The 139,240-nt window shown below is 50.9% G+C and overlaps 8 protein-coding genes across 18 annotated transcripts; 5 read left to right on the top strand and 3 right to left on the bottom strand.

The window, feature by feature from the left end:
- Nucleotides 1-23,671: 23,671 nt before the first annotated feature.
- METTL27 (methyltransferase like 27) lies at nt 23,672-26,179 on the top strand. Its single transcript, XM_082776335.1, has 5 exons — nt 23,672-23,780; nt 23,894-24,022; nt 24,107-24,242; nt 24,318-24,410; nt 24,652-26,179. The coding sequence occupies exons 1-5, from the start codon at nt 23,673-23,675 to the stop codon at nt 24,888-24,890; spliced, it is 705 nt and encodes a 234-aa protein (XP_082632461.1). The 5' UTR covers nt 23,672; the 3' UTR covers nt 24,891-26,179.
- Nucleotides 26,180-26,744: 565 nt separating this feature from the next.
- LOC309885855 (claudin-3-like) lies at nt 26,745-33,829 on the bottom strand (the record flags this gene model as incomplete). Its single annotated transcript, XM_082776201.1, has 2 exons — nt 33,776-33,829; nt 26,745-27,398 (listed from the first exon to the last, which is right to left on the bottom strand). Exon 2 carries the CDS (start codon nt 27,387-27,389, stop codon nt 26,745-26,747), a length of 645 nt encoding a protein of 214 aa, XP_082632327.1. The 5' UTR covers nt 27,390-27,398; nt 33,776-33,829.
- LOC309885826 (claudin-4-like) lies at nt 30,340-30,969 on the bottom strand (the record flags this gene model as incomplete). The annotated part of the gene is made up of 1 exon (XM_082776151.1): nt 30,340-30,969. One exon carries the CDS (start codon nt 30,967-30,969, stop codon nt 30,340-30,342), a length of 630 nt encoding a protein of 209 aa, XP_082632277.1.
- A 4,050-nt stretch (nt 33,830-37,879) lies between the features above and the next one.
- CLDN3 (claudin 3) lies at nt 37,880-39,069 on the top strand. The gene has a single exon (XM_082776073.1). The coding sequence runs from the start codon at nt 37,974-37,976 to the stop codon at nt 38,616-38,618; it is 645 nt and encodes a 214-aa protein (XP_082632199.1). The 5' UTR covers nt 37,880-37,973; the 3' UTR covers nt 38,619-39,069.
- Nucleotides 39,070-40,819: 1,750 nt separating this feature from the next.
- Nucleotides 40,820-43,338, top strand: ABHD11 (abhydrolase domain containing 11). Its single transcript, XM_082776672.1, has 6 exons — nt 40,820-40,909; nt 41,224-41,359; nt 41,484-41,657; nt 41,911-42,081; nt 42,362-42,543; nt 42,836-43,338. Exons 1-6 carry the CDS (start codon nt 40,848-40,850, stop codon nt 42,972-42,974), a joined length of 864 nt encoding a protein of 287 aa, XP_082632798.1. The 5' UTR covers nt 40,820-40,847; the 3' UTR covers nt 42,975-43,338.
- Nucleotides 43,339-44,342: 1,004 nt separating this feature from the next.
- LOC309885890 (caspase-1-like) lies at nt 44,343-50,214 on the bottom strand. Of its 7 annotated transcripts, none has more exons than XM_082776279.1 (9): nt 48,587-49,109; nt 47,931-48,203; nt 47,540-47,643; nt 47,133-47,309; nt 46,682-46,916; nt 46,403-46,555; nt 45,556-45,665; nt 45,095-45,197; nt 44,343-44,597 (listed from the first exon to the last, which is right to left on the bottom strand). In XM_082776279.1, the coding sequence occupies exons 1-8, from the start codon at nt 48,996-48,998 to the stop codon at nt 45,105-45,107; spliced, it is 1,557 nt and encodes a 518-aa protein (XP_082632405.1). In that variant the 5' UTR covers nt 48,999-49,109; the 3' UTR covers nt 44,343-44,597; nt 45,095-45,104. The 7 variants fall into 7 exon arrangements, with proteins under 7 accessions (XP_082632405.1, XP_082632406.1, XP_082632409.1 ...); XM_082776280.1 differs by having other exon boundaries at nt 48,656-49,109; XM_082776283.1 differs by lacking the exon at nt 48,587-49,109 and adding an exon at nt 48,509-48,576.
- On the top strand, nt 49,089-102,298 carry MTMR4 (myotubularin related protein 4). Of its 5 annotated transcripts, none has more exons than XM_082776274.1 (19): nt 49,089-49,110; nt 65,552-65,622; nt 76,033-76,122; nt 78,603-78,719; nt 79,414-79,496; nt 79,716-79,882; nt 81,288-81,384; nt 88,352-88,465; nt 93,704-93,900; nt 94,153-94,281; nt 94,591-94,702; nt 95,081-95,276; nt 95,755-95,940; nt 96,697-96,867; nt 96,989-97,143; nt 97,507-98,737; nt 99,116-99,226; nt 99,546-99,634; nt 100,046-102,298. In XM_082776274.1, exons 2-19 carry the CDS (start codon nt 65,620-65,622, stop codon nt 100,221-100,223), a joined length of 3,426 nt encoding a protein of 1,141 aa, XP_082632400.1. In that variant the 5' UTR covers nt 49,089-49,110; nt 65,552-65,619; the 3' UTR covers nt 100,224-102,298. The 5 variants fall into 5 exon arrangements, with proteins under 5 accessions (XP_082632400.1, XP_082632403.1, XP_082632402.1 ...); XM_082776277.1 differs by lacking the exon at nt 49,089-49,110 and adding an exon at nt 49,733-49,794; XM_082776276.1 differs by lacking the exon at nt 49,089-49,110 and adding an exon at nt 54,154-54,183.
- A 6,349-nt stretch (nt 102,299-108,647) lies between these two features.
- HSF5 (heat shock transcription factor 5) lies at nt 108,648-126,875 on the top strand (the record flags this gene model as incomplete). Its single annotated transcript, XM_082776686.1, has 5 exons — nt 108,648-109,242; nt 112,108-112,479; nt 121,752-121,849; nt 126,242-126,772; nt 126,870-126,875. The coding sequence occupies 5 exons, from the start codon at nt 108,648-108,650 to the stop codon at nt 126,873-126,875; spliced, it is 1,602 nt and encodes a 533-aa protein (XP_082632812.1).
- Nucleotides 126,876-139,240: the final 12,365 nt, after the last annotated feature.

Here is a 139,240-nt window from a genome sequence, read left to right as displayed (position 1 = left end):
ACAATAGACGTATTCAGAGTAAATATTTATCTGAAAAAAGTTTTACCACAGCATTTGCAAGGATTGCACCGAGGCTGCCTCTGCTTCCTCACTGCAGCTCTCACATCCCAAGGTGCCATGTCTGGCAGTGTGTCCCACGGCCTGCCCATGGGTCCCCCACTCTTTCTGTGGGTCCCTCCTGCCCTGCCATTGCAGCCACCCCTGCCCTCCAGGTCCCTGCATAGCCGCCCAGCTGATGGCTCTGGTGATGGTGCCCCACTGCAGGTGCCCCACTGCTGGTGTCCCTCCCCACCCCAGCACACTCCTCTAGCATCTCGAGCCCTCCCTGCTTCCCCAGGCTCCCCCAGAAAGACCCAAGAGTCACTTTTGTGCTCCGTAGTGGCCACCAAATCCTCCACCAAGCTCCTGCACAGCACCGTGTGGCTGCCCGGCACTCCCATGGAATGCTCCCTCTGCTCCCTCTGTGCTTGACAAAGTTCTGCCTGCCCCTGCCCACGGTGCCATCACCACAAACACAGGGATCAGCTCTGCATCTCCAGACGTCAGCTCCTGCCTGTGAAGAGAGCTCTCAGGGCTGCCCCAAGGGAGGTAAACACCATGCTGAGGCTGTGATGGGCCCTCTCCTGGCCTTGGTGCCTCACACACATCAGTGCCCACAGATGCAGAGCACAGGGACTGTGCTGGGTGCTGGCTTTGGCTTCATGACCCAGAGTTTTCCCAAGATGTCTGTGCACATCTCTGCTGCACCCCTTCTACCACAACCCAGCAGGGCCTGAGGACTTAGCAGCCATTTCCACTCCAGTTTGCTCCTGATTTCCCCACCTACAAATTCACCCAACATCCACAGCCTTCAGCTTGCTGGGGAAACAGACAGCATTTTGGAAGCAGAACCAGCGGCATGGCAAGGGGCTGGCTCAGGCAGAGTGGGATTGAATGGTGCCAGAGCAGGGCCGGCTGGTTCACAGCACCATCCCCAGCACTGCCCACTGCCCCTGCAAGTGGCCTGCCTCGCCCAGCGCCCAGCCCTGCCCACATCCCTGCCCCTGGCCTCGCACCCACGGGCAGCAGGAGCCCACGGGACACAGCTCTGCCTGCATCTCGTGGCATTTTTTCAGCAGCATTGCTCTCCAGGTCTTGTCTTGGACATCAAGGGTCTTGTTCTGAGCCCCCCAGCTTTGGGTTGCTCTCCTCTGAGCTGCTCAGGTGCCGCATGGCCTGCACGGTGCTTGAGGAGCCCAGTGAATGAAGAAGGGGAGCCCTGCGCACAGCCCAGCCCCACACCATGTAGCGTGGCTGGGTTTGGGGCACAGGAAGGATGTTTGAAGAGCTCATGTGTCTGTGGCTCTCCAAGGGATCACACTCTAGCTTTGGGCCCCCTTCATTCAGGCAGGGCAGCATCCAGTATGGCCAAGACACTGAGCGAGGCCCTCAGGACTCATGGGCTGAGGTGGTCTTGACGTTCCTGGACCAGGCCAGCTCCAGAGGGAAAACATGCCCCAGAGCCACCACCCAGAGCTCCCAGAGCATTCAGGGACAGGACATCTGCGCATTCTCTTTTACAAAGCAGCTGCCAGACTTGTCTGTGGTTCCACCATGCCCCAGGCACTTACACTCACAAGACTTCCTATCCCTTCTGCATCGCAATGTTTATTCCCACCAGTGCTCACCATCTCTCCACACCTCGAAAAGTGCTCCCAGATGCAGCGTCGCTCTCCCCTCAAGCTCGCCACCTGCCCTCTGCTCAGAGGCCGTGTTCCAGAGTGCGTCTGCCAGGCTGCCTTTAGACATGACCTCAGGCCAGTGTGCAACATGCTCCAGAGGTGCCTGTTTTCTTCTGGGGAGAATCCACAGAGCAACTCGGACACAGGGATACACAAACCCGTCTGATATGTTCAAAGAATTACCGAGCATCTGCAAAGAGACCGAAAGAAAAACAAACATGCGGATGAAAGGATTCTTGTAACATGACAAAGAGGGAAAAAAAGGAGAAAGGGATGAATAAGGCCACCCAGACAGGTCCTGGGCTTTTTGGGAGCCCACCATCCTCTCAAAGAGGGCTACCTCAGCACCTGCACCATGGCCAGAGACTGTCACCACCTGCCTGTACCCTCTGCCTCTCTGCTGCAAAGCATGCATCCCAACATGACATTGGTGCGATTCTATCCTCTCAGAGCTTCTTTCTGCAATGCAGGGACATTGCTCCCTACCTCCCTGACCTCTGCCCTGGCCATGCGGGGTGGTTGATGGCTCTACAGCTAAGAAATGCGCCACGTATCTCATCCTGTTGCTTTTGCACCCTCCCCAGAAACTCTTCTCTCCTTTACCAAGGAGTATGAAACAGGCACCTCAGCAGACTTTTCTTACTGTCCGTGGCACCAGCCATCAGTGATATCCATCCATCTTCCAGTCTTCCACAGCTTGCTCCATTGACATTCAGAAGTCCCCTAAGCTATTGTTCAACAGCTCCTTTCTCCTGTCACAATAGCAAGCACATGTTTTCATCCATTAAAAATAAATAAATAAAAGAAGGCCGCCCATGGTCTTCCAGGAATAACGAGGGGAGCTGCAGTTCTAGCTATACCCGAGGGGCCCATTGGAGGAGGATGGTGACAGCAGTTCCCATCCCTCTGGAGGTGCTCAGGACAGGTCTACCAACCCCATGCTGCAGTGCAGAGTTTCCAGGCAGTGAGGACTCTCCAGCTCCTGTGTTGTGCAACCCCCTGTAGCCCCCAAAAAGGAGCAGGGATGGGGCTGTAGATTTCTAGGAAAGCCACCCTCTGCAGCCTGGAGCCCTGCCTGCCCTCCCATCTGCAGCTCTGCCTCCTCTCACACAGCCCAGATGCTGTCGTCAGGTGGGGATGCTTTGCTCTGGGATGCAAAGTTACGGCCCTGCTTTGGGGCTCAGAGATGCTGGCCGCTGTTGCAAGGGTCAGGCTCATGGCAGGAGACATCTGGTTCACCAAAAGATGGGGAGTGAGGGAGGGTTACACCCGTGGACCAAGCAGCATTGCTGCAGCCAGGCGCTGACCACGGGCACAGAAAGGTACCTGCGCTGCCACGGCCAGTGCTGCCTTCACAGAGGGAAGCTGTGATGGGCACAGCTGGCTCACGGGTGGCACTCAGAGCCCTGCTGCATGAAGGATGTGGTGGTGCAGCACCAGCAGCATGCTGGGAACTGTCTCAGGCAGAGGAGAGCCTTAATGCTGCACAGGGCTGAGTAGGGAGCTGAGCCAGCGGGAAGTGGGCTGCCACCAGCACCGGCTTTTGCCCTGCACTGCCTTGGCATGCGGCTGGACAAGGGGGTGCAGGCAGATGGGAAGCAGAGCTCTGCAGAGAAGGGAGGAAGATAGAGCCTTTAGTGGCTTTAATCTTTGGACAGATTCTGCTGGCTTATAAAAAAAAACAGGTCCAGGTCCAGACACTGCTTGAAGCACGGCTGGACAACGGATCCCACTCTGATCGGGGCTCGGGGCAGAGCTTGGCCCCAAGGGCTGTCCAAGGGGGAAAGGAGGATGCCCCTGGCAGAGAAACTGTGCTCACCACATGTCCTCTTCACACGGGCCCTTGGGTGCTCCTGTCCTTATCCCTGCCCCTCCTTTTCTCCCACCACAGCCATCCCCCGACACATCGGCCAAAGCCTTGCGGCAGCTGAGCCTCATTGCAGCTGTTTTGGTGGGCACTACTTGTCCCTGTGAAGGTGACACCACCTGGGCATAGCACGACCTCTCCGCAGGGCTCCTCGAGGACCCTCATCCTTGGGAAAGGTGGGATGGGGAGAAGATGTGGCCTGATGCGGCACCATCAGCCAGTGTCAGCACAGGGCACCCTGAGCACAGCAGCTTATGGGGACAGACAGCCAGGCATGGGCAACATGACATGCAGATTGAAGCTCTTCTGGGGTTACACAGCCATCGGTGCTCCCAGATCCCAGGCCGAGCTCTTGAGTCAGTGAGTGCCAGGACCATTAATAGTGCAGTGACGGTGTTTAAATTGGAGCTGCCACTGCCGCAGACACAATAACTCCTCATGCCTGAGGAACTGATTAGCAATGGCCCCATGCTGCATTCTCCTTCACCCTCTGTGGAGTCTCTCTGAGGGGAAAGGGATCAAACCCAACGTCGCAGGCTGTGGTGCACCCTGCCCTCGCCAGCACCATCCCTGTAGTGGTGACCTGTACCAGTTCCTGTGTGTCCAAAAGCTGGAGCCCCTTCTGCAGAGCTTCAGGGCTGTGCTGTGACTTATTGTCGAGTGTTTACTGTCATTGCCGGGGAGACATTAGTTCAGATTATGTCAAAACAAAGTTATTCCAAGCTCAATCCTAGAGAAAAATATTATTGTAAGCAGTGATTGGCGAGGGGCGGCGTGTCCACCGCCAGCAATCCCAAAGCCCACGGGGTGGGGGGAGATAGGATCTTTGTTTTCAAGCCAGGCTCCCAGCCAAGAGCAGCCAAAGCTGAGGTAGAAGGGAGATTTTGTGAGGCAGCCAGCAATTCAGGTCAAAGCTTCATCTTCTCCAGAAAAAAAAAAAAAAATTCCTTTAAACTGTAAAGAGAAAGTCCTGTTCCAGCTCCAGCCTTAGCCAGAGAGCATATGTGCCATATTGTCCAGGAATTGAATGTAAGGAATCCAGATATGCCATGTTATCCAAGAATCACATGTAGGAAATCCAGGAGTGACTTGTTATCTAGGAATCACATGCTGGGAAGCCAGACACAGCCTGTTAGACGGGGCTTGTATGCAAGGAATCCAGATGTGGCACATCAGCCAGGGGCAGGGCGCAAGGATCCAGATGTGTTGCATTCCCCCAGAGCTGTGCGTGGGGATGGGGAGCAGGCAAACACATGCAGGCTGCACGCTGCACGGAAGCGCAGGTACCCAGCTGGCTCCTGCCTTAGCTCAGAAACAGACAAATGCAAAAAGCAGCTTCAAAAGCAGGGGTTGAGCCGAGCCAGTCACGAGCTAGTAGTGTGGGGGGCCAGCTTGCAGCTGGGCAGAGAAGAACAAGCTAGGAGAGGAGGATATGTATGTTCTCAAAGCTCCATGGGCTCAGACTCTGGCTCTGGAGTGGGGAGGTCGTCAGGGAGAAGTGGTGATCCTTTTTGCTGGTGCTAGACACTGACCCTAGAGCCACCAAACAGCATCCAGGAGCAGGAGGGACCTTGCGGGTTGGTCCAGGCTTGGCAGATGGAAGGAGATGCACCAAGGAGAACAGACAAGGGTATGAATGAGCCTCAAGAGGTGCAAATAAGGACAGCAAAACGCAGGCAAAGTCTCAGGAGACATTCCCAGACGGTGAGATAGAAGTGGGCAGTGGACACCTCTTTCCAGGGCTGGCAGGGCTGGGTGGGAGTGATGGAGCCGGCTCCCTGGGGTGGACAGGGACAGGGCTCAGAGCAGGGTGCCCAGCCCTGGGAGCTGGAGGTGTTTCCCAACCCATCACCCCTCATCCCACCCCAGGGCAGCACCCAGGACGTGGGCACTGCAGGAGGCTCTGTCTCCAAAAGCAAGCCAGCAGGGATGCTGCCACCACCGCAGCATCCCAGGACCTCTTTCCTGATCCCACTGAGAAGTCCTGGGTGATGCTGGGTGAAAGGAAATCATCCCCCATACATCTCCATGGCATGGATGGGGCACCTCCACAGGGCCACCCATTGCAGCCACAGCTGCCAAGCCCCACTCCACCACCAGCTTGCAAGGTGTGCACAGCATCAGGGAGCCAGGCCGGCATCCTCCTGGCCTTCAGGACCAAGCCTGGAGCTGCTCCTTACAGCCCCCTCCCCAAAGCTGTGAGCTTCCCATAACAGTGCCCTACAGGGCTCAGGTGCACTGCTGTGACCATATCCCCTCCTTCCCATGGTGTGCTTTCTTCTCAGCTTCTTCTCACAGCATCTATTTTTGTCCGCCCCTACCCACCTCCCATTGAACCTGCGCCAAAGAAATAAAGCACAGGGCAGCTCTGGGCACTGGCCAAAGCAAGAGCTGTGCAAATGGCACCAGGCAAAGTGCCCAGTATTATTCTGGCACTGAAACAGCCCCTTTAGAGACTTGCCAGAGCCCTCCCCATCCCCAGAGCTCCTGGAGGAAGGGGCGCCTAGAGGCTGGCCAAAGTCATGGCGATGCTCAGACCCAGCATCCTGCAAGCGCATCTCTTCTGCTCCTGTTCCTGCCATGCTAAAAAGTCTCCTGGTGCCACAGGCATTGGGGCTCAGATGGGCTAGAAGGCAGGAGAGAGGGAGAGGCCCATTCCTTTCCACAGCCAGGTGGCTGCACACTGGTAACCAAAGGCTGTCCTCAGGGCCATGGGGTAGGGCATGAGGGGTCTGTTTGGCTACATTAAATCTCACGTACGCTGTCCCCAGCCTTGTCTGCCGTTTGTCATTATCATGTTTGGTGGCTCATATCTCTATATCCCATAGCATCTTCTATTCCTCTTCACCGTCTTGTCCATCTCCTGTATCATCTCCAGTGATGATTTCATCTCCATGAAATCTGCATGGAGATGATGTATCATCTCCAAGCAGATGATTTCCTCTGCAAGTGGCTGCTGCTCTTTGCTGCTGGACCTGGACTCTCTCTTGTGAGCACTCTACCCTTCTGCAGGGCTGGATGCCCCCTGCCCCAGGGAAAAGCCCTTTACCCCAGTGAAGCTGCTCTGTCCCCTCTTGGCAGCCCCTCACTGCTGGGAAGGAAGGGGACATGTGCAGGTACTTGCTCCTGCTCTGGGAACTGCTGATCCTTCTGGACCTCCTGGAGATGCACTCAGAAATGTGATGGAGCTGTGGCTTGTGAGCAGACACCATGTCCTGTTCAGAGAATGAAGCTTCCTCCTCTCCTCTGCAGCTCCTGGCCTTGCACCAAGCCAAAGCAATCCTGTCCTTACCCTGCTCCCCAGTCCGGGTACCAGAGCTGGCACTCATTTGCTCATGTGCCTGCACCCCCATCCGTGAAAGCCATAACAGCAGAGAGGTGACGACTGGTGTTCCATCCTCTCAAGGACTTGGGGCATGGATTTGTGTCCTCCCAGCCCCAGGAGCTGCAACATGGTCCCAGATCCTGCAGATCATTCACTGCACCGCCACACTGGTGCTAGCTTCACTGCCTGCAGCCCCAAGGTGGATCAGAAACCCCCTTCCAACAAGAATCTGTGCATACCATGAGCACACCAGCTGGTTCCTTACAAAGGCTGCGAAGGAACGGGATGCACACCGTGATTTCTCCTACAAGCTGACCCAAAGCCTGGCCTGCAGAAAGGCTTTGTGCTGCTGCGCCAAAGCTCCAGGCAGCAGCGAATCCTCCCCCCATCCAAAAAGCTCCTCCAGTGTCCAGTGGCCCTTGAGGAGTGGGAAACTGCAGCTTGTTTCAAGGCTGAGTTTGTCTAAATGAGGCTTCCAGCCAGTTGACCGTAACATACATTTGTCAATGCTCCTGAAAGCCTCCCCCCCCCAGGAAACATTTTTGTGTTCAAGTACCTATAAAAGTGGTCACGTCACCTCCCAGGCTTCTCTTAGCAAGTGGCACAAGCTGAGCCCGGCGCAGCTCATTTCCCAGCCCCTTGGACCAGGGGACCACAATAAGTGGACATCAAGTCTGGTTGCAGTCCCCCCTCCTCAGCCTTCAAACTCCAGCTCCTGGCAGGTCTCCAAGGGCTCAATATTGTCATGTCTTTCCAAGAGTTGTTCAATGTCAGTGTCAGCATTTCAGGGACTCTTCCAGCAGCTCATTCTTGGCTCAAGGGTATAAGTTAACCGGGCCTGTTGGTCTGAAGTTGCACAGCTTTCTCCATCACAGATGTAAATATTTTAGCCCCCACAGGGGTGAACGCTTCTTTATGCTTCAACCCAAGCAGACTGGAGTCATCTGTTGCATTCTTCTGGTTTTGCTTCTTACCGTTTGACTCCATGTGTTTTGCGTAGGGCTGAGATTGGGGGTTGGCTTGGTTTGGTCATCTTTAACATACATTTCCAGACTTCTCACTGCCATTAGGCAGTGAAAGCTCATTGATTTGTTTGGTTTCCCCCTCTGTTACCTGCACAGTTTAACCAGCAGTTCTTTAGGTTGCTGCAGGCCTCCCTTCTCCCCACCTTTCAGGACAGTGCTAGCTTCTCCATCCCATGAGTTAGACCCCATTTTGGGCACACCCAATTTGTCCGGTGCAGCAGTGCCCAGCTCTGCAGGAAGCCTGCTCCGTGCAGGAGGAGATGCGTCCTGCCTGCTCTACACGAGCAGGACAGGGGGGAGCACCCCATGGGCTCTGCTTGAAGCACTAACCCTGGAAATTTCCTCACCACTCCTACAATTCCTGGGCAGTAGTAGGACCATGACCAATTTTTAGGGGTCTTGAGAAAATGAATAGCACAATTTTGGTGCTCAGTAACAGCTGGAGGAAGTGACCACCACCCCGTGTCTGCTCACAAGCTGACAGAGCTCTTCCCAAGGCAGGAGAGAGCTCGAGCCATGGCTCACCTCGTCTGATCACACCTCCCCAGCAGGATGGAGCAGCCCAGCCAGGAGGTTTTCACCTTTCCAAGGTCCTCACCAGCTGGCATTGTCCCACAGACCAGAAAGGTCTCTTTTCTCCTCTGACGGCCACTGCTCCATGCTGCCAGCTCTCCCACCAGCTGACTGGGGCTGCTCAGCATGAGTTACCGCTCCACAAGGCATGGTAGAAGCAAAACAGAGAGGATGAGGAAGAGAAGAAAGCACGTTACCCTCTCTGGGCACGGACATGGGCCTTCACTCAGCTGCCTTCCCTCCATGACAGCCTCTGGCCAGGCTCATGCCTGGTTCCCACCTGCAGCACACCTCAGGGCACCGCTGTCCTCCCCCTGGCCACCATCACCCCTGTTACACATCCAAACCACCACTGACAGCTTTTTCCCTGGGAGAATTATTTTGGTCTATGAAATCATGGCTTCAGGGCACTGCTGGGATGTCCTTGAATGAGTCCCAGCTTTTGCTAACGCCTCCCACTCTAAATTTACAGTCCCAGTCAGTCATGCCAGCGATTGTTTCACATTTTAGAAAATTGACCTTTCAGATATCCAAATAAACACGTTGTTCATTGATGTCCAATGTGAGCACAGCCACACTGCTCTCCGGTGCCTACAGATCCCCGTGCCTGAGAGCAGCAACTAACTCGTCATTAGCGGAGCAGAGTCTGCTCACTCATCACCCTGACAGTGTCCAGAGCTTTCTGCCATGACCAGCTCTTATCTGCAGTTTTCAGAGACTCTCAAAAAGTCACATTATTGGCTGCAGAAGATATCCGCCGAGTGTCCACCAGGCATCTCCAGGCGAAGAACTCTTTCCCCCCGCAAGCCTTTCCTGCAGGCTGGAACCGCATTTCTCCCACACGCGCCTGCCTCTAACAAAGCAGCTCTGCTGCCTCCAGGTGCCAGAGCCATGGCTGGGCTGTGGCCGTGCCTGTTCCTCTCGGCCCCCGTTCGGTGAGCGGTGTGCCTCCCCACAGCCGCCCCGTGCCTGGGGTCACAGTGATGATGGATATTTTTATCAGCTGTTCCAGTGCCTGAACAAGCCCTCCAGGCAATAGCACTTCATTCGTTGCTCATCCCATTCCCACCCCCACCCCCCTCCATGAGGCAATAAAATACCTTTGTTTTTTGGGTTTGTTTGGTTTTTTGGCCATTATTTGCCATGGACTGCTCTGTAAACCCCCCAGATTCCTCCAAAGCCAGACAGGTCCTTTGCCATGTAATCGGCAGCCCTGGGGAGCAAGTCCCTCCCATCAGCTTTCATCCCCCAGCGCCAGTTTGTTTGCCGTAACTCACTGTTCCTGGCTGTGGTTTCACTAGACTGACTGCTGCCACTATATTTGTATTGTGGGTTGGGTAATAGCATGAAGACACTTCGTGTTTCTAAAACCAGCTATTTTGGGGATATGTTTATAGCAATCCTGCAGCTGAGGTCAGCCTTCCAACCACATGCACACACCGGCCTCCTGGAGACTGCCCTTCCCTGTCTCATCCTATGGGACATGCACTGGCTCCCAGCTCTGAGCCAAGGGGCTCGTCCCCCCATTGCAGGTCACCCGCAGAGGAACCACCCAGCAGCAGCTGATGTGGGGTGCTGTGCCCACCAGGCTTCCCTCACTCACACATATGGTCCATGCCAACCTCCCAAGGCCTCCTTTATCTCCCAGGTGGGAGGGAGGAAAGCACCTTACTTGCAGGAGGAAGTCTGGCAGGGTTTGGAAGACAAGTTTATGAGGCCTCCACATGCTCTTGGGCCTTGGTGGTGCTCTTCTAGGTGCTGGGTGGTGCTCTGCTAGGTGCTGGGGATGATACAGGTGGTGCTTGTTGCTGGCCACACCAAGGACCACTGCTGCAGAAAGCCCTTCTAGTACTGCCCCACATTTTCCACCCCCACGTCATCCAATCGCACATTCAGCTGCTCCAGTAGCGGTGGTGTGAACCTGGCTCTAGCATGTTGGATGGATCATCCTATCTCAAAATGCACCTCCCATGGCATCCAGATGCCTCTGTGGGGACTGACCAGGGCATGGGTACAGTGACCTCCCCACCCACGGGGCAACACCTCCAGCATGAGGCCCTACACCAGGCCAAGCACTCTGTGCCATGTAGGAGAGGGCCAGTCCCACCACGTCAAAATGGACTCTGCTGAAGGACGTTCCCACAGGCCTCAGGCAGAGCCATAGCTTCCCTCAGGCATTCACAGGGCATCTCCTTCTCACTAAGGAAAGCGGATGGGAAAAGTTGTTGGCTCCCACACAACCCCAGCCGCTTCCAGGGCAGACCCTGGGCCCCAGGGCAGACCCCTCGCCTCACAGCTCTGCAGCACATTGTGCTGTCAGGCCCAGGACATCGCCGGGCTGGAAGGCAGTGCCCAGGTGCAGAGGACCAGGTGGAAAGGTCTGTCCAGGCCGCTTCTGGTAGCAGGTGAAGGGGTCTGGGGGGGCTCGCTGATCCCCGTGGGTGCAGAGCAGATCATCTCCAGCATCTGCGGTGCATCCAGCCAGAGCACCACGGGGCCATCACGCCGCATTTCGGAGGCTCTGTCAGCAGTGACTCATGGAGTGAGAACACACAGTTCTGTGGGACCAGAGAGCCCAGGGAGACAACAACAGTCTGAGATTTATTCCACAAAGCAGCCTGAAAACAAACCCCAGGAATGTTTATTATTTTTCCTATGCAGCGGGGAAATAAAGCACAATTGTCTTGTGCTTGGAAATGCTGGCATCCCCACACACGGCTCCTCCGCGGAGATCGCAGCCACAGCTGGACGCTCCCAGCCCTCAGCCCAGGCTGCCTCCCTGCGGTCTGTGCCGTGGAGGAAGGGAGTTTTATGGAGTGGCTGAGCTGGAACCTGATGGGAAGGGTCACCCTGAGCCACAGGAGCACCTGCCATGGACACAGCCCCAGGAGAGAAACCCAGTAGGTTTGGGAATGGATCCCCACATGGAAAGCATGGTCATCCACCTGCACTGCTGGTCATGCATGCACGAGCCTGGGACTGGGACCAGCTGCTCCCAACCTAAAAACCATGAGACCCAGGTGCAGCAGGAGCAAGGAGACCAGGGGAGAGGAGGGAGAGAGAGAACCAGAGCATTAGTAAGGGATGTAATTGCCCCCATCCCCAGTGTTGGTGGGCATGAAAGAGCATGGTGTGGGGCTGCAGTGCCAGGATGCTCCTACTGACAGCACGCAGCGCACACTGGCTGCACCCTCCCTCGGCATCCTCTCCACACCCCCATGCATCCCCACCCAGCCAGCGCAGGCACTGTCTCTGTCAGAGCTCCTGCTGCCAGCCACCTGCCCCTCACATCACCAGGCAGCACCACCTCAGTCCAGGGTTCCTGCAGTGCCTGAGCAAGGTAACACTGGGGACATCAGCTGTTCTGCTCCAGCAGCACCCACCCCACCCCAAATCCTCTACAACAAGCAGCCGGCAGTGCTGGAGCCACTGAACAGGACGTCGGAGATGTCACAAGGCACACTAGGGCTTACCCAGTCTTGATGCCCTGCAGACCTCACTGAGACCATCACACTAGCACAGATTCACCCCAAAACCCAGCACATCCCATCCTGATGCTCTGTCTTGCTCCACTAATGTGCCCTTTCCAAGAGATGCCAGCCTCTGCATCCCTTCCTAGGGTGCCTGCCCTGAGGCTGCACTCCGCAGACCCATCCCCCCTTTCCAGGGATCAGGAAGAGCAGCGCTGGGACTGGGCTGTGTGTGGGGACTGGGGGCAAACACCACTGGTGATGAGCAGTGGGAGAAGGGCCCTTGGAAGGGCAGGCGTTGGCAGTGCTCTGACGGGCAGCTCATCACGATCCCAGCACATTGACAGGCAAGCACACAGGGCTGGGAAAGCCAAGGACAGGCTGCCCCAAAGGGTGGCTGAAGCCACTGAAAGTCAGTGGCAAGAAGATAAGCGCCATAAAACTCCCAGATATGGAGACCAGCAGCAGCAAGTGGGAACCATGGGCAGCGCCAGCCCATGCACAGACATTTTGGCTGCCCCAGACCACGTTTTCCACACAGCGGCATCCCCTGGAGGAGCCAGGCTCTTGGCCAGGCCCCTCGTGCAAGATTTTCCAGCTTTGACCTCAGCCCTGCCGCAGTGCACGCAGCCTCGGCAGCCTGGAGGGCTGGAGCTGGTCCCGCTCCCTGCCCTGTCTCGCAGGGCCCAGCCCTCTACAAATCAAGAATGTTTATTTAAAACAATTTGGGGAAGAAAAGAAAAAAGAAAAAAGAAAAAAAAAAAAAAAAGCCTTTGCGTAGAGCTAGGGAAGCCCTGAGACAACAAATGAGCATGAGTGTGATACTCAGCTTCAAAAGGGCAGTCAGAACCGGTCTGTGCCTCATAAAATAATGGGTGAGTATTAGGAAAAGATCCTTAAATACCACAGATAAAAAAAGCAAAAGCATCTGGCATGGCCTGTTTGCAAAGAACATCTCTTGCCTGAGAAACTTAATTGTTTTGTCAGAAAAAAATTACTGGACGAGGCCAATTAGAGTGGGATTTTGGTTCAGTGCCTGGTCTGATGGCCCTGAAGATTAGCAGGCACACGCATCCCAGTGTCCCGAGCAATGTCACACCAGCCCTGCCCCAACCTATGGAGTAGCACAGGGACCTGCAGTAGGACACAGAGCTGGGTCCTGGCTCACGCAGCATCCCCAGGGTGGGGAACAGGGACAGCAGGTCCAGAGGGGCTGTGCTGCTGCCATGCAGAGCAGTTAAGCAAAGCCATTGGACCCCAGGAGCACACGGCTGGTCCGTGGAAAACGTTCTCTGAAGGGCCCAGGAAGCCACACTATGGAGAGAGTTCCAAGGGTTGGAGAGGACCTCAGGAAACATGAGTTTGTACCAGGATGGGCAGCAGGACCAGCCCCGTTCCTGCAAACCTCCATTGTGGATTGCCCTGTCTCCGGCAGCCCTGGCAACGCCATCTCACAGCGCCTTCAGCCCCGTGTGCATGGTAGTCAGCGTGCCCCACTGTCACCTCACAGGGGTGTGCCACCAGCAAGTGACAGCAGCTGAGGTTGGGCAGGGCCCATGGAGGCACCTGGTCCAGCCCCGCTGCAGTGGCAGAGCAGGCTCAGCGCAGTCAGACTGGAGCTGTGTCCATTCCAGTTCCAAATGCCTCCAAGGATGGACATCCCATTGCCTCTCTGGGCCCTTACTCCAGTGTTTGGCCACCCTCGTGGGGAAAATAAAACAACCAGGAGAAATTCCGATGACAAGTCCCCATGTGGCACCCAGTCCCCATCATCTTTGGCAGCTCCCCTTCTCCACCTCACCTCCACAGCTGTGCTCCGTCGGCCCAAGTTCTCCATCTTCCTGGACAGCCCCACTGCACTGCCCGGCCAGTCCCGGGGCCAGCACTGCCCCGCGCCCTGCTGTGAGGCCGGCTGGTAGTCAGCCAGGCGTGCAGGGGCTGTCGGGAACTGTCAGGTGCTGTCAGGTGCTGTTGGATGCTGTCAGATGCTTGCTAGCAGCCTCTGCCCTGTGTGTCTTGGGGCTCATGCTGCAGGGACTTGGTGTGAGTGGGCTCGGGGCCGAGGGGAGCGCAGAGGGCAGCAAGAGCAGTGCTGGAAGTGGAAAAGGTCAGACACAAGCAGCGGGAGGAATGGCTCTGGAACAGCCCTTAATAACGGAGAAATCCATTCATTGCAGACAGCAACTCAAAGCATGAGTGAAACCAGACCCCAGTGTGGAGATAACAGAACAATTACAGAGAAACTGGAATTCGGCTTGCTTGCACTCAGCTGGGGAAAGAGCAGACAAAATAACCAAAGACCTTCCACAAGTTCAGAGAGCTGTGGCACCAGCCCTTGCATCCATTGGAGCACACGGAGGTGGGCATGGGGCAAAGGTGGGAAGGAAGCCTCAGGGAGGGCTGCACATGGTGTCCATGACCTCGTTAGTTTAATCAGCGGGTAGGGTTTTATACCAAACTAGTTGCAGTCATGGGGTCTGGGACACATCCCCAGTGCTTTGCAGCTTGACTATGAGGGGTGGCCTGAGGTGACTGGACCCCATAACTAAAAGCAGGAGGCTGAGATCAAGCAGGGACTTCCCAGGCAGGGGTGAGCTGGGCACACAGCAGGGGCAGGAGTTGGAGTCTTGTGGAGGATGGAGCCCAAAACACCGGCAGCACAGGTGCCAGCAGGGCTCTGGGTCCTGCTCCCCACCACTGCCATGTCCCCCTGCTCACCCACCAATACCCATTGCCCTTGCAGGCAGTTGGCAGAGGGCAATCAGGGATAAGCCCAGGGACAGCAAATCCGCTCACTGACTGCTCCCTGAGCCGCACACCAGCAGTTTTAGGATGCGCAGTTCAGGGCTACGTGTCCATGCCCACCAGCCCTGCACCCACATAGTGCAGGTCCTGGAGCAAAGCGCACCTTGCACAGCCCGGCCCCCCGTCCTGGCAGCCTCAGACCCCCCCAGGACACGGGGGGCTTCCCCAGAGCTGCCCAGCTGGTTCCTGCACTGGCCTAGGAGCATGGCAGCAGGGTTTGGGATTATGGGGTGAAATACCACAGCATCAGATCCCTGGAACTGTCAAAACAGGACAGAAAATATAAACTGCAAAAAAAACACATCAGGGAGAGGGGATTTCCATCACCCTGACTCATCAGGCTTGGTAGGGGCTGCCCCAGCCTGGGGCTTGACCCCAGCCCCTGCATGGGGGCAGCTCCAGCATTGCATGCTCCCCATCGAGCTCGGTGCAGAAGCCCCCAGTCCTAGGATGTGGTCGTCAGGAGAAGGGAAGCAGACCATAAATCACTGCAGCTGTGATGGGAGCTGGGCCCGGGCCATGGCCATGGCAGCCCCCTCTGCTCCCCTTGCCAAAGGGAACAAGCAGGGCACAGGGTGCTGGCTGTGCTGCCGGAGGACGCAATCCGTCTGCAATGCTGCTTGTCCAGCCAGGGGGCTGGGCAGCCACGCTGTGTATTTATATCAAACGGGGGAAGGGTTGTATTTTTTTTTTTTTTTTTTGAGTACAGCAGGAAATAGCTGGGATAGTTACATACCTGGCGAGATGGCCGAGGAACCAAGGGCCAAGAAACATAGAAGATCTGGCATCACCCAGAGCATCAGTGTTGCACACATCTTGCAAGCATCCGGGGCTGCATACGTGACAGGGCAGCAGGTCACAGCAAGGACCACAAGCGTGGCCAGCACTTCGGGGCCCAGCAGCTGGCATGTGAGGGGTGGCCAGAGGCAAAGCCGTGAGCTCTGTGCTCCAGGCAGTGAAGTGCTCAGCAGCACGGCTCACAAGGGCAGCACAGAGAGCCCAGCCAGCTTCCCACCATGGGCCGTGTTCGGACACCCTCTGTGTCCCCAGCACCCAGTCTGCCTGCACACCAACAGCCCTGTTAGGGACAAGGCTCCTCTGCAGCCCTTGAGAAGGAGGAAGGTCCAAAGCAGGAGCTGCAGAGCCGTGGTGCCTCCCCTGTCCTGCTCATGGGCACTACCGTGGAGCCTTTCACTGCTGCTGTACTGAGGAGGGGCTGCCCACAGCCCACCAAGACCCAGCAGGAGACCTGGCGCTGGGCTGGTCTCTGGCACTGGCAGGAGCCATGCTCGGGAGGAGGCTGGAGCAGGGACCTCCTCAGGTCTCCTCCACCCACCACCGCTGTCAGCTCTGCCCTGTACAAGAGCCAAGGCACGTTAAGTGCTGCCGTCCATCAGGACACCCCATGGCGATCCCCAGACATCCTTCTCCAAAGCTGTCTGTGCCAGCCAAAGGCTTACGGCCCCCAGACTTGAACTGTTGAGGGAGACCCAGCTGTGCCAACAAACAGGGACTGGGGCCCCCTGTGGTAGGCTGTCTCCAGCGGGGAGCAGCCACGAGTCCAGCGTGGTTTGAAGGGGGGGGCTGTCCCTGGCTTGGCTGAGCACATGAGGCCAGGTGGGCTGGGAGAGACCAGCCCTCAGCAGGATGAACCTGGATGAAGGCAGATGAAAACGATGGGATGAACCTGGAGAGACTCTCCTAGGGCTTTGGATATAGGATTCTCTTCCAGCACTGTTACTTTGCTGTATCCCCACTGTTGTCATCTCAGTCCCAAATCACAAGGGTAGAATAATTGTTCTTGCCCTGTTGGGGCCAACCAGGCCAGGTCGCTCCTGGTCCTGCTCCCCAGACCCTGCTCACCCCCACCATGTTTCTCCACTCTCCCTTCACCCATGTCCCTCTTCCAATGCAGCTGCTCAGACTGGGTCCAAAGCCACAGTCTGTTTTGTTTTGTTTTGTTTTGTTTTGTTTTGTTTTGTTTTGTTTTGTTTTCTAAGAAGGTCATTTCTTCAATGTGTCAGGATTATTTTGAGCTCTGCATCAGTCCTTCAAGGCGTTTGCAGCTTCTCATGGGGCTGTGGAGTCTGGGGAGGAAACCAACATGGTCTGCCTTCAAGGACAAAGCAATGAGGATTGCTCTTTGGGAACCCCATTTGCACCCAGGCTGTAGAAGCCCCAGGTGCTCCTTGCTGAGCAGCACTGTGAAACAGCACGAGAAGCCTTCCTGCAGCCAGAGGTGTGGCAGGGGTCCTCTCGCCCACCTTCCCGCTTGCTGCAGGCAGTGCCTTCCCCTCCCTCTGCTCTGCAAGGTGGCTGCAGTGCCCCAGGGTCTGTCCCTGTACATGGCCACCAGAGCCACCTGGAAAGCAGCAGAAAATCAGGGCCCACACAGGGTGACACATCCTCAAATATTTTCCCAGCTTACAGCAGTTTGTAGTTCATGGACCTCCTGAGCCAGAGCTGAGCCTTTTTATGTGATAATCCCTGGTGGATTTTTCTTCCATGAACTTGAGCTGAACCCACCCTTTGAACCCACGTGAGCTCTGAGTTTGCTTGTTCTCAGAGACAATCCACAATGAGATTGCTTCAGCCAATGTTCAAGTGCCACAAGACAAAAGCCCATCAGGCTCAGCCTGTCTGGGAACACGGGGTTCCTCCAAGCCCCCCTCGCCCCAACCTCCAACCCACTGGAGCCTGAGCAAGGCGCCCTGCCCAGGGAGGCATTGGCTGTGCTCCCAGCCAAATGCCAAAGCAAAAATGGAGAGAAACAAACCGAGCCATCCCAGAGCCAGTTGTGGTCACCTCTCCACCAGAGCAACAATCTCCAGGGACCACCTCCACCTTCTCTGCAGACCCCTGGAATTCTATTAGCCATCTCCAGCAGGTCACTCTGCGTCTGTCCCTGCACTCATGTTACCCCGTCTCCAATGATTTAATGTCATTTCCGCTGTCTGGGCCCCTCCTCCTTGTTCTTGAGATAATTGCAGAGATTTGGATTTTGCCAGATTCCTAGCCTCTCTCTGAACTTACTCCCTTAAAATCGTTTCTGTGAGCACCAGGCAGCTGCCCTGCGGTATCCTCCCCTGCACGTGCTTCCCGGGAGTTATTACGTAGCAGTTCTCAGGCCATAGTCTGCTTTGCTGCTCTCCTCCTTCCTTTTCCAAGACACTAATTGTACATCCTCTTCCAGCTGCAACTGTGAGTTAGGATAAGCCCACCACTAAACTGCCTAACCAGGTCATTTGGATCAACAGGGGCTGGAGAGCATTCAGACAAGCAACTCAAGCCAGGAAATCCAAAGATGCAATCCTCCGGCAAAATCCTCCTAAGCTGAAATCCTCTGGCTAAGGGAGGGCAAGAATCAACAGCCAGGCGTGTGTGGATGGCACGGCTTCAACCACAGGAGAACACTGTGATCCCCACGGAGGGCGAGCTCTCGGTCCATGGTCACCATCACCCAAACCTCTGTCACCTCCTCAGCCTGTTCCTCAGCTGGCCGATAGAAGGCTCCAAGCCACACGTTTATGCTCCAAGCGTGTGCTCTTCCTGTAGCTTCATGTAGCTCCGTGTGATGCATGGTCCTTGCCTGGGGATGTGGTTCCACTAACAATTGACACCACTCAGATCCAGCCCAGCTTAATCCAAGACAAAATAATGCTTTTGCCATGGAAAATGCTATTGTCCATTCATCTCTACTCCCCGAGGGAAACCTGCAGACCCCTCTTGGGCAGAGCGGGCAGGGCTGAAGCCACCAAGGGGCCCCCTGGCCTCCTACCAATGGGAGCTGCTGGGATCCAGCTGAGCTGGGATTCACCACTGCCCGTGCTGGAGGAAGGGCTGGGCTCTGGGGTCCGATTGAGGGGCCTGAGGATGAAATATAAAAAGAGTAAGGGGAACGGGGTGAAGTAGCCCATCCTACCTCCTGAATGAATATCCATACACTTAGGTGCTGGTGGAGGGAGATAAAAGCTGCTTTTTTGAGATTCATGTCCCCAGATGCCACCTCAGTCCTGGTCTAGACAGGGACGAGGTAGCTCGGCATCACCAAACATCCAGAAATGTTTTAGGATCACCCAGGACCTCAGCAGACAAGAGCCTGACACACAGCCCAGGGCCCACCGCCTGCCTGCCAGGGTGCACCCAGCCGCACTGCACCTCGCAGGCAGCTCCGAGTCATCCCTCACACACCACATCAAATCCGCCACGTGTTGGCGGTCTCTAAGCCCCTCATTAATTCCTGCTGCAACAGAAGTTGGCACCTCATTACCAAGCTGACCCAGCCCCTGGATCTCATCCTGCCCCTGGATCTCATTGCATCCCTGATGCTTCCCCGGGGCACAGGGGCAGAGCAGAGGGCACTGCTCTGGGGCAAGAGCACAGCCAGGGCCAGGGGCTGGGCTGCGTCCCGTGGGTGCAGCCCAGAGCTCAGGCTGAACACAGGCATCTGCATGCAGCCGTGGGGACGTGGTGCCCGGGATCACACTGAGGGATTTGCACCAAGTGGCCGGGGTGTCACCGGCGAGTCACAGTCTCGGGGTGGTAACTGTCAGCTCCGTGGTGTCAATGGGGAGTGCCCAGGGACTGCTGCCAAGTCACGAGGGTGCCATCACGACAGTGGCAATGAGTCATGGGGCCGAGGGCTGCGCGGGTGCTGGGCAATGCGGTGGCACAGCCTGTGGGTGTGGGAGCAGCCGGGGGGCGTGGGGCAGGGAGCTGAGCTGGCAGGAAAAGGAGCAGCTGGTGGGGTGTGCGGGACGTGGCCAGCATGGGAAGTGGAAGCGCCTGGTCACGAGGAGAGGCGACAATGTGGACAAGGAGAGGGAGCAAGTGCGGGTGGAAACATGGGCAGGGAATGGGAGTGAGGCCTGTAGGGTGGGCGTGTGGGGTGAGGAAGGGGGTGAGCTGGGCAGCGGGGGCTCAGGTGAGAACTGCGTAGGGGGTGCTGGTGAGCAGAGGTGCTGGGGTGCAGGTTGGGGGTCGGAAATGGGAACATCACCAGGATGGGAGCAACCGTGCCCCTGTGATGCACTGACCTGGGACCTCCATGCCGTGGGGGTCCGAGGAGAGGAGCACCCTGCTCCAGGGTGCAGGAGGGCAGGATGCTGGTGGCACAGAGTGCAGTGTGCCGAAACGGGGCTGATGCCGGAGCACTGCAGTGCCGAGCTCCTGCTGCCAGTGGCCCTGGGGAGCAGCAGTGGGCAAGGCTTGGGGGGCAGTGGGTCCCTGGGGGCAGCAGTGGCATGGGCAGCGTGGCGTGGGGGTGGAGGACAAGTCTTGCCAGCCATGCCAGCAGCCATGAATCAGCTGCCAGCTGCCCCCCAGCCGGTCTGTCTGCTCTGCCAGTCTGATATTCAGCCAGCTCCGAGCCGTACTGCGCTGATTTCTACCTCAGCCTCTTCTTGCTACCTGGTCGTGAGCCACACAGGCATAAGGGGCTGGTGCAGACGGTTCAGCAGCAGCAGTCCCAGGCGTGATCAATCAGAGCCGTGCTCAGATTTATGAACTGAGAAGTCGGGCAGGGGCCCAGCCCTCCTGCAGGGCTCATGGTTTCTGAGTGGTGTGCGTGAGGGGGCAAAATCCACTTGTTCTCGGACACTGGGCTGGGCTTTAGGGAGGGACTGGACAGTCCAGGGGCTGATGGACTCCGGCCACGTTTGGACTCTGCGAAAGGAAAACATTGCACTATACAAGCACACAGGAACAGAGCTGTCCCAGCCCATGGCAGCACTGGTGTGTGACCAGTCACTGCAGACATGCAAAAGCTCAAGGGTACCAAGTCCCCAGCTGGCACCATGCCCCTCTGTCCCCCTGCCCAGTCCCTGGGGACATTTTTGTCCTGTGACTGTGCCCCAAGGCTGAAATACACCCAGGCTCTGCATACCTGGGAGAGCAACCAGACCATGGGCTTTATGCAGGGTATTTGGGACCAGGTAAGCACATGCAAAGCCACATGCATAGGGGAGGAACTGCTGGAAAGGGGTTGATTGCTCCATCAGCTGGAGAGGGAGATGACAGCAGAAGAGGGATTGTGGGTGCCAAGTCAGCCCCCACAGGGGGTCAGCTAGGCTCAGGCTGGTGCAGCTGCAGCTCCTGGGGAATCCCAGCAGCTGATACCAGCAGGAGCTGTACAGAGATGGACACCCTGATGGACACCCTCTCAAACCACCTGGACCTGTCGGGGTGCCCGCAAAACTATCAGAGTATATATGCTCTTGTTGGGGACCAGCAGTCCATCACCAACTGCTGCCAGCCAGGCTCACACATGGCCACAGCACACCCTGAGGGTGCTGCACACAGCAGGGTGGCCAGAGCCAGTCCTTGGCAGTGATTTCCACACCCCTGGTTGTCTGAGTTGCTTCTGCCTCAGCATCCCAGTGCTCCACCCCAATGGGGAGGCTTAAGGACCTGGCTACTTCCACCTCCAGGGCCAAGGCCATGCCAGGGATGTCCTGCAGGGAAATGCAAACTTTACACTGGAGCCCAGGATAGGCTCAGGCAGGGGAATTGAAGGCAGGTGAGGTGGTGGATGACATTGCCAGAGCTGGCAGAGCCCAGCCTGGAGGCGCCCATTCCTGCAGTGCCTCCAAACCCAGCTCTGAGCTGCTTTTTCCCATCTCCTGTCCACAGATCCATGGCAGGGTAAGGGTGAGGGACTGGCTGTGCCTGCTGCACAGCACAGCCAGATGCCCTTGCCAGCAGCACCGTCGCAGGAGATGCTCTGGCCCCAGGCAGGGCACAAGGACAGCACCCGAGAAACAGCACCAGGCACGGCAGGAGCACGACTGGACACTGCAGGAGCGTGGGGCCCCATGCCAGGACAAAGTGCAGCCTCAGCACGGCTCCAGCCACGGGCAAGCTCCCAATGGCTGAAGCCTCCTGCCGCCCTCACAGGGGTCCCCGTCATCCCGCGGGGGCAGCATCCCTGGGCCTCTCAGCATTGGCACCGGGTCCAGTCCAAACCCTGGCTCGCCGGAGCTGGGTCCAGGCCAGTCCAAAGCTGCCGTGACGCGGGGCGCAGGAGAAGCTGTTTGTACAGCTGTGCACAGCACGGCAGCGCGAGCCAGCCCCGGGAACATGATGTTTAGAAAAGCACCGGCTAATTTGAGAGTGGATCTGCGCGAGCCGGGGCTGGGGGACGCACGGCCCAGCTGCAGCCTGGCAGCAGAGAGGGATGCGGGGCCGAGGGGAGGATGCTGGCTGCGTACCCCACCTCTTGTTTGCCTTGTAAATGGACGTCAGGCTTCAATTAGCGGTGGGAATGATGTTCAAAGTGTGAAAGCGGCCCCGAAGCGCCTGGCCACGAGGCTGCCCCGTGGTGCCAGCAGCGGAGGCACCTGCCCGGGGCAGAGCCCAGGCGGGCAGTGTGGGACCTGCGCTAGCAGCTGCGGAGGGGACAAAGGGCACAGCAGCCCCCCCCGTGCCCTCCGTGCCCACAGCCCCACCGGCCCAACCTCTGCCCGCAGCATCCCGCGGCGTCCCCGCTGCCAAACCCCGCGGACGCTCCGAGGCCGCCTCGTGAGAAGGGAGGGGGGGGGACACGGGGGCAAACGCAGCCGTTTGAGGGGAGCCACCGAAGCGGAGCCGGGGGCTCTCGGGGCGCGGCCGAGCACCGCGCCCGACGGCCGGGGCAGAGCCGCCGAGGCTGCGGGGCCCGGCGGGGCCGGCGGGGCAGTGCCCGGCGGCGGGGCCGACCGCGGGCGGAGGGCTCCCTCTCGAGGCCCCCGGCCAGCACTGCCCGCACCCACCGCGGGGCCGGCACCGAGCCCCGGGGGCCCCCACCGTCGGGGCGCCGGGAGCGAGCACCGGCAGCGAGCCCCCGGGGCTGGGGGGAGCCGGCAGCGAGCGGCGGGGCTCGGCCTGCCGCAGGCCAGCAGCGGGGTCACCGGTGAATTAGCAGCGCGGTACCGCTTCGGGAGACACCGCGGGCAGGGGACGTGTCCTCCACCTTGGCCACCACAGGGCACCAAAGGCCCCCAAAGGATGCTGCCACGAGCACGCGGTCTGCGGTGGGCGCGGCCGGTGGGACCGCTTCTAATGAGCTCCTCTCGTTACCCAGGGGGCTTGCTGTGCCGCCGACACCGCCACCAAGGCGGAGAGTGTCCCAGCAGCCACCACGCGTCGTGTTGGCACCCCGTGCATCGTGTTGGTGCCCCATACATCGTGTTGGTGCCCGTGCCAATCCTCGTCCTGCCCCCCCCAGAGCCAAGCAGCTCCTCGCCGCTCACAGCCCCAAGCAGCCGTGCTCCCAGTGTCTGACCCCCGGCCCCGGCTGTGCCCTCGGGACACGGACCCTGCGGCACGGCCACCCCGGGCAGCGGGTGGGCGGCTGGGGATCCGCGGCCAGGCCTGCGCTGGGGGCTGCTCAGCACCAGGATGTCACCCGCGCCTGCGGTGGCCCAGGACAGGAGCAGGCGGTGGCAGCGGGCGCGGCGCTGCAGGGAGCCGAAGGTGCAGATGGAGGCGACCTGAGCGAGGAGAGGGCCGGGACACGTGGCCGGGACACGGCGAGGCACGGGGCGGCCGACCTGCGGCGGTGGCACTGCGGGGACAGCGGCACCCGGCGGCCCCGGGCGCTGTGCGTCGCCTCCCCGGGACAGCCGCTGCCACCTCCCCGGGGCTCGCTGCCCCCTGCCCGGTGCCCCCCCCCCCCCCCGGTGCCGGCCGCCCCCCGCCGGGCGCGCTCCGTGTCCCCCCCCCCCCAGGGCCGCTCGCTCCCGCCCCGCGGCTCCCGCCCGAACACCGGCGCGGCGGCGGCAGCCAATGGAGAGCGGGGGGTGTGTCCTCCGCCGCGCGCGGGACCAATAGGGAGCTGGGGGCGTGCCCTGGGCGGGGCGCGGAGCCAATGGCGGCGCGGGGCGGGGCGGGGCGGGGCGGGGCGGGGCGATGCTGCCGCCGGCGGGAGTGCGGGAGCGCGTCCGGGCCGTGCACGGCGGCGCGGCGCTGCCCGAGCTGCTGCGGCGCTACGACGGGTGGGCCGGCCGCTACGAGCAGGTGCGGGGCCGGGACCCGCCGGGACCCCCCGGCACCGGGACCGGGACCCCCCCGCCGGCAGCGAGCTCTCCCGGCGCCCCGCCGCCCGCCCCGCTGACCGCCCCGTCCCGCAGGATGTGGCCGCGCTGGAGTACCGGGCGCCGCACCTGGCCGCCGCCTCGCTCGCCTTCGCCTTCCCCGCGCCGCCCGCCGGGGCGCGGGTGCTGGACGTGGGCTGCGGCACCGGGCTCGTAGCGCGGGAGGTACGGGACGGGACGGGGCGGGACGGGACGGGGCGGGGGTCCCGGAGGCCGCGCGGTAACGGCGCCGCCCGCCCATCCCCGCAGCTGCAGCGCCGCGGGTTCGGCTGCCTGCACGGCGTGGACGGCAGCGCGGGGATGCTGGAGCGGGCGCGGGGCACGGGGCTGTACCGGCAGCTGCAGCGCTGCGTGCTGGGCCGGGAGCCGCTGCCCGGGCCCGCAGGTAACGGCCGGCACCGGGGGGGCGGCGGAGGCCGGCGGTGGTCCCCGCGGGGCCGGTGACACGGGGCCCCCGCAGAGCACTACGACGCAGTGACGGTGGTGGGGGCCCTCGGCGAGGGGCAGGTGCCCTGCTCGGCGCTGCCGGAGCTGCTGCGCGTCACCAAGCCAGGTGAGGTGGCCCCGTGGGACGTGGTCCCCGTGGGACGGGTCCCCAGCCCGACCCCCGGTCTGGGTGCGGGTGCGGGCAGGCCGGGACGTGGCCTCATCCCCACGGGCACGGGGTCACGCGCTGGTGTCCCGGCCAGCTGGGTCCAAGCCAGGGGTCGGGGCAGTGGCACTCCTGACCCGCCGCCACCCCCGGGTGACGTGGTGCAGCGGGGGCCTCGTCACCCTGTCCCCTGTCCGGGCAGGGGGCTTCCTGTGCCTGACCACCAGGAGCAACCCCTCGAACCTGCGCTACAAGGCGGAGCTGGAGGCAGCGCTGCAGCGGCTGGAGCAGCAGGGGGCCTGGCAGAAGGTCCTGGCCCAGGAGGTGGAGCGCTGGGAGAGAGCCACTGAGGAGGAGGAGAGCGTCCAGGGCACTGGCTACATCTCCGGCGTGGTCTACATCTATCGCAAGTGCCCCGTCCCGCCTCTCGAGGAGGGCTGAGAGCCGAAACGGTGCCAGGGAAGGGGGCTGAGCCTGGTGCCCTGCATGATGTCACCCTGCATGTCCCCTGCCCCATGCAGCTGTGCCACCCCCTTCCCACACAGCAGCGCTTCCAGAGCCCAAACTTCCCTGTTCCCTTCCCCATCTCCTCCCCTCGGGTCTGAGCCCTGGGGACCTGCTCCTCAGCTCGGGGAGGGCCTCCAGGTTTCATCGGGGTCTCCTGGGCACCTCCCTTAGCCCTGACATTCAGATGCCTTGGTCCTTGTCCTTGCTGTCCCATCTCACAGCTCTTTGTGACATCTTTGCAGCTCCATCTGACTGGGCAGAGCCACCTCCTGTCTGGGCTGTCTCCTCCCCACCGTGCCCACCTCCCACGTGGCCATGGTCAAAATCTGGATCCTTCTTCATCTTCCCTGCTCCAGACCCCAGGCCTCTGCCTGGGGACTGTTGCTGATGGTCCCCATCACCACATCCTGCTGTCCCCTGTTCATCCCCCTCAGGAGCTAACCAGTGTGCCCTGAGGTGCCAGAGCCCCATCTGAACCCGGAGCAGCTTTGCCAGCACAACGCCCAGCTGGAGAAGCTTTCAGAGCACCGCATCAGCCTTTCATCCCTGCTTAAGCTCTCATTTTCCTACAGCTTTGTAGTTAATGGTCTGGGTGGGAAATGAACCTGGAAGAGACCTCAGGAGTTGGTGGCTGCTCCCCACCCAGGAGCCACCCTGGCATCTCCTGCCCGTCCTGTTCCCCAAGCCCCTTGTGATTGTGCCTCCACCCCTACCTCCTCCAGTCCTTCCTTGGGAAGTTTTTTACCCAAATCTCTTGCTGGGATCTTTCTTTCTTCCTTCCCCAGACCTGTTGCTGCTTGTCCCGTTCCCATGGATGTGGGGATCGGGTTATCTTCCTCCCTGGAGCTCAGCCCCTCTGGGAGGTGGCAGCCCTGCAGTCTGTGCTGGGCTCTGGTTGTATCCAGTGCTCGGTGCCCATCCCGGTGAAACCAAACCAGGGGCTGAGCCCTGTGAGCCCTCGCCCCTGTCCCAGGGCTTTGGACACAGCCAAGTGCCCCAGGCTGAGTGCTCTGAATGTGTTTTGAGGACCGCAATACCCATTGTAAAAATGGGCACTTGTCACCCCTCCTGGCTGATCTGTGTTGTCCCCCCATGTCCTGGTGTTGTGGTGCCCACCTCCCCTCTGTGTCACAGGCACTGTCCCCTTGTCCCCAGTGCTGCCCTGACCAAGGGGCCATGGCTGTCCCCATCCCATGCTTGGCTGTCAAATAAACCCTGCCTTTGCTGCACGTTTGTGGTGTGTTATTCCCTTGCATGGGGCTGCTGGCTGTCCTGCAGGGTGGGGAGGGTGGTCCCCCCTCTTCCTGCCTCAGTTTCCCTGCTCCTGCATGGGGAGCACCCTGGCTGGCAACTGCTGCATCCTCATGGGGATATGGGGACAAGACAGGGGTCAGGACAGCCCCCCCCTGAGCTGGCCACAGGGGTGTGAAAGCCACAGGAATTGTCACCGTCCCCCCGCAACGCAGCTTAGAAATGAGCCCAGGCAGCTTCGGTGGCACCGAGAACTTTATGGGGGCTGGGAGCAAGCGGCAGCACCCAGCACAAACACAGCCCCTGCCTGCATCCTGGGGGCGGTGGGCAGGATCCGTCCCCTCACCCAAGGGGAGCAGGGCTGGCAGCAGGACGGGGCCACACATTGTCACAGCCTGCGGACAGGGCAAAGCACCGGGGGTTCAGGATGGGGACGTAGCCGTTGTGGGAACGGGGTGTGTGGGCAGGGGGTGCTGGATCTGGACAGGCTGGGCACCACGGACCTGTCCCCATGGGCTGGCGCCCAGGATGGGCAGCTCACACATAGTCTTTCATGGGGTAGCCCATGGGGCTGCAGCTCTTCACAGCTCGGTACTTCCTGGGGTAGTGATCCCGCTGGGATGGGGGCCCTGAGCAGCACAGGATGCCCCCGCCGAAGAGCTGGAGGGCACTGGAGGCCCAGCCGATGTAGAGGGCAGCCCCCAGCTCTCTCTTCAGGGCCTCAGGCACCATAGGGTTGTAGAAGTTGGTGACGATGCTGTTGGCGGACCAGGACACGGGGATGAGCAGCACGATGCCAGCCAGGACAAAGATGGCACCTGCCACGATGGAGACGCGCATCTTGGAGTTCTTGTCCTCCACACAGCGGGTGCAGTCGGCACCCGAGATGGCGGTGAGGAGGGCGAAGAAGGCCACGATGATGGAGGTGACCACCAGGGCACGGGCAGCTTGCAGGTCGGAGGTGAGGTCCAGCAGGGAGTCGTAGACCTTGCACTGCATCTGCCCCGTGCTCTCATACACGCAGTTCATCCACAGCCCTTCCCAGAAGACCTGGGCCACCACGATGTTGTAGCCGATGAAGGCCGTCACCTTCCACATGGGCAGGGCACAGGTGAGGATGGAGCCCAGCCAGCCCAGCACGGCCAGCACCAGCCCGCCCAGCTGCATCGTCATCGTCGCCATCGCCAGCACCTGCGGGGACAGGGCACAGCCATCACATGCAGGGTTCCAGAGCTGGGCCGGAGCTCGGAAGGGTGGTGCCTTTGGGCTGGGTGCCTCCTGCTCCCATCCACATGGGGACGGCTGCAGGCCAGCACGGGGACACAGATGCTGCATGGAGCATTGCTGCAGAGCAGCACAGGGACACTTGTGCTGCAGACAGCACTGCTGCAGGCCAGCACGGGCGCACATACTGCCGTGAGGAGACTGAGCTGCAGGAGCCTGGGCAAGTCATGTTTTTACTCAAAATGTCCCCACAGCACAAGGCAGTCGTGTGTGGTTGCCCCATTCCAGCTGAACCATGCCAGTGCAGGGCACATTATGGGGGGGAAGGCTTTTGGGGAGCAGGACAGGGGCTCGCTGTGCCCATCACGGTAGGGCTCCCACCCCACAGCTGCGCAGGGCTCTGCGCCTCCCGGCCCTGCCTCCTACAGGCTTCACTCTGCCCTCTGCAACCTTTGGACCTGGGGCTTCCCGTCTGGGGTGCTGGGAATGGGCGCGAGCCCAGGTCTGCCTCTGATACCGACTGCAGGGCTCAGCACTTTCAGAGATACCAGCTCCTTTTTCTCCAGACAAGCAGCACAGGGAGCCCAGGGATGAACCGGGGCTGGTCAAACCCTCACAGCTGACTACAGAGTGGGGCACCATGGACAGCTGGATCCAGGGGGTGCTGCTCCCTGGATAGGGGACACCAGGGGCACCGACCACTGTACCATGCCATGGTCCCTGGGCTCATCCCAAATCGCTGCTCGGCCCCACATGGAGCAGACCCTGGGCTGCCTGCACCTCCCCGCCAGGGGCCGGGACCCATGCTTGGCAGCCAGGAGCAGCCAAGTTTTTATGGTCCCGGTGTGGCAGCGGGTATCGGCTGTGCCTGGCACACCCTGAGGCTGTTGGAGGTTTCACCGCAGTTTCCCCAGTCCTGGTTTCGGTTTCTGCGGCCTCTCCTGCACAGCTGTGCTTCCGTCCTTCCCCGGCACCTCTCACCCATTGGCACCCCTGCTGTGGCAGGCACCTTGCCGAGCTGGGGCTCTACGTTAGGCCTTTTAGGCTGAAAATAAAGTCCCTTTCTCCCAGAAAATGGAAGAGGCCGGGGATTGGGATGATGGGAAGCCATCCTAGGTGACCTCTGCAGCCAGTGGGTCCCAGGCTGGTGGGGTGGCTCCAGCAAGTGTTACCATCCCCGTGGATGTCTGCACCAGGGACTCACAGCGACCATCGCGCTACCATTCCTGCCCATCCACTGCCATTCCCAGCTCTGTGGGAGTGTTTGGGCTCCCCACTTCCATCCCCCTCTCAGTAAAGGATGGGCACGAACCAGGAGCTCTCAAAGCCTCCAAACCCAAGGAGCACCCAGAGCCCCACAGCTCAGGAGCCCCCATGGTGGGCAGCACATGTTGTCCCCATGTACTCCGAGGTGCACACACACAACGTTCCCAGGGCTGGCCACAGGCTGGCCAAGCACCGGCAGGGTTTCAATGCTGGAAGACAAACAGGCAAAACACCCGGTGTCACCCACGCCGCCCCAGGTGCTCTCGGGTGGCCCCGGGGCGCGGGGCCGTGCCAGCACACCCCTCCCGCCGTCCCACGTCCCGGCTGGCGCCCGCCACCTCCTTCCTGCTCGGCGCGGCCGGTCGGACAGGAGCAGCACCCGGTGCCGGTCCCGATGCCTGGGGCCCTGCAATAGCGTGGGGCGGCCCCGCTGCCACGCCTGGCGCCGTGAAGGCATCTCACCTTCGAGACACTGGCTGTCACCTCCAGGGGTCTCCCGGTGGCCCAGGAGGGGAACACGGCCATGGCAGGGAGGCCAAGGCTGGACCAGGGGCAAAGAGAGCGGCTGGCCCCAGGCCCCAGCCCGGGGGAGGCTGGCACTGTCCCTCCAGAGACCAGATTTTGGGGTGTTTGAGGCTAGTGTTCTCCAGATGTGGGGTCCACAGTGGAGGCCCCACAGGCTGCCCCGCCACTGAGGCCAGAGGATAAAGACAACGGAGCACAGCGGGGTCCGAGCAGCTGCCGTTTAATGTGGGATGGCTGCGACACGGGAGCAGGCACTGCCACAGCCAGGGGCGCCGTGAGCCCCCCCCGGGCCACCCCAGCTCCTGCCCCACAGCAGGGGTGAGAAGCCCGGTGCAGAGCCCCGCGCACCGCCCGCTCCCCTCCCGCCTCCCCGACCGGTTCTCCCAGCCCAGCCACTGCCTTCCCACTCCCAGGATAATGATGCCCGCGCCCCGGGGAGCTGCCGAGAGAAATTCCACGCGCATAGAGCTACACAAAAATGCCGAAAGTAGGTCAAAGTAAAACTACAAGGCACAGGGGGTCAGAGCACCCCAGCCACCCCTCAAGACCGTGCCGGGGTTTGCTGAGTCACCACGTCCCCTGACCATGTGGGATGGGTTTGCTGTCCTCGCTGCCCCGTGGTGATCTAAGGACACGTCCTGGGGTTTTCCCGGCCTTCGCAGTGGCGTTTGGGTGAGTCCCCCGGCCAGAGCCGGAGCCGTGTGTCACCTGCGGGACAGGCACCCTGCAGCGTTCAGGGCCGTGCCACGGCGCGGCACACCCCGATACCGGCAGCCAGGGCTCCTTCACCAAGGAGATGTTGCAGGTGCCCCCGAGCCGCGGGGGGGAGCAGGGCAGGCAGCCAGGACAGCAGCGTTTTGTTCCCTGTCCCAGACGGGATTAAAGAACCAGCTTCAATCCACAGACGAACAAAGGCAGCTCTGTCTGCCCTCCCTCACACCAGCCCCTCCGCGCCGCCCCGGCACCCGGCCCCAACCCAGCCCCCCGTGGGGCCGTGGGGTGCCCTGGGGGCATCCCCCCCAGGATTCACCCGTGGCGGCTGGGTGGGCGCAGCAGGGCAGTGGTGGGTCCGGGTGGGAGAGGCGCCAGGACGCGTGCAGGGTGCTGGGAGCGGCTCCTAGACGTAGTTGCTGGCCGGCAGCGAGCGGGACGCCGTGTACTTGGCAGAGTAGGGCTTCTCGCCCCGCGGCGGGCAGGTGCAGCACAGGATGCCCCCCCCCAGCAGCAGTAGCGCGGAGGCCGCCCAGCCCACGTAGAGGGACGAGCCCAGGTCCCGCTTCTGGGACTCGGCAACCAGCGGGTTGTAGAAGTCCCGGATGATGGAGTTGGCCGACCAAGAGATGGGGATGAGGATCAGCACACCGGCGATGATGAAGGTGACACCGGAGAGGATCATGACCTTGGCCTTGGCAGTCTCGTCCTCCACGCAGTTGGTGCACTTGCCGCCAGCAACAGCGAGCAGGGTGCCCAGCACGGCCAGCACGATGGCCACCACCACCAGCGCGCGGGCGGCCTGCAGGTCCTGCGGCAGCGCCAGCAGGGAGTCGTACACCCGGCACTGCATCTGCCCCGTGCTCTGCACCACGCAGTTCATCCACAGCCCTTCCCAGATGATCTGTGCCACCACGATGTTGTTGCCCACAAAAGCCGTCTCCCGCCACATGGGCAGCGCGCAGCAGAGGATGGAGGCCAGCCAGCCGATGACAGAGAGAGCGATGCCCAGCACCTGCAGCCCCATGGAGGCCATCGCTTGCCGGCGCGTGCCTGCTGCCGCCGCGCAGTGCCGCCCGCCAGGACCATGGCGGGCGTTATATGCCCTCGCCGAGGGAGGAGCCATCCCGCCGGCACCGGACGAAGGGGTAAAACCAGTTTCCCGGGATTCCTCCTCTCGCATTTCTCCCCACAGCCATGACACCTAATATCCCTGCTGCTCCCACGGTGGCCAGGATGAGGCCACCCAGGTGCAGGATCGCAGCCACATGCTGCCCGTGGGCAGACGGGGAGATGCCCAGGTAGGGCCAGAGCTGGCCCTGCAGCTCAGCCTGGGGTGCTGTAGGGGAATAGACAGCATCCGGGATGGGGATTTCTCCGCCGTCACTCCCAGCCCCTTCTTCTACATGACCAGGATGGATGCCTCCATGCATCTGTGCCCCAGTTTCCCCCCAGTGGCTGCTCCTGCCCCTGTCTGCCATAGGCCCCATGCCAGGGAGCAGCAGCTGTGCCAGCCCTGCTGCTGGGCTCCGCGCCGGGCAGGGCACAAGCGGCTCTTGTTTGTTCCTTGGCGTCTGATGAGCGCTTCCCATCCCTCCATTTGGCCTCAGGCAGGAGGTGCCACCGCCCGCCGCCGAGACCCACAAACCGGTCGGAGCTGCTGCTGGCTTGCCGCGGAGCAGAGATGGCGCTGCCTGGGGCGAGGCAAGGGGCAGACCCCAAAGCCCTGATCACCGTCCCACAGCCGGCATTCACATAGCAGCCCCTGGCCCCAGCCTGGGCTTAGCTGGACCAGGCACATGGTACTGAGACGGCAGCATCCTTCTGCAACCACCCCAAAGTGCCTGGGTGCCACAGCAGCACCAAGTGGGGACTGGGGTGCTGAGCACAGCAGGCCACATGGTGCTGGGGGCATTTTGGCACAGCCAGCTGTGCCCACCGGTGGACACCAATACTTTGGGCTCTGCCTGACCTCTCCCCTTTTAATCCCCAGCCCCTGCACACATCTCCTGCCTGTCCCCTCCAAAGTCCCCCCCATCTTGTGCAGAGGCACAGCCTGAAGCCAGACAGCCCGCAAGGACAGACAGGCAGTGCACCGTTCCCTCTCCAGCTTAATCTCTGGGAGAGATAACACGGCCTGAGACTATCTTTGTTTTTCCAAGCACACAAGCACTGGGTGGATAAGGTATCAGGAAAGCCCCGTGGGGCTGCGTTGGGGGTGGAAGAGCCAGCCCCCACCAGGTGCTGCATCCTCTAACCTGCCAAGAAGCGGGATGGTGGCTTGCTGATATGATATAATTGCTTGTGCTAATTGTTCAGCATGATGGGCTCTTGAGCCACCTCTGACCATTCTGGGGCATTTCTGGGCACTTGTATGGACAAGGTTCCTGCTCTAACACACAGCCCCATTCACAATGGGACGAGCCGTGGCCATGGCCAGGAGGTGACAGCAGCCTTGTGGTCCATGCAGAGTGGTGCCACGAGGATGCCACCAGCACTGAGGCTGGGGACACAGGTGTCCATGCAGGCAGGGCAGAGCCCAGGCACTCAGGGACACTTGGGTCTTGCTGCAGAGCCCTCGTCCGATCCCTGTGCTGTTTCAGGGGAGCCACTCAGATGCTGGGCTCCGCCAGGGTGCTCCCGTGTCTGTCTGTCCATCTGGAGCACCCACATTGCTGGCATACCAGAGCACCCACCCTCGAGCCAAAGGGCCGAGCGCCACGGTCAGGGCTCCCTTTAATCAGCGGGGCGGCGGCAGGGACCAGAGCATCCCCCGGCCGGGGCACCCTTCCAGGGATGCAGCACCAGGGCCAAATCCTGCCCCAGGCTGGATGTGGCTTCGCTGCCCAGCCGGCTGCTCTAACCACACCATCATTTGGGGTTGGAGGCAGGCGCGCACACATGCGTGCGCACACCTCATTGCACAACCTTGGCCCATGTGGGACGTGTCCCCACAGGTGCCTCCGGGCTGGGGACAAATGGCAAGGTGGGGAGCGGGACATTGCCACGCGCAGCGCATCCAGCACCTGCACTGAGACAGGCACGGGGCAGCTCGCCCTCACCCTCGGAGCCAAAGCAGGCGCCAGCGTGGCCGTTTGACAGCTGATTACTGTAATTAAAGCCAGAATGTGACATGTCCTCAAAATGGTGTCTGTCACCAAGAAACAGCCCTCGTGCCCTTCCTCACGTCCCCCAGCCAACACAGCCAGCCCCGTGTCCCCAGCACTGCCACGGAGGCCAGCAGGACACACGGACACAGGGCTCAGCAGGGAGCAGCGAAGCTGACCCCTGCAGCAGTGTCCCACCTCACACTGCGCCAGAGGATGCCACCCGACTGAGGACACAGCCTAGCTTCAGGGAACTCCTCCACACCAAATCGGGGTGCTCAGTCCATCCTGGGGTTTTGCCTGGCACCAATTGAGTGTGGTTGCCTTGCCCCGAATCCCATGGGATTCGCAGGTCAGGGGGGACTGAGCTGCTGTCCTCGTTCCAGTGCACCCCAAAGGGCTTGGAGAGGGCAGAGCTCACCTCCTATGGTGGCTTAGAAAACGCTCCCCATGGATGCCCCTTGCTGCGGCAGGACAGAGACGTGCTGCATCCCCGTGCAGCCACCTTGGGGCAGGGACAGGGGACCAGGCATTAAACCTGCAGTCACTGCAATGCTCAGCGCTGGTGGCACAGAGGGACTGGCACAGTCCCTGACCTTGTGCCAGGCAGAGGACACCCTGCAGGGACAGGGCTGGCAGATGTCCCTGTGTGGATCACGCGTAGCAATTCCCCCTCTCCCTTGCCCCCGCATTCACTCCCAGTGCAAGACCTCGCCGCACCAGCACCACAAATACCTCGAGGTCCCAAAAAGACAGGCGGAGGGGAGCCGGGCAGGGCCAGGAGCTGCAGCGGAGCTGGTGCAGAGCTGAGCAGCCTCTCCCCAGTGCGCACACGGGGCGGTGAGGGATTAGTTACCCACATGCCGCCACGCTCATTGGAGACTCAATGTTCCCAAAAAGTTCTTGCCTGACATAAACTCCCTGACTGACTGAAATGTGCACAGTAAGGTTGTTTTCCTCTACCTGAAAGCAAAGGTTTATTAACTCGCACAGCCCAGACGCTCATGGAAAGCACCGTGCAAGGGAGCTGCGGCCAGAAACAGGACCTTTAGTCTCGAGTCACCGAGAAAATAAAATCCCTATGCGTTCGCTGAGTAAAAAAAGCAGCCAAAAATGGGCAAAAGCACTGGCGAGTCAAAGGGACGTGTGAGCTGATGGTCACGTGCTGGGAAGGGGACACCTCTGATGTGGCATGGCAGGTGTAAGGGGGGGTCCGCACATGGGTGAAGTTTGGGGGGGGTCGTGCCCTCAGTAAAGCCTGGGCAAGACAAGGAACCGCTCAGAGTGCATAGGGGTAGGGGTGTCCCGGGTGTGCTGAGATTCAGGGTGGCTGGGGCGTGCCACCAGCCCCCTGCCAGGCCCCACCGGCCAGTGCCCCGCGGCCCCGGCACCCTGCGTGCCGTGCTGCCGGCAGCCCCGTCCCCGCCCCGCCGCCAGACAGAGCTGCCATTGATGCTGGAGCCGCCTTACCTGCTCCCCGCCGCCGCCGAAGGGGCTTCAACAATGGGACGCCTGTGTGCCCTGGCCGGGGCAGATCCTGCAGCCCCGCGCCTGAAATATAAGCAGGCGAGGCAGCACTCACCGCCCCAGCACCGCTGCCCCAGGGGGGAAGGCGCCGGCCCCGCCGCGACCACAACCAGGGGGAACACCCCAAGCCCCGCGCTGGCCACACCGTGCACGTGAGCGGGATGCGGCCCCGCAGTGCCCGGGGCAGTTTCTGCTGTCACCTCCTGCTGTCACCCGCCCTGCGGCAGCTGGAGCTCCTGTCCAGTGCGAGATACACATGGGGACAGGAATGGGGACAGGTCCCCTGGACCACCTGCGGTGGCTGTCCCCCTGCCAGTGTAGGTGCTTGTGGAGAAGGGCCACCACCACAGTGATGCTCACACACCCCTCAGTCTGGCCTTCACTCAGGGTCACGTCCGTCCCCATGTCACCATGCGTCCCCCCCTTGCTCCCACCACAGGGACCCGCTGCAGGTGATGCACCCCCTCACTTCCCAGCAGCAAGGGGAGAGAAGAGGGGCTTCAGGCACATCTGGGACCCCGCAGGGATGCCAGCCCCCTGAGCTGTTTTGGGTAAACACCAGCAAGCCAATTCCTTGCCACAGGAATGCATCCCAAAGTGAGCGGCGGCCAGCACCCCGAAACCCCGGTGATTTGCCCCTTCCTCCGCCGTGAGTCAGGCAGCCACCACTGCCCCAGGCCAGCAGCGCAGCGCGAGCACAGCCTGTACTTTGGGCAGTTTGGGATGACGAGATGGGTAGGCAGCGCGGCGCGTGGGGGCTGATTGTAGGGCCAGGAGACCCGTCACCCTGGTCCTGACCCGGTGGCCCCAGCCCCACAGCTCTGCGAGGGGTATCCCCCTGCCCCACGGCCCTGACCTAGGTGTTTCCCCTGCACCTGCGCAGCCGTGCGTGCACCGCTGGGTGCTTGTTTGCGCACACACCGCCGGCATGCGCATGTGTGTGTGTGCGCGTGCACCTGCCTGTGAGTACTTTTGCTCCTCGTTGTGCCTGCGCTGCCTGGCGCGTGCACCCAGGGCTGCGTCCGGGGCACATTCCCCCATGGGTGTGTGCACTTGTGAAGGTAGCTGTGCATGTGCACAGGCGTGCAAGCACCCATGTGAGCACGTCTGAGTGTCAGTGAGTTTGTGATTCTGTGTATGTGTCTGTGTGTGTGTACCTGTGCGTGTCTGTCTGTGCATGTGCTTGTGTACCTCTGCGTCCATCTGTCTGTCTGTGGCTTTGTGTGTGTGTGTGTATCTGTGTGCCTTTGACTGTCCGTGTCTGTCTGTCTGCCTCTGTGTGTCCGTCTGTCTGTGCAGCCATGTGTCTGTGCATCCCAGCCAGCAGGGGGTGCGTGTGTTTGGGTGTGTGTGCATTGTCCCCCGCGCAGCCTGCACCTGTGCACCCCTGCATGCCGGGGCCGCAGCCGGCAGAGCTTTGCACTGCCAGCACCTGGCTGTGTGTCCCCGGGGTGCCCCAGCCCTGTCACCACTGCCACCTGCCCGGGGACATGCCCGTCTGTGCTGTGCTTCGTCACCCCGAGGGCTGGGCCCCCCCAGCAGCACCTCACCAGGTGCAAGCCCCTTTGCGTGCTGCTTGCACAGAACCCCCCAGCACCCCGGGTACCCGGCCCAGCCACCAACACCAGCACGCCGTGGGGTGCCATGGGGTGCCGTGGGGTGCTGTGGGGTGGCAGGCTGACCCTGCTGCATAAGGGGTGTCAGGGTGCCACAGGGTGGTGGAGGTCAGGCACAGGGTGCCACGGCACAGCACAGTGCCAGAGGCACCCAGGCACAGGCCACTGGGGTGCCGTGGGGTGGCAGGAGCTGACCCAGCCAGACTGGGGGTGTCGGGGTGCTGCGGGAAACAGCTGGGTCAGGGCCCCCTGCCTTTGGGGTCCTGGCTACTGGAGCAGGAGGGGTTGTGATGCGGCACAGGCTGCCAGCACCCACTGCGCACCGCGCTCTTGAGTAGTTAATGAGTTGTAGGGGGGCCCTCGGCAGCAGCTAGGAACAGGCTGGAGCAAGCCCGCGGGCACTCGCTCGGCTGCAGAGGAGGGGGCAAGCGCATTCCTGGGGTGGGGGGCTGGAAATACCTGCAGCACTCTGGTTAAACAGCCGTGCAAGGGCTGGGGGAGCCGCTTGCACAGCAGCACCCCACTGCCTTGGGGTGGCTCTTTTTGGGGACAGTGAGCCCCAGGATGTGACTGCTTATGGGGCGACCACGCCTGGGCAGCCGGCCCGTGCCTGCCTTGTTTTTCTGTCGCCGGTTGCTACTCAGCCAGGCCTGCCAGGTGGATGGGGTGACGCTGCCAGAGTGTTACGTGCTCTGTCTGCTTCCTTCAAGGACAAAACATTTGAGCAGGATGAGTAAAGAGGTTTATCACCTGGCCAGGGATCCCAATGGGCACACCCAGCCCAGCACGTCCCACGTTACACAAGGGGGATTGGGGGCTCAGGACAGGGGGATGGGTGGAGACGGGGGCTGTGTGGGGTCGGGGCTGTGTGGGGACTGCCAACATGGGGTGCGTTGTGGCGAGGCAAAGGGGCTGCACTTTGCACGGTGATGCAAAGGTGCCTGAGTGCACCCTGCTCTCACTGAGCCACAATGAGATAAGAGGCAATCTGCAAGCGGATAAAAACCCCAACAAGGCTGTAATCTTAAATAAACTCCCTTCCTTTTGGACACTATGTTAAACGTGAGATCTGATAAGGTGCTCCAGAAATACAACAGACTGTGACCTACAGCATCCCTGCTGAAGAGGCTGGGCTGCGGGAGTGACGGCTCCCACCCATGCCGTGCCGTGCCGTATCATGTCATGCTGCCTGGTATAGGGGCCCGGGCTAGGATCTGGCCATGGCCATGTCCAGCATGTAAGCACAGACGAAGGATTTCCAGGAATTTCCAGGCCCTGCTGCCTTTAGGAAGGGTTGTGAAGGGGCAGTGATGGATGTGGGCTCCCCAAAAGGCACCGAGGTGCAGGGTGGGCAGCAGGGCTGGCACTCAGAGCCCATGGACGTACACCACAGCCCATCCAGCTCCTTGTCCAGGCTTCCCAGTGCCACGCCGTGGTCTCCAGATTGCACCCATCCAGACCCACGCCCCGAAACTAGGCCTCTGCCGGCAGTGGCCATCTCAGGTGGCTTCTCCCCCTCCCTCCCCTGCGCCAGCGCCATCTCTGCAAACAAAGGGGAGGGTGTGGGACGCTGCGACCGAGCCAGTGGCGAGGAGCGTCCGGCGGTGAAACCCCACCCCGGGCGGGCGCTGAGCGAGCACAGCCCGGCCCCAGCCCCGCCAGCCCTTATAAGCGCAGGTGCACCCAGGTGTAAGCCGATCCCCAAGGCTGCAGCGGCGAGCAGAGCCCGGGGTGGTTTCGGTCAGTGGGTTCCTTTCTGCCATCGCCTGGGGCGCGCTGAGCCGGACACCATGTCTATGGGGCTGGAGATCGGTGGGGTGGCCCTGTCGGTGCTGGGCTGGCTGTGCAGCATCATCTGCTGCGCGCTGCCCATGTGGCGGGTGTCGGCCTTCATCGGCAACAACATCGTGACGGCGCAGATCATCTGGGAAGGGCTGTGGATGAACTGCGTGGTGCAGAGCACGGGCCAGATGCAGTGCAAGGTGTACGACTCCATGTTGGCGCTGCCGCAGGACCTGCAGGCCGCCCGTGCCCTCCTGGTGGTGGCCATTGTGCTGGCCGTGCTGGGCCTGATGGTGGCCATCGTGGGCGCCCAGTGCACCCGCTGCGTGGAGGACGAGACCACCAAGGCCAAGATCACCATCGTCTCCGGCGTCATCTTCCTGCTCTCCGGCATCATGACCCTCATCCCCGTCTCCTGGTCGGCCAACACCATCATCCGGGATTTCTACAACCCACTGGTGCTTGAATCGCAGAAGAGGGAGCTGGGCACGTCCCTCTACGTGGGCTGGGCGGCCGCCGCGCTTCTGCTCTTCGGGGGGTCCCTGCTCTGCTGCTCCTGCCCCCCCAAAGATGAGAGGTACGCGCCCAGCAAGGTGGCCTACTCCGCCCCACGCTCCGCCGTCACCAGCTACGACAAGAGGAACTATGTGTGAGCCCCCGTTCCCCCGCCCCGGCCCCCCGAGGGGCTCGGCCACCTGCACCCCCACCTCCAGCCCCGTCCGGCGGGATCGGCGCCGCCAGGGACCCTCTGCCCCGCGGGCCGGGGAGAGACCCCGTCCCCGAGGGCACCCCGACCCCGGCGAGAGCGGGCAGAGGTGGGGGGCGATGGGGGGGGGGGCAACGGGAGAGGTCCAGGGGTCAGGGCTGGGCCGCGGGAGCGGGAGCCGGGCGGGCGGCTGTGTAAATACAGACGGTTTCGTGTAAACAGAGCCAGTTTCGGGTTGCCAGGAGAGCTCTTCGCATGAGCGCCAGGAGGAAGCGGCGGTGCCCCCGTGCCCTGCCCCGCCAGCCCCCGGCCCCCCGGCCCCCCCGCCGGCCAGGCGCTTTCTCTCCCTGTTACGCGTGGTCTGTACGAGTTACATTTGTCAATAAACGTGTCCTGTTTTGGTAGCTGCGTGTCCTTGGGGCAGCTCTCCTCAGCTGGATGTAGGGGGGGACATGTGGGGTGGGAGCCATCTGCGGGACAACAGCTTCAGCCCCACGGGCTGAAAGTGTGGAGCTAATTAGCACAATTAAGGAAGAAAATGCCAGCCCCGGAGCCAGGATGGATAGGAACCCACCGCAGCCAGGACCATCTCTTTGTCCTCTCAGACAGGGGCGTGAGCACAGAGCTGTCCCCATGCCAGGAGCCACCCCACTGGGAATGGAGCCCACCAGGGGCACCGGGGATGCCCCCCCGACCCCGCAGGAGCAGCAGCGTCCACACAGCACCAGATCTGGGGACATGCAACTCCCAAGTCCCATCCTGTGCCCCAGCCCCTCCTTGCTTTCTTTCCCCCTCTGGCTCCCTCCCAACCCATGGGACTGCCCTTCTGGGGTCTGGTGGTCCCGGGGAGGGCTGCTCTCCCCCCCACACACACTTTTGAGGGTACTGCTGGCAGCGGGTGGGTCTGCAGACACCCAAGCAGCCGTTCACATCCTGCTGCTGACACTCCCTGCCCGCTCAGTACAAAGTCTGGCTCTCCGGAGGGGAAGACGGGCTCTTTCCCCCCCAGCAAAGGCTGGGGTGAGGCCACATTGCACAACCGCCCGTACCGCCTGTTCCCAGCCGGCGGCATGGCTTGGCTCGGCTCGGCCCCACAGAGCCCCCGCCTTCCCACCACGCTCCAGCGAGCAGGGACAAAGCCGCAGGTGCATCGCCCCGTCCCGCGCGGGGCCGCCGGCTGCCGCCTCCTCTCGCCCCTTCCCCAGCCCACCGGGGACGTCCTGCAGCCACCGCTTGGAAAAGCGCTGCCCAGAGGCAGGGCAGAGCAGGCGGTTTCGCCACTCCCGGTCCGACACCCCCGTGGGCAGGCCGAGCCCGCGGCGATCTGCAAGGCTCCGGTTCCCCGGCCCCACCTGGCCCCCGATAAGGATCGGCCGCGCTGCGGAGCGGAGCAGCCCGGCTGGGGCCGGCCCGGGGCTCCCGGGGACAGCGGGGCGCTGGCACGCGGGGCCTGCGGGCAGGCGGTGACCTTGCTGCCTGCAGGCGGAGGCCGGCAGCGAGCACAAGGAGGCCTTTGAGGGACGCGGCCCCCCCCGGTTCCACCCCCGGTGTCAGCTCTCCCCTCGCTGGCTCTGCGACAAAGGCTGCGCTGCGGGGCCGGGATGCCCGGTGCGGCGAGGCGCTGCCTCCGTTCACCCGAGCGTGGCTGCGGGGCACCGACGTGCACCCACGTGCTGCCTGCTGCGGTGGCTGCGTCCTGCACAGCACAGCACGCGTCCCCTCGGGGCGCCATGGGGAGCAGGGTGCGGGCAGCACCACGCAGGCCTGGGGGAGTCCCTGGGCTGGCAGAGGTCTGGGGGCAGCACCGCACATCCTCGGTCCCAGGTCCCAGACGGGGTTGGAGCCCCACGGGGACAGGGACAGGGACGGGGACAGGGACGGGGACAGGGACGGGGACAGCTGCCTGCATGGGGCCGGGAGTCGGACGGGCAGTGTGCGGGGACACGTGGTGTGATGTGGGGACAACGGGGGGACACGGTGACACACCATGGTGCACGGTGACACACACACGGTCACACACACGGTGACGAGGCCCCGTTCTCCGAGGCCCGCTCCCGGCGCTGAGTCACGGCGCCGCCGCCCCCTCCTGCCGCCAGGGGGCGCGCGCGGGCAGCGGCGGGGGCGGGGCCGCCGCTTGTGCGTCACGTCCCGCGCGCCGCCCGCCGCCGCCGCCGCCATGCTCCGCCGCCTGCCCCGCCGCCCCCTCCCGCCGCCGCCCGCCGCCCGCTCCGCCGTGACGTAAGGGCCCGCCCGCGCGCGGGGCAAGGGAAGGAGGGAGGGAGGGAGGGCGGGGCCCCGCCAGGAGGGGCGGGGCTTCGGCCATCGCTTGTCCCCGCCCCCTCGCCGTATGACCCCGCCCCCTGCCCGCGGTGCGCGCCTCTCAGGGCCTGGGGTCGCGCGTGGCCCCGCCCCCTGGCCGCGTGCCAGCACTGCCCGCGGGAGGGGCACCCCCGGCCCCCGCCCCTTCCCGCCCCTCTAGGCCCCGCCCCTTCGCGGCCCCACCCCTCTTTGCCCCGCCCCCTTCGCCCCGCCCTGACCGCCCCCCCCCGCAGGGCCGTGCCCCTGTCCCACGCGGCGCTGGGTCCCGCGGGGCCGCGGCCGCCCCTGGTGCTGCTGCACGGGCTGTTCGGCAGCCGCGGCAGCCTGCAGACGGTGGCCAACGCGCTGGCACGACGCAGCGGCAGCCAGGTGAGGCCGGGACCCGGGAAGGGGGGGACGGGGAGGCCGCGGCGGTGCCGGGCGATGCCCCGGGGCTCGGGGCCGCGGCCGCCTGCGGTGCCGGTGCCGGGGGTGACGGGGCGCTGCCCGGCAGGTGCTGACGCTGGACGCCCGCAACCACGGCGGCAGCCCCCACAGCCCGGTGATGACCTACGAAGCCATGAGCCTGGACGTGCAGCAGCTCCTGGCCCGCCTGGGCGTCCCCAAGTGCATCCTGCTGGGACACAGCATGGGCGGCAAGACGGCCATGGCGCTGGCCTTGCAGCGGGTTGGCGGGCGCCTGAGGCCGGTGGCGGGAGCGGACCGGGTGGCGGGACGCTGTGGGAAGGGGGTGGCGACCGTGAGGTGGCGGGTGACACCCGAGGGAGCTCGGGGACGGGCACGCGGAGCTTTGCGCTGGGGCAGGAGGAGGCTGGAAGCCTTCGAGGAGCCTTGCCGGGAGCCCTGCGCCTGGCCCCGCCACGCAGAGCGGGGCTGGGAGGTCTCGACTCGCGACCAATGTGCCCCGCTTGTGTCCCCAGCCAGACCTGGTGGAGCGCCTTATCTCCGTAGACATCAGCCCTGTCTCAACCACGCTCGTCTCCGAGTTCTCTGCCTACGTCTCCGCCATGAAGTCAGTGAACATCCCGGCTGGTCTGTCCCGCTCTGCAGCCCGCCAGCTGGCTGACAGTCAGCTGAGTCCAGTGGTCCAGGTGGGAAGTCCTTCTGCTGGAATGGGGCTTCTGCTCCTGGCCTGTCCCTGGGACACTGGGCTTTAGGACCACAGTCGCTGCTGGGCTCTTCCCTCTCCTGCTAGCTCGGTGCTGGCCTGTGCAGCTGGGCCGCCAGGGCACTGGGGGACTTGGCACACAGAGCCTGTGAGGCATGCGGGGTGGGCTGGAGGGGACAACGCAAGGTGCCAGCACATCCTGAGGGCGCGTTGCTCTCACTGATGAGCGTGTTACCCACCAGCACGTTCCCCTTTTGTGGCAGCACCCGCAGCTGAGGCAGTTCCTTCTCACCAACCTGGTGGAGGTGGAGGGCCACTATGTCTGGCGTGTGAACCTGGAGGCTATCTCCCACCACTTGGAAGATATCATGAGCTTTCCTGTATTCCACAAGCCGTACCCTGGCCCTACACTCTTTTTGGGAGGATCCAACTCACCCTATATCAGGTGGGACTGGAAAGAAGTCTGTGGCTTGACCCCTCGTGATCCTCTGCAGCTGCTGAGGGTGCGAGGAAGTCCCAGGAGGGGGGAGGTCCTGGAGTGAGCCCTGTGCCTCCAGCAGCCGGTGACACCAGCATGCTGGAGAGCGAGGAGGAACCTGGGGGCAGCCCCAGGCCTTCCTAGCAGTGAAGGGAGATGTGGTCAGAGCTGGGCTAGCCCTCTGCTTGGGGAGTGTGAGGGCAGACATCTGGACAGGCCTCTGACCACACCTCCCACCTTGTGTTCACTCGTCCTGCAGTTCCAAAGACTACCCAGAGATCCAGCGCCTCTTTCCCAAGGCAGATATCCAGTTCATCGAAGGTGCAGGTCACATAGTCCATCAAGATAAATTTGAAGACTTCATCACCGCTGTCCTCAATTTCCTGCCACCACCGTAGCACTGGGGACCAGGGTTTCTGCAAACATTGTGTGAGACCTGAGGAGCCCTGGGCAGTAGTGCAGGGCTCCTGGGCTCTGGGCAGAGGGGCTCATCCTGGACCAGCTGCCCCCTTCGCAGTCCTAGGACTTCTGCCATCCCCGCACACATGGAGCCGGAGCTGAGACACATTTCCATGCCCATCCCTCTGAGTTCTCCTGCAAGCTCTCTGGGACACTGGTGGCACTGGCCAAGGCCGCAGCCTGCCTGCACTGCGGTGTTTCAGACACTAGGAGGAGGCAGGAGGGTCTTCTCCTTCCTTACTGCCAGACCACCTGGTAGCGGAGCTGCAGAACTTGCAATAAACCTGACTCCATGCCAAGGTAGAGAACGGTTTGGATGTGGCTATGGAGGAGAACGGGAGCAGTGGTGGGCACAGGAATGGGCTCTGGCTCGCCTGAGGGGACGCTGGTGGGACTGGGGCATTAGACATGGGTTTAAGGAACCCTCATGGCTCCCAGAGGGAATCACATCCTTCCTCCACCTCCAGGCAGTGTGAGGACATGGAGGGAGCTGCCTCCTGAGAAAGGCAACGCTGTGGGCCTGCAAGGAAGGACCAGAGGGAATACGGACACCCACCCTGCTTTGGGCTTGGTGGCCTGGGTAAGGGAAGGCTTTGCATTCACTTTCTTTCCTGAGGGACTCAGCCAAAGGAGACGGAAACCTGGAGAGCATGCAGACTCTGGGCAGAAACTCGAGATGCCGAGGGACAGCAGGGCATGAGGCAGCTCTGTTGTTGCATCCCCCTCGTGCCAGAAAAGACAAACCATAGCTCTTGCACAACTCGGGTAAGGACTAGAGGAGACGCTGTCATAGAATCACAGAATTTCACAGAATCACAGAATTTCTAGGTTGGAAGAGACCTCAAGATCACCTAGTCCAACCTCTGACCTAACACTAGCAGTCCCCACTAAACCATATCCCTAAGCTCTACATCTAAACATCTTTTGAAGACTTCCAGGGATGGTGACTCCACCACTTCCCTGGGCAGCCTGTTCCAATGCCTCACAACCCTTTCAGTAAAGAAGTTCTTCCTAACATCTAACCTAAAATATCCAAATTGGAAGGGACCCGCAAGGATCATCAAGTCCAGCTCCTGGGTCCTGCTGTCCCAGTGGTGCAGAGAGCAGATACACACTGAGCAGTCGGGGGCCTCCAGGAGGGCAGCCCCAGGCAACATGTGCCCAGCCACCCCCAGGGTGGGCACCCCCTCTGATTTCCACCCTCCCACCTTGCTCAGTGGCCGCAGGAACGCAACACAACAGCAGCTACTGCTGGCCATAGTGACCATCCACCCACCACAGGCTAGAGGCAAAGAAGAGGTGCTGTCTGATGTTAAAAACCCTTTATTAGATGACAGGTAGAGTCAGAGACAGGGTGGAAGTGGCTGTCGGAGATCTGTCACTGCTGGGGAGATGCTTCACAGGCTCTGCTTGACTAACATCTCTTCACCGTTGCCATGTTTGCATTCAGTGCTCTACTGACAGGCATCCGCTGCTCCCTGGCAAGACTTTGCTCAGAGGTTGCAGGCCACAAAAGGAAAGGAGAGGAGACCATGGACTATTTTATTCCAGTCTGAGGTTGCCTAGAGGAAAGGGCAAAAAGAACTGGTTCAGAGATTTTTCTCTGTAGAAACACACAGTTCTTGGCCTTTACTCCAAGGACAGAAAAGGAAATTTTCCTTAAGTGCATTGCTCTGAAGCGGAGCTGAGTTCCCCTTGAGTTTGAGTCTTCTACTGTATCACTCCCAAATTCAAACACTTTCTCTGTCCATGGCTTTTTTTTTTTTTTTTTAAACTCATCGGAGAACATTAGACCAAGACGCCCCCCTGAAACAGGTGCCCAAGGAAGTTGTTTTGGTAGCCTGTATCTCCTGTAGCCAGCTGGGAGATGGGGAGCAAGTCAGGCCAGTGCCTGGCACCTACTACCAGTACTCATGTCCTTTGGACATACAGCCTAAGCTGTGTGGTCTGAAGCCAGGAGAGATGGGGAATTTATCCCTGCTCCTGCCCTCTGACAAGATTACCAGGTTTGGGCCACAGAGAAAAAGCTGCTGTAGAGGTGTGAGGTGAAGATACTCACGGCAGGCAGATCAGTGGCCTGGGAAGAGATAGAACTTTCTGAGCATTGTAGTCCTTTCTTGTGTTGGCAACTGCTTAGGGAAGTCTTCAAAGGAACGTTGGACCTGGGGTGAGAGAATGGGGAGAAATGAGGACACTCCCTTCCCAGCATGGGAACACCGTAGGGAATCAGGAGGCATTCCCAGGAAGGTGTCTGGTGGCACAAGGGGTGCCATGGGCTGCACCAACACTCCAGGTTCTCACACACCCACCACACAGCATGATGCTGATACCCCTGGAGATCCAGCTGATTTTCCAGGCCAAACCAGAGCGCCTGGGCCCCTTTCCTCAGGAGTTTGCTCCTGAGGCCTGCAGAGGAACAGCCTGCCCTGGCCAGAGCTCTGCTTGGAGCTGGGCCCTGCTCCCAGAGCAGTATCTCTAACCACTGCGTAGCTGCATCTGCATTTGACTGCAGAGCCTCACCTTTCGGAACAACTCCTGCAAGTCACTGTTAAAGGCATGGCTTCGAAACTGCTCTACCAGTCTCTGGATAAAAATGGAGCCTGTTACTGGGCTTCTCCAGGATATGGTATCTGGGGAGACAAGAGATGCCAAGTGTCATTTCCCTGGTGTTCTCCACTGCCACAGTGATTAACACTGGGTGCTACAGCAGGAAACAGGGTCACCTTCTCTGGGATATTTGTATTTGGCCTATCTGACCTGCAGGATAAAGAATGGAAAAAGGACAGAGCATTCCAGGGAGGCTGGCTGTGATATATCCTCCTCAAGCCTCTCTGTCCACCCTGCTGCCAGCCACACTCCTGATGTGTGCCAGCTGGCATGGCCTGGAGCCATCTGACCGAGCCAGACTCCCTGCAGGAGACAGCTGTCCCCAGCCAGTCGCTGTGGTGAGATAAATGGGCTGGGGAAGGTGTGCGGGCAGAGCTGGTGAGGAGGCTGGGGTGAGGGCAGGCAGCCAGGCAGGCTTCCCTTCTGGGGAGCATTGCAGCACCAGGGTGCCTAGTGCATGGGTGAGAGCAGCCCCAGCTCAGAGTGTGCCAGGAGGGCACAAAGCTCCAGCCCTGGTGCTGCTCACCCAGACAGGGCTCAGGGCCTGGCACAGCCGTGTACCCTGGCATCAGGGCACATTGCCCTCTCCAGAGGCTGCTCCAACCCCAGGGCAGTGCGTGCCAGAACACCCGATGGAGAGGACCCCCAGGCAACCTACCCCAAGGAGGTGGTGTGGAATAGACCCATGGCACGGGGAATGGCAATCCTGTCCCCCTCACCTCCCCTCAGACAGGAGAACTATCTCCCAGGAATTGCTTACCAGGTGTGGAGGAATATAAAGTGGCAAAATCACTCTCCAGGTGAATTAATCTGAGTTTTCTACATTGCTGTTTTACAGTGTTTGTGCTGTCTGAGCTGAGAGCAGGCATCTTGGAGATGGCCGAGTCAGACACCAGCACCGCCCCACTGTTGTCTAGGAAGATAGGGCCAGCCATCAGTAGTGGGGTGCCCCAACCTCACCCCGTGCTTGGGGCAGACTTGCCCTGGGAGAGCCTGTCTGGCTTGCTCACCTGACAGGCACCCCACAGTGGGAACTCACCTCCACGGCAGGACTGGATAATAACCACCTTGGGTTTGCCAATCAGTGCCTTGCAGTGCTTGTTGTTGAAGTTCTCATATATGGTGTCAAGGGAAAGGATGTCTGTGGTCTCATCTCTGCTCTTGGTTCCGCAGAGCCCAGTCCTACGTCCGTGGGACATGAACACCAGGAAGGTGCTGTCAGAGGTCAAATGATCTTTGTGACCTGCAAAATCCTTCATGACCACATCCATCTCCTGCAAGCCACAAGGCAGAAGGAGCATCACACTCCTGTAATCAGCTGTGTGGAGATCCAGCCACCAGCTGTCAACAGGAGCCAGGGACAGAATTGTTCCCATGGTGCCTGAGATCCCCCAAAGCCATGTCTACTCTGAGCCCCCCATGACCATTGCACACAAGGGTCTCCACACCATTTGTGGGGCCAGTGCCAGCTGCTTTGTACAGTCCTTTACCTGGGAAGTTAAGTTTTCATGGAAGTCCACCCTGTAGCCCAGCCCCTCCAGCAGCTTCGTCATTTCCTTCACATCCACTTCAGCCCCCTCTCGCTGGCTGAGGTACTCAAACTCTGTGTTGCAGATGAGCAGAGCCCTACGGGTTCGTGTCTCCCGTGGCAAGAGTATGGGATAGATCTGTGAGGAGGGAGGGAGGTGGTGCTCAGCTGTGGGTGGATGAAGGGGAATTTTCTTGGTAACAGTGCGGAGAAGGCCCTCGGACACAGCATCCACACCTCCCTTTCTCAGGGAGATCATCCCAGAGCTCCTGCTCCTGGGCCAGGGAGGACCCTTAGTAGCCCTCGCCCACTCTGGTGGGCAGCAGGTCTGTGCTCCGGCCCTCCTCTCATCTCCTCCACCCACAGCACCTGATTTCCCTCTGCTTCCTGGATGCGCTGGTACTCGCTTAGGGAGCACTGCCGGATCCACTGCTGGCCCTGGATGCTAACGGGGGGCTGCACACCAGGGGACCCTGTAAACACAAACTCCCGCGGTTACACGGGGAAGGACAAGCAGGGGCTGTCACAGGGCATGAGTAGGCAAGCAGAACCAGACTCTGCCACACAGGTGTCCCTGTTCAGCCCCACAGGGGACAGCCCCCCAAGAGCCTTGTCATCGCTGCATGGCAACGGGGACCCACTGCCACAGCGCAGTGACACTGGGAACTCCCAGCTGCTCCCATGTCTCCCTCCAGCACCCTGCAGGAGGCGCCCAGCGCCTCATCATGGCTGGGGCAGGCCACAGCCCCGTGTCTCTCACCCGAGCCAGTGGCCAGACCCAGCTGCTCCACCAAGGTGTGATCATGCTTCCTGAGGCTGTCGATGAAGATCTGGCTGGCCTTGGAGCCCTTCAGGCGCACAGCATCAATGAGGCAACGGGCCTTGTCACCTGTCACTGCATTGCCTTCTTGCACCTCATCCACTTCTCCCTGGCTCAGCACCTTGTGGGCCAGGAGGTCATCCAGAAGCTTCGAGATCACCGGCTTCCGCACACGCTCCACGAAGTCCGCGCGCACCCTCAGCAGCTCCTGGTCTGCAGGGTGGCCACGTCAACACCCAGAGCCCCCGCAGGCCACAGCTCCACCGCCCTCCCCAGCCGTCCCCTCTTTCCCATCTCTTCCCTCAGCGCACCCGAGGGTGTCCCCACCGCCCCACAGCTTTTCCACCAGCCCCGGGCGCTTCCCGGGCCGCCCCCCGCCTCTCCCCCCTACCGCACAGCCGCGGAAAGCGCCCCGGGGGGACGCGTCCCTGGCACGGGGCCTCGCCCGGCTCCCCAGCCCGCACGCTGCCGGGCGCTGCGGTGCCCCGGGCCCACCGGGCCGGCAGGGCCGCACTCACCCGCCATCCCCCTGCAGCCGCCCGGGCTGAGGAAACCGAAAGCAAACGCGCCCCAAACGCTCCCGCCCCGCTTCCTGCCTGGAGCCCTGACGCGGCCCGCCCGAGCCCCGCCGCCCAGCAGCGCCCCGGCCGCTCCCCGCCGCGCACAGCCCCAGGGCGCCGCCGCCCGCAGCCCAACGCCTCCCCTCGGCTCGGGAGGGGGCCCCGCGGCCCTGCCACCGGCAGCAGCCCCCGGGCCGGGCACAGGCGGCCGCAGCACCGGGACCCCCAGCCCCCAGGGGCCGAGCGCGGCCCGCCCTGAGGTGAAGGCCTGGCCGCGCGCTGATTGGCCGCGGCGGGACGCGCTGTGATTTCTCATTGGGCGCCGCGCGCCGCGCCCCGCCCCTCCCCGCGCGCCGCGCCCCGTCACGGGATAGGCTTGCGGGCGAGCAGAAGGGCGGGGCCCGGCGGCCGGCTCGGCGCTGGGCGGGGACGCGTTCCGCTCGCTCATTGGCCGGCCGTGCCGGCGGCGCCGGGCGCTGATTGGCGGCGCCGGGCGGGGCGGTGGGGGCAGGGCGGGGAGCTGCACGCGGCACGGGCGGGAGCGGCGCGCGCCGACACAGGTGAGGGCCCGGGGGGGGCGGGGGGGGGCTCCGGGGGCCGGGGCCGGGGCCGGGGCCGGGGCAGGGGCCGGGGCCGGGGCAGGGGCAGGGGCAGGGGCAGGGGCAGGGGCAGGGGCAGGGGCAGGGGCAGGGGCAGGGGCAGGGGCAGGGGCAGGGGCAGGGGCAGGGGCAGGGGCAGGCCTCCTCCCTCCCTCCTCCCTCCCTCCTCCCTCCCGGGGCAGGCCGCCGGCAGATCTCGCCCCGTGCCCGGGCGGCTCCGTGCCCTGCCCGGTTCCCTGCCGGCCCTGCCTCGCCCGCGGTTCTCCGCTCGGCCGGGGCTGCTCAGAGCCGCCCTGGTCCCGGCGGCGGGGCCGATGCCCACAGGGTGCCCGTCCCGGTGCCTGAGCGGGGCCGGGCCCGTCCCTGTGGCCGGGGGGCTCCTGCCGCCAGCCTCCCCGAGGCGCTGCTGTTGGCGAGGCGGAGCTGCCCCCGCCCCCCGCGGCCTGTCCTGAGAGGGAGGGGCGGCCTCGGGAAGCGGCCGGTCGGTAACGAAAAGGGGCCGGAGGTAAAACGAGCTCGTTCCCCGGGCGCGCGTGGGGTTGAACGGGACGAGCGCGTGGGGCTGTGTCGGAAGTCACTGAGTGACGCCTGGCAAGAAAATCCAGCAGCGTAAACTGACCTGGAGTATTTTCACACGGGAGGAAGGTGAGCGGGAAAACATCTCCATGCTGTGTACCTGCACAGGCTCCCAGGGTGAATGCGTCCCGAGGAATTCATAACTGGCAAACAACTACAAACAAAAGTTTGTACCTTTTTCTTCCGTCCTTGCTGGCCCACCCTCCAGTGCAGCTTCATTGACCCACGGTTCTCCGTCTGTTGGAGAGCTTCGGGACTTGGATGTGGTCTCACCATGGCACTGCCGTGTGTCGTGGTGCGCAGGGAAACATCAACGTCTGGGAATTTGGACAGCGGTGAACGGAGGAGAGAGACAATTTAAAAAAATTACCTTGCTCCTAGCGAGTTGGGTAACAGATTAATTCCTGCTGGCAGTCCTGGCTCACCCCCCAGGATGTCTGTACCGCTCCTGAGCTGGGAGGAAGTGATCCACATGCCCTGCTCTGATGCTGCCGCATCCCGCTGCCCCTCCCAGCTGTCCTGCGGAGGCGACCGCTCTCCCCACGGCCCAAGGATAGGATTTCCCTGCAGAGGGGTCAGATGATTAGCTTATAAATAGTAAAATGCCTGTTCAGGACTACGAGTGGCGTGGTTGGGCCGCAGCCTCGCTCCCTGCGCTGCTGCTCTGCCTGCCCAGTGAGCGCAGCCTCGTCTGCACCTCGGAGTGCGAGCCACCTCCGAGCAGTAAGGGGGACATTCCGTCCGAGGTGGTGAACTTCTGCAAGCGTCGGCCTTTGAGGAAGGAAGCTGCCCCGCTGCGAGGCACTTTGGCTCTGCAGCCAGAGCTTTGCAGCTGTTTGGAAAGGCTGCGGCCGTGGCGATGCCCTGCGTCGCTGTTACACACTGAGGTGGTCTCCGGTTACTTGCTGGTGCATTTAACTGGGAGCCCGAGTTGAAATGAAACTGAAACACGTTTAGTGGTTGAATCCCATGTGATATGTGCCTGTTTTCCTGCAGGAGAGTGTTTGCTCATGTGGGGGAGCCCTCTTCTGCCCAACCTTCCTTGAGTTGAGGTTTTGTTGTGGAGCCGTACCCAGCTTAGCTCCTGAGCTGGGGGAGCTCCTTCCCCTTCTGCGGGGAGCTGTGCTGTGCTAGGGACTGGGAATGGCTTTGTGTGGCTTTGCAGCATCCCTCTGCAGGCCTGATTGATCTGTGTGGGGTAGGTTTGAAAGCAGTGCCATGGCTTTGACAGGGGATACAACGACGGGAAGTGGCAGAAGCAAAGCTGAGGAGGTGGCTCCTGCTCTTTGTAGCGGCATTGACCTTGTTGTTGCTTTTTGTTTTGACTTGGTTGCTCTTTCTTGGTTGAGAGATTACCTCAAATTTCTTCTTCAAGAGGGAGTAGCCTGCCCATGACACATCTCTGGAGAGGAGAGTTACACATTGGTATATTCTGATCCAACTCACATTAAGTTACCAGCCTCTGAAGGTTCCTTTGCAATTGTGTCTATTTGCAGGCACCTTACTCCTTTTAGCCTTTGGTTTAGAGCAATACCAGTCTTCCTTCCCTTGTGGATTGTATCCCTTATCTTCTAGGTGGAGCACTTGCTCCACAGCACGCTTGATACAGCTGATCTCATGCACTGGAAAGCCCGTGAAGGTCAACTCTGCTGGACGTGCAGAATGAGTTTTGCATTTGCCGCCACTTGTTTTCCTGGGGAAGAAAATGTGGCGCTCTCTCCTGCAAGGGTGCAGAGTTGGTCGGACTGGAGGGCTGGTGACAAGGACTGACAAGCTCAGCCTCGGAAATGGACTGGCCAGGAATAAGGTGGATGGGGCTGTTCCGATAGCAAAGTGCGGCCCCGTGCTGTTCACCTCCTGCCTGAGGCTTCGCAAGAAGCCAGATCTGGTGGCATTTGCTGAGGCAGGCGACTGCTGACTGCAGGCGGCTCCACCCCTCTCTGGAGGAGTCCGTCCTGGCAGCAGAAACATGGGTGGAAAGTGCTCGCGGCTTACCTGCTTGGGGGCAAAGTCTTGTATCTGAACTTAAGCCCACATTCATGGTAGTATATCCTCTAGAGCTTTCTTCCATTCCGTAGCTCGAGCAGCGCTGACTAGGGAGCGGACTTGTTCCTTTTCCAGCCCGGCCAGTTCTTCGTTGCAAAATGAGGTTTTGGAATTGCTCACTCCAGCAGAGCGTGCGGGGACACGGCACTGCTTGCGAGTGACAGCTTTATGGTAAGGACCCTCCAGAACCAATTCAATTGCTTGCTCTTTGCCAGTCTTTCTCTGATGTTCTCTGTGGAAACTGAGAACTGCTCGGAGCAAAGGGTGCAGTTTGCATTGTTTCTTCTGGAAGCTTCAGAGGCTTTTTTGTGTTTCAGCCTAGGAAGTCGTTAAAGTAGCCAGCTTTCTCCTAGTGGTTGATTTTCTTGTGGCAACCCAGCATCAGTCTATTCAGTTGCCTCTGTTATTTCAACTGCACTGCCTGCCTTCCCATTATTATTATTATTATTATTTACTTATTATTTTTTTTAAGTCTTTCGAAGTAATCTGCGGAAGCACACTTTATTGCTGGTGCATGGCTGGCATTCAGCACTCAGCACCGTGCGCGCAGCATGATACAGCCAGGCAGGAGTCTGTTTGGCTATTGTAATGTGGAAGAGAGAAGCCGCTGCCTCGCTGAGCGTCTCGTTTACGAGGCATTGCGCCCAGGTTTGAGGACACCTCACCAAGGGTGCTCGGTGAGAGCGCAGCCAGCCATGGCACAGGCAGGCGCCTGCTGCAGCACAGCTCGCCTGGCAGCACTGTTACCCGGTGGGCCTCGTGTGGCCCGGGATGCTCGGGTGGAGGTGCAGGTGGATGTCTGGAGCCCTGCAGTTGTTGCTTCTCACCCCAATCAGCATCGTCTCAGCTTGTGCTTACTTCTGCTTTCTGACCTGACAGCATGCCCCCCGCTCCTACCTCCCACCAGCTGCAGCTGCCCTGGTGCCTTTGGTCACATCTCTTGTTGTGGCAGCCTGGATTTCCCACAGGCTAAAACGCTCCAACCTTAGTGAAAACTTTGGAGCAAGCCCAGTGTGTCTGGGTGCAGGCTGTCTGGACGCCTGTGCTGCCCTGACTGTCGGACTTAGGCAGATGGAAATCAGCCTTTTCAGGCAGGGAGGCTGTGCTCGGGCGTGTTTCTGTTCCCTAAATGGAGCAGGCTGAGCGTTAAGGGTGAGATGGCTGTGTTTGGATGTGGGGAGAATAGCAGTAGCGTTCTTCTGGTGAGCTTCGTTTGGTGAGCAACTCTGGAAGTATCAGAGATTTCTTAAGAAGCTATCTGCTGAGGCTGTGCCAGCTTTACTTACCAGCAGCCTACACTTAAGTGCAGTTGTTGAAGCTTTTGGAGCGCTGTTGTCAACCTTTCTGTACCTTCAGGTAGGTCTGGGGCCTTGGCAGCCCCTGGTCCTTCTGCAGCGCTCCTTCCATGCGCAGTGATGGACTTCAGGGTTTGTCAGAGCCTGATAGCTCTGTCTGTGGGAATTGCTCCCTCTGATGTTACAGCTCACGTTTACTTAAAGCTGAGGTCCTGGGGATGCGGGGAACCACCAAGGTGTGATCTGTGTCAGCTCCTGGGCAGCCCTTCCCCTGCTGTCCCACTGGGTTGGGACCCTGCAGAGGGATTAACTCTCCTGTTTCAGGGGTATCAGCTTTGCTTTCTGAGGACTTGAATCTTTTGTGCTTGCAGACAGCATGCCTCATTCTCCTCTGCAAACATCTCTCTCACCTGTGCGAGGCTGTTCATCACCTGCCTGGTATGCAGGGGAGAGCTCCTGCTTCTGGAAGGTGCCAGCACCTCATGTTTCTTTGTCAGGGGAGCTACTAGCCTGCATTTTTCATTTCCACACCCTTCACAAGTGGCTGACAGAGGCAACCACCCTGGGAAAGGGGAGCTCCCCATGCCCTGCGTGCCTTCTTTGAGGGCCGGGAGTTCCCCCATGGATGTGTGTGAGCCCAGCAAGGGTACTCAGGGCCAGGAGACACCTCGGGGCCAGGAGACACCTCAGCACTGCTGGGCTCGGGTGGGTGCTGGAACTACGCGGTGCGGTGCCCCCGTACAATGACTTATTACCAGATCTCGGGGAGTTTTATCATCCCCAGGACAGCCCAATGCTGAGGGCCTGTGTATCCTTCCCTCTCCCAGCTCCTGACCGCTGCCCTTTATAAGGGCCTTGTTGCCTCTAACACAGAAGGTGAAAAGTGTCTCGGGCTCTGAATGCGTTACTGATGTGTGCTGGGCTTTGATGTCCACAACCAGCTGCCTATGGGAAGAGGAAGTCCCTTGATTTCAAAGGAGAAGTGCTCATCTAAGCTGTAAAGTCCCTATTTTCTGGGGGGTTTTGAACCTGTAAGACGTCACTGCACTGGCTGCTGTCACCAAAGGCACACGCGGGGTGTTGAGCAGGAACACGCGCCCTGGCAGGAGGGCCCGAGGTAAGGGAAGGGCCATGGTGGGACACTCCAGGGGCTGCGGGTACGTCCAAAAATCCCTGAGGGGCCCTGGGGCAAGTCCCAGCCTTTCCCTCTAGCTTTTTCAGATCGCACCACGGCTCAGGGTGATGTCAAACGCTCCTCGGTTCAGGAAGCCTTACAGGCACTATCCTCGGCAGTGGTGCCTTGAAGAAAGGCGTTGCTGTGGCTGCTTTTCTCCGATCCTTCTACTGGTGTGACCACCTTGGTCCTTCAGGTGGGCGTCTGCAGTGCCAGCCATGGTGCGGGGGTCTGGGGGAGGCAGCATCTTTTAGATACTTGTCCCAGGATAAATTGTTCCTTTTCTCATCTCTGAGTGGCTGCATAATGTGGTGGCACTGTGAGCATCGGGCTGCCAGCCCGCAGTGAAGCCCCTGCAGTGCTCAGAGACGAGTACACAATCAGAGGAGGAGCTGAACGGGCAGCGCTTCTTTACGAAGGATCAGCCGTGCCCTTTAGCGTGCTTGCAGCTGACTTAAGCCAGCATGCAAGGTGCCGTGGTGCCGTGCTCGGATTGGGGTGGCTCAGAGGCATGCTGCAGGGACCTGGGCAGTGGGTGCAGGGCTGGTTGTGCCAGTGGGCAGGTGACTCGCACCGCTCCCTCCCGTCCTTTGCACCTTCTTGGACTGACACGAGATAATTTCTTACCTGCTCTGTTCTTTGCTCTTTCCCCTCTCCTATTTTAAAAGCTAATGTCTGCTGCCTACTGGCTATGCTCCCTGCCCTTCCTCTCCCAGGAGTGTCGCCCCTGGCACGCCAGCAGGCAGACTGATTCCCCTGCTGCCTCTGCCTCCTGTTGCCATCGAAAGGGGGTGGCCAGGTGCCCCCGGATGCTGGGTAACAGAATCCTAGACAGAGCTGGCTTTGCTCAGCAAGGAGAGTAGATGGAGATTGTTTTCATGTGATAAAGCCATTCGATGCAGAGTTTCTGCGCAGATAATCCAGCTGCCTCACTAGAAAGCAGGGTGCTTTCTCTGCAGTTGCTAAATGAGACGAAAGAGGAAGTGAAAGTGTTTCAGTACTCTAAAGCGAACTAACAGTTTTGTTTGATAAAGCGCACACGTAATGAAAAGTAACCCTCCCCTCCCTCCCTCTCCCCTTCTCTTTCCCTCTCTCTCTGCTGCATCAATAGCTCTTTCTGCTAGAGGAATTTCCAGCAGTGTGACAAACGATACAACCTGTGGGCTTGTCTTCTCTTTTTTTGCAATACAAGAGGAAGTTACTTGGACTTCTCAGGAAAGGTTCAATAGGTCTGCTCCTCTAGTAGGAGGAAGTCACATTTTCAGCATATTTTACTAATGACAAAGCAGCCAAAATCAAAGCCTGAACGAACACCCAATACACACAGCAGAGTTCCCTGGAGCACAGGGCACCCAGAGGCAGGATCCTGATGTGCTCATGCTGCAGGTGGCTGTGCTGCTGCTCCGGCTTCCCCTCAGTGCCCCGAAAAGTCACGGAGCTCCAGAGTTACTGGAGCAGCGATTGGGAAGCAGGATGCCTTTTCCAGCACCGTGCCTCTGACTTCTCTCAAAGACACAGCTTTCCGCTCTGCCTGGTTTTCATTACTGCTGGTATCCAGAGCTATTGTGTTGCAGCCCTGGGTGCTAGCTTGTGTTGCAGTGCGCGTGTTGAAATGAGTAAGTGGTGCTGGGGAAAATCTGGCTTCAGCTGAAACTGCTGCTGGGTCTGCCGTTGATTTCAGCAGGCCTGGGATATCAACTGTTCGTGTCAGTGAGGCGCTGGCGTGCAAAAGGTGGCTGTCTCGGATTTAAGGAAAAAAGAAAAAAATCCCATTGCCTTCTGAGTTTTTTGTTTGTTTGTTTGTTTGTTTTTGTATTCAGATATAGCAAGTCTGATGTATTTCATTTTTGGCCTAAATCTCTTCGAGGCAGGAATTCAATGCTGATGAGTTTTAGTGCAGTCAGTTACTTAAGGTAAGTGATCGTAGTCACTGCTCCTAGCGTAAAAAGAGGTTTGTGTTAATTGCAGCAGATGAGTGTAAATCCTTTGGCTCCTTTTAGCATTGAGCTTGTCGTGTGACTGTCCCCATGCCCTGTCCTAGGCAGCGGGGAAGGTTCTCTGGGTGTGAATTTGTGCGGCTCATACTGTCAGATAAGCAGGGGACTTGCTATATATATCGAATTGTCTTCTCTTTCCTTTTATTGATTGGCTAGGGATTTCCCTTTCTAAGCATGTCTGTTGAGAGGACGTCATGGGCAGTACTGTTTTTAGAAGTGGTTAAGCTCATGGTAGAGGGCAGGGGCCATAGCAATTAAGTTCACCTGAATTTGCTGTCCTGCCCCATGGTTCGAGGTGAGTTGGTTCACAAAAGCAGGTTAGCGTGCAGCACAATCCTTTGACGTGATTTTCACTGCTAAAGCACAGAGCTGTTCTGAAGGCTCCAGACACCTGGAAATGAAAGACCAGGGACTCCAGGCTAATCTTCTTAAACCAGAGACTTCACAGGACTGGGGGTGGAAAGGGGGAATCCTTAAAGGCCGATGTAGGTGTTGCTTGGGATTGGGAGGGTACAATGAGAGACCCAGCCTGGCGCGAGCCTCTTAAGCAGGTTGCAGAGTCCCCTGCTGCATGCACCTGGCCGGGGACAGGGCAAGGGGAGGTGGAGGCTGCTGTAGCTTAACCAAGTGCCCGTAGGCAGCTGAGCCACCAAACCCCACGGTGTCTCAGGACAGGTGATGTTACAGGGCATCCGGTCACCCGGACAAACAGCAGTACTGGCTTTCTTTTAGACACTTTCCACTGACTGTCACAGCTGGGCTTTGGGTGCTTGCAGGCGGGTGCCAGTTTAGATGTCAAAGGCACCCTGCCTGGCCTCTGGCTCTTACCGAGGGGTATGGTTCTCCCATCCGTCCTGCCCTCCTCCTGCTTGTGGCAGGCAGATGCCTTTGACACCCTAAGACTTGCAAATTAGCACCTGTTGGGGATGTTTATGTACCTGTGTGAAAGTAATAGTAGTTGCATCCCTAACACCAGCAGAATCTGGGCTGAGTTTGTGCTGCTGCTGTTTAGTTGACATTATTTTAAAATACCCAGGTTATTGGTAGGAGCTCATTGCAGCCCAGGTGCCCCAGAGAGCTGTGAGCTCAAGGAAGCTGGGGAGCAGGGAGAGATGGGATTGGCACATTTCAGGACTTCTCTTTTGATTTCTGAGCCTTCTGGTGCATTTGGGTCACATATTTCAGGCTTTTTTTTTTTTTTTCTTTTTTTTTTTTTTTTTCTTGTACTCACAAAGACTGTCTTTCAAAGAAAACGCCAGCTGTCAAGGACATTACAAGTTGATGGGAATTAAAATGCATAGACTTCCGATGAGTAAGAAAAATGAATGTTTGCAGGGAAACCAGGTTGAACAGTGCTTCTGCAGCCTGGAGACTTGGGATGTGACCTCAGTAGCACAGTCACCATTTCCTTGAAGTTGTTGCTGCTTCCTTCCTGAGATTGAGTTAAATCTGAGAGCGGAGCAGCACGGAGAGGTAACAGGGCTGCCAGAGTCTGAGTGACTGGGAGCTCAGCCGCCTCCTCCACTCCCTGAGGCACTTAGGGAGCAGCATGTGTTCCCCAGGGCAGCCCAGCCCCTGAGAAACCCTCCTGGGGTCCTCTGCAGCCCCAAGCAGCACCCATGCTCTGGTGGGTGGCAGGGGCTCTGCGTTCCTCCCTGGCTCAGGCCTGGCTCTGGAGCTGCAGGCAGAGGATGGGGAGAAGCAGGCGCCTAGAGTGCAGCTGGGCCCAGTCCATCTGCACTGCTTTGGGTAGGGACCAGGCAATTGTACTTGAATAAAGGCCTGATTGTGACTTGAAATGTCCCAACTGCTTTTTTAAAGAAAAGCAAACAGAACCGGAGAATGGGCTGGAGTTAGAGGGGGCGTTGGAAATGCTCACCAAAGTCCCGCTGCACTTCCCATCTCCCTTCACTCCGGGGCTGTGAAGTCCAGCACAGAGCGTCAGTCTCAAGCCTCTTCTGTGCCTGGTCAGGAGGGTCCAGAAAAGGTCAGGAGGGTCAGGTGGGGTGGGGGCCCTTTAGGGCCACGGTTTGGGGTTTCTCTGAAGGCCACTGAAGTGAATGAGCGGCCTGCTTCGCCCTCTGCTGCTCTCAGCTCTTCCGCGGCTGTCACCGGAGATGGATCGCTGCAGCGATAGCAGTGCGCGGGGCCGGTGCCAGTCCCTGTTCTCTGCCAGTTCCTCAGGAAGATGAAGGAGGTGGCAGAGGCAGCCCTGGCAGGGGAGCATCCCCGGCGTGCTGCTGCCACCTGGTGCCACCGGCTGCCCCCGGCCCCTCGGCTGCTTCCCCTGCAGGCGAGGCATTGCGTGGCACCGCCGCGGTGAGAGAAAGGAGGTGCTCTGGGTACGTGTGGCTGTGTCAGCGGTCACCAATTTCCCCTTGAAACTGTGACTTTGTTGTCATTAATGTAAACAGTGGAGCTGATTGGCAGGCAGGCATGCTGCTGAAATTAATTATGTGTAAAGTCATTGCAGTGGCGGATGGATGGCAGTGCTCCTCAGGGGTCTGGCAGAGCACAGGCTCTGTCTTCGTCCCTTGTCATCCTGCACACTTGGGTCACACCTGGCTGGCCTCTGCCCCCAGAGGCATTTTTCAAATCCTGGTGGTATGTTCCTCCCCCAGGCTCTAATCCCATCTGCTCATTTTCACCTTCCAGCTCTCTCCACGCCCCATTCTCTGCCCCAGCATCCTTCTCTCCTTTCTGCTCCCTTCCTCCCCCCTCAGCCCCTTTTGCTTCTGCCTCGAAACTGCGGTGCCCCAGGGCAGCCGGCTCAGCTCAGGCCACCCCCTCTCAGCGCACTTGGCTGCTCTGCACACAGCTCTGGGATCTCCAAAGCTCCCATCTTCTTCCTCCTTCTCTTTTTCTGCAGAGGATCTTGTTTCTTCCGAGAGAATATGAAGTGCAGTGCCAACGTCCCTTTGTGCCTCCCCACACTTCCCGCAGCACTCTGCTCCTTTCCCTGCGGCAGGCACAGCATCTCTTTGCACCTCTGCCCCCTTCCTGTCTCATCCGCCTCTGAATCCTTGCCCTGTGCAGTAAACTGTGTGGTCTCTTGCTTAAAGCAAAGCCACCTGTGCTCCTCTTCACCTCCCATGACTTTTTCCTTCCTTCATTACACCCCCCATGCACAGCCAGCTTGGGCTGACATCCCGCATGTCTCCAACCCATCTTTCCCCCTGCACCAGAACTGCTGATACAAAAACCTTGAACTTGGCAGGCTCTCAGATTTATTCTTACCTCTTCACCACTCAAGAGGTTCAGCTCCCTGGCTCCTGCAATCCCTTCCCTGACCTCACTCTGCCCCTTCCCACCCTCTCTGCTGCTCTTCCAGCATCTTCTGGGATTCACCTGGGTCTGCTCGTGGTCCTCGCATTGTCCCATGCTCTGCCTGACCTCGCCTACAGGCTCGCACCCAGCCACCCTCTGCAGGTGGCGTGCACGTGCTGTTTCTCCCCCTCAGTGCCCAGCTCTCAGTCAGGCTGCTCACCTGTCCCGCTGTCACCTGTGAGAGTCCCTGGCCACTGGCAGCACTGGGCCTCCTGCCCAGCACCCATGCTCTGTGCTCGCTGGCATGGAGCAAGTCCCCAGTCCGAGTGCTGTTGGCCTGCGTGTCAGCCCAGGTTTGTGCTCTCGTTTGCGTCTGAGCTCTTCTGCAGAAGCTCCAGCACAGGGGGTACAGGCGGGGTCTGGCCACCGCGGGTGTGCGAGCTGGCAGTGCCATGGGCCAGCTTGGAGCAGGACAGACTTCAGACATCCTCACTGCACAGCTTCAACTGGGCTGAGAGAACGAGGCTTGGAAACAGCCTAATCCAAGTATGGTTTTGAGGGCCAAAAGGTGAAGTTCTCCTTAGGAGGGTGCTGTGCAGCCAGAAGTACTTACAACTTCGGCAGCTTTCCCCTGTCTCTCCACGATCCTGCATGTCCTGCTCTGGCCTTTGGGTGCAATCCCTGTGATGGAAGCCTGGGTGCTCCTGCTTTGAACGCAGGAGGAGCTAAACCAGTTTTCAGAGACGTCTTCTGATGGTTCTCTGTTAACACGAAGCCTAACAGTCTCAGGGCATTTTAATCATGAGCCAACCCTCCGATCAGGGAGGGCAGGAGTTTTGCGAGCTGTTACTTGCTACCAGCTGCTGCCGTGGCAGTGGTGGAGCTGAGGCAGTTCAGCTCTGGGGCAGTGCCTGCGGGTCCGTGTCCTGCTCCTCATTTGTCTGGAACTGAGGAGGTGAGACCGTCCCATCCCATCCTAGGGGTGGGTGATGCTTGTGCAGCGCTGCAGGGCCAGGGACAGCACCCTCCTCTACAGGAGAAGGTTTCCTGCCTCCCAAATCCCGCAGGAGCACTGACTTTGAACATGAAATTTGCTGTGTGATCCCAAGCCGCTGTTCTCCAGGTACCAGCAGCCAGAGCTGCAGGGTGCTGAGGGCACCCTGGGCAGCACTGCTTACCCAGAGACCTGTGGGGATTCGCTTAGTCAAACTGGAAGAAAAGATATCTGATCCATTTTAAATCCTGTAAGCTGTAAAAAGGCTGGCTTTGTCAGAAGCTTGATGGAATTTATCTAGTTCTGAAACTTCATCTATCGGTAATTGGATTGAGTTATATCCTTGTCAGCAGAGTTGCCCAGAGCTGAGCATACTTTGCATAAAAACTTAAACATACTCAATGGTTTTTTAAACTGCGTACATGAGCTTGTTTTGCTTCAGATTACTTTGGTCCCTCTGCCGTGTGCTTGCTGTCTGCACTTTGGCCACCTGAAGGCAGCCCCAGTCCTGGCCCCATGATGCTGGGGACAGGGGCACGATGCTGGGCTCATGGGGGCAGAACTGCCCTCGGGTCACCACCTCAGCCAGTGCCCCATTAGGTATCGCTGCGGCAGGCTGCCTGCCCCCTCCTTGTTCCTGCTGCCCTTCTTCACCTGCCGGGTATTCTTGCTCTGCTGCACTCGTACCCAGCCCTGGTCATGCCCACACACAGGTAAATTGGGGTACTTCTTACTGCAGGGTGAGCTGAATGCTTTGGCCCGCTTGCCATCATAATTCAGTATTGTGGAGATGGTTTTGAACCCTGGTAGCCCAAGCTTTTCTTTTGAATGTTTATTGATCAGTAAAAGTAAAAAAAAAAAAATCTTGTTGTTGAAGACCAGCTGTTAGAAGCCTTCATTAGGAGCAACCCTGGGACCTGCAGTTTCACTTAAAATAACAAAGACTATTCCGTACAATCCACTTTGCATGTAACTGAGTGGTCTGACAATTGTATTTTTAGCCTGTAATTAGTTGAGAGGCCTGAGATGGCTGCTTTTTTTTCATTTGGGATCAAAATAAGGCTAATTGGACTCCTGGTTGTTTCTTCTAACATCCCCTGTTTAATAATGGGACTGTTTTTTGCCATTAAGTACATTAGGACTAACTGCACTGTTTTCACTGAAATTAAACCAAAACCTCAGCCTGGGGCAGGTGCTGAGCATGGAGAGCCTCACTCCAGCTGCAAACAACCGCCGGCATTTCCTAAGCGGTGCAAAAGAAGCCACAGGAAAGGCAAGCTCCCATCTTGCCTGGGGTGTGTGCCGAAATCTGCCCCGGAGCTTTGCCTGTCGTCTGCTGCCCTTCCCATCTCCCTGAGCTCCATCAGCATGGGAAACCTCCCCACGTGCGTGTGGATGGGCACAGCTCCTAAACCGCCGTGCTTCTCCCTCCCAAAGGACTTCATTCCCCGTAACATGCCAGTGGCAGATGCTCACAGGAAGCTCCTCGGTGGTGCTTTGTTATTATTTATTATTTATTCCCCATTCCCTAAGCCTACATCACTGCAGTGAATCAAGCTGCACTGAAGACAGGGCTGTTAAGGTTTTCCTGAGCTTTTCCATGCAGCTGCCATAAATAGGTGCTGGCTGTTTATTTTCACAGTCCTGAGCGAGGCAGGCAGATGCAGAGAGCGAATGTTTCTTCCCATTGTTGACAGCCTAGCTGTTAGCTCGTGGTGTCAGGTTTCTCAGAGCACACACGCTTGATGCGTTTGGATGTTGACTTGCAAAGTCAAACAGGTGTTTGAGCCTGGAGCTGGAATTAAGAAAATTCCAGGGGAATTTTTCCTCTGAGGAGAATGGAACCAGGCTATTTGGCACCCCCAGCATTGCTCCCAGCACCTGCAGCAGGTGAGGGCAGAGGTTTTGAGATTAATTCCTGTCCCTGTCCAGTGCTGCTTCGGTCTCTGCCTCTCTGTTTTGCACTAAGAGAGACAAAGGTCCCTTGAGGAAATAACACCGTTGTGTAACGCGGTGTGCAATAACCTGCCTGAATCACGTGCGCGAGAGGGCTGTGGGGAGAGCAAATTAAGGTTTTATGGGAGCTCTCGACTCTGACACTTCCTTGTTATCTGAGGGCTTGGCTCCAAGATTAATAATCCTGGAGAAGGATACAGGCTATAAAAACTTGAGAACAACATGAATTGTTTTCCTGCTTCACCCAACCCAGGTCTGTTGGGCAGCATTGCGTGAGCGCTGGGGAGAGCAGTGGGCATCGTGCTCTTACCTCTTCCCCAGCTTCATCCCTTGCCTCTGCTCCCCTTGTTGTTTATGCCCAAGCCAAGGTGGGCAAATTAGCCTTTGGCCAGGCCTGGTGCATCCCCTGCAGCTGTGATTTTAGGGCAGCTTCCGACCTGGTGGGCTTAAGCAGGATTTTAGGGGAACTCGGCCTGCATGGCGTGCTGCTGCACAGTGTATGACCTCTGGGGAGAGTGGGGCAGTGGGACAGAGCCAGCCCCACGCAGCAGCCTCCGCGAGGAGGAGGAGGAGGACCATGCTAAGTCCTGAGGCAGCAGACAGCATCAGCAAGGACAGCTTTGAGGTGCAGGTGGAGGAGCACGTGAGGCCGCGCGAGTGAAGCTGTCTGCAGGCCCCGGGCTGAGGAGGACAGCCAGGGGCCCGGGGCCTCCCGGTGCCTGCAGGGCCTCCCGGCTTCCACAGGCCCTCTGGAAGGCCTTGCCTGGTGCTGCCCCGGCCTGCCCAGGCAGCGGGAGGAGGCGGCCACGTTCCTGCGTGCTGAGCTCACACGGAGCAGCCTCCTCTCAGCCTCCTCTCGGCCTCCTTTCGGCCTCCTCTCGCCGCAGCCTGGCGGTGGCAGCTTGGAGGAGCGGCCTGGCGCGGGCTGTAGCTGAGGAGAACTGCAGTTACAGCAGTTACACGAACTTCTCGTATGAGGGAGGAAGTGAGGAGCTGAAACAGCCATTAGCAACGATTTAATACATCGGTACAAAGCGTACAGCAGGAAAAGTACTCATGTGTCATTCATCGTTATCAATAATTCAGATAGCTTCAGATTAGTGAACAAAGAGTATTAACATTTTACTTCCCTGGCTAATTATGCTGTTCACCTAATTTGTAAGTCCCTGCCTGGCAGTGGCTCCTCCTGGTGGCATAGTAAGCTACCACCAGTTGTTTTTCTCTATATGAAGTCTGGTGTGAAGTGGCTCTTTTGCTAAATAGTGTGAAAATCCGTTTTAGTTAGAAAGAGATAAACTGGATCAGGGTTTGATATTGCAGTATTTGGCTTTTCTGTTTCCCTAGGACAAAACCCAGGGAGGTTGTGGAGTCTCCTCTGGAGATATTCAAGGGTCATCTGGATGCCTACCTGGGCAGCCTGCTCTAAGGAACCTGCTTTGGCAGGGGGGTTGGATCTGATGATCTTTTGAGGTCCCTTACAACCCCTTCAGTTCTGTGATTCTGTGAAAACACTCATTCCCATTGTTGTTTTTCATGCTTTGCTGAAACTTGGTTACCTGCTTTTAGATGTAAAGGAATATAGCAGATAAGTTTTGAACCCTTTCTAAAGCTCCCTTCCTTTCTCATTGTGTGTGTGGCAAGACATGAGAAATTAGCAGAAATTAGCTGAAGCACGAGGGCAGTTGCTCCTTCCGGATGGCGCTGCTGCAGGCTGTGAGCCCTGGGGCAGGGCAAGAGCTCCCTCCAGCACGGCCGTGTTCCTGGATGACTTGCATGCTTCTTGTTCTTGGGGAAGATTAAATTTCAGAAAGGAATTCTCGTTGCTGGCATTTGGTTTAGCCTTCTGACGTGTAGGTGTGAAACCTCACGTAATTCTGTGCTTGGAAAGAAATCCCAGAGCGGAGGGAAAGTGCTCAGTAGATGTGCAGAAACTCTGCTGTGTCCGATGCAATGCCTTGATGGTGAAAGGAGGAGTAAATCACATCAAAGAGAAGTTTAGGCCCTCTCCAGTTCCACATTTTTTGACATTTACATTTTGTCTGAGGAGGGAAGAAAATCTTCACATGAAATGGTGGCAAAACTTACCCAAGGCATTGAACATCCCTGGAGCTTTGGCACACTACAGATGGCTGCTTGCTGCCAGAGGCTGGGTTTGGTTGGTGAGCTCAAAGCCACCTTCAGGCTATATTTAAAACTGAATATTTCTGGAAAAAAAAAGGAAAAAAATAAAAAGTAATAATTAAAAATTGGGGGGGGGGCGGGGAGTGCAAGCGACACACGTGTGCTCTGCTTGCATTTGCTGAGGGTGCTGCACAGACGCATGAGTGGCACCAGGGACATGGGCACACGGTGCACAGCAGTTGTGGTGATCTGATACCTGAAATGTCCCACAAAGGGTCCTCCGTAGGTCCTTGAACCCTAACAACCAGGTCTTTCTTCCCTCGGCTCCCTCAGCACATGTTCCTCTGTAGAATGCCATGTTTTTTTCTGTCTCACTGAGACGCCGCCATTCAGGGCAGTAGTTCAGTGTGTGCTCCATTGTCTGACAGGAGAATGTTTCTCCCCAGCTCCTTTTCTCCTGCCCTTTGGTAACATAACGACTGAAAGAAGTACTTCTCCCCCGTTAATGAGCTTTCCAACTGTTAATTTTGAGGTTTGCCCTTTGCTAGAGCTAGAGGCTTGTACCGCTTGATTTCTTGAGTGGGCATGGAAGTAAAATAAGGTGGAATTTGGGGAGGAGGCTGTATCTGCTTCAGTCTTACACCCATGTTGTCCACAGATACAGTTTAGTTTCTCTGCCAGAGCCACTGTGCCATCCCCAAGGTGTTTTTCACACCTCTGGAGCCCTGGCCACCACGTGCCGGTGGGGAGCAGGTCCTGTGTGTAGTGGCTGACCCTTGGGACATGGTGTCTCCCCTGTGATAACGACTCTGATACCCAGCATGTTCTGGAAAGGGCGCAAAACAGAGGTTAGCAGCAATAAATACAGAGCTCTGGCCTATTGCACTCTCTTATTATAATTTTTTGTCTCTGTTCATATTGAGGTGTCATTGCTGTTGATCTGAATTTCTGCTCTGGGCTCTTTTGTTTGCTGCAGGTGTGTTTCGTGGAACAAGAGGAGACTGAGCTGTGATTGACCCAGGAGGTCCTGGACAGTGGCTGAGGATGGTGAGTACATATTCTAGTCCTCCTCTGTCCTGTGTTTTTTGTTGTGTTTTTTTTTCTCAGTGTGTGTGTCCAAAAATATGTCCAAATGTGAGAGAAAATACAAGAATTAGAAAGAAAAATGCTAAAGTATTGTGTATTATATATAATAATATAATGCAGAGAGCTCTGTAGTATGTCTGCAGTCAGGATGCTGTTGGCAGGAAAAATTTACCTCTAAACTTGTTATTGGAATATACTGGCAAGCAAAGCAAGTAGGACTGGAATCCTCTTCTGCCTCCTTTGACTAGTGACATAGTCAATGATACGTTTCTTGTGCTTTATCGATTTATTTTTACTTTAAAAGTAAAGTTGGGATTTCTCCTTCTGTTCCACTATCACCTCTTAATGAAGAGTTAACACCATGTTAACAATGTGTTTTGATGGAACCAAAGTAGCAGAGATTTCACAATAATTTGTCAGAAAAAAAATGTGGTTTAATAGAATCTGGAGGGACTGAAACACAGCCAAAATAGCCAGATTGCTGATAAACTTGAATAAGGTGACTCTAATGACTCCAGCAAGAAAATATCCAAAATAAGCGCCATCTGATGAGAAGTCTTGAGATCAGGAATGTTGAAAGATAGGGTGAAGGGCAGTGCTTTGAACAGGAATTTGAACGTGACGTGGTGATACACATGTTTTACAGTGGGTGGGCAGCAAGTCTGTGCATTGCTGCAGTAGCAGTATCGTGATCAGCTTTATACTCACTGCTGTCAGAAGCATATCGTTATGTTGGAAGGAGAGCAGAGAACAGCAGATGCAGTCAAAGGGCTGGAAATTCAAACAGAGGACTTGAAAATTTAGGTTAAACATGTCAAGAAAACCTGGCAGGCTGCTGAAGGAAACGGTGATGTCTTCAGTGGGATTGTCCCCCATGTGATCTATTAACAACTGCAATAGGAAAGGAGAATTGCTGTCTGCATTAATTGAACTGTCAGCTCTAGTAGCATAGAATCACAGAATATACTGAGTTGGAAGGGACTCACCACGACCATCAAGTCCAGCTCCTGGCCCTACCCAGGACCACCCAAAAAGTCAGACCATACGTCAAAGCCTTGTGCAAGCACTTCTGGACCTCTGGCAGCTTTGGTGCCGTGACCACTTCCCTGGAGCCTGCTCCAGTGCCTGACAAGCCTCCTGGTGAAGAACCTTTTCCTGATAGCTCCTGTCTGAGAACAGCTTCCTGCTGTTCCCTCGGGTCGTCTCACTGGACACCAGAGATAGGACCTGAGGGAATGGTAGTTATTCATGCAGTATTTTTGGTGCAGCCCCTATCCTCGTGCTCCCTTACTTGGCTTAAGATCTCCTTTCCTCTCTTTTGGAAGAGCTTCTTGCCATGTTTCTGATCAACTAACTTGCTTTGGGGTGGAGAGATGAAAGTATATCTTTGTTGTAACCTGATAAAGCATCTTATGCTCTGAGTTGGAATTATTCTGGTTTCAGATTGAAAAAGACCCAACAGTTTCTCTATATGAGATGGAGGTGAGATTGATGCAGATGCATCCAAACATTAATGAAAAATCGAACCTTTTTCTTTTCTTAAAATGACCTGATCCTATGCAACCTTTCCTGCTGTAACGTGTCACGAACACTCAAATGTTGCAGTGGCACTGGTAAAGCTAACCAACATCTGGATAATCCTGTTCCCTTTCTTTTGTATCTGTAGCAGAGCATCTCACTGTCAAATCTTGGAAATGTCTGGATCGTACTTTGTGTCATGCTGAATCACTGAAAAACAACCTGCTCTTACAAAATTCCTTGTTATGTGCATGTTCGTGACTGTTGAGAACTGACTTAGGTCAGCAACTCTGTCCCGGGGCTTGCTGCTCTTGCCCATACCTTTTCATGCCCAGGTTAGTGAGTGTGGGAAGTCAGGAAACCTACTCAGGTTCCCCTTTGTTGAGACAGGGCTGTCTCCAGGCTGGAGGCCACATGTCTGTGTCTGATTCTGGTTCCCTGAACTTCCCTTGTGAAGTTTCACAAGGGTCATGCTGCTTCCTCCTAGCTAGAAGCCCTTGTGCTTCACAGTAACTGAGGCTGGGAGAACTTGCTTTGCTCTCAGTGTCACAGGGAACCGATGTTCAGGGTACCACACAGCATGTGGAGAGGCTGAGGAGACCCAAGCAAGGCTGGTTTGTGGCTATTCCAGATCGTGTAGTCTGAGAATCTCTAAAGGAGAGGACAGAGAGGAGAAGTGAATATATGTGTGGAAAATACATCAAAAATCCCTCCAGGTATGGTGGAAAAGGCCAGGGTCTACTGGAGAATGCTGCAGAGAGAGCCTGGGGGAGCATCTCTCTGCTGTACTCCCTCAGGTCAGGATCTGCAGCTCAACTTTGTAACCCTGAAACAATTTCCTGATGTTTTATTAGCCCTTGGTAGATTTTTTAATGGCCCTACCAAGGGCCATTAATTAACCTATCTGCTTTTCAAAACCAAGTAAAGATCTGCAGCTGTGCAGACCCTGGCCTTTTCCACCTTACCTACGGCTGTGACGCGCTGTGCAAAGAGCTGTACTCCCAAGCTGTGGGCAGCAGCCCTGTCTGCCTTCTGAACCTGCTCCACATCGTTTCAGCTGACTGTCCCCAGCTCTTGTACTGGGAGTAGCTTTGAATAGTGGTGTTGCCTGTGTGCTGCTCCGTGCCCCTCCTGTAGGTCTGTCACGTTCCCCTTAGACAGCTGAAGTGCTCTGTTGTTTGCATTGTGCTCTGTACAGAAGGTGGCTCTTGCCTTTAATCCTTATCTACACTCCTGAAACCTGTATCCTTTATGGGGTGCATGGGCTGGAGCTTTACACTTACTAAAAAGTCAGAATCCTTTACTTTTCACTGGGCTCCTTTAATGTGCCTTGGCAGATACATATCCTGAGCTGGCCCTTACATAGTTTTAACCTTTAGGAGTTTGGCTTCTTCTAGGCAAGAGGGTCTCCTTACGAATACCTGAAGATATCTTTACATTTTCAGAGGACCTTTTGAAAAGGATTTATGCATTTTTCATATTATACTCAAAAGTTCCTTTCTGGTCTTTGTTTTGCTTTTTGTTTATTTTTCCTTTTGCAAGAAAAGAACCACGCCCCCTCATCCACTGTTTTGGGAAGAGGGCATAGGCTTTCTGCCTCCTGGGACAAGGGGGAGAAAGCAATTTACTGTGAGCTGCAGAGGTAAGCATTTATCCCCTCCTGCTTATCTGAGCTGCTTCCAGCAACCGAAGGAAGGGGGTAACTCTTACCCTCAGTGAGTCCTTCTGTGAGCTCTTCTGCAGACTGTGACCTCTGAGCTCAGATCAGGCCTGCTTCGGGTGCTGGAGGCTGGGTGCTGGTTTGTGGGCAGGCGGCTTCAGCCCCCTGCAGGGAGGGCTGCTTGGAGACCTGGTTCCCTGCAGGCGAGCTGAGCTGGAGTTAATGAGCTGTGATCACTGCGGTCAGAGGGCAAAGCACCAATGCCTTCTGGTTAGCAAGGGCATGCCCCAAAGCTGGTACCTTACTCAGCAGCACCCCGGTGCAGATTGCTAGCTTCTTGGCCTTTTCTGCTGCTACGGGTGCATGGTCATCGCTTAAGAGCTTTGACTGCTTTAATTGGAAGAATCTCTTTATTTCTCCCCCAAAGATTAGCTGCTGATGAAAATAACCTTAAAGACAGCACTAGTGGTGGTTTAATCCTTAACTTTGGCTAATGGAAGTCCTAAAGAGCAACCAGCACCTTAATACATTACTTAAACTAACCCGAGGGGTAAGTCGGTGCGGGTGCAGCTCTAGCTGCATGCCATACAACTTGTGCTGCAGCATTCCCTGTTCTCAGCTGCTGTGGGTAATGGGGCTGTCGAGATTTCCACCTCAACTTGTTCCCTTTGGAGGCTGCTGGCTGTTAGTAGGGTGAGGCTTTGCAGTTTAGCCATCCCATCCCATCTCTGTGGCATATGGAGCTGTGTCATCCCTCTTCTCAAAGGCTTTCTGTGTCGTGCTTGTGTTACGTGCTCACTTCTGGGCAGTTTTCTGAACAAATATTAAATGTGTGGTATATCAGATCTACAACCTCTACTGTCATCTTGTAAAGATCAAAAGATGACATTCGCCACCCCACTCCTGGTTTATGGGGTATAAGGCAGTAACCTCTTCACAGAAGTTTATTTATTTTTTTTTTCTGGAAGGCCATCTCAATGGCTCAGCAGCCTTTTGGTTCACCAAGGACCTCCTTAGGCTTTGAGGAAATGAACTGTTTTTGTAGAGAGACCCAAAACAAAGATGCCCTTCATATAAAGAAGAAGAGGAGGCAGAACAAGAAGTCCCATTGGCCACAGCTCATCAGCTGTCTGCATCAGCTCATGTAGATCCCTGTTATAGCAATTTATCTCACCCTGGTGCAGGTATCTGTGCTAAGCAGGAGGATAAATTTTGACTTTTAGGACGTGGGACTATCTGCCCAAGACAGTTACCTCCTCCTGCTACGTTTTTTCCCCTGTTGTTTTTCTCCAGCTGGAGACAGGCTGGGGCAGCCCTAGGGACAGGGCTGTGGGTTCGGTTCTGCCATCTTGTGCAGCAGCCCTGGCTCTCTGTCCGCATGGGTTCTCTCCTCACATAACCCTGCAGTGACAAAAAGCCCGCCCTTAATCACTAGAAGTGGTAGAATTGGTGCCCTCTGCCTGATGTGAGGGTATTTACCGTCATTTTGTGAAATGGAGGACAGGAGTCTGTTAGGATTGGGCAGATGGACCCGTTCTCAGAAGTCTGTCCAGGGTGATGGTGGTGGCATCCTGCAGGGGACGGGAGCACTTCTCCTCCTCCTGCCCTTCAGTTGCTTGCTGCCACCTGTCTGCAACAGTCACGTTTTACTTGGTGAGGGGTTGCCAGCCCTGCAGTGTTTCATTTGCACTCTTTGAGGCACTGCAGACTTTGCTCAAGTGTCCTCTTGTTCTGGGAGGAGGCATTGGGCTGTAGACCCGCAGAGCAGGAGGGAAGCTGCGAGGTGGCTCAGCAGGCGGGTGCTTGCTGCTCGCTGCATTGCACTGTCTCTGTCCTGTAGAGAGCTGGGCCACCTTTTGACACCGGGATGTAATTCAGGGTGCTGCCAGCTCCAGGCCATGGGATTTCAGTGCCTCGGCAGCAGTCCTGTGCTGCCAGCACAGACCCAAATGCAGCCTCCAAATCCCTTCTGGGACTGCTAGCAGGTTGCAAGCTGTTTACCTGTGGTGTGTGAGCGGAGCTGCGCAGAGGGGAGGGAGGAGCAGCACAGCATGAACAATGTGCATTGCTACTGGGAGAAAACAGGGTTAATTACTACTAATTGGCTTTATGAACATGTTGACTGTATTATATTCAGCTCCTCTCTTCCTTGAAGTACACAAAGCCTTTAGGATTGTTGTGGTTGGGAGAAATGCGGGAGGTTTCTCTCTTCCCCAGCATAAATGTACATGTGCAAGACACTCAGAGGAGCCCAGTTACGTGAAAATAACCTTGTCTTCCCAGTTCAGTCGTACAGTTTTTAGAGATAATGGAGGGAACACCAGCTGCTCGGCTGGGGAGACATCTGACTTGGCATTTAGGAAATCCCTTGAGTTAAGCCAGCTAAAAGGAGGCTGCCGGCGCCCTGCACTCCCTGAGCCTGCTTGGTGCTGCAGCTGTTTGATTGCACGGATGTGAGAACAGATATTTTGTGAACTAGGATGACTCAGGAGGCTAAATTTGCAGTAGAAAGAGGTGAGAGTGGTGGAGTTTGAAACTCTGCAGGCTCTTGACATGCTGCTAAGGCTTGGGGCTGGGTCTGCTCAGCCCCAGACTTGGCTCTCGGGCACAAATCTGAGTTGTGTGCGAGTCCTCTTCTAATGCTGCAAATGCAAAAAATATTTCTGTTGAAGCAGAGGAAAATCTATTTGTGGATGTTCAGGTCAGCTTAGGTTGGAAATTCAAAGTAATGATCTGACAAACGACCTCTTAACTCTGCGCAGCTGCAGCTTAGGTCTGTAAAGGTCCCTCTGCAACCTGAGCTGGAAGCAGCCCCTGTGCTGGGCCCTGAGCTGAGCTCTGTCCTGACCAGCTGGTCCGGAAAGTCTCAGAGCAGCTTGCTTACTTGCCTTGTCCATAATTTTGTATGTTGTAAACACAACTCATACATTCTATGCACTCAGTACGTTAAAGAGCAATGTGTGCATTGACTCCACCAGAGACTTCAGTGCTTTACGTATTGACAGATGTATTTTGCTTTTCCCCAATGCATATCAGAAAATAAAAGAGGTTTTATGTCTTTTATAGCTATACTTTCTTTCCAGCATAAAATACTTCTGCCACCTTTTGCTGCTCTGTTTTTTCAGCAGACTTCTGGCACTTACCCAAGAGGAGTACCCCCGGGGAACCGCTCAGATTTGGCCAACACAAATCCTTAACCTTGTGCATAAACCTCTGTTCTCCTTATGTGTTGACCTCGTATGTAGCACAGGTGCCTTAGGGGCTGTGCTTTCTCCATGTCCTGCCAGGCAGCCCCGTTAGAGGAGAGCCCCATGGAGGCAAGGGCCTCTGAGCCCAGGCAATGTCTACTGTGACACCCACTAGGTACCAAGTAAATGCTGGACTAGGACAGAACCAATGGTAATGGTTACTGGGATTTTGTGGCTTATTCTTCCTCTGTGCTTTTGTCCAGCATCCAAATAGTGTAGCCTGTGTGGCCTTTGGGGTAATTGGTTCACTTGGTTTCCCAGCGAGGGAGTTCATTGCCTGGGCTCTGCTGCCCTGCAGTGACACAGGACAGCACATCTGGGTGTTGCAAAGCTGTCTCTTGAGCAGGGCAGCTCAAAACAATCTAACCCTTAACAATTTTTGTGGAGAAATGCCCAAGTCTTTTCATGTGACTTGAAAGAACCTTTTGAGATGCTGTTGTGTTGGTGTTGGCAGTTAGAGCTGTCTTGTGGTGACTGTGGGGCAAGTGGGTCCTTGGGGAGCCCAAAGCCGTGTTCTGGTCCGCTGCCCCAGAAGGAAACCAGCTGGTCTGAGCAGAAGACCTGGGCCTGGGGCCTTGGAGGACTGGTGAAGGGCTGGATGTTCCTTTTGTGTTTCAAGCAAAAGATTCTCACTTTTGTTCTTTATTTCCAGCATGCTAATCTCTGTCACCAAGATGTGGTGGCTCTGTAGGGTGCAATTTGGCTTCAAAAGCAGCAGCTAGGAAAGTAGTTTTGAGGAGGGATGCTGTCCAGGCTCAGTGCTGCTGCTCAGTGCCAAGCAGGGCAGGGGAGAGCAAATAATCCCAGCCGCCTCCTCAGTAGCAGGAGGCAGGGCTGGTGATGGGAATGCAGCTAGCATTTCCCCAGAGGCTGCTGTCCCGTGGCTTCTGGGCTGGGACCTGGTGAGCCCATGGTCTGCTGGGGGGCACGAGGAGTGGCGGGCAGAGCGAGTCAGCCCCTGGGGATGCAGGGGAAGGGGCTGGGTGTTCAGCCCCGCGGCGCCTCCTGCACCGGAGGCATTCGCCCAGTGTCTGCACCCATTGCAAAACTGGCGGTGGGGAAGCTCCCCAGCAGAACCACTGCCCAGGCCATCAGTGAGGGGACCCGGTGGCCCCGTGCCGTTGCCTGCGCCACAACATGAGCACCAGGAGAGCCGGTAGGAGCCAAACATCCCGCAAATCCCTGCGCCTGGCAGCTGCCGGGCAGCGCGGACGCAAAGGCTGGGGAACCAAACCCCCGTGGAGCAGCGGGACAGCCCCTTTGTCCTCGCCTCCCAGGCCTGGCAGGGAGCCGTGAGGCTGCCAGAGGCCAAAGCGAAGGTTTGCAGCAGCGGGCTGGAGCACAAAGCCTCCTCGCCGCTATTGTTCCCGGCATTCCCACCCGCGCCATCAGTGCGGCAGGAGCCAGGTGCCGCCGGGGAGGAGCGCCAGGCCCGGACTGCATCTCCCGGCAGCCCGCCGAGCAGCGGGGCCGGTATCCGCACGTCCTCGCCGGCCAGGTGCCGGCCGTGAGCATGGGGACGGGACGAGGGGAGCAGGGGTGATCCCCATCGGCCTCTCCATTTCCTGTCTCGCCTGTCAGGGAGACGCTTGGATGGCAGAGCCCTGCTCCGCTTCCCTGGGAGGTAGGTGGAGTCTGCCCGTCCTCCGCCCTCCCTCCCTCCATTGTCAGCGCAGCCGAGCGCGGCACCTGCTCGGGCTGCCCGCTGCAGGGATGCTCCTGCCCTTCGCCGAGGCACGGGGAGGCTGCGGAAATCCCTGCGCCAGGGCTCGGGAGCCGCTGCTGGCCGCAGCAAAAGGCCCAAGGCAGGAGATGCTCCTTGCGTGCGCCCAGCCCAGCTGCCGCCTCTGGAAATGAACATGAGTCTGCCAGGCCGCGTCTCCTGCTCTATGCTCAACTGCTTTGTAAGTGCTTTTTTTTTTTTTTCCATTCTTTCCTCCCTCTCCCCCCCCTCCTCCCCTCCCCGTCTGCTCCATGTCTGCAAGCAGGGCGGTAAGCCAGCTCATCTCTCCAGCCCCCGTGCTGAGCCGCCCGCCCCAGATCAGGCCTGTCCTTGAGGCCAGGCTGCCTGCAGGTCCTCCTGCCCCGCACCTCCCTGGCTCAGCATGCTGCTGCATCCCCCTTGTGAAGGGGGAAGCCCTTCTCCTCCCTTCCACGTGCCCTGTGAGACGCTGTGGCCCCTGCTGTGGCTGTTCCACTCTCCTGCCCCAGCCCAAGGACACAGCAGGCACCAGTCCAGTGGGTTGTCAGCCAAAGGCCCTGGTGTGGGTCCTTGCCTGGGGCTGGAAAATGACCCCGCAGGTGCAGCAGACCCCAGGGGCACGGTGTGAGGCTGGGATGCATGAGCCCCCTTCCCATTCTGACCCTCCCTGCAGGCCATGCTGATGGAGGGAATCCTGAGCTCTCTTTTTTACCTTCTGGGAAAGCAGTTTTGCTCAGAGGAGATCTGATGCCCCATCCTGCGTCGTTGTCCCCCATCCCCTTGTAGTGTGTCCCCCGCCCCTCCCTCCCCCCCAAAAAAGTGACTCATGGTCAAATGGCTTCAGGGAATCACTGGCTTGTGACGAGCGAGGGGTCCTGAGCTGCTGCTGCACCCCAGGAAGGGGCTGGGCAGGAGATGCAGAGATGCTCAGCCTCCTGCCCAACCCATGCTGCGGGTGGGGAGGGACTCAAGGACACCCATGCTGGTGGAGATCTCAGGCTGCTCTGCTCTAGCTCCTGCTGCTCACTGGGATTTCTTTGTGTGGCAGGAGACGAGGGTCTCCGCTTCCAGGCCAGCACCTCGACAGCCAAGCAGGGGCTGGTGGTGGGAGAGGCCCTGAGCCCCCGTGGCCTCCTGCGCCCCTCACAGCAACGTGAGCTTGGGGCCGCAGGCTGAGCCTTCAGAGGAGGAGTGGGGTTCTGAGTTGTGTTCAGCGCCGGACGTGGCCCTCAGGGCATATGTGAATCACTTTCGGTTTAATCTCTGATGAAAACATAAGAGGATTTGGCATCACTTTAAATTGTCTGAGCAGGGTTCTTATTTCCTCAGATCGAAATTTGGGGTTCTAGCTCAGGGAACTTAACCAGAAAAGTATTTCATTTTAAATTCTTCCTGTTACTGAATGCTTAGCAGAGTATTTCCTAATAACTGCTGGAGCTTGTAGAGGAGCACTACTGAGAGAGCAAGAGGCACTCTGAAGAAATGTTCCTACAACAAAGTACCTCAGCACTTGGAATTAATGCCACCCTCAGCTCTCAGCGGCAAGTGTCTTCTGCTGAGTGTCTGGATGCTGCTCGTTCGTGCAACGTGTTGGTGGTTTGACAGAATGTGGGGGAAGGGTCGCTGAAAATTAAGACCAGGATTTCATAAGTGACTGAAGATTTGCTTCTTGGGTGTAATTCAAGGCAATTGTTGTAGGTTTGCATTTCACACTTTCATATATTCCTCAAATAAAACTTCGGGCTCTTCCTAGGTTTCTTTGGGCCAAGAATGAGAAAAGCTCCCCAAAGAAACGAATCCTTTGTAGCAATAAGAGGAGGTTGAAGCTGGACTGTGGGTAGAACCCTCTGGGTTCATTTCTGCTGTGGTTCCGTGACAAAGTTCATGGGGTCACATTTGATGTGACAAATCACAGTTACTGTCACATCACTCCAAGATGCTGTGCATCGTTGAGGTGTATCTGCTCAGCTTTCCAAAGAGCACATGGCTGGAAGAGACAGATTTGGAGACCTGTGTCAGCTTTCTGCTGTGCTATGGTGTTCTGCAATAGCAGGAGAAACTGCTGAGGTCCTGCAGCATCGGAGAGGTTTGGTCTGGAGGCAGGACAGGCATTTCCATCCACAGGTTCAGGGGATCCCCAACGTACTGGGGTGCCAAGAGTATCCATAACTCTTGATTTTGCCTTTTCATAACATGCACTGGCTGGGGTCTTTCTCTTAATGTGTGTTTTGTTTGTAATGCAGGGTGAGGAAGGCCCTCCCAGTTTGGAGTACATCCAAGCCAAGGACTTGTTCCCCCCAAAAGAGCTTGTAAAGGAGGAAGAGTCATTGCAGGTAAGGAAGAAAACAGAAACCATCTACTTCAGGATGTAGCAGGCTCTGTAGCATGAAATCGGAGAGCACTTCTCCAGCCCGGGATGCACTCCAGAGGCTACTGGTCGGCCAGCACTGTAGGTCACACTCACACTGGTGAGCCCTTCATGTGCATGGAGGCTGTGGGCAGCTGCTCGGTGCCTCCTCCCCCTCCTTTCCAGCCCTGCCAAGATGCTGCAGTTCACACGGCGTCACATCTGCTGCTCAGATACAGCTGAAGCATGATGCAACACCGCTGTTCTGGGTATTCTCTGCTCTCCACCTGTGCTGGTGGTGAGGAGCTGTGATGCTGTATCACGCCGCAGCAGGCAGGCCCTCTGTGGGACTAGTGGCATATCGGAGCTAGGCTGTGCTCTCGATGGCAATAGCGTGCCGTATTGCAACAGCTGATCTGACTCTCATGTACATTGCTTCTGGTGTTTTTCTGCTGCAGAGCTGTTGGAAAGAGAAACCAACATATGGAAAGAGAAACCTGGCTGGTGCCAACCTCATGCTGCAAGAGACCCTTGAAAGAGACCCAGGTGCCACTGCTGCTGTGCAGCAAGGGCAGCGGGAGCTGAACATCCCAGTGTTTCTGCCTTCTTTCGCACAGTCCCCTGCCACCTTGTCCCAGTGCTTGTCATCCTGCTCCTATGGCCAGAGCCAGGCACGCAGTGTATGTTCTTACTGCTGCTGCAATGGTCGAGGATGCTCAGAGATTGGCATTGTTTCAGTAAACAATGCTGGTAAGAGCAAGGACTGAAATGTGACAGCTGGAAGGTTGACTGGGAAAGAGCAAACGCGGGCTGGGAGGCGTGCAGAGGCTGTGGGTCGGTATCCTGATGATGGAGCTTCTGAGGTGGCTCTGAACTGAGAGCACCTGGAGAAGAGCACGGCCTGCTTGAGTAGTCTTCGTGGAGGACCATAAAGTTTGCCCCTCCCAAAGGATAATTTGCATTCAGTAAAGAGAATAGTGATTTTTAGTGTCTTAATATAAAATGAAGTCTGAAAGGGAGCCATCAACTGATAACAAGCTGCATTCAACCACTGACAGTTTATTCCAGGATTCCCCTGTCAGTTCTTGGAGCTTTACCATCCCATCTCTAATCTCTCTCCCTTCTGTTGCTGTGTGAAAGAGCCACGTAAGCAGACAAAATATGTGCCAACTAAAAACAGCATTGGCAAGTATGCGTAATAGACTGCAGAAATAAAGAGAGTATATTTTCTTAATGTCAAATAATTAATATTTCAAAGGTTTTCAGACAGGTGCCAGCCTAAGGTTGTTATTTTTTTTCAAGTAACTTAAGAAGGGAGAATTCTTTAGGACAGTTGTCACTTGCACAATCACATCTGAAATCCAGGAAATTCAGTTTTTAGGTATCATGTATTCAAGCCGTAGATACAGCTTAGAAATAAAGATAACGTGGCCTGACCTGTATTAATAATAGTAAAATGAATTGTTTCATAAGATCCCCTGGCTGGCAAGTAAAGGGTTTTGGCTGAAATAGTTACAATATTTTTGCATAACTGGTTACCAAAATCACCTGGTATAGGTGGCATTCGGGGAACAAAAAGGAGTCTGCTTAGCTAGGGCAAAGAGGCCTGATGAATTCCAGGCTGCTCCGCTTTTTTTTTTTTCCTTTTTTAACAAGGATAAAAAAAAAAACAAAAACACATTAGTCTTGGCCATCTGCCAGGATCCCCTGTTTTAAAAATAGCTACAGCATGTCTGGGCTGATAGGGAAAATGAGACAGACGTTTGATTTATCTCCACCTAGATTAAAAGAAAAAATACAGGTAGCTTCATGACGGTTTCCTCGGTCTTACAAAACACTATACACAGAGATTCCTTCACAGCCTTGTTAGCAGAAAGTGTGCCACCCTTTGTTTCGTTTATTTACCTAGATTAGTACCCAGGGGTTCTGTTGGGGTGCTCCTTTGTTCCTGTGGCGCAGCAGCATCACATGCATGACTGCACCTTGGGTAGAGGACTCGGGCAGCATCGGGCTGCATCTGGCACTGTGCAGAGCCTCCCTGGGGCTCCTCCTCAGCCCAGGCTGTGTCTGAGGTGGTTCCCTTAATCACACTGCCTGCATCAGTGCTATGTTGACCTTCTGTAAGAAGTGGGGACCGTAAGGCCCCCACCTTGCATGCAGTACCCTCATAGCCAGGTGCCCATGGTCGGTACACGTAGTATTTGTGGTGCACACCTCTCTTCTGCAAGTAATTGCCTCCCTGCAGCTGCTCACTGCTTCCCAAGGCATCCTTGGCAGAAGAGCTGTCCAGCGGGGCTGGGCAGTGGGTACCAGCGCTGTTTTGTGCTCTCAGCAGTGCACAAAAAGCACATCGATGTGATTTCCCACAGGAGATGCATTGTGGAGACAGTAGGAGGAGCAGCTCTTGGCATTAATGGTGTGCAAAGTGCTCAGCATGTGACCTAACTAGTGGTGTCTCCTTTCCAGGTCCCGTTCACTGTGTTGCAGGGCGAGGGGGTAGAGTATCTTGGCCACGCAAATGATGCTGTGATCGCCATCTCCAACTACCGGCTTCATATCAAATTTAAGGATTCTGTGATCAATGTAAGTCTGGATTTGTCCATTCCTGCTTCCTGAACTGTAATCTCATGCAGTATTTTGGGATGGGGAGTTGGGGAGGTATAAGCCATTTGTATGGTTTGCAGCCTGGGAACTGTGCCTCTTAAAAGATGCCAAGCCTGACATCTATTACTGCTGGTCACGCAGTTGCTGTCCTGCTGCTGCATTTTGGAGGGCAGATGGGGTTTTCCTTTAGATGATAATTAGGTCTTTCCCTTGCTCTTCATTTTGAAATCCAGCATTAAGCTCAGGGGTTTTAAGACTTGTTCAGGTCTCTTATAGGCCAGAGGCTGGTCTACCTGGCACTTGTCTTATTTGGATATCAGCATCCTAGAGTCAGCCAGTGGGAGCCTGAGGCTTTCTCTCACTGTATTGACATGCCGTCTTTTATTGTAGTCTTAGTTTGGCTCAGTTGCCTGTGTTTATCTAGTTGTGATTTAGTCAGTAACTGGCTGATGGTGGGAGACTAGCCAAGGACAGAACAGAAATCAGAATAGTAATCCTTGAAGAGACTCTGTGCTGGATCATGATGCTTCATAAGCCTTGAAGTGGGTTTGTAGTTTGGGCTAGGAGCTCGTGTTTGTTAACTGAGCCATGGCTGGGAGTGATGGGTCTATGGGCTGGGCTGCTGTTTCTGCTAGTATGATGTCTTCTCATGCACTGCTTCTGTCCCTTGCAGGTGCCTTTGAGGATGATGGAGAGTGTGGAGTGTCGGGATATGTTCCAGCTTCACATTGTCTGCAAGGACTCCAAAGTGATCAGGTAGCCGTTGCTATCTTATAGATGCCACTGCAGTTGCCATGATCAGCTCTGGTGTTTCTCTTTGTTTTGTCATTGGAATGAAGCTCTTTATGGTCAAGGTTGCTCTGTTTTTTTTTCCTAGGACTTGGTGCTTTATTCCTTTTTCTGAGCAGAGCTCCTTGCCTTGGTCTCAGCTGGATATATGTACCCACTGAGTATGATTTGCATTTGGGTTTGCAGGTGCCATTTTTCCACCTTTAAGCAGTGCCAGGAGTGGCTGAAGAGGCTAAATCGAGCCATTGCCCGCCCTGCAAAGCCTGAGGACCTTTTTGCATTTGCCTACCACGCGTGGTGCTTAGGAGTCTGTGTTGATGAGGAGGATCAACATGCCCATCTCTGCCGTCCAGGTAGGCTCCTGACCCATCTGCTTCCTGTTTTTTTGTCCAGAAGCACAGCAATGCAACATGAGCTATTGTTCATAAACCAACGTCTTGCTGTGTCTTACTTTCTGCTGTGGCCACAGCCCAAGTTAATCTTGCTAAGGGCCATCCCATACCTAGTCTAGACATCCAGCTGATGTCCAGATGCAGCTGGCTAACACAGACAGTAAAAGGAACAATAAATAATAAGCACACTAAGGAGTATTCTGAGCCAGCAGCACTTAAGTCCCCTTTTCCCTTTCTCCTTGTGAATGAAGAAAACATCCCATCCTTTAGTACTTTCATCATGATAATGAGACAGCTCAAGCAGTCTTGTCCTTTGACAATAAATGTCATCAGCATTGAGGCAGCATCATTAATATCAGTCCATCTGCAACTCTTCTCCAGTGCTTAGAAATGTCATGACATTCCTGTGATAAAATCTGCAGAGATGTCTGGCTCATTTTTACTCAGGCACAAATGAAATGTTTGAATCCATAAAGAGGAAAACAGAGTTGTGATAGTGCCCTCGTGTGGATTGGAAGTTTGCCCTCTCCTGGAACACAAAGTTCACTTGCAGTTGCTTTCTCTTTGAAAAGCTTCAACATGAATAAAGGGAAATTAAACTGAGTGATAAGCCCTGCTTTAGACTTAGAAAAGTGTTGTTATTAAGAGAGAAGCAGTAGCCAGAATGACGCAGGTTTGGATGGAGGGATGGGGGATGAATAGTATATCTGAAAGAAGTACCAAAAAGAAGTTGGTAGAGAAAAAGGTAAGATATGTATCCCTGCTCTGCCCCCAAACACCAGCAATTAGGAGGTATTTGATGTCTCTCCCATACAGAAAATACTATTATCCATTATAAGTACATTTACCTGCAAAAATTGTTGCTGCAGGATATGAATGAGGCAAAGAACATTTCAGTATTTATTTATTAACAAGATTTGTCACTTGAGCACCAAAGACATCCAGTATTTGTACGGTGAGGCTAAAACATAAGAGGAAACTGAGTCACCCTCTGACAGAGCAGTCTGAAAAAACTGCCTCTGGAGTGGGCTGCCTCTGCCATTGGCTTTCCAACACCTGCTTTGGAAGCCATCTCCATCAGAAGGAAAACACAGATGAAATTAATACCACTGCCCCCAAAACATGCACTGAACGGGAAGGCTATTTTTCTGCTGCTGAGACTGAGAGGTGATCTGACTTGACAAAATAGGCAGAGGAACCCATGCAAGGGACAAGTCTTTTTGGCTTCTGAATCAAGAACCCTGCTGTCCAGCTGTCCTGTGGTTTCTCTCCAGCCTGTGATAGTTGCTATGGAGCTGCCACTGATGTTTAAATTTTATCGGTTCTGCTTAGCTGTCAGTAAATACCCTATGCTCTACCATTCCAGGAGACCACGTAAGATACCGATTCGAGATGGAGCTGGTGAGGATGGGCTTTGACTTACAGAATGTCTGGCGAGTCTCCGACATCAACAACAATTACAAGTGAGTGTTTCACCACTAGGCTCTCCCCGGTCTCCTCTTTCCTTTCCTTCTTCCCTTTGCAATCCCCATGCAGAGCAGTGGATGAGTCAGGCTCCAGCTAATCCTCCGTTCAGGTCTTGATAACCCTCAGGAAGATCAGCATATGAGCCAGACCCCCTTTCTTTCCTCCTTGAAGAAGGAGTACACTCCAAACATCAGAGCTAGCAGCAATTGTAAATGCTGACTCAGGTAGTTTATAATGTGGTGGCCATAATTTATCCTTGAAGGCAATCTAGGGTCTTGGAGAAATCATTCATCATAGGGTTGCCTTTCTGGTCAGTCTTTCTAAAATGCTCACATTGAAAATTGAAAGGTTACATGAAGTCAGGCAGCCATTCACCTGTGTCAGGAAACTGGGGACAAGCCAGTGGAGGGCTCTCAAGGTACTGAGAAGTCTGGAGGAAGAGCTGGGTTGGTTCAGCCTGGTGAAGGAGAGGCTGAAGGGTGATCTGCTTACAGCCTGCAGGGCAGTTACAAAGGTGATGGAGTGAGACTCTTCTGACAGTGGAAGGTGAAAGAACAAGGGACACTGGCCTCAAGTTGCAGCTTGGGAGGCTCAGATTGGACATGGGGGAAGTGTCCTTCTCCAGAAGGGGGAAGATGCTTTGCTGGGATAAGTCACCCAGGGAGGCGGGAGGTCTCCATCCTTGGAGCATTTCAGGTCTCAGCTAATCTGGTGTTGGATGTGGTTCCACTGTGGGCAGGAGGTAGGAGTGGAGATCTCTGGAAGGTCCTTCACCCAGCACGTCAGTGATTCTCCCCTGTCTTATGCTCCTGGAGAAGAGCTCTTGGAGAAGCGCTTCCGCATTCTTTGCAGCAGGTGGCATTAAGCCAACAGGTTTTTATTAAGCTTTGACTGACATGTTCATTTCTGCATTCCCTTTCATCCTTTGCTTGAAATGACTGGTATCCGTCAGTCTTTTCTGTATTTCTCAGACAATAAAAACATCCCCAATCACCTTTATATTTCCAGTTTCTTGTGGAGACCGTGAGAAGCCTCAGGTATGCTGACCTGGGGAAATCCCTGTGGAGTTTGCTGCCTGCTACCTTCTCTCACGTGCTTCCTCAGGAATCCAGGCATCAAGCAATCTGGGCTTCAATTCATTTTCTTCTTATCCATACCACATTATTGCTTCTGGAATGTTACGTGACTTTGTTGACAGCATTTACACAGTTTTTCCAGGAATTTCAGATAAAAATTGTTTTCCTGAACTGCTCAGTTTCAGAATGCACAACAGGTAGGTCTGTGCTGCAGGTGCAGTCTCTATCTTTGAAAGCAGCCAGGTTTTCCTTCCCTGCTAGGCTTTGGGATGTGATTCCCTCTGACTGCTTCAGAAAGTCCAGCTTAGATCAACCACCTGTGGTTTGCTTCCTGGGAGTTATGACCAGCAATGCTCAGCTATTAGCAAACGTCTCTGAAGACAGATGTTTGGTTTTCAACCAAACCAGGGAAGAAAGAACTTGAAAGAAGTTCTTAGCAAGCTGGATGCAGGCCTGGTTGTGCTTTCCTTGGGTCTGCTGAGTTCCTCCGTGGGGATCCTGGCAGGTCTCAGCTTCCTTTCTCAGCAGACATCTCAAGATCTTAAAGGTGTTGTAATTTGCTTGTGCAACTCAGAAACCAGTTCTCTCTTGCTGCTCCAGGGAGTGTGTCTTTAAATCCTGCCTTGGCTTTTGATCATTACCACCTGCCTCTATTCACAGGAATCAGGTTACTTTTTAACTGTTTATAGTCCTTTTTATCTTTTATTTCCCAGCATTGACAAAACAATGTTGTTAGAGACAGGATACTCCAAGGTAATGACTTTGTTCGTTGTCTTTCAAGTCTGTTCCGAGATGTTCTTATCTGGTAACTATTATCTTCTTCCTGGCGACAGCCATCATAAAAGTAGAGCTATACAAGCATATAATAACCACTCCTTCAGTCATGATAAAAGTTATACTCTTTCAGCACACAATAATAATAAAAATATTACATAATATCTCCATGGCTTTTACATCCCCAGTGATCTGTACACCGAGAGAACTGTGCATGCTCTGACATAGGCCAGCTAATGTACCCATGCTGTCTGAGGTAGAAGTTGTTTTCATGTTGCCCATGATGCTAGGAGAGTTGATGCACACATAGTTCCTTCAAAAATAAAGAAAGAAAGAAACAAACAAACAAACAAACAAATTCACCTTTCTTTTGCTGTTGATGCTTATCTTCAGCTTTGATCTTTTTACAGCCACTCACAGTTTTATTTATTTTTGGTTTTATGAGAAAAAGCTGCCTGGAGTGCTGTGGTATTGTTGAAGATATCCGATGTTTCCTACTCATTTCTGTGACTGCTCTTAATTCATAGTTTGTCTTATTTTGTTAGACTTCTCTACAAATCTTAATACTTTCCTCCACTTTCATGGCAAAGGTGATGCTTCATGTTCTTGCATACTGTGAAGGAGGATCTCTCACTGGGGTGGTTGTTGCCTTTGTGGCAAGAAGATGCTTCGTCTGTCCTTGTCTGTAGGTGTGGCTAGTGCTGATTTATGCATTAGTGTTGTTAATGCCTCTTTCTGGGATCTAACTTCACAGTTTCAAAAACATTCCATTTGCTAGTTTGGGTCAGCATGGTCCATGAGTCACATTGTTTCACTGTTCATTTCTTTCCATGTGCAGTGTGAGCACATTACACAGCACAGGGCCAAACATGGGTCCCTTTGGGACTCCCTTTCTCACAAAAAATAACCAGTTACATTCTGTTACTGTTTCTTGCTTTTCAAGGGTTGCTGTTTCTCAAGAGGAGCTTCTTTCAAGTCTTCAGTGAGCAACTTGTGTAAAAAAAAAAAACCAAACAAAAAAACAACTATGAAAATCGAAATCCACTGTCAGCTTCGCAGTCTGTATCTACTTGTTCAGTGGTGCCTGCAGCAAGCTCTAGATACGTGACATGCGACCTCCCTCCACAAAAGCCATTGTTGACTCTTCCCAAGTGCACTGTATTTACCCTTGCACCAACTGTGCAGTCAGTGGCTTTGTACAGAAGTCAGACTTGAGAGGTTTCCCACATTCACCCCAGAGAGCTTTTTACAAAATTGATACCAAGTTTGCCACCTTTCATTCCTCTGGCACCCAAGCCAATGTAAGCAATAGATTACGCATCTCAGTTAATCATTCACCTGGTGTGCATTTGGGTTGCTGTAGCAATGTTGGGTATTATCCAGTCCTGCTGATTAGTTGCTCTTCATTCCTAGCAGATAGTTCTACAGCTTCCCCTGCTGAAGTTTCCACATTAATCTGTTCTTGTCCCTTGTCCCTTGCAAAACAGGCATAGGTCTGGCAACTTCTTTTCTCTGTGCACTCCTCCAATGATCACCGGGATCATTGTAGATAGTTTTGACTCTCTGCTGTGATCTTGCTTATCTATCAGACCTCCGAGGTGTCTTCATAGTTTTAATCTCTTAATAGGGCATTTCTTGAAAACTGCATGATTGCCTTGTTTTTACTGTTTTTTAATTGAGATTCACATTTGGCTCCTCTCAGGTTTGTGTCCTTTAGAAACGTTTCCCCTATTTGAAGGATGTCATTGTATTTCTAAAATCCTACTTTCATTCACCAACTCTGCCATCTCTTTCTGATCCTTTGATGTGTTTTATATTACATTGAATAGCATATTTAATTAAGCATCGCATCAACTGCAAGCTTTTTCTTTTTGCTTCCTTTCACTTTCTCTTGAAGTATATAAAAATGAATCTTTTCCTCTTTCTGAAGCAGACTTCTACCACAGTGAGAACCTTTTTGCCTTTAAATGTATTTTCGACTTCTACTGTGCAACGATTGCTGCAACAAAGTGATTTTTCAGTTACCCTGTTTTGGAGCAGCTTTGTGCATGCTTAGGACCAAAGGAAGAGTTATATATCTTTTGTATTATTTGGCTGGTACCACCAAGAAGCAGCTGATCATTTCTAAAAACGTAGCCTTTGTCTAATGTGTTATCATGATGCTTATGTATTTTATGTGGAAGCAATGCAAGTCTCCCATTGCAATTTCTGCCCTTGCAGCCTCTCTGAATCTCTTTCAGCCTTTCATGGGTATTGCTGCCGTGCTGCTGTGGTTGTAGTGTACCCCTAGTACTATCCAGTTTCTCTTTAGGGTTGGGATTTCAGTCCATGCACTTCTTGCAATGTGTGTTGATGCTGGCAACTCTTGGCCTCGCAATTTCACCTTCAGTTTTTCTTGGAACAGACAGGACTTTGTTAGATCAATCTATTCTGGTCTTCCTACAAAGCTTCTACTCCAAAATCTAGGGTACCAGTGATAATCTTCCTTGTGCCAAGTTTATAAGGTGCTGTTAAGCCAACATACTTCTTTATCCTGGCTCTTTGTGTCCTCTAGCCTTAGGAGCACAGGTCTGTTTATCTTCACCTCAGTGTCAATTTTTGTGCACCCTCCTTAAATTTGGCTTAACTTGTTGAGGCTGTCCTGTGTTCTAACCTGAATTTTATTGACTTGATCCTTATTGTTTTTGTAAGATTACAGAGTTTGTGGCTTAACTCTTACAATATATGCTCCTGTACTGAAACACTCTTGTATTTATTCTCCCCAGTTTTTGAGACATCTTCCATAACATTTCATCCTAAGTGCCAGGAAACAGGTTCTGTTTTGATTTAGATGAAGACCATTCTTTTACAAACCATGGCTATTCAAAAAATCCCCCCAGATCCTAATAGGTACTAATCTTATTCAACATTCCATTGTTCTTGATCACACTTCAGTGCTTTTCTGGTTTTCTGAGCAATTTTACAAGAGGAACATGAAGCACTCCAGAGAGTTCTACCACACACAGATATTCTGTCTTCAGCTTCTTACCCAACAGCTTAAATTTTCCTTACTGGATTCTCTTTCCATGCCCTATTGTTATTGTCCCATAGACCAGCCTTGCCTTCTGTCCAGGGCTTTCTGAGAAGCTGTCTAGACACAGTGTGAAGTAACATTTCTAACATGTCAGGCAGGTCCTTTCTACCATCACAAACCAGGTAACATCAGCTAGGGTAGCCTGGATTGAGGGGAGCACCAGGCCATCCTCTGGAGCTTACCTGCGTGATAGTTTCACCCTCCTCAGTTTGCTTCCTGTCTGCCCCAAAACATTCCTTCGAAAGATGTGGGTTATAGCCTGGAGCTGAGACTGCTCTTTGATGTTTCTTGTCAGGGCTTTGTCTGCCTGAGCTGCTGGGGCTCTGCTGGTCCGGCATCCAGGCGGTGCTTCCTCTCTGAAGCCTGCAACCTGTCTGCCCGCATGCAGCCACATGCTGGGAGCCCAGGGGCAGAGCAGTTGCTGCAGTAACCAGGAAGCCCCTGCACTCCTGAATTTTCACCTGTGCATCATTTTGTTTGCATTGCTCTTAGCTCCTTTCCCCAGCATGCTATTTGGATTTCCCCATCTTTCCCTTGGCTGCTGTCTTGTCCTACTGTTAACATACACTACAATTGGTTTTTTTAACGTTTGGGGAGTTAAACATTTGTAATCACAGAATCGTCTAGGTTGGAAGAGACCTCCAAGATCACCTAGTCCAACCTCTGACCTAACACTAACCAGTCCTCCACTAAACCATATCACTGAGCTCTACATCTAAATGTCTTTTAAAAGACCTCCAGGGATGGTGACTCCACCACTTCCCTCGGCAGCCCATTCCAATGTGTAATAACCCTCTTGGTAAAGAAGTTCTTCCTAACATCCAACCTAAACTTCCCCTGGCACAACTTTAGCCCATTCCCCCTCGTCCTGTCACCAGGCACGTGGGAGAACAGACCAACCCCCACCTCGCTGCAGCCTTCTTTAAGGTACCTGTAGAGACCAATAAGGTCGCCCCTGAGCCTCCTCTTCTCCAGGCTGAACAAGCCCAGCTCCCTCAGCCGCTCCTCGTAGGACTTGTTCTCCAGGCCCCTCACCAGCTTCGTCGCCCTTCTCTGCACCCGCTCAAGCACCTCGATGTCCTTCTTGTAGCGAGGGGCCCAAAACTGAACACAGTACTTGAGGTGCGGCCTCACCAGAGCTGAGTACAGGGGGACGATCACTCCCCTAGTCCTGCTGGCCACACTGCTTCTTATGCAAGCCAGGATGCTGTTGGCCTTCTTGGCTACCGGAGCACACTGCTGCCTGGAAAATCCTATTGCCTGTTCCCCACTCCCTCCCTCTCTCCCCCCCCCCCCAACTTCTGTTTCAGCCAGACTGCTTTGAACTTCTGTGAGTTTAGCTGTGGCGCTTTGTTACTGCAGCTCTGTTTCTTAAAGAGTTGTGTCCCCTCTGCTATAGCTGTACATGCTTGGAGTTTATCTAGGTGACCAGATTGGTAGGGACTTGTCCATCACATTTATGTCACTGCTGGCACATGTTCAGATAATGACCTCACTAAATAAGATACTATTTCAGATCTCCCTTGTATCATTTTATTGTAGCACAGACCAAACCATCATTGCCATCTTTCTAGGCAGAGATCTACATCTTTGTCATGGAGGTGTGTAAAGCTTGTCAGTGGTGATCTGTTTCCTAAAAGGGCCAGATAATCATTTACTAAACATAGTGTGCATTTCTGGGTTTGTAAGTAATGCAAGAAAACTGACCCCCCCACACACAATGACTGTTCCCTTAGACCCTCGTGCACATTTAAATCCAGAGCATGTTCTAAAGGCATCCTTGGGAAGTGCTGGGATACTTGGCATGGGTCCAGAGGTGAGGCCTGATGTTAAGGGAGGCTGTTATCTCCTAGCTCATTCTTGACAGCATTTTTTGGGTTACTTTTCCTGTGTTGAAACTGTACTGAGACAGATATGAAGAGGAAGAGCCATGCAGAGTTTGTGAAAATGTGAAATGCTCCTGCACTCTCTGTACAACTTGTCTAGTACATATTTTAGTCACTGAGTTCTCATCTTGCCTTGCTGCTATCTTTTTTCCAGGCTTTGTTCCAGTTATCCCCAGAAGCTGCTGGTGCCTGTCTGGATCACGGATAAGGAGCTAGAGAATGTGGCTTCATTTAGGTCATGGAAGAGGATCCCTGTGGTTGTGTACAGGTAAAAAAAAAAAAGCAAAACAGCATGCTCCCCAAGTCCCCAGTAGCTGCCCTTTAGACAGGTCTAGGAACTTGGTCTGTGATGGTAAAGCAGGACATTCTCCCAGAGAGAAAAATCTTGGGTAAGTGCTGCTTGTTTCCTGCTTTCATTTAGATCTGAGGAGAGAGGTGACTTTCCTTCTGTGCGAGATGCAGCAAGAATCCCATGTCAAATTCAGGTTCTCTTTGAGTTTCAAAACATTGTCACAAATTGAAGTGTGCCTAGCTGTTACTTTGAAAAGAAATCTTGGTCAAAATGAGCCTGCTGCATGGCCCTTCAATCAACGACTTACCACAGCCTGGATATACATTTTAGTACCCACATGCAAATCATTCCTGTTTTGACTGAGTTGTGAGAGTTTGAAAACAGAGTTTGAAAAAAGAGTTTGAAAGTAACAGGTAGGATGAAATATTTGCATGTGGCTGAACATCATTGATTCAATAACTGGTAAATATGGAGAGTACCTCTTCCCCGATCAGAGCAGCCTTCCAAAAATTACCTATACATGAGGATGCATGACGCTAGGCAGCAAACAAAGCAGGGCTTTTCAGGGCAGGGGGTTGATTTCTCATTAAGCATGTCTTCTAGGAGGCTGACATGTTTGAACCAAATGGGACGTTGGTTGCATAGGTGTGCAGGAAGATACCTCACCCAGTCAGTGTATGTTGTAATGTATGTTGTGGTTTCTAGCATCAGACTCAGTGTTAGCAACTATTAAATCCAAATATAAAAAGCTTTGAAAATGTCAGAGTTGCATTACAAAGGAAAGCCCTGGAAAGCAAGAAAGCCAGGAAACAAAACCAGCAAATTTACACATACCTTAACTCTACATCTTTGTTTTACATGGTTTGTGTTACATGCTGGCAAAACAGCGTGCTGTTTCTACAAGAGCTAAATTCTACAATGAAGTAATAATGAGCACTGGTTATCGCATGGAGCCTCCCCCTCTTTGCAGCCGAGTCAGCTAACAAGTTAATTGTATTTGTGATTACTTCTGCTAAAAATGGTCTGGCGCTGGAGACTGTGTGCTTGTGCACCTGAGGGCAAAGCCATGTCTTTTTCTACCCTCTTAAAATTATTTTGTTCAGCGCTTTATAATATCACTATGAAGGTACCCAGTAATTTACAGGTTGAACTGCAACCTTTTGCAGCCTGGTATCAGATTAGAAGATGCTGACAAGTGATGTTATAAGATGGGTCCAGGCCTTCCCCATTTCTCTCTCATTTTCACGTTCTCTTTAGCCTTTGCCTTCAAACTTTATGCATTTGGCCAAGAGGGTCTATGAGGGCCATGGCTGCTTCTGGAGTACCTTGTGCTGTGCCAAGGGGAAGGGGCAAAATGCAGAGCCTCACACTCAGCTCCTCATCACCTACAGCTCAGGGGAGAGGGCAAGTGGCCTTGGATGAATTTATCCCAGGGACTCAGTCACCACAGGACTGTTTGCTAGAGTTCAGAGATTTTGGAGAGCAAGGCTGAATTCAATAGCTGACACTCGGATCTGTAAAGCATGACACCAAAGATACCACATTATCAGTTTCCTTACAAAAAGTATAATTTAGCTGGTAAGCAAAACAGAAATACGGATCTCCATCTTCGAGTCCTCAGTGGAGGACATGCACAGTAGAGATTCAGGACCTTCCAGGCACAACTCACTTTTAAAGCAACACAGAGGACGCAATCAATTATGTAGTTGACTACAGAGGCAGACGGGCATTGTATGCCAGCCGCTCCTCATTATTACTCTGTCTGCACAGCCACCTTCAGAAGACCTTGGGACTACGTTAGCAAGACAGCTTCTCACAGAAGCTCAGCAGTTGCCTTTGACTGTGTTCATGCTGCGGTGAGTGTCAGGGAAGCAGTGGGCAGATGTGGACATTGCTGCAGCTCCATGCTGAGCATTGGTCTCAAGCTGGTCAAGGTGGAGTGAGCCAGGGCTTTCATCTGGTGGCTGGGAAACAAAGCACTTGCATGAATGCATCTCAGGTGGGAATCTTTAGGTGATGCTGAGAGGCAGCAGCTCCGTAAACCCTCTCAGCAGTTTCTCGTGTTTTAAGCTGAGCTGCTTGACTTTGCGTAGTGGATGAGAACTCCTATGGCCAGAATAACAGTCAGGAAAATCAAGATGGCATGTGCTAAGAACATCACATCTGCTCTAGCCTTGTGCTCTGAGTGAATCTGGGAGTAAAAGATCAACTGATAAGATACAAGGCATGTCATACTCCAGCATTGGATTCTGAAAGGGTCTTGAGTCATCTAGACTAAACTGAGGATCCCTGGGGAATACTTACATCCACATAAGTTAACATGCTATGGCACGTTCTACCATTCCAGTTTCAAGAAAGGATCATTTTTCCTCGGGGAAAACTTCCATTAAGAAAAGAACCGAAACTTCATACGCTCGTGTTGTGAAGATCTGCAGGAGACCACAGAATCAAGCTAGCTATGTGTGCTTCCGTGGTCTAGGAAGCTCACTGCAGGCTCGGTTTTGGTTTTGGTTCTTATACTGGCACCTGCTACACTTTCTGCTTACTGATGTCTTCATGCTCATCAATGTTGGCCATGTTTCCTCGTGTTTATTAGCACATCATTACATCTCTTGAAACTGGTTACCTCAAGACCATGCCCTGCCCAGTATTTGTTGCGCTGCTCAGAAGCCTGTGGTACCAAGAAATTCTCTAAATGTAGTATGACACTTTGGCCATGCTTCTAGTAATGCATTGGACAGGCCATCACTGAGGTGGCCTCCTACAACTCACATCTACACAGCTACAATCTTTTCCTACCCTCTGCACCCCAAAATGTTACTGTCACATCCAAACAGGCTGCTGGGAACAGTCCCTGGCACAGCACCTGCATGTCCCAGAAACGTGCTCGGGCGCTGTCTGGGAAAGTGCTAGTTGGCACAGGCCGAAAATTGTGGGTGTGATAACAAACAGGCTTGGATGATCACAGGCCGGTGCTTAAGTCCACACCTTGGCTCTGTTTCATTTACTAGTATAAACAAAGCCTTTGCTGCTGTCTGTATTATCCATCCTTCAGTGATCCCAATGCCAGAAATAGACCTTCTGGGAGCGTAACTCACCTTGCAAAACAAAACAGCAGCAGAGGATGGCACCAAATGAGAAAAGACTCCAAAGTATTTCGAGTTAGCTGCATACGAATATTGTTTTTTGGAAGTCTTCAGTTTAGAATCTTCATCAGTATTAACTATGGGACGCCATTAGCAATAAAAACTTTTTCAGTGTTTACTGGTAAGTTGCTTCAGGACAATCTTGTCTCTGAGGAGCAAAACCATTTCTACAAACTGCAGTAGCTGCTGGTGAGATGCCACTGCTGTTGAAAGAAATTCAAAGTTTCAGTGTATTTTCTGGATGTACTGCCTTACAGCAAGTAATGTGAACAAGCATTGTCATCCACTGTGGAACAGCAGAGCCTATAACAGGGGGATGCCAGCATGAGCAAAAAGAGACACCTTCAAGAGTTCTTCTACTTTTAGCCCCCACCAGTAACCAAACAGCCTTTGAGTGATGGCATGAGGCTTGTGCTAGTGTGTTTTAGGATCTAGGCTGTTATGTATTCTGCCACCAATGCAGGTTTTTCAGAGGTGTCAACCTTCAAAGAAAATATCTGTCAGATGTTTTATCTCTGTCTTTGTTCTTACTCCAGCTCGTCTTCAGAGAGGTGTCACATGCGGGGCAGTGGGACAGGGAGGGATGAGTGTACAGGGCTGTCCAGGTTCTTGTCCCCTCCCTGAGAAGGGCCAGGCACCACGAGTAGCATCTTGAGGAAGTGTAACAGACAGGACAGGGATGCAGGTATTCTGCCTTGCTGTGTCTTTGGAGCAGCCAAAGTATCTTAGACTTCCTGCGGCATATATTCAGGAGAATGTATGGTTGTGTTTCATGGTCACTTGGTGGACCTACCCACTGTGAATTAAATATATTTATAATTCCGTATCATTGTGGCAGTGAGTCCACTCTCTGTTACGGTTGTGGATGGATTAGAGAAAGAAGCTTGTGTGATTGTGAAGATGCAGGTGTGTGATGTGGTGTCATAGTATTTTCTGTTTTATTCTTTTCTTAATAATTCCTTGCACATTCTTAACCTTTCTGCTTCCTTTGAGCCTTGAGCTGAGGCTGTTTAAGAACAGCAGTGACTTCAAAGTCTTTGAGATTTGGCAGCTTATTGTGCATAACTGTTTCATGTCATAACTGGGATACTTATTGATCATCTTTAAATACTTTTCAATTATTATTGTTACATTTTTATCACTCAGTATCATGAGATCCTCTGCATTTTTTCCAGTCAGCTATGACTCTTGGATAATTCTGTAGCACAAGCAAAATTTGTCACATAATCATCCACTCCCTTTTCAGGCCACTTGTGACTGACTTGACAAGTATGTTCATATGAAAAAATGAGTACTTCTTTCTATTTCAGACCTTCTGCCAGGCCTTGATTAGCAGCAGCCAGGGTAAGGTTCACATTAGTAAACACCAGCTCAGGCCTCCACCCAGAAACTAACTAGTCCGATGCTGAGTGAGTTAATCTTTCTAATTTACAAGCACTAAATGAAATGGTTTAACAACCAGTACATAATGTAAGGGAGGAAAAATGTGAAAATAGAAGAACAGAACAAGAACAGAACAAGTACAAGAAATAATTATGACTTTCCCGAAGTACAGCCATATTTATTGGAACTTCTCTCTAGTTTTCTAGAGTTGTAATGACAAGAACAACTGGCAGCTTCCCCCTTGCTACAGAAACTCTGGATCATTTTAGTGGTGGTCAAGATCCCAGCACAGCCACTGGTCCCAGGGGTGCAGTTGCCGCCATCCGCTGGCACTGCGTGTTCCTGACAGCCACTCCTGCAAAAACTGCAGCAACCTGCTCCTCTGCAATCTCGTTTTGCCAGCTGTTCCAGCTCCATCAGCCGCTCCTGCGCTACTCATAGCCATCTTCTGTTCCTCAGTGCTGAGATTTGAGTGACAGCCTCTGTGTCACTGCTGTCGTTATGAATAATGGTTATTTGAAATGCCCTGCCCTGTTTCACTGCTTAACTACAAGGGTAAATGCAGCAGATGAAGCAGTGAGGAGGGTTGCACAAGCACTGGCTGTTTGTAGATGTGTGGGGAAGTTTGCTGGGCTCATTCCTCACCTCTCCAGGGGGATTCATCCAGCTCTTGCTTGTTTTGCAGACATGTGCGCAATGGGGCAGTGATTGCACGCTGCAGCCAGCCTGAAATCAGCTGGTGGGGCTGGCGAAATGCTGACGATGAGTATCTTGTGACATCCATTGCCAAAGCCTGTGCCTTGAACCCTGGAATAAAGGTACCTGGTGGCATTCCACACAATGGAAGCAGTGATGGCAGCGAGGCCTGTGAGGCTGACTTCGGTGAGGCAATATGCTCCCTTCTGCTGTCTCTTAAATGTGTGAATTATGGTGTGGTTCCTACATCTAAATATTGTTGTTGCCACTAGCAGGGCTGTTACAGTGAAAGATTTAAACCCGACATCCAAGTCAATAATCTGGGCCCTGCATGTGGGACATGTCTCTGGGCTTGTACGCGTCCAGTGTTGGGTTGTGCTGGAGGCCTGTTGTAAGAGGGAGGGAGGTGCCAGGAACTCAGTCGTGCTGTCTCTGCAGACTCGTCCCTGACCGCATGTTCAGGTGTGGAGAATGCTGGAACTCCTCAGAAGCTGCTGATTCTTGATGCCAGATCCTACACCGCAGCTGTGGCCAACAGAGCAAAGGGAGGAGGCTGCGAATGCGAAGGTACACAGAGATAAGCAAATCCCAGTGTGTTGCTCTTGAACCTGCTGTGTTGAGTGGGCCCTGGAGCACAGTTTGGGTCAGGCTGGCAATTTGGTGCTCACTCTCTGGGAGCACATTCCCCTTCTCACTCATGCAGTCTGTTATCCCAGATATATTGCTGCTGGCCCACAAGGCTTTTCTAGAAACGCTGCCTACCTTCTGCTAGAGACTAGAAACAGTGCTGCAGGGTACAGCCAAACTATGTGCATAGAGGCACTTGCTGCAGTGGCAGCAGCACTTTCTGAATGTTTTTGTCTCTGTTGTGTTCAGAGTATTACCCAAACTGTGAAGTTGTGTTCATGGGCATGGCCAACATCCACTCCATCCGCAACAGTTTCCAGTATCTGCGTGCTGTTTGCAGCCAGGTACCAGACCCTAGCAAGTAAGTGACCTTATTCTAGCTAAGTTTGATGCCATATCTGTTAACGTCCTGTGAGCTTTTTTTCTTCCTTTTTCTTTTTCTCCACTCCAGATTTCTACCTCACAAAATGGAGGAAAAGTGCTCACAGTGCTTAAGTGGTGCCCATTTTGATCCCCAGTAATCCAGAACAGATAGTATCACTGACTCAGTATCACTTATCTATTTATATCCTCTGAAGGTTTCAAAAACATAGCTGTTTTTGGGGAAAACTGAGATTAGGTGATGGATTCTTTGTAGTTATTCACAAACTGTCTAACTCCTCTTTTGGACGTTTTTAGAAAAGACACTGTTTTTTTCACTGCTAAGGAACCATCTCCTTGCTTTTTGCACACCTTCTAGCTGGCTTTCTGCCCTGGAGAGTACCAAGTGGCTGCAGCACCTTTCTGTCATGCTGAAGTCAGCGGTGCTGGTCTCCAGTGCAATTGACAGAGAAGGGCGTCCAGTGTTGGTTCATTGCTCAGACGGCTGGGACAGAACTCCACAGATTGTAGCACTGGCAAAGATTCTTCTGGACCCTTACTACAGGACCATGGAGGTACACATTGTGCTATTTTGCTGTTTCATGTCTGCTAAATGACAGTCTGAGTCTCCTCAGAAAGGAACAGAACTGTATTTAGCAATTAGTTTAGTGGCATTTCAGAGCTGCTCTTACAGGTACTGAGTTTTTCTGTATGGTCTTCCTGCGTGTTTTCAGTAAACTATATACCTCATTCCCAGTGTCGTAAGACACTTTGAAAAACAACCTGTTGTGCTCAAGGTGCAGCCGCTTCCCTGTACTTCTTGTGTTCATTCTCGTGGCTGTTTGTCATATAGAAATAACAGTTGTCACTTTGTTTTTGGAAACCTCTGACATTCATGTAGCTTTGCTCCCAAACCAAGAACAGATACAACTTTCTTTGCAGACCTTCAGAAGTCCTGCGATTTCCTGGCACTGCTAGCAGACAGAGCTTGCCTTGTCTTGCTAGGTGCCTGCAGCAAAATTGCCTGCAGTTAGTTTTCTCTTGTGTTCGCAGGGTTTCCAGGTGCTTGTTGAATCAGATTGGCTGGATTTTGGTCACAAGTTTGGTGATCGCTGTGGTCACCAGGAAAAGGTGGAAGATCAGAATGAGCAATGCCCAGTTTTCCTCCAATGGCTGGATGCTGTTCATCAGCTTCTGAAGCAATTTCCTTGCCTCTTTGAATTCAATGAAGCTTTTTTGGTAAGAAATATGCATGCAAACATTTCTTTATTCCTTGCGAGATGTGAGCAGAGGCAGAGAGAAGGCCATATTTTACAGCATTATAGTTGAAAAACAATTCTTTAAAAATGGGAAAGTGTCTGAGTACTGCCTGGATTTCTGCTGGCATTCCTGACATACCTACACTGTACGGGTCCAGCCCTGCACTTTGGTTGTGGTATTTTGACCTGGTGCTGTATGTGTAATGCTCCTGATGGGTTCTTGCAATTTCTTCTTTCTCCCAGTAGGGATTGCAGGCTTGGAGTACCTTGCAAACTGGGCAGTGATGAAGGTTTTATATTGTCTAATTTCTATGAATCACTTCTTCTGTGGGTCCCTTTCTAGCCCAGTGAATTCAGATTTTCTGAAATCAGAATTCAGGAGCATTGTTCTGATCAAAAGCTTGATTTGCATCTCTCAGACATACTAAAAAAAAAGGGGGGGGGGACGACAAATGATAGCTATTAATTGCTGACTTACCAAATAATAGTTTAGGGCCATAGAAGGGTGGATATGGTATTGGTTGACCATTGCTTTCTCTTTAAGCTAAGTGGCTCCTGTTATCCCCAATTTGTCCTGCCCTGTGTGACAGAGGACCACAGTAAGGTCACCAGCTAGATAGAAAGTACATGGACCATCCTAGACAGGTATCCTAGACAGGTAGAAGACACTGCTCTTGGGGACAGGAGACACTGCTTACCAGTGGCCGTGACAATTGTTCTCCTTTTGATGCTGCAGGTAAAGCTGGTGCAGCACACATATTCCTGCCTCTATGGGACCTTCCTTGGGAACAGCCCATGTGAGCGAGAGATGCACAACATCTACAAGCGTACCTGCTCCGTGTGGTCCCTCCTGCGGGCTGGCAATAAGAACTTCCACAATCTTCTTTATATGCCAGGGTCTGAGCAGGTGAGTAGAGCTCCTGGTCTAGTCTTCTGGGCTCTGTGCCTGCCGAGCACTGGGGACTGTATAAAGAGAGACTGGAGAGGTTTCCTTCTATGTTCATCTCTAAACATAGCAATTCTTGCAGGTGCTGCATCCAGTGTGCCATGTCCGAGCACTGCATGTCTGGACAGCAGTGTATCTCCCAGCTTCCTCCCCACATCCTCTGGGACAGGATGATATGGACATTTACATGCCCCCTGGATCTCAGAGCCAGGAGTTCAGTGGCAGATGTTTGGACAGGTAAGAGCCTGGAGCTCCAGTCCTAGGTTGCCTCTTACCCACAGTCATCTTTCCCTTCTTGCTCATTATAGTTTCTCTGTTTTACCTGTTGTGCTTATTATCTTTACTGTGGAGAGCAAGAGCTCAGTAGCATTGTCCCAGCCACTTGGAGAAGAACATGTATAATTCCCCGATGCTCCTAAAAAGGCAGATTGTGGATGCCATGATGTAGTTTCATGCCTTTCAGTTCATGCTGCTGCGCCCCTCTACCTCACCCCACCCCATGATCTCTAATTAGGAACATTTATGTTATCTCAGTTTCAGCTGAAATGAGGGACATTTCAAGAGTTTTGTTCTGAGATTTGCTTTGCTTCTGGGTTCCAGATTACCAAAGACAAGATCTATGGATGACCTGCTTTCAGCCTGCGACTCCAGCAGCCCGCTGACCCGCACATCTAGTGATCCAAACCTGAATAACCACTGTCAGGAAGTCCGGGTGGGCCTGGAAGCCAGGCATGCCACTGCTGAGGGAGCTGAGCTGCATGTGGGAGAAGGCAGCGTGATGGCTGCAGGCGAGGCAGGGGAGGTGGAAGAGCATCAGCAAAATGCCCCCCTGCAAGCCAGCAGTGTTTTTAGTGGCTATGCTGAGCATGAAGTGCATAGCAAGCAACAGAGCAGCTGGGCATCTGTGCCAGCAAGCAGTGTATCTCTGGAGATGGAAAAGGGAAATGTAACATACATGGAGGAACTGGATGGCGCATGTCCAGCTCCAAATCCTTCCAAGCAGGAAAATGTTGACAGGGTTCCTACCAGCTCTGAAAAGCAATTAGAAACCTGTTGCCAGGAACCCTTGAAGGCTGCTGACTTTGCATGCAGTGGAGGAGGTTGCCCCAAGAAAAACACCACCTGCCAAGACATTCCCAGCCAGGAGTCCCTGGCGCCAAGTGCTCCTTGTCAGGAGCTGGGCATCCTCTGCCTGGATGAAGATAAGGGCAAAAGCGACGCTAGAAGGAATGGACCCTGTGAGGAGCCCTGCCGGCTGGGGAGAGTCCCGCTAGAGCAATGGCGCAAACCTATTTCCCAGAGCCAAAGCAGCGAGTTCTCCTTCCTGGGGTCCAACTGGGACAGTTTTCAAGGAATGGTGACATCGCTCCCCAATGGGGAGCCTGCACCCAGACACCTCCTCTCCTATGGCTGCTGTAGCAAGAGGTTGAGCAGCAAACAGCTACGGGTTCCTGGCCTGTGCCTCAGTAGCCAGTGGTCTGCAAGAGAAGGTGCAAAAGCCTCAGTCTGCTCTGGCCATGTTGGCACACATTTTGCAGGCTCTGCAGTGAAGCCCAGCCGTTCAGGGCTACCCTGCCACCTGAAACAAGTATCTGGTCCCAAGCATGTGCCGCCAAAATGTCCTTCTCCTGTGCCTCCTCTCTACCTGGACGATGATGGGCTGCCCTTCCCTACCGATGTGATTCAGCACAGGCTGCGGCAGATCGAGGCCAGCTACAAGCAGGAGGTGGAGCAGCTACGCAGGCAGGTGCGAGAGCTGCAGCTGCGGCTGGACATCCGCCACTTCTGTGCCCCACCAGCTGAGCCACCCATGGACTATGAGGATGACTTTGTAAGTAACTGCCTCTAACACCCCAAGTCCAGCCATGCATCTCCTGGCCAGCAGTGGTCCCTGCACACCCCTCACACTCCCCTTTCCAACCAACATTCACCTTTAGAGTGGATGGTTAATACTGCTTCTGTGTTTCTTCAGCTCCTTTCCTCTGTTTTCCCTGTGCCATGTCCTCATGCCACCCAGAAGCACCTCTGCTTCCTGGAGGCCAAGCAGTGGCTCCTATACGGTTGTGAATGCTTCAGCCCTTTTCTCCTTGGGTGGAGAACTGCAGAGCTAGCCATGTGCCCCTCATAAGCACTGTGTGGCTGGAGAGGGAATGTCCTTGGCTCTGTGATTGAGGCAGCTGAGGGGATTTGACTTGTTCTCTTTTTACAGACATGTCTGAAGGAATCAGATGGCAGTGATAGTGAGGACTTCTGTTCTGATCACAGTGAAGACTGTTTGTCAGAAGCGAGCTGGGAGCCTGTTGATAAGAAGGAAACAGAGGTACGTGTGCTGCTATGGCAGCTCTAAAGGTACAGAAGAGGATGTTTCTTCCTAGCAGCTAACTTCAATGGTTATGGCAGCAGAGAGTGGGCTGGAAGAAAGGATTAGAGCAGCAACCCTTGTCCTTTAAGACAAGGTCCAAGAGATTGCATCTTCTGCTGCTGCTGCTGTGTCCAATAGAGAGGACCAGTGGGATGGGCTCTCTCAGGGCTAGCCTGTTCTGGTCCAAAGCAACATCTCAGCCTGCATCCTGGGTCCTGAGACCTGGCTGGTGTGGTGTTACAGATTTAAAGCTGATGAGGACTGGTGTTTGCCCTAGGTTACGCGGTGGGTTCCAGACCACATGGCCTCACATTGTTTTAACTGCGATTGTGAATTCTGGCTGGCCAAACGGAGGCATCACTGCAGGTAAACAATATTTTTGCTGCAGTTCCACTGCTTTTGTCTGTCAAACCTCACAGAATTCTCGAGTGCAATCTTTGTCCCCTCCACCTCCAAGGAGAAAGTGTTAAGTCTATCCTTTATTCACCAGGTCCCATAAATCCCCTGCAGGTTTCCAGTCTGCTATGTTGTCCTTGTTTCCATTTCCTTTTTGATCCTTTTGGTCTTTGATCTTTTTTCTGGGTAGTACTGCCTACTAGTCCCTTTCTAGTGCTAGCCAGCCAGATTGTGTTGGGAACCACGTTATTTTTTAAGAAACATGCTGACTAGTCGTAAGTAAGGCTGAGACTTCACTCCTGAACTTGGTCCTTTGCACTTGCTGAGATTTGCTGTGGCATTCCCAGCTCTCGTCTCACTGCTTTTCTTGCTCCTTCACAGGAACTGTGGGAATGTTTTTTGTGCCGGTTGCTGCCATCTGAAGTTGCCCATCCCTGATCAGCAGTTGTATGACCCTGTCCTCGTTTGTAACTCCTGTTATGACCACATCCAAGTGTCTCGTGCCAGGGAGCTCATGAGCCAACATCTGAAGAAGCCCATCGCCACAGCTTCCAGCTGAATGCCAGACAAGGGACCTGTCTAAGCCCAGCCTTTTCTCTCATGGGTTTGTAGGGTGACTCTGCCTCCACTGTAATTGTGAAGGCCTTTGGTGCAACACTTAAACACCAAGCTTGAATGCACTGTCTTCAACAGTCTTACTATCAGTCTGGAGCAGAGGAGCTCAGATTGGAGTACGGTGTGTGTCCCCACTCTGGTACCAGTGGGCCCGTACATTGTAGTCTGATTACCTAGGGCTAAAGAGGGGATTGCAACCTCTTTCTTTTGTGGGCTGGAAAGCAATGTTTTCACAGATATTGCCTGTGCAAAGTACCCCCAAAGCAATAGAAAGGCATGTTTAGAACCAATTCCCCCAACAAAGGCAAGCTGCTGTACAAGGAAGAGGGCAGACTCTAGGTGGTACCATGTGCTTTGAAAGGGTCTCAGCCTGGAGCAGGTCTGTAGATTCTCTTTCCATGAGTGTGATTTGTGATCAGCTTGGTGAACAAGACTCATTAGCCATCACTGATTGATTTTCTCTTGAGCATTGAAGAGAAATTCATTCTGGCTGAAAATGGGCTGAGCAGATTTCACCCGTTTTCATGCTCCACTAGGATTGGTGAATGCACTTGACTGTCCCTGCCCCCCAACAATGTGGGGAGATGGGAGATTGGCTTTTTCACTTCCTGCTCTGCCCGTCTGCTTTGTCTGCAGTAGTGTCACAGCCTGGTGCTAACACAGGAATGGCACCCTGATCTTCTTCTGGCATGGAAACAGAACTTGTGTTCCTGTGTTGCTCCTCCTCCCCTTTTCTGCCCTCAGCTCTCCACTTCCTACTGCTCTTTATCCTGAAAACTTGATACCTTGAGGGTATAGGCCATAATGTGTTGTTTTACCTCCTGGAATGTGCTGTCTGGTGTATGTGAGGGTTTCAGTCCAAATGCTGCTATATATTTCTGTGCACTTAATGTAACCCGAAGAAGGGAGAATGAAGCAGATACCAAAATGGGGGTGGGGAAAGACACTGGCTGACATAGACACTACAGTCTGTGCTTTTCACTTCAGGATGTACAACCAAGCTACAGTGATAAACATGACATGTGGCATCTGTTCAGTGGTGGAAACAGTATCTCTGTTTTGCCCCAGTGCTACCTAAAATGCCTCTTGAATTTGACATCTTTTTTTGTTGCCTGTACAGTGGTCGAAGTTCAGAGTTGCCAACTTGTAATTGCCTCTCTACTTGTTCATTAAACTAGAGAACGGAAATCCCAACTCATTCCAAAAATAAAAAGAGTTAACAATTGAACTGGGGTTAGAAAAAAAGTGGGCTTTGGGTGAGCTTTCTGCTTTAGGAAGAAGAGTTTGAACATGGGACATTTCTTTACAGAAATGCAAGTTTTCTTTCCAACAATATAAAAATGTACTATGTATTCTGTAATATGTCATGAGCTGAGACTTTATATGTTGGGAAGGGAGTACTTGTGAGGGCATTTGGTCTAATAACAAGGCAAAGTACTTCATGCTGTTGTGATCTCCCAGATTTTTTGCTATTGGTTTGTCATCTCTATCAGAGGGAACGGAATAATGACCCTTTCCTGTACTTTGATATGTCAGCCTCTGGTTTTGTAAGTCCCAATAGTGCAAGTAAAGCTAGCATCATCTGAAGACCCTGTACTTACTTGGACTCTGCTTCTTTTCCATACTGGGAACAACCAATATGGCTTTGGGAAGAGAAGGCACCTTGCTTCAGATTCTCCCTTGCCTTGTACCTTGCAGTCATTGCCAGACATGGAAGAGTAACCATTGGGCTGGCAGAAGAATTTGGATTTGTTCCTGTTTTGCACATGTTGGAATGACTGCAAGCAATAAGGAAGCCAGAAACTAGGTACTCCTGGCTCTTCCGTTCAGGCCATTAGTCCAAACTGCTTTTAGCTCTTGTGAGTTTCAGTGTCACAATGTGCTGGCCAAAAACTCTAAAATCAGTTTGATAGCATTGTGACAAACAAAATGTGCTGTACAACTCAATACAGTTGAAATAAAATCTCTATATTAGTGCTGCTGTGTTTGGACCCATTCTTTAGTTTGTGGTGTAATCTTACTCATCATTTCCCTGGCTGTAACTTGCTACCCTTTCCCTTCATTAAGGTATGTTAGGAATTTAGTATCCCTTCTCACAAATAGTAATCAAGAGTAGGACACAAAGCATGCTATGTCATAGTCTTCTAATTTGAGGCTCTGTATTCTTTACCAGACAAGCCTGTGGCTACCCAAGATGCCAACTTCCTCCAGCCTCTCCTTTAATGACTGGGTGAGGAATTTTTCTCTTCTAAACAAGAGCTGCTAGGGAGGATTCTGTAGCTTTTCAACATGTTTGTACCACTTTTACCTGGTAAGTTATGTTAGATTTGAACATCCTCAGGGATGGGATGGTTTCACAGGCTTCTGCATACCTGGATTAGTCCCCAACTTCCAATCTGTGGTAGAAGCAATGGTCCGCTTTCTCTCCTTGCAATTTGGTAAGCTTTTTCCTGCCAGTTTCACTTCTGCATCTGGCAGTTGGTTGCATTCCTCTATGCAGAATGGCAGCTGGGGACTGTTTTGCTTAGTCAGCCTGATCTGCCAAGGGTGATGCAGGTAAGTAACAGTTTGTAGTGGAACTGGAGTGAAACTTTTAGAAAGCATCCAGGGATCTTAAAATTGAATAGGCCTCTCATAAAACTACTCCAATAGTTCAGGTCAGGCAGGTACCTAAACACTTGGTTGTATTAGAAAACAGCAGCAAGATAGCTAGTCACATTTAAAAATTAACCTTTGCTCTTGAAACAGTCATACAAAAGAAGGTCATCTTTGAAGGCAATGCTTCTGAATGTTAACCGTGAATGATGTTTCTACAAGGAAGAACAAATTAACTTCCAGGCTGTGGTCTTAACAGTTCTGATGTCATCTTTCTGTGCAGTGGAAGACTGGCTGCTGGGACTGTTGTATGACCCTTTTGGCATTCCTTCACCAGAAGAAACAGTACTTCCGCAGAATTTCCCTCTGTGCCTTCAAAGCTGAATATAGGCATTTTGCCTGAGACACTTGTAACTGTTACAGTGTCAGGCTGGCAATGCCAGCAAGGGCACTTAACATTCATGAGCACTGAGCACAGAACAAAGGATTATCACTTAAAGAATATAAAGCCATAATTTGCTGACATGTTCAGGCTGAGGTAATCTATCTGTGCACACTGAAATGTGTCTAAACCTAGCACAAACAGTAAGATCAAAGCTTTCCCCTATCAGTGCACTAACTGCCATGAATTCTTAGCAAATTAACAACTGGAACTGCGTATGATGTACTATAATACCAGCCACTGAACAAAATAAACATAGATTTAGGTGTAGTGAGAAGTCAGGTCAAGCTTGTGATTGTTAGATATTATTCATCTGCTAAGCCATTAGTAGATAATGCTAAAACTGCAGCAGATGTAAAGAGACATGTTAAGCCTTGGTTATGAAAGAGGGAAAAAAAGAGGAATGTGATATATGGCCTTCTTGTGAACCCTGCAAGTACTGAACAGGAAGCAAGTTTAAAGTGCAAGACAGTCAAGACAGATGCAGGCTTTCTGAGGTGTGTTTGATGTGCTTCTGGTCATTCCATTTTCAACAGTTAAATAGCAGTACAATGCTCTCCCAAAATGTTATGCTTCTGTAAAAGTGAACTTTGGCCACTGCCATTTATTTATGGTACCTTGGGTATCTCTGTATCTCTTAAGTACATACTAACATATATATAGTAAACTGTCCTTAGATGAAAGATGCTGTATGCAGTCTCCAGTATGTTTAAAAAGAGTTACTGAAAGCAGCACACACATCTTCGGTCTCACAAAGTTTAGGTTAGTCATGCAGCTTTAGTCTCCCATGCAAACATATATTTTACTGACATGTCTGTATCCTATTCTTTCTTACTGAAAACAAAGCCAGTTCAGAACCTGTGTCAACCTCTGCATTTGAAAAGCCAGTTGTGCGAACCTGCTGGACTGGCCTATTAAGTTACGTGTTCATGAGAGAAGACAGCAGCTTAAGGGTAAGCCTTCATTATGGGGGTACTTAGGTGTTTTATGTGACCTGGAACAAAATATTCGGTGTTACAACTGCCACTTCCCTTTTGTGACTGTAGCCTTATTTCACAGTTAGACAATAAAGTGCTCCCTGTCACCTTCTAACAAAGTAATCACATTGTACAAAAATCGATATATTTTTATACCAAGGACATACATCAAGAAAATATAAGAACAAAGCATTTTCATTCATGGTCTTAAAAAAATGCAAATTTATTTTAGATTTGCATAACATTTTTTATTTTTTTTAATGGCTGCAAAGGCACTTGCCAAAAGGAAAGCATTTGGCAGAACTGTATCAGAAGTAAAGACTGACAGGCCTGGCTTAATGGTTTCAGTATATACACTGCGCAGAGCATCTTCCTTTTGAATGAATGGTAAGGGTAAGTCAACTATCTGCTAAAAGTCAGTTCTACTGAAAGAAGGGAGGCATGCAACATCAAAGACTTGTAACAGGTGAACAACTAAAGAGGAACAAATTCAATAGTCCGTAAATCCAACAGGGACAAGAATCTCTGCAACGAATTCCTGCATAGAACTGCAGTTCTCATTTGGTGATTGAATTGTGGAGGCAGCAGTAGTGCTACCAGACTTGAAGCTGCGAGTAAGGGAAACTAGGACCACCATGAGGGGAGAACCTGTGCTGCCAGGTGGATTGTACTCTGCCTGTCTTTTCAGACCCGGAGCATTGCTAGTTTGGGGAAGACTGAATGATGTAAGTCAGAGTGGGGCTGGAATGGTGTCAAGGTGGGTGTTGAGTGAAGTCTGGAGGGGCGATAAAACTGTGCAGGGAAAGAGAGATGTAGAGAAGCAGCAGCAGTAAGGCTGGCTGAAAATGCTAGGCACTGTTGTCAGCTGACAAAGCTACCTCTAGATCCCGCACTGTCCAACAACTTTTGACTGAGCTACGTTTCCTGCTGAAAAGCACTTTGTTATTATTGATCTGGTTCAAGTAAGAGCAAATTTTCAGTGTTCCCCAGAAACATTCTGAGGGGCACCTACACTGTCTAAAACATGGGCAGTTCAGAGGTTGACCTACCAAGACAGCTAAAAGGATCATTACCTTCTCATTGTCAGGCTTGCTGGGTGAGTCAAGCACACTCCCATCTGTGTGACACAGCTATAAGAGAGCTATGAAGCTGTTTCCTTCAGCTTACCTCCTGCCACATCTGCTGTAAGATTGTCTCGTGTGACCTGGCATGAGTAGTGAGGCACTGTAAGGTGCAAGACACGGCTTTGCTGTGAGCAGGCAGCACTCTGGAAGCTGATGAAAAAACATTCCATCTTTAAAAAGTCATCTGTTTTGCAGCTATGGGCTCAGCTGCAAAGTATGAAAGGAAATACTTTAAAGGGACTTCTTAGTTTTAGAGACTCATTCTCTGCATTTTACTTATGGACTACATATTGTTGAGTGTGACAAGAGTTATGGTTGACATAAGAAAACCTCACCTATCTCAGCTTCAGGCAGTCATAGTCTTCTTGCACTCCTGCACAGGGAAAGAGAAGCCTTAAATAATTTCTTTGACATAGTACAAGAGACAGACTCAGGAATGCTGAGAAAATATTTTGTGAAGTGGACTTTTTCTTGATTTTCAAGTTTGCATTCAGTATGCTTCACTTCAAAGTTATAGCTGTTGACACTGAGCAACCATTACATAATTCTTAAGAGGATAAATTATAAATTATTACTGAGGAAATAAAAATGCAAAGCCCCTTGGGAAGATGGCTTCATCTTCACATGGGTTTAATGAGTTCAACTAGAACTGTAGGCCATTAGTTCCTCGGGTAAAGCAACTTCTTCCATGGTCCAGGATTTTAGCTTTGACAACAATGCTGGCAAAATTTCTGTTATTTCCTGCTGTTGCTACTGACTCAGAATACCAACTCAGAAATACTGACTCAGAATAAATCTGACAAAGATAGGCACAGGACACAGTAGTAATCAGTCTGCTAGAAAAGGGGCAAAAATCATCTCTTAATCCCTCCTAACGATCACTTTCTGTTGACCCATTTCTTATTTTACCTGTCTGCTTTAATTTGATGTGACCATATCCCAAAATATTTAAGTACTGTTTTTTTCCTCACTTTAGTTATGCAGAAGAGCAGAATGATTTTGCTTTCAGTTTACAAATAAGAACAGTTTCCCATCACAGCTTATTCAACCTTGTCTCCTTTCTATGATTTACTGCACTTTCACTTGCCGTGATGGTTTGGGGCTGTACTGTAAACCAAAGCATTAAAAATTATTTCAGTTAAAGAAATCTTATGACAACTATCAAATAATGTACTTAAGGCCACAAGATGTGCAGCTGTTTGATCTTCTCACTGTCTTGCTCTGAGGACAGCCAAAGATAGAGGAATGTCTTTTTCATTGCTGATGACCCATAAATGGGATGCAGACAGAGATTACCATTCTCTTCCTTTCCCAGCTCCTTTTTTCTCCTCCCTTTTTGGTTCATAGCAGAGGTTCGTTCTCTAAAATTCTAAGAATGACTGTACTAGGCTAGAAATAAGTCCTGTGGAGCCTGTCTCCAATCACAGCTAGCAGCTGAAGCTCTGAGAAGAGCCTAAGAGGCTATACATGTACTAATACATCTCTGGTACGAACGCTGATCATCCACCAATCTATGACTCAGGGACTACTAGTGACAAGTGCCATCTTTAAGAGCCATAGATGTACTTCTCTTTGTGAATATATCTGGTCTTTTTATTTTTTTTCAGCCAAATCCTATTTTGGTATCCAAAACATCCCGTAGCAATTAGTTACCCAGTTTCCCTGTAGGCACCCAACTTGATTTATTTTATTTGACATTCTCCCAATTCTTCTACTAGTCACGTTCACTTTCTTTACACTACTTATAATTTTACTACCCACCTTCACATAGTCAAAACCACTCTGAAAATCTCTTCTTCAGTGTTTCCTTCTGTCGAAGTTAATTCATATCCTCAATGCTGATTTTCTCTATTCAATTCTAACACTACTAAAACAGTTCTGGAGTGGGAGAGATGAGAGCTGCACATGTTCACTTTTAGGCACAGTGAAAATTTGTGTTTTCATCTCTGTTCCTTTTCTAATCCCGTCTAAACTCACTTTCTTTTCCTTTTTGGGCACTGACACAGCTGTGAGCTGACACTTTTATAGACCTACTGTAACATCACAATTTCTGTGACAAGCAACATTGTTTCAGCGACCATCACTGGGTACCAGGTTAGGCTTCTATCAGCACTGAATTCCCCCTGAGTATTGCCCACACCAGCAGATGCATAGTCCTGCAGTCCCTCACAGCAGCTCCAGAGAAGTTAAGGTGAGGAGCACAAGCCATCATCTGTCTCACCAACCTCTTTTTGAGTGCACTCCTGCACAGGCTGGGCACAGGCCATCAGTCCCCATAGGAGTTAATCACTTTCTGTGGAAGCTGACCCGCTTTCCTGAGTAAGCTGCTCTGAGGAGAAGTGGGCAGCCTCCCTCAGCACATGAGTACTCCTCCTTCGCTAAGCCATTTATGAGGCTGGACTTCCCCTTCAGGCCATAGTTTCCCTCAGCACCTGGTGTTTTTAACCTGTTTCCACGCATCTGGGCTGATAGTAGAGCACTTACCTGTGCTTTGGATGATGCCCTCAGGACTGCCTGGGGATGCAGACAGACAGTTCCAGCAGCAGCAGCCCCAACCCCTGGGGTTCGGTCTCTCTCCTCCTGGGACCCACAGGGAGCCCCTGATAGCACTGGGGCTGAGTGGGTGGTGGAGCTGAGAGGGGCTGAGGGGACATCGGGAATGAGGGACCATCAACGGGGCTAAGCGGCACTGAGGGGGACTGACGGGGGGATGAGGGGGATTGAGAGGGCTGAGGAGAACCGGGAAACCAGTGGGTCTGAGGGGACGGCGGAACTACGGGGGGAATGAGAGGGGCTGAACCAGACCGGGGGCACTGAGGGACCATGGGGAACTGAGAGGGGCTGAGATGAACTGAGGGGACTGAGGGGGACCAGGGGGCACTGGAAGGACGCTGGGACTGTGGGGGGACCGAGAGGGGCTGAGGGGAACCAGTGGGAAACAGCGTGAGGCCGAAGGGGCGACGGGGACAAGGCGCCAGCGGCCGGGCTGAGGGGGACCGGGGGCCGCTGAGGGCAACCAGCGGGGCTGGAGGGACACTGGGGGCGCCGAGGGGACGGCGGTGCCGGGGAGCCCGGGGGGGCGGGAGGGGAGCGGGGGAACCGGCGCGTCGTGGGCGGGGGGCACGTGCCGGGCGGCGCGGGACGGCTCCGGTGCTGCCCGGCGGCGGCGGCCCTCGCGCGGCGGCCGTTGGGGCGTGAGCGGCCGCCCCGTCCCGGCCCGTCCCGTCGCCATGGAGGAGCCGCTGCTGCCCGCCCCCATCAACCCCAACAACTTCCCGGCCAAGCTGTGGCGCCTGGTGAACAGCCCGCTGTTCCGCTCCATCCGCTGGGACGCCCGCGGCGAGGGGCTGCTCATCGACCAGCCGCTCTTCGAGTCCGAGCTGCTGGGCGCGGGGCCGGGCCGCAACGCGGGGCCGGGCGGCGACGGGGCGGCGGGGGCCGGCGATCTCTTCAAGACCACCAACTTCACCAGCTTCATCCGCCAGCTCAACCTCTACGGCTTCCGCAAGGTGGTGATGGGGCCCGCGGGCGGCGCGGCGGGGACCGGCCCCGGCCCCGGCCCCGGCCCCGGCCCCGGGCTGGGCCCAGGGGGCGACGGCGGCTCCGGGGGGCCCCTGCACCACTTCCACAGCCCCCACTTCCGCCGCGACCGCCCCGACCTCCTCGTCCACCTCAAGCGCCTGACGAGCGCCAACAAGGCGAAGCTGGCGGCCGGGCTGGAGGTGACGAGCCGCCCGCCCAACCGCTTCCAGCGCCTGCTCGGCGCCTCGCTGCACGGGGACCTGCTGCTGCCGCCCTCGACGCCCGGCAAGGCCGAGCGGCCCGGTGAGGCGCGGCGGGGCCTGCGGGAGGCCGGGCGGGGCGCGGGGCACGGCTCCCGGCGCGGCGGCGGGGATGCTCCACGAGCTTTCACCTCGTAGAGGAGAAAAGGCCTGGTTGTAAGATTTCTGACAGGCCGCTCCCAAGAGAGAATAGTTTGTAAAGAGGATCGAATGACAGGGTGAAAGCTGAACGGAACATAACATTGTTAGAAAGCCTCAGAATATGTTTTATTATCTTCCTAACCCTCCTTGAGAGGGTCTGAGTTTTCCAAGACAAGCCTGAGCTCTTGGAGGATCATTCCACAAATTCCAGATAAGAGAAGGAGAATTATAGTTGGCGTTGTCCTTGTTTGCTGTGCTCTCAGCCTGACCCAACCATGGGCTGCTACCCAAAGAGCAGTCCTGCTCCCAGCTCCCGTGACCACACATTGCCATCATCTTCGTTGCAGTTGTTGGCTGTACACCGTGCCCTGAAGGGAAGAGCAGGGGCTGCCCCTGTAGGGCTGACCTGGGTGCAGAACTGTGAGGCTCGGGGTAGGAGAAGTGGCAGGACTCTGCAACCAGAAAGGAAAAAGCAGATGGTGTACTGCCTCTTGCGGTACCAGCCCTCACTGAGGGCAGGTCAGGGTATCCTGATATTTATTCTTGGTTGTTGTTTCCAGGTAGTAACTGTAATCTAATTGTGTGGTGTTTTCTGTAATGTGAGTGGAATTGCACCTGTAATAGCAAGGAAACAAAAAGAAACTTCTAGGAAGGGAAGAAGCTTGCTTCAATATTGAGTCTAGGAAGCATTTAAAGATTTTGTTTCAACATTTTCAAGGCTAAGATAAGTAATTACGGAGGCCTTCAATGAAATCAGGTCTGAACTGGTGTACTACAGGCCATTGATAGAGTAAATCCTAAGGAAAACACAGCCTTTTTTTTCCCCCGTCTGTTTTTATGGGTGCATTTTTGTCCCAGTTTTTAGAGAGCTTTTGCTCTAGGAGTCTGAGTTTCTAGAAAGAAAAAGAGAACATCAGTTTTTATAGCAATCGAGTTCTGACAGGCTGACAATTTACTGTGCACTCTGTTCTGTACTGACTAGGGGCATGTCTTACTTTGCTTTAAGTATGAGGTAATGTGATAGGTGGAAGATATTTTTGTTTGCAAAGTGTCAGTCTGTTCCAAATGTCTTGCAACATGTAGCTCTGTGTTAAATGTCCAGGAACAATTCCTGTTAACGCACTGGTACATTGTAACCTGATAATTGTAACCTGAAACTAGATAATCTTAATTTCCCTATGCAAAGGTAAAATAGGAAGAAAGGAATCCTCATACTCTCTTCGTTCACTGTTTTTATATGGTAAAAATACTGGACAGGAAATAAACAGTCCTATACATAAACTCTTACTAATGTTTAGGGGGCAGGTAGTATTTATTTAGTGATTCCTAATGGTTTAATAAGAACTTGTGGAATAATGACTGTATGTTACCCATTTCTTGAGTTAGTTCCTATCAGAAGAGTGAAAGAGGTAAACGCGAAGCTGTTTTTTAAAAAGTCTAGTTTGATGCAAACCATTCTTAAGCTTATAATTAGTATAGCTGTACACAGCACTGTGGAAAAGTCATAAATACGGTAGTTCTTTTAGGAATTCGATGAGCATAAAGGCATTCTGACTTTTATAGTCAGTGTTCTGAGAATGTCAGCAAAAAATCTAATAGAAACTATGTCGTCATGGCATAAGACGTATCAGTATCTAAACTGAACTAGTTATGCTGACTGGAAAAAAGTTGACTTAAAAATGACAAGTGATCTTTGATGTTAATCAAAGATCAGCTGTGTATAGAAGAAAGGATATTCTTTAAACATACACAACAATGAATTACAAAGCTTGTAGCCTTCTTTCTCCTTCTCCTTTTTGAAAAAGACTTGGTTGTTCATGCAGAAATATTAAAATCCAAATCAAATTGGGGCATAACCTGGCTAAGGAAAATAGCTGTTTTAAACTTTTAACACTTCCAAAAGTTATAAAACAACAACAACAAACAAAACCACAAGTTCTAAGTGAAAATGCCTTATCTGTAAGTGTTGATGCAAGATCTTGATTACAAATTCATTATTCTTTTCTTTTACAGGTTACTTCTAATACTTCCCTTTTTCATTATCACTGGAGTCCTTCTGTAACTTACAAAGAAGCCAAGTGATATGCATCTCTGGCTTCCTCCAGTGCTAATTTGCAGTTTTAGTTTTTCATACTAGAGAACAAGAGGCTAGTACGATGAATGGCACTTGGGAAGAAACAGTTGCTTTTATACCCTTGTCTACAGCTCTTTCTTCAGATTCAACAATAAATGTTTCTATCATTTCTTTTTTCCTTGACAAATTAAATGATTTGCCCTGAAACATATGAACTTGGATTTCAAAACCACTTGGAGGATTTTGACATTGCCTTTCTTTGGCTGTCTTTGAGCTTTCAGCATTGGAGTTTCATATATTCCGGCTTTATGATTTGTTTTTCATCTTTTATTTTTAATATACTGTCTGATTTAACACACAGTACTTTTAAAATTGGTTTAGTGTGGTTTACTAGTTTACTATGCATTATATGTTCATTATACTACATTTATAAATACAGATAACTGGTTACTGCAGGCTTATGGAGAAATGCTACATAGACTACTGTGTGCTGACACTGCACCCATGTGCCACTGCAGCTGTTACTGTATGTTCAGGTGGAAGAATACAGTCAGTTTCTGGATTAAGTATATTGAAAGAAGTGTTGTCTTCCCAAATAATGTTTTAGAGCCTTGGCTCCCCGTATTACCTTTCATTACCTGTGAAAACTCCTTTCATTCACACTTGTTTTATTTAATTTTGTACCCAATGCAGGACTGCTGACTGTAGGACAGTTTCATGGACCTTATCATCAAGACAGTTTATTTCCTTACTCTTACATATCGGCCTCATCCCACAACCACAGCACGTTACCGTCAAAAAGTTTAGATCGGACTCCAGTCCCTTCCAGAACGTGGCAGAATTCTCTTGGGTTTGTTCCAGGACATGAGGCTTCCCCAGCCTTTTCAGATAAAGGGGTTGCCTTTCCAGTACTCCAGAGGTTTCCAACAGAGGTCACGTACACACTACAGCCCAGCACCTCTTCTGTGCCACTTCAGCAGCGGTCTCAAGCCATTGCCACGTCCCCTCCAAAATACAGCAGCTACACATCTTCAATGCAGTTCTCACAAACCTATTATCCAACAGGTGAGAAAAAATTCTAAAAGTTATAACTTTTCTATAATGCTGTGTCATGTGTATTTCAAGTGAGAATTAGAAATTTTAAAGTCTAAGAGGATGAGAGACCTTTTAAAGTAAAAACGTTTCCTGTTTGAAGTTCCTGCCCTTCCTCTAGATTTGGAGTGTTCTCTGGTGATTTTCCATGTAGCCTCTCTGTTGACAGTGAGGAGAAAAGTATTTGTCCACAACTAGTCAGTGTTAGCCTAACTTTTTATTTATTTATTTATTTATTTTTAAATAAAGGAAAACTGAGGGGGATGATACTAAACCACTGATAACTTGTTGAAAATATGATACTCCTCAGTCCTACGTTTTTCCAAGTAACTTTTTTAAGCTGAAGATCACTCAGAAGTCTTCTGCAGAAAATTTAATTCTGGTCTGTAATCTGTTTTATTTTCTCTCTCTTTTTTTTTTTTTTTCTAGCTTCTTCAATGTTGTACTTTTATGCACTTAAGACTGAAGAGTTACAAAAGTCTTGACTACCTTCTATTGTCTAAAACAGTTCTGCTAAACTTTTCAGTCTTCCTACAGACAAGTGTTGTTTGTTTTTGTTTTTGTTTTTGTTTTTGTTTTTTTTTCCTAGAAGGTAGTTGAAGCTAATTAATCTTCTGCCTTTGCTTTGAACTGCAATAAAACATGCAGAAGTTTGGGGGGCTTCTCTTTGTTAGTTTTTTCTTTCCCTAGAACTTCAGAACATAGTGACTCTTTCCTTGAACAAATTAAAACTCAGTTATTACTCTCACTTTCTGCCTGTTCCTCCCTTGGCAACTGCACCTTCATGAGTCAGATATCCCTGTTTAGAAATCCTGCATGTGGTAGCTGCTGTCTTTCTCCAACAAGTACACAATGAAATCTTCACATCTTTTGTGTGTATCTTCTGAGACCTCTGCAGAGAATATTAGCTCATGTTTCAAACAATAATCACTACTTTCCGTTACATACTGGTTAAGGAAGGATTCTGAGGAGTTATGCAAATCCTGTGTATGTTTGTAAAGGTTTAAGGGACAGGGAACTTTTGTCATATGTCCCTTGCCCTGTGCTGCTTATAAAGATTACTGGTAGCTAGTGCCTACATTACAATCTGCAAGTTATTAAGCTCCTCCAAGGAGCAGGGTGACATGAGCATGCAAGCTTAAGGTCGGAAATGGTCCCTACTTCTTGCTTCTGTCTGGACATAGAGCATAGGCTGAGATTCATCTTCTTCAATTTTAGATGCTTATATCTCAGTTTGTCCCCCAAACCTCGTCCATAGTCAAACAAAGGAAATGGACATCTCTAGGGTTTGATTCATATGGCTTGTGTTAGACTTTGTTTTAGGCACTACCAGGAAATGAGTGATCCCACCCTATTTTGCAGTATTGACTGTAGAGGAGTTGAGCGTGACTAGGTTAGATTTAGACATGATTCTGTAGATCTCCGAACTGGATGACACTAATATGTCTCACTGTAGTTATAAAAGTTTAAAGAAGAAATCAGTTATGGTGCTCAAAAATCTTTTCTCTCTTTGCAATAGCATGGGAAAAGCACAGACAGAATCATTAGCAGGGGGAAAGCATGATAAAAGCAAATTTTGCAAGGTATGAAAATTAACGTGTAATTCAAACAAAAATAGAGAAAGGTATGGAGTCTGAGACTTTTGAAAACTCCAATGAGTTCATTAGTACTTCTGAGAAGAAAGGTTTGTAATTGACAAGTCAAATTGACATTTGACTGTTTTATAAACTACTTCATGTTCACTGCTACTTTGGACACTGTTTTTACTTCTTTTCCTGTGTATCTCTTCATCTCTCTGCTATCCTTTTTGTTGTATACTGTACCTTACAGAATGCTGAAAGCTTATTTTTTCATATGTCCACATGAAAAAGTCTAGTTTCCTTCATCTCGAGAGCACAGAACCAAGGTTAGCTTATTTGAAAAGTGATAGTTAATCTTAAAGTATGTATTTAATAAGTGACAGGACTAAAGAATCTATGTCCAATCTTGTAGTTGACTCTCTTCATTTCACTTATAATGAACATAATGTTTTTGTAGTGCCATTAAATCAAAGTAGAACTTTGTCAACAGGTTGTCACTATGTATATTCAAATTTCTTTGTTAACTTAAGAAACCAAAAGTTTTCCTTGTTTTTTTTTTTTCCATTATGATTCTTATTGGAAAGGCAATAAAATTAGATGCTCATCTGGATTTTTTTTTTCTCTAGTATTAGAGAATAGTTGTTTTAAGAATTTAGTTCTGCAACTTCAGCTAACTGCAAAACCTTTGATAGTAGTAGGATTGCATAAAAGAAATGTAGTGAAGCTTGAGTATTCTAATAATGAAAAATAAGTCAACTATGTGAGAAACATTACTTATTGGTGCTACCTGATACAGCAGGTCCAGTCATGTCTTCTGAATACATCTGTGTCTGTAGAGTTCATTTACATATGATAACCTTTCTGGTGAGTGATAGCTTAGGAGTAGTCATATTATTCTGAATGGTACGTTCTCTCTTAAGATAAATATATATTTATCTTTTCTCATATGTAAAGCTTAAAATTCACGTATGAGTTAGTCAGAAGGGGTATCTTAAATAAACAGCTGGAAATATAGCATCTGTGTTTTAACACAGCATAAATAGCACGGTATTTTCCCTTGACAAAAGCAGACTGGATGCATTAGTAATGCACTTGTAAAACTAGTAGTAGGATTCATCTTGCCTAAGATTCATCTGAATGTATAATATTGAATTGTATGTGCCTGGGCTTGTCAGATTATATATATTCAGCAAAGAGAAACAGGCACCTCCCAGATGTTGAGTCATTCCAACTTTCTTAGATATATACCTTTGGAAGACAACTCTTATCTTTCTGATGAGCCTATTTCTGTATCAATGGTGTAGAGAGCACAGATGACTAGTTTTGAAAACTGGTAGACTGTAGCAGTAATGCAATTAATCCCACCTAAATGTCTAAGACATTTCCTGTTTTCCTTTATGGAAGAGACCTTGGATGTCATCCTCATTCTCATCAGTCTTTTGGTTTGTAAAGGATCACAGCTTGCACAGCTGTTGCATTCAGGTCCATCATGACATGTTCATTGATCTGACAAGAAGAGGCACAGTTGCTTTCCATAATTTCCTGCACAGCTTTGGTACTGTTACTCATAAAACTGAGTCATCTCACTTCCCTTAAGCATAACATTGTGAACTGACATGATAAGGTCACACTGAAAAGGTGGTCTTCAGGGTTCTTCCCTGGTATTTTGCATGTAGCCTGTGCTTGAGAAGAATGGAAGAAGCTGGAGTGTCAGTCTCATCCCCTGTGGCACAGCTGAGTTGCTAACACTGTTTATCAATGTCTATTGCTATCTTGAGTACATAGAGAGGTATATGTTTTCCTTCAATTTCCAACAGATCTTTGGAGAAATTACTATGGTTGTTCAAGCGTGGAAAAGATCTGCTGCTGATCATACTGTATTTGTATTTGTTTGGGAACTCTCCTGAGCTGGCATGTGCTGTTAGAACATAGGAAATCATGCAGGGCAAATGGGTATACATCAAGCTATAAGCATGAAGCTATTTTCATGTTCTCAGATTTTGTTTATGTTTAGGTTCTAACTCCCAGATGCATTTGGCAAGGTATGCCTCCGCTGAGACCATGGCTGAACTTAGGCATATCTATCTGTGCCTATGTTAGTATATTGAACTTCGCAGGTAAAGAGCCTGGGTGTCTTGATCCACTCTAGAATTAGACTGCTAGTTAGCACTCTGCCTGGAAAGTACTGTGCTAAGTTTTGCAGTTGGCATGGGCAAGGGACCATTCCCAACAGGCAGTTTGGATGTGGTTATTTTGACTTGGAAGAGTAAGAAATTTTAATGTTATTAACAGAGTCTGTTCCAGAGAACAGATCTGGATGCATTAAATTTACTGGTAGAGCTGTAGCCTTTGTGTCTTCACCAAAGATTATAATTGATATGTATTTCTCTACTGAAACATCGTAAGCACTTAAAATAATACTGTCTCAAAAGGAGGGAGATGTATATAAGAACTGCCATTTTATCACAATGGTTTCTAGTTTGCTTAATGGAGTGACTCATGATTTCCATAGGACATTTTTGTAATTTCTTCACTTGTATTATTTGTCTGTGAACTTTTTTTCTATTCTTGGAAAAAAATGGAACATGATCTGCTGAGGAGATTATGTAATCATTTGTGTGTGTGTGTGACCTGTGATTGAAAGACTTGAGATAAATGCTTGTATTGGATCCTTTGTAACATCGCTAGGAAGCCTGTTCCAGTGTTTGACCACCCTCACAGTAAAGAAATTTTTCCTCATGTCCAGTCAGATCCTCCACCAGTACAGCTTTATGCTGTTCCTGCTCATCCCGTCATTGGTGAGCAGGGAGAAGAGACTGGTGTCTCCTTCTCCACTTCCCCTCCTTAGAAAGCTGTGGAGAGCAGTGAGGCCACCTTTTAGCCTTCTTTCCTCCAAGCTGGGCAGGCCAGGTGTCCTCAGACTCTCCTCATTGGAGTTGTTGTTATGGAGTGTTGGTATGGAGGAGGTGGTATTGTGGAGTGATTGATTTCAGGCCTCAGAACTCCACTGATGTATAAACTGTAGACCAAATTTTCACTGTTGGTACTGTATTCAGTTTTGGGCCCCTCACTACAAGAAAGACATTGAGGCCCTGGACCGTGTCCAGAGAAGGGCTACGAAGCTGGTGAAGGGCCTGGAACACAGGTCCTGTGAGGAGCGGCTGAGGGAGCTGGGGTTGTTTAGTCTGGAGAGGAGGAGGCTCAGGGTGGAGCCTCCTCAGGATGGTATTGCTCTCTACAGTTACCTGAAAGGAAGGTGTGGGGAGCTGGCAGTCAGCCTCTTCTCAGAGGTAAATAGTGATAGGACTAGAGGGAATGGCCTCAAGTTGTGCCTGGGAAGGTTTAGGTTGGAAATTAGGACACATTTCTTCTCAGAAAGAGTGGTCAGGCATTGGAATGTGTTGCCCAGGGAAGTGGTGGAGTCACTGTACCTGGGGGGTGTTCAAAGAAAGGTTGGACCTGGTGCTTAGGGACATGGTTTAGTGGGTGACATTGGTAGTAGGGTGATGGTTAGACCAGCTGATCTTGGAGATAATAATGATTCACTATTCTTAGTGATTCTATGATTCTATAAAACTTAGAAGCTTTTTTTTTTTTTTTTTTATTTTCCAACAGCTAGATGTTAGATCATTCCTTGTTTTTCCACAGTGCTAACAACTAGGTTGATTCTTTAAGTTTTGCTAATATCATATTCGTATCATAAATTCCTGGAGTCAATGCCATTAGTATTACTGATAGCTGACTTCAGAATGATTTTAGTGAGGTTAATGTTGTCATCCCTCCAGCTACATTTCACTTATTTTTATATAATTCATTTAATTTTGCCAATGGTGAGAAAACAGGATTTAGCGAATGCCTCAATAGCTCTCTGCTTTGGAGCAGAGAATATAGATCTCTGCTTTGGAGATGAGAATGTTAGCCTTAATCAGATCAAATGACCATATAGCTCATCATTTCCTTTGACAGTAATTCCCTGAAGCTGCAGTGTTGGAGCATTTTGGAAAAGCATCATTCTGTGTTTGCTCTACTCTTTTACTCTTCCTTAGGCATTAATCAACTATAACATGAGTTGTCGAATTTAATAGCCCTCGATGGATTTGACTTCCATGAACTTGTCTTTTTTTCCCAACCAATGTAGACTCGTTGTATATCTGTAACAAGGAGTTCATAACTTAATTGCATTTTGTGCAAGGCACCTTTTCTTGTCTCTTTTAACCCAATTAAATATTAATTGAATCTCCATTAGTTTGTTTTCTTTGTGTGCGTGTGTGTAAATGTGTCTCTACGGATATCCCCTTCACTGCACCGTTTGTGATTCTAATAACTTTTAGTGATTTCCCTTGGTTGCATTTTCTCAAGATCAGAGATTTCTCTAGAATTTTCTAGATTTCTCTGCCTGGCTTGGCTGTTTGTTGAGGAGTGCTCTGTAAATCACCCATGTTGCCTTCCTTGTAACTTTCCAGTTCTGTTATTTTCTTAGAGAGTTGTAAAATCAAAAATTATACACAGTGGTCAAAGTGTGGGTGAATCATGGGTTTATGCAGTGGAATAATAATGTTTCTATTTCTTTCTCCATTCCCTCATAATAGTTTTTAACAACCTGCCATTTTTGATTTTTGGGGTCTTTCTGACAGCTCCTGAGTGTCAAGCTGCTGTTAATTTTTATTTTACCAAAGTACGGAGCTTTATCTGGTGGGTGGTAGCTTTGGGAGATTCATAGGGCTTTTTGCATGCCTCCATAGCTGGCTGCTTGTTTCTGCCATGAAAAACCTGGTGCAATTAGCAAGCATCACCTCGCTATTCCCTCACCCTATTTTTAAAGTAGTTTATTGAAATGATGAACTGCATGAGTTCTAGTGCAGGTCCTCCCTCGCTTCATTCACCTGTGAAAAGTGACTGCTTATTCCTATATTCTGTGTCCTGTCTTTAAAACAGACTGTTTTTTTAAATGTGCAGCCTTCCCTCTCACGCTGTTGTTGCTTAGGTTTTGTAAGAGTTTTTGATGATGAATTTGCTAAAAGCTTTCTTGAAACCAAACTATCATATCAGGAAGATCACCATTATCCATGTTCATTTACCTACTGCAGGTCTTTCAAGACAGCAGTGAAGGGTGATGACTTCCTTTTAAATAAATGAAAAGCATTCTTGTTGACTCAGCCTCCATAATATGTTATCCGGTATCAACTAATTCTCCATTATATTTCCTTCTATTTTTTCTTGTTCAACTGTTAGGATTTATAATTTGTATTTCCTTGTAATGTTTTTGTTAATATGTTTCTAAATAATTTTCTTTAAGTATTGATTTCTTTTCTTGAGTTCTTTGCAACCTGTCTGGATATCCAAATATATTTTCAGTATGTTTGAAATATGATCATTTGACTCCTGTGCAGGAACATTCATCATGCAGAGTGTTTAGTCTTTTCCTTGTTCTGTGAGATATGCTGTTAATTGCTCTCTGCTTGTCCTCAGTGTTTTGTTGCTGTCCCACTGACGGCAATTCCATTCTTGTACATTGGCGCTCATATTCTACATACTGTGTACTCTAGACTTTGAGAAATTTTTATTTTCCATCCAGAGCCTGTATGGACAGAATTGCCTCTTTTGTGACAGAAACTAAATCTATTCTGAGTCTGATCCATCTTGTTTGCTGAAAAGGACTATATCTCTTTCTTAATTTATTCAGTAATTATTCCTTTATTCCCTAAGATACTGTTCACGCCTGTCTCCTTAGTATTTGAATGAGAGACATGCTCACTGTCAACTGTTTCATAGCAGCCAGTAACAAAATGTGCTTTACCTGCTAATTTCTTCTGGGTATGGCTAGATTAACTAAGTCTTAGACAACAGGGTTTGGAAATGTATTCACTCCAGTTTTATACTACTTTTAATATAAGCATGTGAGTGAAGCAGATACGTTTGTTGAATGAATTAATTCAATTTGAAGACATAAGGTGCAGTAAATGAATCAACATTTTTACCTTTGATAACACTCCCTGTCAGTAAATGCTTTCTTGAATGTTTTTTAAAAGTTATTTGGATAAATGGTGAATCTCCCTTTTTGACCATGGGTGATGATGTTGCTTATCTCAAATTGACCTCTGTCTTATGGTAGAATTGCTTCTGAATTGACTCATTGTTTATCTCCTACGATACTGCACAAATGCCATTGTTCTTGCTGTTAGATCAAGTCACTGTTGTAGCCTGTGAGCCCCCCCCCCAAAAAAAAATCTTTTCAGTACAAACCATCGAGTTTATATGACTTCCTCTAATTCAAAAACATTCAGAATGTCATCAATCTCTTGTCCTCTAGACAGTTATTTTTGTTCTCCTCACTTTGATTTACAAACATAAAAATGTTTGATTAATGAGTTGCTTTTGCTCTAAGTTCTACTAGTTGTGAAAAGAGTATTGTCATTTATCTTGTAGTATATTGTAGAAAATAATCTGCAATTAATAATTTACACTTACCTAGTACTTCACAAGCACTTCTGCCCTTCACATCCTTCCTTTTCTTTCATTAGAAAATAATGTTTTTATAATTTGTGTTTGCTTTTTGTTAGGGTCACTTTAACAGGCTACAAGAAACCTCTCATTTGTCATTGCTCTCTTGCTTCACCTTTACAAGTCTTTTAAAAGCTTTTTTGGTGTTTTTCTTGGGTTTGTAAACATCCTTTGGAGTTTCCAGTGAGTGAGATATTACCAAACCAAGGTATCATTTAGGTTTTTAACAGTATCCAGATCTGTAATCCAGATCCTGATCTCTTTCTCTCCTGAAAGAGGTCCAGATTTCATCATGAAGTTGCTCAGAATTCGCTTCTGGAATTACAAATCATACACAGATCTCATGCTTGCTTAGAAGGATGTCCACTAGCTCTTTCTTTGTTGTTTAGCTCCCATGTTTGTTTCTCTGAATCAAAGAAAAAATCTGCAATATCATATTTAAAAGGGCAATAAGAATAGATTAAAAAAAAAAAACACATTTGGTTATCGTAGCAACTATCTCATGTGAAATCCCATGTAAATGTCAAATGTTGCAAATAAATTTGATCTGTTTGCCACCTCAAATTATGCTTTTTAGTCCCTGTTATGATCGTTGGACTAAACATGATAACATCAAGCACTTAGTTTTCTCAGAATGATGGGAAATCTTAGAGCTTATCCATGATGCAAATGATGCCTTTACTTTAAAATTAAGTATCTCTGCACGTCACCAAAAATTATACCTGCAGAACGTTGCCTCATATATAAAGTTGCTTTTTAGAGTAAAATTGCTCTTTAATGTCAATGTGTATGTATGAATATCTAGAGTTTTCTTGTGTGAATTCCCTATGTTATATTGTGATGGAAAAAGTCAAGCAGCTAAATGAAAGAGGTGATATGGGTATGCAAAAGATTGTGACAGACATATTCATATATGTTAACATATATTCATATACATACATATGTATAAAAAGTTATAATATTTGTATATGTTATAATATATTACAACAAATATATCTTCATATGAAGAAATCAGTCTTAAAGTTGTTCAGGAGTTAATAATACATTTCTGGAATTTAGTTAGTTTGCTATGTGATTATTGAAACGTTTAACCAAAGTAAGCAATAGAACTCTGCATGCCAAACACAAATTCTGGAAGTCTGATAGCTGTTTGATTTCTTGTAGCTGCACTGCAGTGTTGCTCACCAACTACCCACATAGATCCTCTGACTGGCTATGCTAGTCCTACAGCTTCGACGTACACCCACTGCAGCTTTTTCCAGGTGAGTGCAGCATACTGAAATCAGGTGAAAGCTGAAAACTGTATGGATGGACTGTAGGTTTATGGATTCTGGAGCAGATTACATAAATTTGAAAACTTATCTACTTGAGAACGTAAAAGTAAAATTTTAGTTTACTATTTCAAAGAACCACTCCATATTTAAAGAGGTAGTTTTGTAATTCTAGATAGGTTTCAGGGTAGCAGTGTGGTGGATGTGGATGTCCTGATCAGTGGAGTGATTTCTTCTGTATGAGATGTGTGCTCAGCTTCACCAGAATTTGTTTGAGTTAACAAGTCTATGTATATATATATTTTTAAGAATATCCTTGCCGTGACAAAATCCAATTCTTAATATACTACAGTAACACTGGGAAACAACCCATTTTTTAAAAAGTTATTTATTTATTTATTTTATTTGTATTTTTTATTTTCTGTCATCCAAACTTTCTGCAGTCCTTAGGCTCATTTGATGAATGAGGAAAAACTAAGATGCCTTTTGGAATTGACCCCACCACAGAGGTATCCTATTAAAAATAACTACTGTAAATGCTTTATATAACTCTGGTGAAAACACACCTTTTTTGGAGGGCCTGTCTTTTCAAATATCAAAAGGCTTGAAGTAAAAATGCAAGGGCTTCCTTTTGTGTTACAGCATAATACATGTACTTTTTTTTCCTCACAGAGGACAAGCAAAGCAAGTTATGCTTATGTGTGTTGAAAATAGGTTGACCTACCCAAGCTTGATTATCCAGTTTCCTGTCTTGCAAATATCAACCTTTGTCTTTTATTCATGATTTCTTTTAATATAGGCTTATCCAGGATGGCCAGGTTACAGCCAGAATAACGTGTTGTTTTAAGCATATAAATAACCAATCATGATTGGTACTCTTGTATTTATTTTGCACACAGTGTATCTTTGTTCTCTCACTTTCATTATGAGATTGTGGAAGCTTTTCTTTTTTCTCTTCTCTTCTCTCTTTTTTTTTTCTTTTTTCTTTTTCTTCCAAGGCATGACCTGAGAATAAGTCTGAGTGATCAAATAAAACAAATAAATTCTCATCTCAGGACACTGAGATCAGTGTTTGGGATAGCAGATCATTTCAAGAGAGACATCGTGGCTGTTACTAGGGCTAGACTGAAAGATGATACAAAATATACTGTCCAAAGGGTGCAGTGAAAATTAGTTGTTTGAGGGAGAAAGTCCACAGACAGTGCGTGGAGTCAAAAGAGGTTTAGGCTACTTAGTAGTGTCTTCCACCAGTTGCAGGAATTCAGTGCAATGCTGCTGAAGGATGGCTTGCAGAGCATTTTAGGCTGTTTGATCATGCTGTGGCCTATTACCACTGGCAAAATTTATACAAAGCTGCTGAAGTTAGCCAAGAAATGATTGGACCAGTCCAGGAGACAGTGAACACACTGGCAGTCAGCAAGTTGATTATCAGTCTTGTTTCCTTTGGATCAAGACAGTGCTTTGTTGTCCAGATGGAAAAATGGGAACTGTTGACCAAGAAAGCCTAAGCCTTGTGCTAATCCTTACAGAAGAACATCACTTTGCATTCAGGAGACATTAAGACAGGTTTGGTTCAGTGTTACTAGAAGATGGGCTGTAGAGTACCCATCTGAGCTTGGTGACCTGACTGGAACGTGGGTAGAGAAGGCCAGTAGGTAAATGCCTGTCTGCCCACAGCTCGCACTCCAGAAGAAGCTCCAGAGAGTCAGCACATGAAGAGGTGAGGGGTTATATCTGGCTATATGACTGCTTAGGGTATGCATCTCGTCAAGTTTCTGAAATCAACAGCTTCAGGGATTTGTGTTATACTCTGTACATTCCTGCTAACAAAATTGGGAATCATGTACAGCTTTGTATTCTTTTTCATTTGGTTTCTCTGTAGGAATAAGTTGTGGATCAATGTGATGAATCTCATTGCTTGGATGGGAGTGAGAGTCTTGTAAGAGGAAACTCCAGCTATCTCCTGCAACAGTTGTTCTGATAGTTTACAACTAATAGTGCAGTACTTCCCTACTATTTTATCATGGCTGTGAACTGAGGCTACATATTGGTTTTTAGTGTTCTGTATATATGTGTGTATATACACACATTTATTTTAAACTAGCAACCCTAATATTTGATTGTTGCTATTAGCATTTTTATTAAGCTGTCGGTATTTTCCTGTAAAACAGAAGCAAGTCCTACACTTGCAATAAATATTGTTCTACAACTGAAGCAATAAATATGTGAGAACAAAGAAAAAAAGAAACTTCCACTTTTATTTGTAACAAGAATATTAACCAACCATGTTAATTCGAAAGGAGATTGAATCCCAACTACTTCTGAGTGATTGCGCAAGGACTCAAGACAGTCACTGAGGAGTTGCAGTTGCATTTTACTTCCTCTGTACGCTACATTAATCTTATAATAAGTGAAATACCTATCTTCCCTTTCACCCCTTTTGCTGAATCAGCCCATTTTGCTTCTTGAACTGAAATGACCAGCAACCTTTTAGTCTTTTGAGTGCTGACTTCCCAATCTTTGTCACTTTCCTCTGTTTCATTGCTGCCTCCCACTGTATTGTCTGTCAAAACATGTTTAGGTAAACTAGAAGGATTTGCGCTGTGTCTTTGTGTGTGGGCATTTTCTTCTATTGGAATTGCATACTAGATCCTATGGTGCACCCAAAAAGATGGTATGTGTTTTTAGATGGTCTCATCCCTAAGCAGTTGATTTGTTAACACAGATCTTTCTTAAAATCCTGGCTACTTAAGACAGTGAATAAATAAACCATGCAACAAAAGAGAAACACCTTGTGTTAATACTTTTTAAAAGTACAACTGGAAAAAATTAAACAAAGGTGACTAAATTCAAACCCATATCTTAAAAATGTTAAGGTGACTTGCCTTTAATGAGAAGATTTTTCTTAGCCTAAATATCTCAAATTTAAGGCTTTATCTTTTTTTCTTTTTTTTCCCAGAAGGGTATGGTTGTTTGCAGACTGGCACATCTGCGAGTCCACTACAGGACTTGTCTTCATATACCCTGAGTAAGGGATCAAGATATTGTCTCATCTCTTTGTGGTACTTCCTTCAGGGACTTCTGGTGTTCATGCTGCTGAGAAACCAGATGCTTCAATGGCATTTGATCTGATATGGTTTTCCTGGTCCTGTGGCTTCCTATTCTCTATATTAATCTATTGAAATAGCTTTTTTAATAGCCATTATCTCAGCTAGAAGGTCTGAGGAAAATCAACACTAAGGTCTAACCTTCCTACCAGATCTCTTCCAAAGTGAGACTGTATTTTAAATATACCTGAGTTTCTGTTCAGCATCATTATATTACATTTTTTGTCAGAAGAAATTACCCTACTAATGTCCTTTAAATCTGAATGATCTCCAGAAGAAATAGCAGTGTAGGTATTGGCTGTTAAAATGGGATTTATCATTTCCTTTGAGTAGGACCTGCTGCTTTTGGAAGATTCTTCATTGCCTTCTTTATGTTTTGAAGGTCCTTTGATTAATTCTACTTAAAATAAATAAATAAATAAATAAATAAAATCAACAATTGGATTGGTGTTTCTGAACTGAAGATCCGTAGGGCTTCTGTACAGATTTACATAGACTTCAAGTTTTTGTGGGACTCTGTTATGTGTGAGTGTCCTGATTGGAGGCTGTGACAGACAGGGCGATTCTATGGTATTTGTTTTCATAGGTATCTGAACTCCCTTTCATTTGGGACTGGAGCATCCTTGGAAATCATTCACTGTGTGAATGTGTATATGGACAATCACTAGAAGAGGAAAAAGATGTTATTGGTAAGTAACTGTGAGTTCCTCAATTTGTGTTGTCCATATGCACGTTTACAGCATGTGCACCTTTTTCCTAAAAATTTAGTTTACGTTGTTTTTTATACATAACAGCAGTGCTTGAGTTTTAGAAGAACTGAAGGTGGATACATGTGCTCTGTCCTTTCTATCACATATGTCACATGTAAAGGGGATGGTTCTAATGTAACCTAACAGATCTACTCAGAGTAGAAGTCTCTGGTTTGAATGCTTGGGTGTATGTTGTTTATTTGCAATGAAAAGGGTATGCAGACAGAGCATCTGAAAGAGTATCTAGCTACTGTTACGTAACATTCCTTTCTCTCCAGGACACACAGTGAACAGAAGAAAGTAAGCTTGCTACGGGTAAGGTGGTTACTGAAAAATAAACAAAGTGGTAACCTTTTGTAATTAAACCTGATTTAACTGAAAATAACATTGAAATAACTTGAAAGCTTGTCTATATGAACACTATGTCGATTGCTCAGGTTCATTTACAGGACCTTACAGAACCAATGCGCATCCTGTTATAGTACCTTTTTTTAATATAGAAGTTCACTCTATTTTGTTTATCCCAGAGTCCTCCAATGCAGTCACCTTATGCAGTTGAATTTCTACCCTCTAACTGGCCATGTAATACATCTGATGAAAACAAGAAGACAGAGGTAAATCTTGAAGCCGTGTTTCAGATTGTTGATGAAATGCATTCAACACCTAAAGCTGAAATGGTGAAAGTGGAAGCTGTGGAGAACCCGTGTTCAAGCCCTCGATCCAACAGAAGTCAACCACTGCTAGTTGATACTGAGAACAGTGATCCACCTTCTCCAAATGAGGAGAGTCAACTTGAACCTCTTACTCCTGTAGCTTCAGACATTACGTCGTTTGTGATGGGAGCAGATCAAGCAATGACTTGTCCTCTGTCACAGCCTACCGAATTTCTTTACACTCTCCGTACCTCTTCATCAGTAGAAAGTGGTGCAGCTCAAATACTGCAAGAACCTGTGACCATGCAGGAAGCACGTGCAAAACTGGGAGAACAACAAGATCACTTCCCAACTCCATCCTCAGTAATATTTGTTCAAGAAGGACAGCAGTTCAGTCCACAGAAGGTAAGGGGTAAAGAGAGATAAAGCAGCATATTTTTGAGATAATTATATTCAATATTAATGCTGGTCTGGTAACTTTTTAGTATTCTTGCACTCTTAGAACTAAAGAGTTCCTTAATTAGGATTTTAATGGACAATGAAGAATTTGTTTGATAGAACAACATTGTGGGTTTTTTTTGTTGTTGTTGTTTCTAAAAAGATAATGGAAAAGTATCCCTTGTTAATAAGCATGTTAGTCCGTGATGGCCAAGTTAGGCTGCTCATTTGCATGGGAAAAATACACATGGTATTTTATATGTATACATGGTGATGAAGTGGAAGCTTTTTTAGGCTATGACATACTTTCTTTACTCTTTAAATAAGAGTATTTTGAAAATTGCCACTGAAAGTAAAGATTTTTTTTTTTTAATTTAGATAAATGGTTAGACTGTTTCCAAGAAACAATTACTAAATGTGTTTTCTGTGGAAAGCATAATTTATTTGCATGTGAATGGTATTTAGCATTTAGATTTTAATTGTACTGTGGTTCACCTGCACCCAGTCTTCCCTGTGATAATTTTACACTAAATTGTAAAATTATCACTGACAGGCATTCTAGATGTTTGCTGTGTTAAGGCAGCAAATGCATGCCTATTTTGTCATTGCTGTTTTGAAAACAAACTAAAAGCAAGAAATTTACTGCATCTGTTTCTGTGGCATGAGACCTAGCTCACATGTAGGCACTCCGTATTTCATTTTGTGTACATGACAAGACTACTGTACTGTTGTGTTATCAGTGTCTTGATGCCTTCCCTAAGTTTCTACCTCTGAAATCCTCAGCTGGTAGAAACTTGCCATTATTGTTCTCAATATTATAAAAATTAGTTATCTTCCTCTTGGGTATATATTTAGAGAAAGAAGTGTATGTTTTGATCAGGTTTCTGCAGAGACTGAGCCAGTTACAAGGCTGTTCTGCTCAGCCCTGCAGAGAGAGAGAAGAGCCCTTCTTTGTGCTAGTGTACACAGAGTTGGCCATGCTCCTTAGTGAGTGTCCACTCATTATCTTAACTGCTGACCACAGTTTAAATGTTTTCAGTTTTGGAAACTTTGGAACTGCATTTTTAGAAGTATATTTTTCCTTTGTTGAACACCTTGGAAATTTGTGATCCAGACTTTCTTCTTTAGAACATTAATTGTGAGCCACAGAGTTGTGTGGAGGGGGGAAAGTGCTTTGGTTTTGAGGCCCCGTTATGTGTGTAATGGGTGAGAATCACGATGCTGGTCCTGGTCTGGTTCCCTGGAATTTAACTGGCTAAATAACTGGGGGATATTTTGTGTTGAAGAGGAATTTGTGGACTATTAGGCCTCTGTTTTGACAGATTCTGTCTTTTTCTCAAAAGTATTCTTTCTCTTACTAGTTTCCCCATCCTCAAAAGGGGCAAGGTTGCCTCTTGTCCAGCAGTATTTCCAGGGCCCGGGATCATGGCAGGTGCAGAAGTCTCCAGGGAAGGTTTCTATGCTTGTACTTCCATCAGGCTCCTACATAATTTGTTGTCTTCTTTATTCCTGAATCTGGAAGACTTCCAAGGCTTTAAGTAGCTCAGTGCCATTTAATTCAAGGCAAGCTTATGGTAAAATACTGCCCATGTAGAGAAGACTGTTTTATTCCTCTGTGTAGCAGCAGAGGAGGAACAAATTCCTCCAGTGTTAATATAAGAACATCAAAACAGCTCTGCTGGGTCAGATCAAAGGTCCGACTTGCACAGTGTCAAGTCACAAGGCAATAGCTGTAATCTGATGCCTAGGGAAGAGAAAGAAGAAGGCATGCAAATAGAACAGGGCATTCCTCCTTATACTTTCCAAATATTTTCAACTCGAGGATTAGGGTTGATACAGCATACTAAATCTTAGATTTCTCTTCCATTGACTGAAGTCAGCCCTTGAAACCATGTAAACTGTAGCATGTGGTATCCTTTGACCAAAGAGATTCTTTGCTCACAATCTATTGCACAAAAAACTTCCTTCTGTTTGTTTTGAGCTTGGCTGTTACAAGCTTCACGTGGTGCTTCCTAGGAAAACTATGGACTTCTATAGTGACACGAAGGTGTTCACTATTTTGTTCTCTATTTCTTCGACGATGTTTCTTATCACTTAATTGGTTTTGTGACAGCTAGCAAGCCTCAAATGGTCCTCTTCAAAGAACTAACAATTTGGTAGAAACCTGCTTTATTCTGCTTCCAGCTTAAAAGATAACAAATTAAAGAGCAGTTCTTTGCATAAAAAAAGTCTAAGCGTGTTCACAGTTCACATTCAGCATTGTCATCTTAGCCTCAGTGAATTCCTGTCCTTGTTTTGATTTGGGCCATAAATGGGCATATTTTAATCCACTCTTACTCATAATAAATATATATATTTATTATTATTATTTTCTTCTTAAAGTGGAAATACAAAACTTCTGTAATACCAGTTCAAGGGGAATTTTCCTCCTATTTTGTTCACTCTCCTTAGCTGTATACCTGTCTGAAGGTTGAAGCTCTTGCTTACTTTGTTGGTTAATCCAGCAAACCCCATTCATGTGAGATTGAGCTGCTAATTTTAGTAATTTAGCTTCTCATCATGGTTCCAGCTGGCTACAGGAGTCATGTAACCAGTGAGACATAGCAGGTTTTTTGTGAATGGTTTGGCATTTTTTCAATAAAATGAAAAGGCAAAACTTTCACATCTGTCCGCTTTGGTAGTTTGTTTGATTCTCTGCCAAACAGCATTCAGGACAAAGCTGCACAAGTACTAGGCTTGAGTGAAGAGTCTTTCCACAGATGTGGTAAATCCATAATCAGAAGCATGTTCACTTAAATAAATAAATAAATAAATAAATAAATAAATAAATAGAGTTTTGGAAGCAGATTTGTGTGTGTTAGGTTGATGCTACTAGAATTAAAATCTTATTATTGCCTATTTTATATAAGATTACTAAAAGAGTTGGTGGGTAAGATCTTATAAGCACAGTAGTAAAAAGGAATCTGGAAGGAACAGTGCACAGTATCCCTCCCTGCTCTTCAGTTCCATACCTACAACAGTGAGGTTGCTGGTGAACACAGCATTGCAAGTAGAGATTTACCAGTCAGGGAAATTAAATTCCCAATTTACTGATCATGTTTATCCTCATGCAGCCCAACATGCTGTAAGCCTTACTGGGTACTACAGCATCCCCAGGTCCTTCGCAGCAAAACTGCTATTCTGTCAGAGGTTCTGGATTCCTTTTAGCAAGTAGTAATAATTTCTTGATAATGGTTATCTCAATAAATTTTAGTATGCTTTTTTTTTTATTTCTTATTAATGTAGTTTGATTTCTAAATCCGCTGATAAGAGCTTGCTTTTCAGATTGTACTGTATCTATTGATTTCCTTTTTTTTTTTTTTTAATAATAAATTTGTAGAATTGTTTCTAGGGAGCATGCAAATTAGGATGCTTGCTTAAGAAAGATAACCTTTCACTAGGTTAAGGCTGCATACTCATATTTCTAGAATTAAAGTTATTATGTAAAAGTCACCAGGAATGGAAAGGTTTAAATCATCATGTGACGAAAAGTCTCATCACACCATTGCTGATGTTCCAAAATGTGCAACCTGTATCTACTCTGACCTGTTCTCTTTCCCTATTTGTAAGAGTTAGTCTTGAGAAATCAGGATTCTAGCTAGTGAAGGTAATGAACTATTGACCTCCTTCCTTCTCTTTGCTTTTACACTTGGGAAGGAGCTGTGGTTCTGATGTTGGACAAAAAAGTATATCTATCCAAATGGTTTTCATATTAGCTAATCCTACTAATGTAATGCATATAGACAACAGATTTTAAAGAACAAATGTTACAGTAAAGTGACTGAGTGACTAGCAAGTCCAGGAGGCTTGCTGGGAGAAACTATCTCTCCCACTAGTTTTCAGCTTCTGTAGTTGCATGGGCCTTTTTGAAAATTATAATAAAGCTTTGACATAGAATGTATATGCATTTCTATTAATATGCATACACACTGCCTTTTATATATTTAATACTGAGCAATACAGACTCAAGGGGGAGATAGAGATTTCTGGAATTATTGATACCTTACTACCAAATGCAATGACATTTTGCCCTCTACAAACTCACACATACCAGTTTTCAAAAGCTTTCTTTTTCTTTTATGGAAGAAAACATTGCAGACTCTGAACAATCATTCATCTTTAAGATGTTGGTCGATAGGATATTTGCAGAAGAGATTAATACTCTAGAACAGGTGACAGTGAGAACATCTTTCTGTCTAAAGGTAAAGTCCAAGTGCTTAATTTTGGGCCTTTACTTCCTTACTGGGACAGAAACATAACTTGTTTGTTTGTTTGTTTCCCTTTTTAACCTACAGATTTTGCCATATCATTAGAGAACTATTCAAGTTCAGTGAATGGTTGCTTGCAAAATACACATGGAGCAGCAGCAGAGGGCTCCAAAAAGCAAGCAACAACATTATACTGTAATGTCTTAACAATTTGATGGGGTGGGGTGAGATTTCCAACCAGAAATGCGCTGCTTACATGTGTGGTTTTGCATTACCCATCTCTGTCAAGTTGTCTGAAGTAAATCTGTCATACAGGTGTCAGAAACAATGAGTGTACCTGGATTTTTTCTGCTTTACTTCTCATACCTACTATGATGACTGAGGGCAAAGCTGAGACCATGAGTACATGTACTCTTACTCTGTATATACTGATTTTCTGATTTCATGTTTTGCTTAATATTACATTTTGTAAGAGCTTGAGTTTCAACTTGGCAACCTTAACAAGTGTTTTTAACTGACAGTTACATAATCCATATAGACACTGTTCAACAATTGTTAGATGTCATTTTGGAGTAGAGAAAAAAAATTAATATTTTGTTCCTTGCAGTGATTACAAGAAAATATTGAGTGGTCTTTTTTGTTTGTTTGTTTAGTACTCACCTGAAAGCAAAACAAAAGCTAAATGTCAATCCGATACATCAGAGACAGCGGTGTCTTTGGAAGAGATGGGATTGCTGACTTCAGGAACTGGGCCTGTGAACAAATCTGCAGTTTCATCTGCACAGCCTAGGAGCAGAGAGAGAAGAAACACTACACAGAAGAGCAAGTCCCCTGGTAAGAAGAGACCCTAATTTATATATATATATATATATATATATATTTTTTTTTAGAGATTACAAAAACAGCTGCTCTAAAACTAACCATTGCAGAAAGGGGAAATCGGAACAGGTTAGTTCTTGTCTGCAGTGTATTTCATTGTACCTTCAGTCAAGATACTACACTTGTACAACCTCTTAGTGTATTTGCTGGTATACTTCTTGAGTTATGCTTGCATTATCTACTCATATGTGGAAATGGGTATAAATTATATGAGTAAATAAAATCTGATGTTCTGGGGGTTGTGTAAGAAACCTGGATGTTGTAATATTGAGATATTACCGTAGATGTGCTGGAGAGTAACAGTGTCATGAAAGAAGGATAAAGTAATAAAGTGACTATTGGAGTAGCAGGAAAAACAAACAAACAAAAATCTCACCAAATTTATGAAGTAAGTATAGAAATCCAAACTTTTTGCCCCTGATCACTAAAAATTTGGTACCAGATTGCTGATGTGTATGCTGAAATACATGAGAAAAACAAGTAGTAGACCATCTGAGGCCAAACAGTTCATGAAATCTACTAACTAATGGAAAACCTAAATGTGTCTGAGGACATAAGAGTACTTTAGATCCATTCTAGAGGAAAAATTGGTGTGACATGCAAATCTTGTAAGAAACTATTTCCCTCACAGCTGATCATCGAAGAACTGATTGTATAGTTTAAAGAGCTGTTGCACACTTCAAAGGGTAGTTTCTAGGTACCACTTAATGAAGCTAGTTAATAATTCAGCTCATATGCCCATCAGTTTCAAATGTTTAAGTGAGGAATAAAGTCCTTTTATTAGAAAGTTGGGGTTTTTTTGCATTTTTTTTAAGGGTCATCTTGAAAGAATACGGGCTTTTGTTTAAAAATGTGGAATTGAAAGCTCTCATTCAGTTACTTCCTGATGCCATAGACAATTAGTACACTTCTCAGGTTTTGTATCTACAGTTTTTTGTATCTTTACTTAATTTTTGTTATTAAGTAAATTTTAGTCAACAGTAACAAATTTACTTAACAGTCATAAAGTTACAGGAATGTTCTGGAAAGCATTTCTGTTATACAGAAATGAAACACTGCTTTGCTAATTAGCAATAATTAGCATAGTTATTCTTTGGGAAACATGATAGTCATCCAGGTCTTCATTTCTACTGCTGTACCTTTTAGAGGTGACATACATGTAAAGGATAGAGAGAACACACCTGAACCAAATACAATCAGGGTCAAGTTGGCCCAAAATAAATTTGTCACATGATACAAGCCTTGAAGCTGCATAGTCCACCTCCTACTTTTTAAATGTAAGGCTAGAGAATATACATGTAATTATAAGCAGACATCTGTTGCTCTGACTACATGTTTGTTTGTCAATACCTCCTTTCCTCTATGCATCTCTGGACACAACTTCTTCCCTAACTTTTCAGATCTAAAAAGGTACATGATGACAAATTCTAGATATTTCTTCACAATGTATCGTCTGAGTGCAATTGAGTCCTGTCCTTTTTCCTCTTTTCCTTTGGGCACCCATTTGTGTGTTTCCTGAGCCTACACTTTGATGTATGTTCTGGTATAGAAAAGACTTTTGTTCCATCTATTTCATTAGGTTTAGGACACGATTCACTTGTCTTTGTTATGCAGTGTCTTTGTTGGTGACACCAAGTTCTAGATATCACACAGTGAGAGCCCACATAATGGAGTACAAAATGCCACTGCAATGAGGATGGAAGGAAGAGTCACTCCCGTGACTGGGAGCAACTCTGGGCCAAAACCAAGGTCACAAATCAAACTGTCCCTTTTGAAGAAGTCATTGCTTTCCTTTGAAGAATTGGACCAGATTTCTTTGCCTTTTACAGTCATTCTGAGTGAGAGACAGTTGTTGTCTCACTAAAACACAATTCTCAGAATTTCCTTCCGTAGATGCCAGCTCATCTTTGCATCACCATAGATAAATGAAATAGGTATCTGCTTTCTAGTGTACTTAACCAGCTTTCTCATTTGAATTCTAATTTAACAGTTTTAAAACCATCCTGTCAAACAGGGTCAAGATGAAGGGTCTCCCTAGTCCAGTGTCCTGTCTCAAAAACAAACAAACAAACAAAAAAACTGGCATTTTGGTACTATTAAGTACAAGCCACAGTGAACTTTTCTTCCATCAAATTTTCTAGTCACTTTTTGAAGTCTTGCAAACTTCTACCATTATGTGCAAATTAATATAGTTAACACAAGTTAATTACACAATGGGTGAAGAACCCTCTTCTTCTTTTGTTTGAAAACTTTTGTTTTCACTATGTTTGCTTTCATTATATCCTTACTCCTCAAGTGCTAATTGTCTTTGCACCTCACAGTCTGACAGAGGGACCCCATCTCCTTTGTTAACAACAGGAGATATGCTTGTGAGTCCTCCCTCAGAGAATCAGAAGCTGCAACAGAACATCCTTCTGAAAGAGTCTGAATGGGCTGTTTCACCTGTTCCTTTCCTAGTCGTTTTTTTGAGAGATGGTGGGTATGGCAGTCTAGTTTCTGGCATGTTTGTTTATCACATTGAGCTGAGGGATATCTCACACCTTTGAGAGACTGCTGTTTTCAGCCCCAAGCTCTTTCAGCTCCAGGATCTTTCTTAGGATGTAGTTTTGAAAGTGCTGATGATTAATCTTTTTATCAACTACTTTCTAGTTCATCTCATCTATAATTTTTTTTTTCAGAATAAATTTGTCAGCAGCATCCATACCTGCAAGAGGTGTCCTTTTGGACTTCATGAATGATGGCTAGGAACTCTGTAAATTATTCTTGTGTCCTCCCCCATTTCTTGTGCATTGTATTCCACTGGTATGCTCATCTAGTGAATATAGCTATACTGGAGCTAGTATCTGTGTTTTGTGTTTTCTCTTCTAAGACAGTACATAAGAAGGACCAGATTCCAACAGGAGAGATCTCAGAATGACACAGGTAGAATTTGATCCTTCTGGATTTAAGCATTCTGATACATTAAGGAAAAAGCTTTCTTCCTCAATGACTGTTTTTTGTTTGTTTGTTTGTTTGTTTTTGTCAGTCATCTGATCCTTTTCTTCAAATAATCTGGCAACTTCCTTTATTTTATTTTATTTTATTTTATTTTATTTTATTTTATTTTATTTTATTTTATTTTATTTTATTTTAATTTTATTTTTTTGCAACAGGAATACAGACATAATACTGAGATGCCACTGGCTCAGATGAATCTGTCATTATGCTGCAAGGTACCCTAGACATTTATCACCCAATCCCTTGCCACTACAGTTGTGTCATTATGCATTCCTTCTTATTTAGATTTATTGATGCAATTGCTAAGGTCAAATCTTCATTCAGGCAAGGTTGTCCATGCAATTGTATGTGTGAACGTTCATTTGAATTATTTGTTGCACCTTCCAGACAAAAAACACTTTACTGTTCAGATAACATTCCTAGTAGGACATGGTGAAATCCTCTACAAAAGTGTTAAGGGTTAGTGCAGAGACAGGCTTGGCCCATGCCTCTCGTGTCCTGTATTGGAAACCCAAAGTGAAATTGCTCTCAAAAGTTTGAGCTGCAGGTTCTTTCTCTAGCTCAGGTGCTGTTACCTTTATTTCATTATCCATTCAGTGAAGGACTCTCAGGTGTCCTGGCAGTCTGCTGTTTTGTATGAATGGATGTTAGATGCTATCTCTTGTATTTACACAATTGAGAGTTGCATTGTTACTAGCCTCCTCGTTTCTCCATCCCAACGCCTTTTCAAGATTTATTCCCAACAGTCTGCTTTGGCAGGAGGTCGATGTCAGAAAGTGCAGAACTGCTGTCTTTTCAGCAGGTATTTTGCAGTATGGAAAAAGGAAAAGGACGCCAGCCCTTGTTCTAAGATGTGAATGTTTCTGTCAAGGGTTTGAAGTTCACAGGGGTGATATTTGCAGTGGTAGTACTACTGTTGTGACTCTATCAGGGTACTTGTTCACTTCGTTGACCTGCAAGATGCTACATTTTACTTTTTTGGTCTGGTTATACATTACAACTATCTCCATTTTGCTCTGGATCAAGGTATTTTTTTAGAAAAGTCTGCCTGTCCTGTCTATGACAATGCATATTGGCACCAGCTACGGTATACTTTGAGGATATTGTGCGTTTTTGCATAAATGAAGTTATGTATCACAAGCTGAATGGCCATTTCTGTAGACACTGCTGAGGTTTTACAGTAATTAGCTTTTGGCAGTTGGTACCCATGGCAGTGAATGCATACAGAAATACACCTTGAAGAATAGGAGCACAAATCGCTTTTTTTTTGGTCTTACATTTAAAATTTTGCAAAATTTGAATAATTCCTATTCTTGAACAGTAGACATCAAATTCTGAAGTTATAATCTGCCTTTCAGGCCATTTTCTATATTACCTGATATTGATTACAATGATGATTACAATTGCTATGTATGCTGTTTAGTGACATATACAAGGACTGATATTTACTCAGTATTCCCTTTTCTTCCTAGATCTCCATCTGCTGGTAGACGTAGCTTGCAAGCAGGGGCACTTTCCAAAGGAAGAAATAAGAGAGTGAGAAGTGGGTGACAAGTATGTGAAAATGTGCAGCAGCTGCCAGCTGGGTTCTCTTGTCAGACTCCAGAGGCAATGTCTTGCACACAACAGGCACTTTGGATCATTTCAACTGTTTATTTAAAAAAAAAAAAAAAAAAAAAGACACTTTTTTTTTTTTAATTTCATTCTAACTTTGTGAGGTGTTAGTCACTCCATGCTTTTTTACACCTCTTCCATTACATTTTCTACCCGACAAGTTATAAAGTGTCTAGTGGTCAGAATATTTAATATGAAGTAAATACTCAGCTGCTCATTTTTTTTAGATATGGAAAATCTGGACTTCCTGTAAACAGGAACAGCCTTAAAAGCTTTTTCCAAAACTTTCTTACTGGGAAGCAAGTTGGTTTTAGTGCTGTATTTGGAATCTTTTTATTTAACATTGTTGGAAGCTACAGTGTACTCGGCACATATGCTGTTTGGTGCTCTCACCGTCTTTGCTTGAAGTCATACTGTGGCTCTTTAATGGGAATTGTGTATGAAACAAAAGCGCAGGAAAGTCACAAGATTCTAGGTCTGAATGGGTCAGGGATTTCAGGAGAGCAGCTATGGGAAAGATGAGCTAATTTTCTGAGTGATTAACCAGGAAATGCTCTTCTTTCCTAAACCAATGCTCTGTTTCAGCAACAAGTGTGTCCCTTCTGGTGGGTATCCGTTACATATGACAGCTGCTGATCTTTTACATTTATGGAGAATTGTCCTGTTTTAATAATTTCTTTTTGATTCTCATAATATATGTAATGGTAAGTTATCTGTTGTTTTAGTACTTTATTTTAAGTAGGTCTTAAATACATTGTAACATATTAAATCTGATTCTATTTATATTGATAGTAGATTTAAAGTTTTTAATAGCTATGCATTTGTGTTAATATACTGTTTAAAGGATAAAGTGGGCACAGTCTATATTTATGTTAGGGAAATACATGTGAAAGAGCACCTAAAACATAGATTTAATTGTGTCATCTGTGTTCATGCTTCTTTTAAAATTAATTAGAGCCAGTCCTTTCACACAAGAAAGAAAAAGAATTTATTAGGACTGTCTCAGCTATACCCTCCAGCACTTTATGTAGCTTCTAGCTGTGGTAGGATGTCCTAAGTGAACATTGAGTGGTAGAATGAACCGGGGCAAAGCCTTTGATTATTCACCAGCAGTCCAAACTAGACAAATGCAATCTGAGGATGCTTTTAGGTCAAGGCTAGTGAGAGTGTTACCATACTGGTTGTCCTCAGATTTGTTATCCTGTATCGTATGTTACAGGATATATGTGTAGTACAATTTCAGTTGACATGAATAGTGAAGGGTTAGGTGGTTATGTTCAAGTCCTGCTTCTTAAACAAAAGTATATGGAAGCCATTTGTATATGAATGAGAGTATTTGGGTAGTTAAAAGGAAAAGTTTTTCAATAACATTGCTGGAGCTCATCACCTAAATTTGCTTTCATGCCCTATAGCTGACATGGCTCGAGACTGTTGCATAATATGCTGTGGAAATTGTGGATGGTCTGTGTCCTGTGGGAGCTGGTGCCATCAATAGTAATGGGGTTTGACAGCAGCAGACTAGCCCTCACAGACCAAGGGGTAAGGAGATGCACTTAAAAGGATTTCAGCTTATCAAACTGGAGCTGTTACCTCTTTAATTCACATACACTACAAAGGGAACATCTTAGTTTACCTTTCTTATTCCTGCTTGCCAACCAAAAGATTTGACACTTTTGGAGATTTAAGATAGGGGAATCTCAGGGTCTTAGATAATGCTCTGTTGTTTTAAAGGCAAATTACGAAAACTTTCATATTACAATTTTTTAATATGCTGATTTAGAAAGGCTTTGGAGCTGGCTCTCCTGATGTACATCACTTTCAGAACACACATGGATGTAAGCTCTCTTCATTCTTAACCAGCTCACCCTGACATAGGGAGAGAGCACAGGAGAAAGGGCATTCGCTAGCTTAGGAAATAAGTATATTGCTGCACAAGGCCTCGGGAGTCTCAGGTGGCCCTCTAGATTGAAGGTCTAGCGCTTCAGCACCTTAATGTGGATCTAGTTCAGTCAGTAAATAATAAAAAGTAACTTCTGTAGCAAGACCTTGTTTTTAACTATATTCTTGTTAATGGGAACACAATGCAATTTTGTTTACCTTGCGGATGTTCTTTTATCATCCTGCTCAGACAGCATGGTTGCACCAATCTGCAATAAATTGAACTTTCAAACTGAAATATGGATGTTGCACCTATATTTTCTTTCTTTTGATTTACAAATGATGTATTATCACCATTGGAAAAAGTCCTTCATGTTTCAGCAGTTCCTCCTGCCACTTTTTTCACCATACAACCATTACCCCTGCAACCACGCTCTTATTTTTAAAAGCGGAGCAATTCTTCTTTGTGTGACCTTCTACTTTCAAGGAGTTACTCCAGGGATTAGTTTAGCTGTACACGTAACAACAACAAAAATGTTCATTAATCTCCACTTTCTTGAAGGTGCTTTTTCCTGAGCACCGGGAACAACGGCAAATGACTCTCCGAACTCCTGCCTGGATCATACGCTTTCTGCAGGCAGGGCATTGTTTTCACGTTTGTTTCTGAGTGCCCTCCTCGAGCACCACTCCATCGTGCGCCCGTTCACAAATTTCCAGTTGCAACCTTACTTTGAGGTTATAGGTCTGACCTGCAGCATTATTCACCTCTCGGTGATGTCAGAGGAGAATAACAGTTGAATTCCAGACCTCTGACATCAGC

Source organism: Aythya marila, assembly GCF_965140915.1.
Source record: "Aythya marila genome assembly, chromosome: 20".
NCBI classification, from domain to species: domain Eukaryota; kingdom Metazoa; phylum Chordata; class Aves; order Anseriformes; family Anatidae; genus Aythya; species Aythya marila.
The sequence above is the reverse complement of the archived record's forward strand: the minus strand, read 5'-3'. Positions and strand labels throughout refer to the sequence as shown.

Bases quoted from the DNA above. Each gene is read 5' to 3' on its own strand.
- CLDN3 (XM_082776073.1), top strand. From the start codon at position 37,974: ATGTCTATGGGGCTGGAGATCGGTGGGGTGGCCCTGTCGGTGCTGGGC.
- METTL27 (XM_082776335.1), top strand. From the start codon at position 23,673: ATGCTGCCGCCGGCGGGAGTGCGGGAGCGCGTCCGGGCCGTGCACGGC. The intron at 24,023-24,106 runs GTACGGGACGGG...CCATCCCCGCAG, and splicing joins CCGGGCTCGTAGCGCGGGAG to CTGCAGCGCCGCGGGTTCGG. The intron at 24,411-24,651 runs GTGAGGTGGCCC...CTGTCCGGGCAG, and splicing joins GCTGCGCGTCACCAAGCCAG to GGGGCTTCCTGTGCCTGACC.
- LOC309885890 (XM_082776279.1), bottom strand. From the start codon at position 48,998: ATGAGCGAGCGGAACGCGTCCCCGCCCAGCGCCGAGCCGGCCGCCGGG. The intron at 46,917-47,132 runs GTAAAGGACTGT...TGTGGCTTGCAG, and splicing joins ATGAAAACTTAACTTCCCAG to GAGATGGATGTGGTCATGAA. The intron at 45,666-46,402 runs GTAAGCAATTCC...TTGTCTCCCCAG, and splicing joins TTTATATTCCTCCACACCTG to ATACCATATCCTGGAGAAGC.
- MTMR4 (XM_082776278.1), top strand. From the start codon at position 73,941: ATGAACATGAGTCTGCCAGGCCGCGTCTCCTGCTCTATGCTCAACTGC. The intron at 94,282-94,590 runs GTACACAGAGAT...TGTTGTGTTCAG, and splicing joins AGGAGGCTGCGAATGCGAAG to AGTATTACCCAAACTGTGAA. The intron at 96,868-96,988 runs GTGAGTAGAGCT...CAATTCTTGCAG, and splicing joins ATATGCCAGGGTCTGAGCAG to GTGCTGCATCCAGTGTGCCA.
- ABHD11 (XM_082776672.1), top strand. From the start codon at position 40,848: ATGCTCCGCCGCCTGCCCCGCCGCCCCCTCCCGCCGCCGCCCGCCGCC. The intron at 41,658-41,910 runs GTTGGCGGGCGC...TTGTGTCCCCAG, and splicing joins TGGCGCTGGCCTTGCAGCGG to CCAGACCTGGTGGAGCGCCT. The intron at 42,544-42,835 runs GTGGGACTGGAA...CTCGTCCTGCAG, and splicing joins TCCAACTCACCCTATATCAG to TTCCAAAGACTACCCAGAGA.